A 133,569-nucleotide genomic window follows, 5' to 3' on the forward strand; every position below is an offset into this window, starting at 1 on the left:
TGTAAAATGGACCAATCAGCAGAATGTGGGTGGGGCCAGATTAGAGACTAAAGCAGGTTGCCTGAGCCAGCAGTGGCAACCGGCTTGGGTCCCCTTCCACAGTGTGGAAGCTTTGTTCTTTCATTCTTTCCAATAAATCTTGCTGCTGCTCACTCTTTGGGTCCACACTGCCTTTATGAGCTATAACACCACGAAGGTTTGCAGCTTCACTCCTGAAGCCAGTGAGACCACGAACCCACCGGGAGGAACGAACAACTCCAGACGCACTGCCTTAAGAGCTGTAACACTCACCGCGAAGGTCTGCAGCTTCACTCCTGATCCACTGAGACCACGAACCCCCCAGAAGGAAGAAACCCCAAACACATCCAAACGTCAGAAGGAACAAACTCCCGACACGCAGCCTTTAAGAACTGTAACTCTGTGAGGGTCCGTGGCTTCATTCTTGAAGTCAGTGACACCAAGAACCCACCAATTCTGGACACAATATGAATATGGAAAGTTGCTCATGAGATAGTTTTAAGTGAAAAAAATCAAGTTAGCAAAATAAGTATGGTCCAATTTCTGGTTATATTCCTTAGCTGGAATATAAACACTGCTAGTGTTGGCTGTCCATTGTTGACATCGCTCTCTCCACCCCCAGTGTGTTTGCATTAATTTATATGCATTGTGGCTTTTGTTCTAGCTGAGAGGAGAAGAGGTATAGTTGGTACAAGAGATGAGGAGGAATGTGGAGAAATATGGTGAGTGCAGTAAGGAATCTATCTCCTGCCTTACTTATACTAGGTTGAGCTCCTAGGCTTTGTGAATGACAGCTGGAAAGGATGGAAGTGTTTCATTTTTTAAAAATAAAAATACGATATTGTAATTTTGGACAAGGGGGTAGGGAACAAAGCCCCAGAAAGTTCAGGAAAGAATTAAGAGATTTTGTGCATATGGAGCAATAACTCCTAGACCATATGTCAAAGACTGCCATGAAGCTGGAGAGGAGACAAATCTCCCAATCTGTGTGGTGGAGGCTGCTCAATGTCCCCCAATTTCCCTTCATCTCATCTTGCTTATTAATACAATTTCAGTTAGGCACTCAGCTGACAGGACTATGTTTCGCAGATCCCCTTGCAGCTAGGTGTGGCTTTGTAATCAGATGGAATGAGGGGATATGATTGTAGAAACTGGAGCAGCCATCTTGAATGAAAGATGCAAGGCAAGCTCTGATGATGGCAGAGTCACGAGATAAAAGGAGCCTGGGACCCTGTCACAGGACAGAGCTGTCAGCAATACCATCTCTATAACAAACACTAAATTTAATTATTCATATCTAAATCTGAACATAGATAGGCAGTAATTTCTGACCAGTGTTTAGCCCAGCACAAGGCCTGGGTGGTAGACTTTCAATAAATGTAGAATTAAGTTTATTCACATTATATAGAGTTATTGCAAGGCAAGAATGAGACCTTAGACTTTCGTGCTCAATCTTGAAGACAATGTTTTTCAACCCTTTTCAACAGATTCTCTCTCAAAACCTAAAATCTCATCCACCATCCAACTCTCTAATTTGTTTTACCAGGGAGATGTGTTTCTCAAGTAAAGAAATAGAAGATAGTGTGTTTTCTACGTATTGTCAGTTAGCTAATTAGAGCAGAATGCTGGTGATGCCAAAATCTGTAGCCCCATCCCTTATATGGCATTTGAGGGGAGCGAGTATAAAGCAGTAGTTAATACCAAAAGTTTTGGCCTCAAGGCTGCAGTTATCTCTCCTTTGTGAGATCTTGGGGGCACGGTTTAACCTCTCTGGGTCTCATCCAAGAAATGGAAATACTAATAATACTCCATATGGTTGTTGCAATTATGAAATGAGATGTCTGTTGGAAGTGCCGAGGAGTGCCTAGCACAACCAAGAGCTTGTTGAACTTGTCACGCTTTACTGTCGGTAATGTGCATTAAGCAAACGATAGTTTTATTTGTTTATTTCATCTTCTAAGAATACATTGTAGCTCGACATTTTGGCACCAGCCCCTAAAACGTTCCCACCACCACCCCTGCTGCGACAAAGCACTACGCTCCTTACGACAGCGTACGACGCCGAGCCTGACAGAGACGCCGAGCCTGACAGGGACGCCGAGCCTGACAGGGACGCCGAGTCTGACGGGAACGCCTCGTGCGGTAGAACCGCGCGGGCCAATCGCGCTGCTCCCGGGCGATGACGTAGGCTGCGCCTGTGCATGCGCAGGGCGGGGAGACCTTGGCGAAGCGGCGGAGGCGTCCAGCGGAGGTGAAAGCATTGGCGGAAAGGAAAATACAGCGGAAAAATGCAGAGCTGGAGTCGTGTGTACTGCTCCTTGGCCAAGGTGAGGGCCGAGTAGGTGGGGTCGTGCTGAGCCAGAGGCACGGAAGGTCCCGCTCAGTGGGTCCGGTACGCGGCCTAACCCTGTTGGGCTGGCGGAGGCCGGGCGCCTGGGCCGCACCACCCCTGGTCCCGCCTCTGCATCGGCTCAGCCCGGCCCTAGGCTCCGAGGTGGTCGCTCATCCTGCGGCTGCAGCAGACGAGGGACTGGCCTGGGCCCAGGCTGTGGCGAGTCCTTTCGGGTTGTGTGACGGCCAGCGGTCACACATGCCACACCCCCAAGCCTGGGTCGAGGGCCATCCCGGTCACACATAGGCCTCTACCTTGGAGGAAGTGTAAGTCACCCATGTCCCGTATAGTCTGGATCTTTATACCATCTGCCTTTTTCTCATCCTAATCCTGATCCCTGAGTGGCCTAAGTTTATGCAGTGGGCAGGTAACCCTGGGGTCACTTCTTGAATGGTTTGGACCCAGTCAGCTCCATCAGATAGCCCTCGGAATTCCCCTAAGGTCTTGTCAGTGTTGGCAGCTTTCAACTGGTGTTCATTGCCATCGCTGACGTCTTTCTGGAGGCTTAAATCTTTAATTGCAGCAGGTTATCAGAACAACTCTCCTTTTTAATCTGCCTGCCAGATACAGCCAAATTGTGTGTATGTGGCACCGTGGCTGGGTACTATATTGGTGGAGACCTTAAAAATAATATAGCGATCAAACCCTTTTGTTTCAGAGATGAGGAACCTCAGTTCCCAAAAGTTAATGTAACATTCTACAAGTCATGCTTTTAGGGAGCGGCGGAGGTGGGACTGAAACTCAGGATTGTCAGTCTGCTGCTCTTTGGGTTTGCTGTCCTGACCTCAAGTGTTAAGAGTTGCCTTGGAATAGGAAACATCAGTGTAGGTTTTGTCATTGCCGCCCATTTGCCTGCTGTGAGCAGGGGTTATTTGCTTGCTTGCTTTCTGCCTCATTGCCCTTAGGAAATGGTAGCCATCCACATATAGAGATTAGGGAGATTATGATGCAATTTGTCAAACTGTAGTAGCTCCAGAACGTAAGTACATTACTTGGTGCATTTTCCTAAGTTACCTTGTCTAATTTGCTATTCCTAGTTGATGTCTCAGGAACATCTTCATAGACTGTTCTAAGTAAATACGGACTGTATATACATGCTAGCTTAGATTAGGAAACAAAAGTTACAGGTAAAAGGATTATCATTATCTATCTATATCTAATATCTGTATAGATATTATCAATATCTATACAGGTATAGATTATTCAAGTATTTAAGTTAGAACTTTCAGAGCTTTATTTATTTATTTATTTATTTTGAGACGGAGTCTCACTCTGACGTCCAGGCTAGAGTGCAATGGCACTGTCTCGGCTCACTGCAACTTCCGCCTCCTGGGTTCAAGTGATTCTCCTGCCTCGGCCTCCCGAGTAGCTGGGATTACAGGCACCCGCCACTACACCCGGCTAATTTTCTTGTATTTTTAGTAGAGACGGGGCTTCACCATGTTGGCCAGGCTGGTCTCGAACTCCTGACCTCAGGTGATCCGCCCACCTCAGCCTCCCAAAGTGTTGGGGTTACAGGCATGAGCCACCACGGCTGGCTCAGAGCTTTATGACATTAAAATGATCCCTGGCACTAATAATTAGCCATGTTTTCTGAAAATTGAATAAAAATACCATTGAATACGTTTTTAAAATTAAGTTAAATATGAGATGATTTGTTGACTATTCATAATAAAAAGATGGGTGTGGCAAGCTGAGGCTGAAAAGTTTAAGTGATTAGTTATTGTCAAAGAGGGGCTATTGATCTATAACTTCTGTGTGGCAGTGGAAGAAGATACACTAATAATCCTTGCTTGATGCATTTGCCCAAAGTTGTTCTGTTTTCATCAACCTTCCGTAGTTCTATGTTTTGAATTCATATCTTACATAATAGGAACATTTTCTTTTTCTAGAGAGGCCATTTCAATCGAATATCTCATGGCCTACAGGGACTTTCTGCAGTGCCTCTGAGAACTTATGCAGATCAGCCAAGTAAGTACTTAAGTAAAACATTTTTTTCATCACATTAGCCGACAATTCCTTTCTATTTCAATGTAAAAGTAAGTGAATATTGGAATAACTTATGTTAAGTGTCTTATAGTTCATTTGTTCATATATTTATTCGTTTGAATGTATGTTGAGCTAGTGTGTTTCAGGTGGTGAACAAGGTAAAAAAACCCTGCTCTTATGAAACTTGTAATTTGGTGATAAAAGACAAACAATATATAAGTAACGGATAAATATTTTGGGAAGTAACTGAAAATTAAAGCAGGTAATAGGGAGGAAGAGAGAGAATTTTAGATACAGTGTCAGGAAAGGCCTTTCTGAGGAGATGATGTTTGGGCAGGGTCCTGAGTGAAGTGGGGGAGTGAGGTTACTTCAGGCAGAGGGGAAACAACACTGAGAAAGGTCTGAGGCGGGAGTTAGCTTGTGAAGTTTAAGGAATAAGAAGAAGGCTGGTATGGCTGGAGCGGAAACCCATGGAATGTAAAATCAGAGAGATAGGCAGGAGACAGATCATGGAGTGCCTTGTAAGGCAGGTCTGGTAGTTTGGATTATACTCAAAGTATGATGGGAAACAGGTTTTGAGCAGGGCAGCAATTTCATATGTTTACATTTAAAAAGTTAATTTTGTCCATTGAGTAAGGTTGTATTGGTTATTTTAACACTGTTTAGAATGATGAGATGACTTTCTTGACATCCTGAATGAAAGTCTTCATGGGTTTATCAAAAGCGTGTTTTAAAGATTAGCAGGATCTAAAAGGAAGCTATGGGTCATGGAATTTTCTCCTGTGTACTTTTTTTATATTTTTGAAGTTCCCATAAAGGATATGCATTTTATTTTTTTAAGTATTTAAAACAGAAAGTTAATAGGATTATATTGAAGTATTTTGACCTGTCAGTACCAAGGATATTGATTATTTGAAATGTACTGTTTTGACATTTACTGAATTCACCAGTATAGATTATAAGTAACATTGGATGTCTTAAAGCTTCAATTATAGAAATCATTGTCTGGGCAAACTGTGACTATCAGTCTCCCTGCATTCTGTGAAGTAATTTAATCCTGTATCCTCAACTGTTATCCAACCATTATCATTTTGGATATTTTATTTCTAGAGGAAGGGTAGGGGAGGATTCTAGTCACCCATGACCACAGTGAGTGAGTGATTTATCCTAGCTTTGAACAGGTCAAGAAATCCTTTTAAAAAAAATGCTAATACGATGATGAAGGGAAAAGTTGGACCTCTTACACACTTTATCTCTTGTTAAATGGGAATCTCATTCTTCTCAACTCATAACAGGAGAAATGTTAGATTTTCATTTCTAAAGGATATTTTTCATGGCTAACTCTATACCTTTGGAATCACTCAACAGAGATTATTCAGTGCCTTCTATTTGCCAGGCAGACCCCCAGCCAGAACTTAGATTTTAGTGGAATGAGGCTGAGTGTTCCACAATCAGTTTGGTGATCCCTTGACATTGAGTAAATCATAAATCACTTAGTACCCATGTGTGTAAAGTGTGTAAAAGCTTTGAGTATATACAGTAGCAAGCATTTTACACACATACTTGTATTTATCTGAGGTACATGCTTACTGTCTTTTCCTCAGGAATGCATACTTCATCAGGGCAGGGACTGTGTGTGACTGTGACTGTTTTGTTTAGTGTCTAAAGGGATACAGTAGGTAGTCAGTACATATTTATTGAATGAATGAACCCTGGGGCCTGGTCTGTTTTAATTACTGCTCTGTGGCAAAACATCCAGTATGGTGTCTTGTACAAAGTAAGTAACCAGCTACAACAACAATAATATTAACTGATGCACTGAGGGCTTAACTCTGTCTCAGGCACAGATTTAATCCTCATGGCCTTTCTACTACCCATGTGCTGCTGTTCTCCCCATTTTATAGATGGAAGAGTTAGGTTTTTTAACTAGGAAATGACAGAGCTGGGAGAATCCTTTTGACTTCAGAGCCTACACTGTTAATGTTTTATTCAGTTTTCTTCCTTACGTGAGTATTGATTGACTCTCCTGAGGAGTTCAAATCTTATTATGATACAGTCTTGGTTACACCATCTGAGAGATGTCTGAATAGCCTTATGAACCAGGTTCATCAGAATTTGCAAAGTTGTTTGTGTTACTGTTGATGTGACCTTTTATTTTATGACAGCACTTAATCAAACTTGTAGCACTTAAACTTGTAGCACTTACATCACTCACGTTCACTACATTCATTCATTCTTTTATTATTTCGACAAATACTAGTATCTACTATGTGTTAGTCACTGGGCTAACCACTGGAGTACCGCAGTGAGCAAGATGGACAAGACCCAGCTTTTATAGAGCTTACAATTCAGTTGGGGGAGACAAACATCCAACATATAATTGTGACAGGGGTCCACAGACTTAAGCATAGGGAGTAATGACATCTATATATGGATTGGGAATGGTCACATAATTCTTTCCTAAGGAATTATGTTGATAGCTGAAAAGGTTGAGAGTAACTCTGGTTACAGGTTGGACCTTTTACTGTAATTCTTTTTTTTTTATTTAGACTGTAAGAAGTAGGGCTATGTCATTTATATATACACACACACAGACGCAGCATGTGCAGGCACACCCCCCCCAAGAGCCTAAAGTAGTGTTTGTAATGTGAAATGCGTGCTGTTAGTGTTTATTTCTAGGTAGATGGAACAGATCGTACATAGGTAGACCAGCATAATTCTATGCATGTAGGCTAAGAGTAGTAATTCACCGTTACTGAAGCTTAAACTGCATGGTATTGGTGAGTAAACAGAACGTGGTAGGAGATGAGGCTGGAGAAATAGTTACTGAAGGAATTTGGATGCTGTACTTAGGAACATGGGCTTTATCTAACAAGAGACTGGAGAACCAACAGAGCATAACAACAAGGAGAATAACATCTGAGTTGGGTTTTAGCTTTGCGGTAGCACTGGGTAGGCTAAAATGGAGGATGTGAATGAGGCTAGTGGCTGCCGGACTGAAGTTTGGAGATGGATCTGAGAAGGGGAGTGACACTGAGTTGCTAGTATGCACCTAGCACCTTCTTAGGATCTTAACATGCGTACTCTCTGATCCTCACAACCCTAGGCTGCAGGTGTCATCCTTACTATTATTCCTATGTTATATCAAAGCCCAGAGAGATTGAGTAATTTGCCCAAGAACTTAACGGGGTTAGAGTTTGGAACCCAGGTCCGTTTTACTTCAGATCATTTCTTATTTTACTATATTTCTTCTTTAGGGACCAGGAGGTTATGACTAGAAAGTAGAGTATTGATTTCAGAGGCTGAACAGTTTTGGGTGATAACAAGTATAGAGTGTTAACTATGGGAGGAGGTTACTGAAAAAGACTGGAGATTAAGGCCATTGACAATGTAAAAACAACTTCCCTTACCCCTCAACAAAATGTCAACAAATAAACCTTATCAGGTAGCTCTTATATTTAGTAAATTTGGTAATTAATGATTATTGCCTTATGACATCTCTTTTCCTGTTCGTTTTTTGTTTTTAAAAATCTGGTTTTTTTTTTTTTTTTTTTTTTTTTTTGAGACGAGGTCTCGCTCTTGTCCCCTAGGCTGGAGTGCAATGGCGCGATCTTGGCTCACTGCAACTCTGCCTCCCGGGTTCAAGTGATTCTCTTGCCTCAGCCTCCCGAGTAGCTGGGATTACAGGCGCTTGCCACCACACCCGGCTAATTTTTGTATTTTTAGTAGAGATGGGGTTTCACCATGCTGGCCAGGCTGGTCTCGAACTCCTGACCTTAGGGGATCCGCCCACCTTGGCCTCCCAAAGTGCTGGAATTACAGGCATGAGCCACTGCTCCTGGCCAAAAATCTGATTTTACCTTTATTTTGACATGTGCCTCTTTTTCCTCACTGTGTTGTAAGGTTATTGAAGGTGCTGATGAGTCATAAATATTTGATTTCATTCTGTAAAGCATATTCTTGTCATTTTAGTTAAGTTCTTGATTGTCCTGGAGATTATGGGATCATCTGCGTGTTTTGGAAGGCAATAGAACATAATGGTACATAGGAGCACACATTTCAGAATCTAGAGGACCTTGTTTGAATCCTGGCTAGATTACTTACTAGTTGTGTAGCCTTATGCAAATTATTTAGTTGTTTTCAACCTTTTCTTCCGTTAATGGTAGTATTAACTATGTCATAAAAATGTAATGAGGTTTACATAAGACAGTACACGTGACTGGCTCACTAACTGGCACATTTTAAGCTACCCAAGTGGTAGGTATTATTGTAGACTGACTTTTTTTTTTTTTGAAACAGAGTCTCACTCTATCATGCAAGCTGGGGTGCAATGGTGCGATCTTGGTTCACTGCAACTTCCACCTCCCGGGTTCAGGAGATTCTCATGCCTCAGCCTCCTGAGTAGCTGGGACTACAGGCACGCACCACTATGCCCAGCTAATTTTTGTATTTTTAGTAGAAATAGGGTTTCACCATGTTGGCCTGGCTGGTCTTGAACTCCTGACCTCAAGTGATCCACCCACATTGGCCTCCCAAAGTGCTGGCATTACACAGACTGACTTCTTGAGATACATCTTGTAATTATATTGATGATTACAATTGATTTGTAACACAACACCTTTATTTCAGTGGTAGCCTGGATAACCAGGTGCCTTATTTTCCTGATAACGATCTAATATGTAACACTTGTAGGAATTTGTAGAGTACTTTTCTTGACTTTTTTCTTTGAGTTAATTTTAATAACATTAATTGCCTTGTTTAAGTCAGTCACCTCTTATTGTACTCCAGTATTTTTAAAGTATCAACCTGATAGGAGCACACATTTCAGAATCTAAAGGACCTTGTTTGAATCACTTCACTGAAACACAGATTGCTATTCAGCTGTCATTTGCCATTTTTCCATCAGGTTTGCCTTAAATAAATGTATTTCATTTAACTACTTTTCTGTATCCTTTTTTTTTTTGAGACAGAGTTTCACTCTTGTTGCCCAGGCTGGAGTAGTGCAGTGACACGATTTCAGTTCACTGCAACGTCCACCTCCCGAGTTCAAGCGATTCTCCTGCCTCAGCCTCCTGAGTAGCTGGGGTTACAGGCGCTTGCCACCACGCCTGGCTAATATTTTGTATTTTTAGTAGACACAGGGTTTCACCATGTTAGTCAGGCTGGTCGCAAACTCCTGACCTCAGGTAATCCGCCTGCCTCAGCCTCCCAAAGTGCTGGGATTACAGGCGGGAGCCACCACGCCTGGCCTGTATCCTGATTTTTTAACTTTTTTTTTTTGAGACAGAGTCTTGCACTGTCGCCCAGGCTGGAGTGCAGTGGCACGATCTCGGCTCACTGCAAGCTCCGCCTCCTGGGTTCACGCCATTCTCCTGCCTCAGCCTCCCCAGCAGGTGGGACTACAGGTGCCTGCCACCACGCCCGGCTAATTTTTTTTGTATTTTTAGTAGAGACGGGGTTTGGTCTTGATGTCCTGACCTCGTGATCCGCCTGCCTTGGCCTTCCAAAGTGCTGAGGATTACAGGCGTGAGCCACTGCGCCCGGCCCTGATTTTTTAACTTTATGTATGGGACCCAACCTGTGAAATTCTTCTTGACAAGGAGAGGGTGAGTCAGAATCATGTGTTATCAGCTTTCATTTATATGCATCCTTTGGTACAGGTGAGAGTTAGATGATTTGTTTTTCTGACATTTTATTATGAAAAATTACAAGCATTTAGAAAATTATAAGAATTTTACATTGAACACCCATAGTTTTCTTCCATTAACATTTTCTGTGCTTACAGTACCACATATGTGCTCATTCATTTATCCATCAGTCTATCTTATTTTTTGATACATTTCAAAGTAAATTGCAGACATGTGTATACTTCCCCTAAATACTGGTTTGTTTCTGAAAGTTTGTTCCTGGCTTATACCCTCCTGTATTCTCAGTTGACAGATCTTTACATAAAGCGTCTGCTTTTTTATTATTTTTGTGCATCTTAGCACTTTAGTGGTATTGTAATGGAATATTACATCTAGTATCTACAGTGAGAGAGGAACTCTTGAATTTTTGGTATTTTCTGAAGTTTAAAAAAAAACATCTAAGATTACATAGTGAATAGGGAAATAAAACCCAAGGTTTTTGGCTATTATCTTTTATCTCTTGTTTACTTCTCCTGACCTTACTGAAACAAGTTCTTTTCCAAACCAAATTTATCATTTTAGTACCGTGGACCTACTATAAGAATTGTTACATATCAGTGATTAAAAATATATGCTCAAAAATACGTATGCTCAAAAATACATATACTGAAAATCTAAAATATTTAATTCAGTTTTATTGTCATTAAAAGGGTTTTTGGAGAATTATAGCAATAATATATGTTATAAATATATATGCTCATGTAAGAATGAGAAAAGACTATAAAATATGGCAAAAATTGAATTTTATAAAAACTTTCCTAGAAGAAAGATTGGGAGGACCTATAAACAGTTCTCTCTGGGTTGTATGGCAATGTGGATGGGTTGTTTTTTTTTTTTTAATTTTGCTTTAGTGTATTTAAATTTATTCAGTAAACCTAAATTTTTAATCAGAAAAGACATTAAAAATTCAGCAAAGAAACCTGTTTTGTAGCTTGTATTTACATTACTCTGAAATTAAAAATTAGAACCCATTTAAGGGATGTTGTGTAGATCATCATTTGGTTCAAGATTTGAAAATAAAAATACATTTTATTAGATACTTAATTCTGAACCGAAATCAGCGAACCAAGCAGGGTGGCTAAAAAGCACAGATGGATCAGTAAAAATTGAAGCAATTTTTCATGTATTGAAATGACTATACGTATTTTTTCATGTATTATCTCAGTTATCATCTGCTATAACCAAAGAGAACTAGTATTTTCATTTATTCAACAGGAGGGATTCTTAGATTTTGTGGATAATTGGGCTGAGTAACTTAGTTATCCACCAACACAGAGGTTCTATGATTCTGTTCAGGCCAGCAAAGGTTTTTTGAATGATACTACTCTAGGGATGTGTGTTTTTGGGGAGAGGGGGTGATGCAAATTAAAATAGTCTTCTTTGTAGGTCAGAATATAGCTACTATGTATAGAATACTTATTATGTATGCTATAGGTACTATGCCAAATTATTTACATACATTATTTTATTCTGTTATCACCCTATGAAGTAGGTTTTTTTGTGGTCTTTCTTTTGCCAGGTATGGAAACAAAGATGAAGCAGGTTAAATTACTCACCTAAGGTCACATAGGTAGTGATTATAAAGCTTGATTATTGCTCTCTGGGATTTTAGTTTATGATGGTTAAAACTGAGGAATGGAATAGTATTGAATAATGGAAAGACCACTGGAAGTAGAGTCAAAAAGCTTAGTTTGTCTCTGCAACTCACTTGCCAGTTAACCTTAGACAAGTTAATTGACCTCTCTGAACTTCTTGTTTATTCTGTGAAATGTCTTATTTATGACATCTTTATCTTCCTCATAGGAAATTCTGAGACTCAAACATGATATATATGTGAATATGTGTTATGAATTGCTAAATGCTAGACTAGTTGGGGTTGTCAGGACAGTGGAAGGGGAAGAAAAGGGAGACTGTTTCCTAACTCTTAAAAGTCATTGTTACTTTATTTGAAGTTGGATTGAGAAGAATGGGAGTAATTGGACTTACTTGCACGTTTGTATTACGATTGTTAAACTCCTAAGGATACTGATCAAAATTAATTTTCAATTTTTTATCTTTATTTGAAAAATGGCCACAATAGTTAATTGAATATTCTGGTTAGCCTATTATCTTAAAGTATGTAAAAATTATCAATATGCAAGTTTAAAACATATTTGTTAAATATTACATAGAAGCTGTTTTTTCCCCATATTTCAGAAGTTAAGGACCTGAAAAAGGTAATGGGTCTTAAATTTATTGGAAATACTAAAGCATTATATAAAATTATCTTATTTAATTCTAACATCAATCATTGAAGGCAGTGTTTTCATCCCCATATTACAGAAAGGTTAAGTCATTTGGTCAAGTTCACACAACTGATCATTGGCCGTGCTGAGATATGAATGAAGCCCAGAATGTCAGATTCCAAAGCTCAGGCTCTTTGCTTCATACATACTTGTCTTCCAGTATCACTAAATTCCTGTCAGTTATTAAATCAATAGAATTTAGGAAGGTCAGTGAATACAATGTGAGTGTTACAGAACTCAGTTGTGTTTCTGTATGTTGTAATGAATAGAAAATAATAGAAAATGAAATTTGAGTATGTCATTTTTCAGTAGCATCAAAGAGCATCAAGTAGTAGTAATAAAATAGTGCAGAAACTATGTAGAAAATGCTGATTTGTACTCTAAGAGGTTTAAGTATCGGGTTATTTGTTTGCTCTTCCAAAGAGCTCTTTTTGGTAAATATTAAGCAATTTACTATTTTATATCAATTTGCTTTTATCGTAGTTGATGCTGATGTAACAGTTATAGGTTCTGGTCCTGGAGGATATGTTGCTGCTATTAAAGCTGCCCAGTTAGGCTTCAAGGTAAGGTTTGAACTCAAACTAAGTATTGATTTATTTTAATTTGGGAAGGGTTGATCATATTTATAAAGTACTTTGCAGGCAAAAACATGGTAAATACTTTCTTAACTCTGTAAATTACTTGTAAGCCTGAGACTAATAAAGATTAGGTTCATTTGGTTGTAGTATTCTCTTGGAATGGAAAGTGAAATCTATTAGTTTTCTTCTTTTCCCAGTACTTTTCATTTTGGCTTCTAATCACACTTTGGAAGATACAGTGATAGAACTAAAAGCATATATTTGGTAATGTTAAGCACACAAAAATATCTTTTAGAATAATTCACTTTTGGGTTAGCCCAAAAGTGTTTATTATTATTCAAATGATAAATTATAAAGGACTATATATTTTAGTCTCTGTGAAAACACAGCCCGAATAGCTTGTTTTGTAGAAGAATTAAGACATATATTTGGAATTTTAGTGATCTGAAACATTGAGGTTATGTGCAGTTAAATAATGTTTTCTTTGGTTGTAGACAGTCTGCGTTGAGAAAAATGAAACACTTGGTGGAACGTGCTTGAATGTTGGTTGTATTCCTTCTAAGGTGAGCATATGTTTTGTACAGCGCAGAGATTGTTTTTGGCTAGCAACCAACTAGAAGGATGGATTGAGACTAGATTAGACAAATACACTTGTTAAAAAACAATCCAAGTTGTGGCACATTTCACACAGAGAAAAAAAAGAATGATAAAAAACACACTTCTCTTTTGTAAAACTTAAAGAGTGCTGTCACTAGTCTGCCACACATTCCTGAAATAACTTCCGTGTCTCAGAATGCCTAGCTTTCCATTCAAACAGACTCTGATGTTCTAGTTTTTTCTCTTTATCTTTCCTTCACCAGTGTAACAGATAATAGACAGTAAATTGTTCTTTTAGGTCCTTTTTGTATGTAAACATGACTGCCTTTTTCACCTGCCACCCTGAAGTGTGTACTTATGCCTTTACTTTTAAACAAAGTAAAAATGTCTTTTTCATTCTTGTTTGTTGAATGTTTTTCACATCATTATTGTTTGTCTTTGAGACAACTAAGAGAAACTGAATTGGTGTAGTGCCATATACTATTCCATGTAGAGAATGCCATGTCTTTTTTTTTAACTTCTTTTAAAATTTTTATTGTAAATTGACAAATTACAATTGTATATATTTATGGCATACAGAGTGGTGTTATGATTTATGACTATAATGTGGAATAATTTAGTCAAGTTAGTTAACATATTCATTACCACAGTACTTATTTTTGTGATGAGAAAATTTGAAAGAGAATATCGGCCGGGCGCGGTGGCTCACGCCTGTAATCCCAGCACTTTGGGAGGCCGAGGCGGGTGGATCACCTGAGGTTGGGAGTTCGGGACCAGCCTGACCAACATGGAGAAACCCCATCTCTACTAAAAATACAAAATTAGCCAGGCGTGGTGGTGCATGCCTGTAATCCCAGGGAGAATTGCTTGAGCCCAGGAGGCGGAGGTTGCAGTAAGCTGAGATGGCGCCATTGCACTCCAGCTTGGGCAATAAGAACAAAACTCCGTCTCAAAAAATGAAAAGAAAGAGACTATCATTTCATGAGTGCTTTTTGATTATTTGAAGTCTATGAATATTTGATAATTTCATCTTTTTAATTTCCCTTAGGCTTTGTTGAACAACTCTCATTATTACCATATGGCCCATGGAAAAGATTTTGCATCTAGAGGAATTGAAAGTAAGTATACTTTTCATGCTTAATGATATTACCAGATTGCTTGACTTGGCTCTTCTGTCTAAAGACTTAAATGTGTCTAATGTATGTATAATAGATGTTTAGTGAAGGAAGAGTAAAATAAAGAATCTAAAAAATGTGGAGAGATTTACTTAAAAAAGAAGGCCTAAATCCACATTTCTCCCAGCCAAGTATAACCAAGCCTAACCCTGCAAATCCAGATTTCTACCATTATATCTTCTGTTCCTTTGCCAACTTTTTCCTGAGGTTTGCCTTTATGTGTTTTTGAAGAGTCAGTTTTCATATCCTAAAATCTGGAGATCACTGAGAAGGCTGGATTCCTGAGTACTATGGGGAGATAGAGGAAGGAAGGAAGGCCCACTTAAGCTGTTGATAGTAGAAAAATTAGAGGAGAGAAAGAGTGAGGCATAGCGGAAAAGGAAGAAGACATTTCATAACGTATCTTGTCTTCTGACATACTTTTTGAGCTGTTTTAATCTTTTGTCTCCAATTATTGTTGTTGGTAGATACTTCCAGAAAGGTAGTCTCTTCTGGGCAGGACCTAGTCATAACCTTGGGTTGTTACTTTTCCTTCATTTGTTTCTTTACAGAGGTAGGTTTGAGGGGCTACTTAAGGCAATCCATTGGGTATAGAGATGATGTATATGTACTAAAACTAATAGAATATCATACTAGATGAAAAATGGAATGACGTAAAGAAAGAAGAGCTAGGGGTAGTCAGGAGACCTGCATTGTAGGCAAGGCTTTTACATCCTAGCTCTGTGACCTTGGGTAAATCAGAAATCTCTCAGAGTCTCTTTTTCCTTATCTCTAAGATATGTGTTGGTTGTTATATGAGGTACTTTCTAAGATACCCTTCTTACCTCTAAAGTTTAATTGAGTTAAGCATTTTTATCTAATACTGTTGCTTCAGAGTTCTCTTCTGAGTTGAATGAGTGATTAAAACCTAGGTGATTAAACTTTTTAATATTAAGCTTCTGTATTTGAAATTTTTAAACGTGTATTTTTTATTTGTTTTGTTTCATGAAATCTAGCATTTTCCTTTATTTAAAATTTCAGATGATGTTTTACTTTGTCATTTCTACTTACATATCTTCCAGACTTATAACCATCATAAGGTGTTCGGAGGATATGTTATCACAGTGGGATATAATGTTTTATTTTGGACTGCATTTTTACCTAAGGTAGACATTTTATAGTGTTTGATAGGTTCTGTTTCTGTGATACAATGATGTTGGCCTTTTGTCAACTATAATTATAAGTTATTACATTTTGAAACTTTAATACTGCCTTTTATAAGCATTAGGTTGAAATTTTCCAGTTGGTGAGTGAAAAACACTGCATATTGCTTCAAGAATTTAGCTAAGAACTAAAGATTAATTGAACAAATTACAGTGTCCGAAGTTCGCTTGAATTTAGACAAGATGATGGAGCAGAAGAGTACTGCAGTAAAAGCTTTAACAGGTGGAATTGCCCACTTATTCAAACAGAATAAGGTCAGTGTTTAATATTCAGATTTCTGCTTTACTTTGAATACACATTAAACTTTGCATTATAGAGTGATGATATTTGAACTTGGTTACAGGGGAATATTTATTTAATTTAAAATAGCTTGCTAACCTGAAATAGATTTCCCTGACATATATCACAGATTTTTTGCTGCACCATGGTGTAGCATTACTAAGTAAGGAAGCATTTTGTTTTAGATAAATTACAGAGTAATTTTTCCTTTGAATGATTTACCAAATTACTTTAAACTTTGTGAATTTATAAAGATTATTTCATAAAGGTTGTTCATGTCAATGGATATGGAAAGATAACTGGCAAAAATCAAGTCACTGCTACGAAAGCTGATGGCGGCACTCAGGTTATTGATACAAAGAACATTCTTATAGCCACGGGTTCAGAAGTTACTCCTTTTCCTGGAATCATGGTATTTATGCTTCATAATTTACAACCATTACAACTTTTCTTTAGAAATACGTTTTATAAATTGTTTATGCTATTTGTGAACTTTGAGAGATTTCTGACTGAAATACTATGTTTTGATGGTCATTCAGCTTTGGGAAGTTACCTGTCTTTATTCTGCAGTGATTCTGACCAGCTATAGAACACTTTATATTAAAATGTGTTTGAATACAGTATGAAGTTAAAATTGACCATTGCGTTTGGAATATTGGAGGATAAAATTTAAAGTCAGCATTTTGATGGGATTTGATGAAATTAGGTATATAGATACCTCAAAACAAATAAATGACTTAGTATTTTTAGTGATTCTACTGAGATCACAGTTTATAAATACATTTATCTCTTCATATCCTTGGAGGATTGGTTCCAGGACCCCCCCTTGGATACCAAAACCCACAGGTGCTCAAGTGCCTTACATAAAAACATAGTATTTGCATATAATCTGCATACTTCCTCCTGTATACTTTAAGTCATCTCTGGATTAGTTATAATACCTAATACACTGTAAATGCTATGCAAGTAGTTCTTATACTGTATTGTTTAGGGAATAATGACAAAAAAACCATGTGTACATTTTCATTACAGATGCATCCATCAATTTTTTTTCTGAATATTTTCAATTAATGGTTGGTTAAATCCGCAAATTCAGAACCCATGGATATGGAGGGTTGACTGTACTAGGTTTTTTCAAATTATTTTGATTATATCTTTTGTTTTTCTTACAGATTGATGAAGATACAATAGTGTCATCTACAGGTGCTTTATCTTTAAAAAAAGTCCCAGAAAAGATGGTTGTTATTGGTGCAGGAGTAATAGGTGTAGAATTGGTAAGTGTTGTCTTTCTGCCTCTTATTACCTCCTTGGAGTTGGAAGGGACTTAAAGGTCCCCTTTTTGATTCTTTGTATGACATTATAGGCTGATCAGCATTGAGTTTTGCTTAAACACTTCTAGTAATAAAGAGTTTACTTTTGTTTTTTTCAAGACAACCTATTTATGTATTTACTCATTTAGAATGTTCTCCTTTATTTCAGTCTGTTTCCTTGTACCTTCCACCCTTCTATTTCCTAGAACTGGTCTAATTCTTTTTTAATATGACAGCCATTCAGATATTTGAGGACAGCTTTTATCCTGAGCAAATTGCATTCCAAATAGAGATTATTCTCTTTACCATCACATATATGATTTGGCTCTTCCCTTCTCTATCCTCATCTTGATGCCTCTTAACTTAGGTTTTAGAAATGTCAAACTACTTGCATTTCTTTGAACACTATGTTATTTTAGACCTTCTGTCTGCCTTGTTCTCCCTTCTTGTCCATCTGGCAGCTTTCCACACATATCCAATGACCTCCCTCCATTTTAGAGCCACTGTGCCTTGTAATCACCAGGAATTGCTCTACTTCTGAAATAATAAATTCAGATATTTTATTATGTAACCATGACCTCCTTTCCTCTTTTACTCAGTTATTCCTAGTGTACTTTGTACCCTTTTTTAGATTTTCTAGTCCATAGATCTACTTTTTTGCAATCTGCCCTTTCCAGTCTTGACTGCGTTCCTGATCAGCTTAGATGCCATAGTCCATCACTTTAACCACACTCTTACAGATGTCCTTCAGTTGCTTGTCTCACTGTTCTGTCATATCTGCTTGGCAAAACTCTGGTTCTGTTTGAATGCAGCAGTCTGCCTTTTTTATGCTATTTCCAGGCTGTTGACTACACCTGGAGAAAAACACACCCTACTCATTGGTACTTGTGTTAATTCTTGGCACAAACCTCAACAAGAACCTCAGCCTTGCTGACAGTTTGTTATTTCCTAAGATGGTACACTGCCCTGGTCTCTGCAATGGCCATTTTCATTTTCTACTCTTCTCAAATCTCTGCTTGTATACTGTCTGCTCTGCCTGTGGATGACCTTGTCTTTTAAATATTACATAAAAGAGAAATCAGATGAGAACTCCCTCAAGTTGATGTCCTAAATTTGATAATGCTTTTACCTGTTGTTACACCTATCCTTTTGATTATCTCTCCTATTACTATGGAAATGCCATTTTCCCTAAGACTAATCCCTTTACTTGTGCTTGGTAGCACATCATCTGCCTTTTCAGAGACTTGGTTTTGTGATTTTTATTCTTGTATTTTTCAGTTTTCAAACTCCTTCCTTCTTATTTACAATTTCATGTGCTTCTATGTGTGTACCTGTGATGCATTTGCACTCATTAACACAGGTTTGTATGCACATAAATACTCCTTCTCTTGGTCCCATGTCCTTGAGTTACCAATTTTGTTTGCACTTTTCCTTCAAAACCCAGCTTCTCAAAAGAGTTGTCCATGCTTTATTTCATCAACTTCCACTCACTCCTCAGTCTATGGTTTGTGCCAATAAATTGCTCTTAGGGCATGAATCTATTTATTGCTCAGTCTGTTGGACTAATTTCTTCACTGCTTTATTTGGCAGTAATTAGCATTGCTGATTTTCTTGCCTTTGAAATGCTTTGCCTAACTTCTGCGATTTCATATTCTTCCATTTTTACATCTGCTCTTTGGGCTGAATTCTCCATATTATGCAAGTTCCCCTTTCTTAGGCTTCCCTTTAATTGTTGGTATTTTTGTTTTTCTTTTTTGTTTTTGAGTCCGAGTCTTGCTCTGTCACCCAGGCTGGAGTGCAGTGGCGCGATCTCGGCTCACTGCAACTTCGCCTCCCAGGTTCAAGTGATTCTCCTGCCTCAGCCTCCCAAGTAGCCCGCCAGCACGCCCGGCTAATTTTTGTATTTTTAGTAGAGACGGGGTTTCACCATATTGGCCAGGCTGGTCTCGAACTCCTGACCTTGTGATGCGCATGATGGCCCATGTCTGTAATCCCAGCACTTTGGGAGGCTGAGGCAGGCAGATTGCTTAAGCCCAGGAGTTTGAGACCAGCCTGGGCAACAGTGTGAGACCTTATCTCTAAAGAAATGTAAAAAATTAGCTGGGCATGGTGGTGTGTGCCTGTAGTCCCAGCTACTCAGGAGGTTGAGATGGGAGAATCACTTGAGCCTGGGAGTTTGAGGCTGTAGTGAGCTGGGTCATGCCAGTGCACTCCATCCTGGGCAAAAGAGCAAGACCCTATCTCAAAAAAAAAAACAAAAAACCCCAAAACAAAAATCAGCTTTTAAGTTACCTTTTTAGTGAATAATTCTTTCTTCTAAGAAAGCTCAAGTCTTTCATTTTTTGAGTCCTTAGTGTAATATATCTACATTTCCATAGTACCCACTAATAATAATACATTGCATTTGTTTGTCTATGGCTGACTTTCCTATAAGACCAAAGCTCCTTGAAGGCAGGACCGAATTTTTAATTCCTATTTAAATCTCCATTGCTTTTCTTAATGTTTAGTATTTAGGTCTCATAGATAACAGGTCTGTTATTTTGTCATCAACCTTTGGATCCTGTCTAGTCCGTTAAGAAAACTTGTAATCTAAACATAATGTTCTGGGTTGTAGAGAGTACTTCTTTTGATATGCATAGTATACTTCTTGTAATGTAATCCTTTAAAATCAGTTTAGTTGTTTTTATAAAGCAGACATTGAGCTTATGTTCAGATAAAAACCACATTTTTTTTTGCATTTGGAATTCTGATTTTTTAAACCTAAGTGACTTTGAACCTTTATTCTTGCTTTAATTTAATCTTGTTCACTCATACTCATTATTCCAATCTATATCTTAGTCTTGATTCTGTCACTCTTATACTTAACTGCTTTTACTTTTCATAGTTCATAAATTTTGGAAGTATGACAATTAAGGCATGTGGTCCCATCATCTGATCTGATCTTGGTTAAGCAAACTTCTGTTGTCATTCACGTCATTAATACAAATTTTTGACCAGGATGAAATATTGAAAGCCATCTGACAGTACAGTCTTTCACCAGTTATAAACACCTTTGATGTTTATTCATCTTCATTTCTCCATCGCATCTACAAGGATATCATGAGATTTTCTTAAAATTTTTTTTAACACCTTGCTGATATCAAAATATACTACATTCGCCGGTCCAGAAACCCTTCAGAAAGTAAGAGTCGTTTATGTGACCTGTTTGGAACACTTGTGGTGGTGTCTAATGATTGTGAAACCAGCTGATTAATAATGTCTTCTAGTATTTAGCAGAATCTCTTCTTTTCCATTTTTGAAAATTTAGGCATATTTGCCTGTCTGCCACCTTTTGGCAGTTCCCTTGTGTTAAGTAAGTTCCCAGAGTTCACTGGGAGTGCCTGTTTTGTCATACTTTAATTGGGTTGATGGGAGAATTAACTTTTCTTTTTCTTTTTTTTTTTTTTTGAGATGGAGTCTCGCTCTGTAGCCCAGACTGGAATACAGTGGCATGATCTTGGCTCACTGCAGCCTCCACCTCCCAGGTCCCAGTTCAAGCAATTCTCCTGCTTCAGCCTCCTGAGTAGCTGGGATTACAGGCACGCGCCACCATACCCAGATAATTTTTCTTTGTATTTTTAGTAGGGACGGGGTTTCACCATGTTGGCCAGGCTGGTCTTAAACTCCTGACCTCATGATCCATCTGCCTCGGCCTCCCAAAGTGCTGGGATTACAGGCGTGAGCCACCACACCCAGCTGGGAATTAACTCTTTAAAAATGACCAGTTGTTCTTAATCTTGGGCGTTGCCTCTTGGTTGACAATATTTCTTCTGTTCATTCTACTTTGCTCTCGTAGTTGGATAAAACAAGAAAAAAGGAATAACATTTACTTTCTTTTGTTGGTCATTATAATATCTCCAAGCAATAATTCTATTTCTTCATCTCAGCAGTTTTGCTTTAGGTTTTTTATAAGCCTTGAGTCTTTTGACACAATGATTTAGATATCTGTTACTGTATTGAATTAGTTTTTACATGTCTTTTTAAAAACTTATTAGAGAATTTACTGTGTAGTCATAATATCTATTTATTTTCTCGTAAAGATTATTCATATAACTGTATTTTTATTTTTTATATTTTGCCTTTCTTCTTGCATTCCAGTTTAGTGTAGTATTAAAGAATACCTTTTTTGGAATTGAACAGATTTAAATTTGAATTTCAACTCTGCCTCTTACTGACTTATGTTCTTGTTAAGTTAATGAGCCACTCTGAACCAGTTGGTTTGTCATCAAGAAGGGGATAAAATTAACTAACTTACAGGACTATTGCTGGGATTTAATACATTTAAAACACTTAATGCAGTGCCTGGCATTTAGTAAGCTCCAAGTAAGTGGTAGATGCTATTGAGTTTTCCTGTCTATAAGTATTTTGAAATCAGTTTTCCTAAAGAGTAGGGCACTTGTCTATGCTCATCACTCCCTACTTTGAATTACACTCCAAGATGATGTTTCTTATTTCCACACTCCCATTATTTCCCCTCTATTTACTTCTATCCCAGTTTCCAAGAATGGTCCTTTTTTGTTTGCTTTTTAAACAGCTTTATTGAGATATAGTTCACATATCAGTTCACCCATTTAAAATGTACAACTCAAAGGTTTTTAGTATATTCATAGAGTTGTAGAGCTGTTACCACTGTCTAACTCTAGAACATTTTCATCACCCTAAAAGAAACTTGGTACCCATTAGCAGTCATTCTCCATTTCTCCCTTTGCTCAGCCCCTGAAAACCACTAATTCTACTGTGTCTATGAATTCGCATATTGTGGACATTTCATATAAATGGAATCATACAATATTATTTTGTGTGTGCTCTGTTTTTACATAGCATAATGTTCTTATGGTTCATCCAAGTTGTCGCATGTATCTGTACTTCATTTCTTTATCTGGCTAAATATCTCATTCTATGGATACGGCACATTTTGTTTATCCATTCATCATGGGTGGACATTTGGGTTGTTTCTACTTTCAGACTATTATGAATGACACTGCTATGTCTATTTGTATACAAGTTTTTGTGTGGATATCTGTTTTCATTTCTCTTGGGTATATAACTAGATATGTAATTGTTGGGTCATATGGTAATTATTTTAACTTCTGAAGGAACACTGTTACACTTTTCCATACAATCCCACCAGCAACGTAAATTTTTGTTGCTCTACTTTTCCACTGATACTTGGTATTGTCATTTTTTAAAAGAAATTGAGCTATTCTAGTGGTTGTGTAGTAGTAACTCATTGTGGGTTTTTTTTTCTATTTTTATTTTTTAAATTGCTACATAATAGATGTACTTTTTTCAAGGTACATGTGATAATTTGATATATTCATATAATTAAATCAGGGTAATTAGGCTATCCATCACCTCGAACATTTTTTTTTAATGCTAGGAATATTGAATTATTCTCTTCTAGCTATTTTGAAATGTGTAATTGATTGTTACCTATAGTCAACCCTGCATTAACACCAGCTCTTATTTCTTCTGTCTAATTGTATATTTGTACTGATTAATCAACCTCTCTTCATTCCTCTTCTCCCCTAGCCTTCCCAGACTCTGGTAACCATCATTTTGCTCTCTATCTCCATGAGTTCAGTTTGTTTGGTTTTTTTTTTAGCTCCCACATGTTAGAACATGCGATACTTGTCTTTCTGTGCCTAGCTTATTTTGCTTAACATACTGTCCTCCAGTTCCATCTGTTCTGTTGCAAATGACAGAATTTCGTTCTTTTTTATGGCTGAATAATATTCCATTGTGTATATGTACCACATTTTCTTTGTTTGTCTGCTGATGGACGCTTGAGTTAATTCTGTATCTTGGCTATTGTGAATAGTGCTGCAGTAAACATAAAGTGCAGATACCTCTTCGATATATTGATTTCCTTTCTTTTGGGTATATACCCAGTAGTGGAATTGCTGGCTCATATTGTAGTTTTATTTTTAGTTTTTTGAGGAACCTTCATACTGTTTTCCACAGTGGCTCTACTAACTTACATTCCCACTAACAGTGTATGAGGGTTCTCCTTTCTCCACATCCTTGTCAGCATTTGTTATTGCCATCTTTTTGATAAAAGCCATTTTAACTGGGGTGAGATGATAGCTCATTGTGATTTTGACTTGCATTTCTCTGGTAATTAATAATGTTGAACATTTTTTCATACATGTGTTGGCCATTTGAATGTTTTCTTTTGAGAAATGTCTATTCGGATCTGGTGCTCATTTTAAAATTGAATTTTTTTGAGCTCCTTATATATTCTGATTATTAATCCTTTGTCAGATGGATAGTTTGCAAATATTTTCTTCCATTCTGTGGGTTGTCTCTTTGTGGATTGTTTCCTTGGCTGTGCAAAAGTTTTTTAACTTAATGTAATCCCATTTGTCTGTTTTTGCTTTAGTTGCCTATGCTTTTGAGGTCTTACACAATAAGTCTTTGCCCAGTCCAGTGTCCTGGAGCATTTCTCCAATGTTTTCTTACAGTAATTTCATAGTTTCAGATTTTAGATTTAAGTCTTTAATCCATTTTGATTTGACTTTTGTATATGGTAAGAGATAGGGGTCTAGTTTCATTCTTCCACATATGGTTATCCAGTTTTCCCAGCACCATTTATCGATGAGACTGCCTTTTCCTCACTGTGTTTGTGGTACCTTTGTTGAAAATGAGTTAGCCGAAAATGTGTGGATTTATATTTGGGTTTTTTATTCTGTTCCATTGGTCTGTGTGTCTTTTTATGCCAGTACTATGCTATTTTGGTTACTATAGCTTTTTAGTAAATTTTGAAGCCGGTTAATATGATGTTTCCAGCTTTCTTCTTTTTGTTCAGGATTACTTTGGCAGTTGAAGAATATCATTGGTAGTTTAGTAGGGATTGCATTGAATCTGTAAATTACTTTGGGTAGTATTGTCATTTTAATGATATTAATTTTTCCAGTCCATGAACATGAACTATTTTTTGTGTCCTCTTCAATTTGTTCCATCAGTGTTTTTTAGTTTTTTATTGTATAGATCTTTTACATCTTTGGCTAAATTGATTCTTAGGTATTTTATATTCTCTATAGCTATTGCAAATGGGATTGCTTTTTTTTTCTTTTTTAGATTGTCCACTGTTGGTATATATAAATGCTACTGATTTCTGTATGTTGATTTTGTATCCTGCAGCTTTACTGAATTAGTTTGTAAGTTTAATAGTTTTTTGGTGGAGTCTTTAGGTTTTTCTAAATATAAGACCATGTAGTCTGCACAAAAGATTAATTTGACTTCTTCCTTTCCAATTTGAATGCCCTTTGTTTCTTTCTCCTCTGCAATTGCTGAGGCCAGGACTTCCAGTATTATGTTGAATAAAAGTGGTGAAAAATGGGCATTCTTGTATTGTTCCAGATATTAGAGGAAAGGCTTTCAGTTTTTCCACATTCAGTATGATGTTGGCCATGAGTTTGTCTTATTATTTTGAGGTGTGTCCCTCCTATATCCAGTTTTTTGAGGGTTTTTATCATGAAGGGATATTGAATTTTTATTAAAGGCTTTTTCAGCATCTGTTGAAGTGATCATATGGTTTTTGTTCTTGGTTCTGTTAATGTGACGAATCATGTTTATTGATTTACGTATGTTGAATCATCCTTGCATCTCTGGGATGAATCCTGCTTGATCATGGTGAATGATCTTTTTAATGTGTTGTTGAATTCAATTCATTGTGGTTTTAACTTAGATTTCTCTAATGACTTACGGAGTTGAGCATTTTTTAATGTACTTACATGCCATCTCTATATCTTCCCTCTTCAGACATTTGTCCATTTTTTATTGAATTTTTCTTATTGAATTTGGAGAATTCTTTATATATTCTGGATATAAATCCCTTATCAGATAGAAGATTTGTAATTTTTTTCCCCAGTCTGTGGCTTCTGTTTTTGTGTTCTCAGTGTTATCTAAGACTTTCTAATTTTGATGAAGTCCAATTTATCATTTTTCTTTTATGAATTGTGCTTTTGGTGTTACATCAAAGAAATCTTTGCCTAACTCAAGGTCAATTCTAGGATTTCTTCTCCTAGGTGTTCTTCTGGAAGTTTCATAGTATTGGATTTTACATTTAGGTCCATGATCCATTTTGAGTTAACTTTTATATATACATATTGTTAGATTTTTAGTGTCACTATATTGCCTTTAGTTAACTCAGTCTTCATACCAGAAATTAATGAGATTTTTTAAATGAATGCCCACACTTAATTTAGGGAAGGTAAACTTTTATAGTTCATTTGAATTACCAGATGATTTTAATATACATTCTTGCAAAGGATATGTTCATGGTTTTTCATATTTAATGCTATGAAATTATGTTCATCTTGCCAGTTATGTATTGTTTAATATATAATTATTTAGAAGTTATGCTAATTGTCAAAATGTTAAAATAAACTAGCATTCAGTTTAAATTATAATTTGAATGAAAAAGTAAACATTTGTCCTTTGTTGAGGAAAGAAAATAGGAAGCCAGTTTAATATTCTGCAAACGTCAGTGATTTAGTAACCTCTTTCCTTTTCCTCAAGACTTTTGCACTTGCTGTTTCCCTCTGCCTAGAACAACACTCTTCCCCCAGTTAACTGGGTTGTTCATTGCCTCACTCCTTCAAGTTTTGTGCAAATGTCACTCCCGGTGAGGCTTTCCCCAAATGTGCTATTTAAAAGTGTAATCCCAGTAATCAGTGGTCCTAGTTCTACTTTCTGTTTTATTTTTCTTGTAGCACTTTATTTTCTGTTATGAATTTTACGTATTTGTCTGTGTCCCCTGCCAGAATATAAGATCCCTGAGAACAGAGATTTTTGCTTTGTTTACTAATGTATGCCTAGAAGCTAAAATATTGCCTAGCATGTAGTAGATGTTCAACAAATGTTGAATGAATAAGTTAATAAATGTATGAAGTTATACATATTTAACACAGGGTCAATTTTAAACCTCGGAGCTTCTCATAGGAACATACTAGCGAAAGAAGAAAATGTTTTACAATAAATTATTAAGATGATTTCATAAACATTTGCTGTAGAAACTTTTATGATTATTGGGTTTTTTAATTATTTGCAGGGTTCAGTTTGGCAAAGACTTGGTGCAGATGTGACAGCAGTTGAATTTTTAGGTCATGTAGGTGGAGTTGGAATTGATATGGAGATATCTAAAAACTTTCAACGCATCCTTCAAAAACAGGGGTTTAAATTTAAATTGAATACAAAGGTTACTGGTGCTACCAAGAAGTCAGATGGAAAAATTGATGTTTCGTAAGTATACATCATTTGTTTTTGATGTATCATCCCTGTCTGTTTCTTTAAGCAAAACACTCAAGTTTCAAAATCAGTTTAGCAAATATAGGGTTTTTTCTAACTTAAGGTCATTTTATTACTTAATATAACTCAGTTGCTTATCAAATTATTGCATTAGCACATTGAAATTTATGATTAGGTTAATGCTAGAAAGAGAATCCAGTATTCTCATTGTTGTACCTTCTTATAGTACATTCAGAAAAATTTAAATTCCCAATATTCAGTAAAATTGAATCAATATTTTTAGGCAGATATATGGGGAAATCAATAATAAAAGATTGCTTACTATATGTCTGGTACTCTACTGATTAAATACTTTAATGGCATTTAACTTATTTAATGAATTAGTTTTTAAATAAATATTTAAATTAAATAGTTAATAGTATTTAAATAGTTTAATGACTAACTTTTACTCAAAGATAAGAAGCTGAATTCATTGACTAATTAATGACTCACTTGCCACACAGCTAGTAGGTGGCAGTCGGTAGTTGAATTTGGATTTCTGTGACTCAAAGACCTGTATTCTTAACTGCTGTTTTATTATACTGTGGTTTCTGTGAGATTTTAATAATAGACCTCTAGATTTTAATGATAGATCTCTTTCATTGTCTGACTCTTATGTTTACATTCAAATAAACTTATATTGTTAAAAATGTCAACAGTGCCCGCTGGGCGTGGTGGCTCACACCTGTAATCCCAGCATTTTGGGAGGCTGAGGCAGGCAGATCACAAAGTCAAGAGATCAAGACCAGCCTGGCCAACATGGTGAAACCCCGTCTCTACTAAAAATACAAAAATTAGCTGGGTGTGGTGGCATGCACCTGTAGTCCCAGCTACTCAGGAGGCTGAGGCAGGAGAATCTCTGGAACCTAGGAGGTGGAGGTTGCAGTGAGCCGAGATTGCACCACTGTACTCCAGTCTGGCGACAGAGCAAGACTCTGTCTCAAAAACAAAACAAAACAAAAATGAAAATGTCATCAACACTTGAGAAATTGCTGGCCTTAAATTTCTAAGCCTATCAATTTATGTAGGTGTATATTTAACATTTATACACTGTTTGTTATCTAGTATTGAAGCTGCTTCTGGTGGTAAAGCTGAAGTTATCACTTGTGATGTACTCTTGGTTTGCATTGGCCGACGACCCTTTACTAAGAATTTGGGACTAGAAGAGCTGGGAATTGAACTAGATCCCAGAGGTAGAATTCCAGTCAATACCAGATTTCAAACTAAAATTCCAAAGTAAGTTGGATAATTGTCTGCATTTTCAGTAATTTTAAAATTGATTTCAAACAGTATTTTGAAAAGTAAGATTTTTATGCTTAAAATATGTATTGGCTTTGGGGAAGAATAGTAAACTTACAAAATGTAAAATAAAAAACTCAATTTTACTCAAAGATAAGCTGAATTCATAGATTTTTGAAGAGTTGCATTTGATGTATTTTTTGGTGACTTGTTTACTGGAAACTTTTGTTACCATAATGTAACTGAAGGTAAGTAGCTGTGATTTCAGAAATTCATTGTGTTTCTTTTGATTTCTGTGGTAGTATTTATGCCATTGGTGATGTAGTTGCTGGTCCAATGCTGGCTCACAAAGCAGAGGATGAAGGCATTATCTGTGTTGAAGGAATGGCTGGTGGTGCTGTGCACATTGACTACAACTGTGTGCCATCAGTGATTTACACACACCCTGAAGTTGCTTGGGTTGGCAAATCAGAAGAGCAGTTGAAAGAAGAGGTGAGTCTGAACATGGGTGGTTTTAAGCCAATGTGTGAGTTGTGCCATTTTATCATTATGCTAATATATTTAACAGCTGTGAAATATTGTTTAGCTTATATATTTTTTCCCTTGTTAGCATTATAAAGAGATCATTCACAGATTTATCAGCAGTAATTGAGAGGAAGAGAAGTTGCCTATATTAAAAAACTAGTAATTCCAGATCTTTTATATTTGGCTTTGAAATATAACCAGATGGACAGACATTTGTATTTGCTTGCATTTGTGCCCAAGATATAGTTCATTAACCAGTCTTTTGGTCTTGTCTTTCCTTTCCTTCTATGTGCTTTGCGAACAATTGCCTTCTTGGATTTATTTTCTGAACAAATGGTAGATGATTTTACAAATTGGAAAGAACTTTTCTGGCAGTTACGTAGATTCTTTTTTTCTGACTGTCACAGGGTATTGAGTACAAAGTTGGGAAATTCCCATTTGCTGCTAACAGCAGAGCTAAGACAAATGCTGACACAGATGGCATGGTGAAGATCCTTGGGCAGAAATCGACAGACAGAGTACTGGGAGCACATATTCTCGGACCAGTGAGTATTGTAAAACCAGAGAAATCCCATTAAGATTTCTAGAAAGCATTTCTGTTTATTAATTATAAACCACCTGGTGTTACTCTGAGGTTGCTCATTTCCAGCAAAACTTTGAATATGGCTTTCTGTGCATCATTTCTAGAAGGATACCAGCAGCACTCTCACAGTCTTGCCCACTGTATCATCTACTTTCTGTCCTGCAGCCAAGATTCTCTCTTTAAAACATACACCAGATTATGCCCCTTAAAATCCTCCAGTGGTGCTTTTCAACTTCTGATTGTTACATCCAAGGCCTTGCTGAATCTGTTTGTGCCTACTTCTCTGACCTCTTCTTTTTCTGCTCTCTTACTCATTAATGCCGTGTCACATGGGCCTTCTCTCATTTTCACAACAGGCCATATATTTGCATTTTAGGGCCTTTGTGCTCAAGATACCCTCTGCTTAGACTGTTCTGCCTTCAGATCGTTGAATGGCTGGCTCATTGTTCAGGTCTCAGCTCAAATGTTACCTCCTAAGGGAAGCCTTTCCTACCACTGAGCCTAAAGTATGTATCTTTCTTGTAGATATATCTTGTATCTGATGTAACAATAATGAGAATAGAATATTTGAGTGCTGTGTCACTTTAGTACACATTTTGTTATTTTTACATCAGCTTTGTGAGATAGGTGCTGTTATTTTTGAGGTGAAGAAACTGAAGCACACAGAACCAATGAATGGTTAAGGTAGTAAATGGTAGATATGAATTGAAGACCCTTTGGCTCCAGAGCCCAAGCTCTTCTGTGTTGCCTTTTTTGTTAAGCTTTTCCTGACTTTTCTTCAACTGATAGAGAAACAGATTTAAGGCGTTTTTAAGATCTAAAAGCTTCCTCTCAACCATTGCTATCCTATTAGCATGTAGTTTTTGCCTTGGAAGCAAATTTACTTGGCTTGTTATTTTAAAGGGTGCTGGAGAAATGGTAAATGAAGCTGCTCTTGCTTTGGAATATGGAGCATCCTGTGAAGATATAGCTAGAGTCTGTCATGCACATCCGGTAATTATTAACAACATACAGAATTGATGGTTGCCTAAATTTTCTTCTGATCCACAAATATTTGGTTTTTAATTTTAAATTTCTTCCCTTGCAGACCTTATCAGAAGCTTTTAGAGAAGCAAATCTTGCTGCATCATTTGGCAAATCAATCAACTTTTGAATTAGAAGATTATATATATTTTTTTCTGAAATTTCCTGGGAGCTTTTGTAGAAGTCACATTCCTGAACAGGATATTCTCACAGCTCCAAGAATTTCTAGGACTGAATTATGAAACTTTTGGAAGGTATTTAATAGGTTTGGACAGAATGGAATACTCTTATATCTATATTTTACATAAATTTAGTATTTTGTTTCAGTGCACTAATATGTAAGACAAAAAGCTACTTATTGTAGCATCCTGGAATATCTCTGTCAACTCATATTTTCATGCTGTTCATGAAAGATTCAATGCCCCTGAATTTAAATAGCTTTTTTCTCTGATACAGAAAAGTTGAATTTTACACGGATGGAGCTAGAATTTGATATGTGAACAGTTGTGTTTGAAGCAAAGTGATCAAGTTATTTTTAATTTGGTTTTCACATTGGAAACAAGTCAGTCATTCAAATATGATTCAAATGTCTATAAACTGAACTGATGTAAGTAAATGGTCTCTCACTTGTTTTATTTAACCTCTAAATTCTTTCAGTTTAGGGGTAGAATTTGTGTTTAAGAGGTTTTTAAGGTTCCATTGTTGTCTACAACTCTGAAGGGTAATTATATAGTTACCCAAATTAAGAGAGTCTATTTACAGAACTCAAATATGTGGGGATTCAAATGTATTACAGTGGGGAATGAAGATACTGAAATAAATATCTTAAATATTCATTTACTGGTTATTATGAGTACATGTTGAGATGGTCGTAGTTTTTTTTATGACTACTTCTAGTGTATATTCTAATTTCTTTTGTAGGCCTGAATGTATCTTTATTTTCATGTTATAGGACAATATTAAGGCATTTTAAAGGTCATTATCCTTTCATCTATTTTAGAGACACCTACTAAATGTTTAACATATACTTTTGGAGAAGTACAACATAAGGGAGTCTTAATCTGTTTTCCTTGGCTGGGTTAATGACTGTTTATTTAAAGAGTGCTATGAAATTGGATGTGTGGTGTTTAAAATGGCCATGTCCTGAGGAAACTTAAGTAACAAAGTACTAAATGCTAAGTAGGCTTTTGCATATTGTAACTAAATTTAATAATAATTCAGATTAAGTAGTTCTGAAATTTGGTATAGATAGCATAGATTGTCTCATGTTCATTATGAGTGACATAACGACCCTGGATTCTGTTACATACTTCTAAAGAAAATTGATTGTTGTCTTAGTAGGCAGTTAACTTGGCTGAACACCAACTCCACACTCTGTCTTGTTTGTAGGTGGCAGCAGCTGAAATCTCTTCTCAGTTGTTTTAGCTTTACCTATGCTGCTGGAAGTCTTTCCCATGCAAGTGTGTAGTTCAGGGGTCAACCAGTTTGGGCAGAAGAAAGTCTGCCCCTTCTGTGCCTCCTGTTTTTTGGGGGTTTCCCCTTTATGTTCCAGCTGTTGTGGTTGCCCCATATTCTGCCCTCTGATCCTTAACCAATAAAACTGGGCTTTTGTTTCCCCCTCAAATGAGAACCTGTTAAAAATGAGACATTGAGCCAGTGCTGTTCACTTTTTAAGTGCCAACTTCCCTCTACTTTCCACTTGTTTATAGTTGTTTCCAGTGCCTTTAGTTTTTCCTAAAATATATTTGTTCAGAGTTTGCAGTTGCTGTCCGCAGGAGGGTTGGTCTGATATCTGTGTGCTACTTTGCCATTATTGGAAGTGAACTCTGCATCTTTTTAAAAATTTGAAATCCCAGTATCATGTGAAGTGCTGTTTATGTAAATCTCAACATATCCCTTACTCAGGGAAAAAAAAGTTTTTAGTTAGGGAATAGTGAAATATAATTTAATATGGAATTCTAGCTGTAGAGACACAAAACAGTTAAATCCATCTTTAAGTGTTTACATTCAGTATGAGAATGCAAATTTATCTGTATGGGGAATAAAGTCCTAGGAATAAAACAAGTTTTAAGTGGTCACTTACTGTTATCTACTAAGCTCTCAATATTTTTGTGGCTTGTGAAGAGTGAGATTAATTGTCCACTTCTTTGAACTGATTAAAATTAGTAATTTCAACTGGCTGGGAGCGGTGGCTCACTCCTGTAATCCCAGCACTTTGGGAGGCCGAGGTGGGCGGATCACCTGTGGTCAGGAGTTTGAGACCAACCTGACCAATGTGGTAAAACCCCATCTCTACTAAAAATATAAAAATTAGCCAGGTGTGGTCGCAGGCCCCTGTAATCCCAGCTACTCAGGAGGCTGAGGCAGAATCACTTGAACCCAGGAGGCAGTGAGCTGAGATCATGCCATTGCACTCTAGCCTGGTGACAGAGCGAAACTCTGTCTCAAAAAAAAAAAAAAAAAAAAGTAATTTCGAAGTGAGATCTTTAGTTGTTTAGCTGAAAAGGAATGGAGAGTGTTTCTACTGTTTTAAGTAAAATACTTACATAATTGCTGTAGTAGATGATGGGGTATGACCATTTTTGCTAGTTATTAGGATTTTTTTAAAAATTACGTTCCGGGGTACATGTGCAGAACATACAGGTTTGTTACATAGGTATACATGTGCCATGGTGGTTTGCTGCACCCATCAACCCATCATCTGCATTAGGCATTTCTCCTAATGCTATCCCTCCCCCACCCCCATCCCCGTGTCCATGTGTTTTCATTGTTCACCGCCCACTTACAAGTGAGAACATGTGGTGGTTGGTTTTCTATTTTTGTGTTAGTTTGCTGAGAATGATGGTTTCCAGCTTCATCCATGTCCCTGCAAAGGATGTGAACTCATCCTTTATTATGGCTGCATAGTATTCCATGGTGTATATGTGCCACATTTTCTTTATCCAGTCAGTCTGTCATTGATGGGCATTTGGGTTGGTTCCGAGTCTTTGCTATTGTGAACAGTGCCTCAATAAACATACGTGTGCTTGTGTCTTTATAGTAGAATGATTTATAATCCTTCAGGTATATACCCAGTAATAGCATTGCTGGGTCAAGTGGTATTTCTAGTTCTAGATCCTTGAGGAATTGCCACACTGTCTTCCACAATGGTTGAACTAATTTACACTCCCACTAACAGTGTAAAAGCGTTCCTATTTCTCCACAGCCTCTCCAGCATCTGTTGTTTGCTAACTTTTTAATGATTGTCATTCTAACTAACTGGCATGAGATGGTATCTCATTGTGGTTTTGATTTGCATTTCTCTATTGACCAGTGATGATGAGCTTTTTTTCATGTTTGTTGGCTGCATACATGTCTTCTTTTGAGAAGTGTCTGTTCATATCCTTCACCAACTTTTTGATGGGGTTGAAGTTCTTTGCAAAAATTTTCTCCCATTCTCTAGGTTGCCTGTTCACTCTGATGATAGTTTCTTTTGCTGTGCAGAAGCTCTTTAATTAGATCCCATTTGTCAATTTTGGCTTTTGTTGCCCTTGCTTTTGGTGTTTTAGTCATGAAGTCTTTGCCCATGCCTGTGTCCTGAATGGTAATTGCCTAGGTTTTCTTGTAGGGTTTTTATGGTTTTAGGTCTTACGTTGAAGTCTTTAATCCATCTTGAGTTAATTTTTGTATAAGGTGTAAGGAAGGGATCCAGTTTCAGCTTTCTGCATATGGCTAGCCAGTTTTCCCAACAACACCATTTATTAAATAGGGAATCCTTTCCCCATTGCTTGTGTCACGTTTGTCAAAGATCAGATTGTTGTAGATGTGTGGTGTTATTTCTGAGACCTCTGTTCTGTTCCATTGGTCTATATATCTGTTTTGGTACCAGTACCATAAAAGTGACAAATGATTGCTTTGGGCCAGAGGAAAGTTATTAACTTACAGCTGTTTACATAACTTTTGTCCAGGCCCAGCTTCAGATGCAGCTGTGTTGGATGTGTGGGTGGTTGTTAAGCAGTCCACAGAATAGTCCTGCTCTAAGAATGTGTGAAAAAAACACATAGGGGCTGGCCTTTTATACAGCTAGTTAGGCAATAAAGTTGACTGACATGGGCCTGGCAATTACTTTCCTTAGATTAGTTGCAAAATCACATAAAATACAATACAAAAGCTGAGAAATTAGAGCATCATTCTGTGCTCTGTAGTAGCATTGCTCAATTGGCAGGAGCAGTATACATAAACTCTGGCCTGATTTAATTGAAACCTTCCCCTCAGTAACCCTAGTCCTTTTCTAGGTGGTAATGATTACAAGCCCTAGTTCATCCTGCTGATTTTCTAAAATGTTGCTTTTTCTCATTCCTAGAGCAAGGAATACTTACTTACAGGAGTTTTGATGGCTGGAGCAACTCAGCAACCATTGAAATAGTGATGGTAGCATAGACTATATTTGTCCTCCTTAACCTCAACCTGGGAATCCCACTGGGAGGTGATTGGGAGGAAGGAGGGGAATCAAGGGTATGGAGTTTTAGAGGATGTTTACCTGTCAAATAAATATAATAGCTTGTTTATAGACAACATAAATTAGGGTCTTCATGGAGGCAGTAAACTTGTTTATAAATCCATGTTTACGTGAAAATAACATTCTTTGCTAAAGGGATTCATCAACAATCAGTGAAAGTAACAAGTACACCAAAATATATACAAAAGCACTGTACTTTATTTAACTCCATACAAAATGTGATTAAAAACATTAAATAGGTGATGAGTTTTATTTTGAAGATCATTAAGTCAGTTTTTAAAATGTAGTTGTTTTACCTTGGTCACCTCAGCCATTTTTTATTCTCCTTTGTTACAAGCATGTGCTATACACAGCAACTTTCTGGCTTATATCCTTTAGGAGTGAACGGACTTCTCCTTCCAGTCTCGCTAATTCTTGAGCTTTATCTTCTAAGTATTTTTGATTGCCTTCATATTTTCTTTCTAAATCTGTGGAGATATATATATATGTATATAAAGTCTGAGCAATTTATACTATGATGATCTCAAGACAAAGTGAATATATTTTTCACTTTTAAATAAACTATGGATGCCTTAAATTTAAAGTAATTTAAAAAATAAGCCTGTGTGAAAAGACCTACCTTTGAGCAGTTGCAGCTTGCTATTTGCTTGAGCTAAAAGAGTTTTTGCTTCATTTTGTAGCATTTCAGCTTTCCTTCTGGCATCAGCTGACTCTTCAGTTTTTTTGGCAATTAAATTTTCTACTTTTTTATACTTTTCATCAAGTTCACCATGTAAAGTCTGTAGTTCCACATTTAGACAGAAAGAAGTGGTAATGTTAGTGTCAGTAATTACATTTAAGAGCAATAGTATAATCATGGCATGCATTCTGGATTAAGGGCCACCAAGGATATTCACTGGTAAGTAATTTAAAATTTTATCTTCAAACAGTGGAATTGAATGCAAAATTGACATGATTTTAAAGAAGGTTTCAAAAAATTCTGGAGTTGCAGCAAGTCCTTAGGGCTAAGTCCTCATTCTCCTGATTATTACTTTTCTATAGAAAAGTTGTAGCATAACTGTATTGTGAATTACATAGAGAAGTACAGATTTTTCAAAAGTAGATTAGACATTAGAGAAGCCCATATTGAAGAAATGGAGGCTCTTTGGATCTTGACTCAATTAGGATTTGTGAAGACTTGCTTGTAAGGAAATCAGAGGAAAAAGATTAAACAAAAGATACAGGAAGGAAAGGTGAGATTGTAGCATATGCAAGAAGTGAGTGAGAAGAGGAGAAATGGGGTGTGGGGTTGAAATGCAAATGATTCTTTTTAGAAACTGTTCAAATAGCCATTTATGGAAATTTCATTTCAAGGATTTTGTTCCTTTCTATTGTGATAAAATGTCATTAAGCAAAATGCCCTGAAGCAGAGTACTTGAGAAATTTGTGTCCTCAATACTGCAGGAAACCACACAAACCAAAACAGAAAAGACAGCTGTCTGATATTGTGAGAGTGAACTTTTCTCATTGTTTTGTTCTCTTCCCCAACCTAGAGAGAGGTAGGGAAAGTTACTCTTATGTAATGCCTGAAAAGCTACAGTAACTTCCAGGAAAATTTTTGAATAGTAGGGAGTTATATACTGAAATTAGGTCAGTAAAATGCAGGTGCCCCCAGGCCTACGGACCAGTTAGGAACTGGGTGGGCAGGCAAGTATTATTGCCTGAGCTCCACCTTCTGTCAGATCAGTGGTGACATTAGATTCTCATAGGAGCACGAACCCTATCAGAAACTGTGCATGCAAGGGATCTAGGTTGCGCACTCCTTATGGAATCTAATGCCTGATCTGAGCTGGAACAGTTTCATCCTGAAACCATCCCCACCCCCGAGTCTGTGGAAAAATTGTCTTCCAGGAAACTGGTCCTTGGTGCCAAAAAAGTTGGGGACCAGTGATTTAATGGTTTTAAGCCCCACCCACCACCACCAAGTTTGATGTTCACTTTAGAAATAAGCATCATTGAGAAACTGAACATGTGTTTCAGTTATTACATGGCTTCTGATTAAACATTTGGGTTGTGTGAGTTTTTCTCTGCAAAATATAGTGCCTTCGAGTGAGAGGTGAGGGGTAGTTAATTCAAAATGAGTCTCAAAGAGATAAGATTTGGTTTCCTACTACCTGTTCTCTGTTCCAACCTGCTTTTAAAATATTCTCAAATGGCCTGATAATTACTGTATGCCGTGAAGAATTTAATTGACTACCGCACAGAAATAAAAGTTCAATATGCCTAGTTTTTGTCAATATAGTTGGTTTAAAAAAAAAAAAAAAAAAAAAAAGCCTGTTTTAAGACTTCTACCCCTAAGTTAATTCCATTCTAAACTCTTGTCCAAATTTGGATTTGAGGGCATAGGTCATACTTATTAGATATTTCCATATTCTTTCCCATCCACACTTCTAAAGACTGCTGTTGCAAAACAGGTCATTTGATACTTCTGATGAATTCTGTTTCTGTTAGGTCCATGTCCCTTACTCTAAAGCAGGCAAGGAGGAGACTGGTGGCTCCTTTAACAACATAGGTCTGAAATTACAAAGATTTACATACCTTCTTGACATCGTCTGCACTTTGCTTCACAGTATATACTACTTTTTCAATATATTCTGCCTCCCCAGAGTTTTGGGCAGCTTTCCGCTTAAGTTCTTCCACATTCCTCTCTAACTCGCTGATGCGCTGGGACGCGTTGAACAAGGTTTCCTCAGAAGCTGCTGTTTCAGACTCAATCTAAAAGCATGTCAATTTTCCAGCAAGCCATTAGTTTAAGAAATGGAATTACTATGAGTACAAGTTTGGAGGAAGATTTAAAAGTCTGCTGTGCCATTTTGCTCTAGACCAAAAGAAGTAATTACTAAAAAGAATATTTCAGGAAAAGTTACATGAAGTGTCTAACTTTAGTTTTTGCTACATTTCATATATTCACTTCATTCTTTCGGTACTTCTGATGATCTAAGCTGAGATTGATGTACTTTTTTCTGACAGAAAAAAAAAAAAAAACCCACCCCCCAAGGAGCATGATGTGTTGAGAAAGCATTTTAAGGACACCTGCAAACTTTGGCTAAAGAACATTCACAAATAAGCAGCTGTGTGAAGAGGGATTTCCACATAAATTTCCAACTTAATGTGAGTGGGAAAATAAATGTTAAACTCTAGTAGTGGAGATTTCAGCTAATTACTGAAGACATGGAGACTAGGGATGTTCTCTGAATTTCTATAGAATTGTGAGATGATGTATGGTCTGGGAACATTACAGCTGTAAACTCTAAATACACAAAGTTATTTAGGGAAAAAAATATCTGGGCAACTGGTGAGGATCCACATCTGATCTCCTTTCAAAGTAGAATCAATAAACATTGACTTTTAAAAGCTAGCCCAAGTAAGCAGTTGAGCCCACGACAAAAGAATCAATTTCACTGAGCACTCAATTTTTCTTTAAAATGATCTTCAAGGATGGGTCTAATTACATAGAATTAACTGAATAACAGTACTGCTATAATGAAGTTAATAAGGGTCAGTATAAGACATAGGCTAAAATTTGTAAATATTTCAAACCTAAGGACCCTTTAATTAGAATAAAATTCTTAGAAATTATAATTCTTAGAAGATAAAAGTTTGAGTGAATTGTTCCTGATAAGCTTTCATGAACATAGTTTAGTTAGAGGGTCTCTTTGTTTCTTATTGTTACTAACCTAAAACACTTCCTGCCCCCCAGGGCCCCTGAAAAACAGAACCCCAATTATTAACTTGCATCATCAAGCCACATCTCACCTATAATTCAGTATTTTCTAATTTGCTTTTCAGAACAATTTTTTTCAAGAAACAGGGTCTTGCTATATTTCCCAGGCTGGAGTGCAGTGACTGTTTGTTTACAGGCATGATTATAGTGCACTATAGTCTCAAACTCCTGGCCTTAAGTGATCCTCTCACCTCCACCTCCCAAGTGGCACACACCGCTGCACCTGGCTTTCAAAACAATAATTTCTACAGTCAGTCACTGACATAATATTCACTAAAATATTAATAGCAAACTGAGAAAATGGAAAAACCTAGAGATCGAAACATCAAAATATTTATAGTCTGGTGGGAAAACATAATTTTTCTAAATTTGAACAAATAGCCTGAAGAAAAAGTCTTACTGATACTCGAAATTTAAGGAGGAAAATGGACAGAGAAGAATTATTGGCCTTCATTTAACTGACAGCAATAGAATAGGGGAACACAGGTTTTTACCAACTAATGGTAATAAAAGCATGTTGAAAATTCATCTTCCCAGGTTTTAAACACATGGAGGATTGGCCTGAGAAGGATGACAATGCTGGGTATGGGAGCATTTAATTTCAAAGTATATTCTGAGAACATGTATAGGGATCAGATAACTCATCAATTTTCTTCATTTTTTAAAAACTCGTAAAATTGGAAGGAAAAAATTAACTTTCTGAGAAACAAAAGAATTTAATGGAATTATGTTTGCATTACTTCTTTTAAGAGATAAAGAGGAGTTTTAGAGCAAAGTGTTAGATCCCTATGAAAAATTCTTAATGAGTACTTTTAATATCTGGTAGTCACAGTATATTCCTTATAAAAAAACATTGTTTTCTATGCATTCTAAACAGAACAGGTTGTTTAGCTATAAGCGCTCTATTAGATTCCTCTAGAATTGGGTATTGAAAGCAGACTGACTGTTCTCCAGTAGTTTCCAAAACTACTATATAGTAAAATATTTGATCACCAAAATCTTGAGACATTGACTTAACCATATAAGCTGCTTTATAACATCAAGACAGTTTTCTAAACTATTATACTTCATACTACTGAACAGAGTATATGCTGTTTCCTCAATGAATAGGAGTGTTTTTATTTTTTTGAGACGGAGTCTCTGTTGCCCAGACCGGAGTGCAGTGGTGTGATCTCTGCTCATTGCAACCTCGACCTCCCCGGTTCAAGCAGTTCTCCTGCCTTAGCCTCCCAGGTAGCTGGGACTACAGGCACGCACCACTATGCCCAGCTAACTTTTGTATTTTTAGTAGAGAAGGGGTTTTGCCATGTTGGCCACGCTGGTCTTGAACTACTGACCTCAAATGACCCACCCACCTCAGCCTCCCAAAATGCTGGAATTACAGGCATGAGCCACCATGCCCGCCCAAGAATAGAAGTTTTTATCTTTCTCAGACTTTGTGGGGGAGAAAATGAGATGGGACGTAATGGTCCAATGTCTTCAGAGTCCTTTTATTCCTTGAAAACCTGTCTCCACTTATTTTTAGCATCCATGCTAACAGAGTAGTTTAGATTTATTAAAATTAAAGGAATCCTTTAATGTTGAGTTGTAAGAATTTCTGTTCATAGATAACAAATGTACTTTTCTGGTAAGTGTATATGTAGGTGTGTTCCCATACATGTAATGATTGTGTATGCTTACCGAAGTTAGCAGGTTCTGGGTTCCTTGAATGTCTTCATCTGCTTGTTTAATTGCCTTCTCTGCTGCGACCTGGGCCTTTTCTGCTTCTTCCAGAGCTTCCTTTACCATATCTGCAGTGACTTTAACATCTGTTGCACTTTTGCTGAGTAAAAAATAATGAGACAGTATATTGTTGCTGAACATGAAAAAAGTACTCTCAGTGTTCTTTTCTTTAAAGAATAGCCTTCCTGAAATGACCCAGAGAGACTCGCATAGGTCCTTCCTAGAAGTTTCATTGGTTAAAGAGATACTTTTTACTCCATAATAGATACACAAAATAAGCCCCTTAGATGCCATGTCTTTAGATACCTTGCTTTTTTAGCTTCTTCTAACAACATCTCAGCTCTGGCAATGTCAGCAGCACTCTGCTGTAGAATAATCTCTACTTGAGAAAGGCTTTCAACTCGTTCACGTATATCTTCTGTCAAGTTCTGTAACTGCTGTGGGGTGCTAGGCATCTCCATTTTCAATACTTCATTAGCAACTGCTTCAATGCTGTCCAAATCAGCACTATCCTCTGTGAAAAGCAAAGATGTCCCCAAAAAGAGGTGAAAAGAATAGATGGTTCATTCATTCAACCACTTACTGGTCATCTACTATGGACTAGCATGGTGGGGTTACACACCAAGAGACACTAACTTCCTGTTTATGAGTTTATAATCTGTCTGGGATTTCGAGGGGAGATGAGACCTACACGCACAAAAAAGTAACTGCAGACAACTGAGTACTACTAGAATTTGTTTTAGGCTGGGTAGTGAGGGAAACCTTCGTGGAAGATGAGGAGCTGATCAGATTTTAAGGGATAATAGAATTTGAAAGAAGAAAGGACAGTTCCAGGTGGGGAGACAGGAACGGCAGAGCATGTTATGGGAAAGTCTAGCAGAGTGAATCTGAACATTGTGGAAAACCATAGAGGGCCAGAGCTTAAAGCTGAGACTTAAAGGCAATGAAATCTTTTAATTGAGGTTGGACGAATAGCTCAGAAACTTGTGAATGCAGATATAGAGATTCGATATTTCTTACAAATGATCTAGGTTCAGGAAATTATAGAAAGGGAGAAAATTATAGAAGCAGGAGAACCGGAATAATGGGTTGTCAACGAAGCCAAGGAGTTTCAAATGTGAAATGTGGAAGATGGTGAAAAAAAAAGTTTATGAAGTTAAGCTTCAAATACGTCAGATCTTCATTTACTTTCAAGCTTTGTTTGTTTTAAACTATTGAACATAAAAATGGACCCCAGAGGATTTATTCAAATAAAATATGTACTTGAATGATGGCTTCCATGGAGTATTACCTAAGATATCCTTAGCAAATACTGTTGACTCCTTATTAGCCATGACTTTTTTCTTGCTAACAGAATACTGATTTTTTTCAGGCACCTGCCTCTAAGTCAGGTAAAATTATCAACCCAGCATTAAATATTAGTTTGCGAATTACTGTAATCACATTCCCATTTTCCAGTGACATTTATGCATTGGCATGTGACTTATTTCTGGCCGATGAGGTTTATAGGGATGACTGCTTAATGGCTTCTAGGGAAGACTTCCTCCTTTTTAAAAAGATACAAGGAATAGGTGGTCTCTTCTTCCATTATTAATCTTTATATGATGTCTGGGACTTTGGCAGCTACCTTGTAACCATGAGGAGCTAGAGGACAAAGCTGATATGCTTAAGATGGTAGAGTAGAAAGATGAAAAGTATGTGGGTCGCAGACCCAAGAAGCTATCCTGCTACTGGATATCTTATTAAGATGTGAGATAATAAACATCCTTTTTGATTAAGTCCCTTTCACTTGAGAGTTTTCTGTAATTTGCAGCCAAAACCATCTTTACTGGTAACACTTGAACTGTGACTAGCAACACTCTTAACTAACTATAGGTATAATATCCTGTAAATAATAGAATTACAAAGCTTTGGGGGCAATGCCAAAATAACAAACTCTACTTCTTTAAGGTTAGAGATTACTATACGTAATTTCTAACAAATTCCACAGTTTTCAATGTAACTATTTGACTTTTGATTGGCTACCTGAGTATCCTATCAGGTGTGTCTGTATCTGTATAACATTGGAGAAAGTTATTTGATACACATATATAAGTTTAAGAAGTGGAAACATTTAATATATGGACATTTTTCTTATTTGGAAATGTCACTTAGTACCCTGACAGAAATGGATTTTATCTAAAATGTAAACAGAGAATCACAAAGAAACAAATGTCTAAAAGTAAAATGAAAAAATTTCTTACGGGTCAAAAAGTTCCTGATTTGCTTGATTAGATTTCTCAGCTCCTCATTGCTCTTGTCCATTTTTTCTTTGGTAGCATTTGTCTTCAACAGAATGTCTTCAGCACTCTGTTTTGCCTCATCTGCCCTCAGTTTTGCTTCAGAGACCTAAATATGAAGAATAAATTACCCATGGAAGACTTCCATTCTTTCTAAAGGAGACCAGAATATTGGAAATGGCCCAGAAATGATGTTGAAAAACTATGTACTTGGAATCATATGTCTGGGAAACAATTTTCTCCCATTCAACAAAGTATTGTATTCTTACAGACTGCAAGTATTCAGTATAGAGATTCCTAAACAGTATTCTTATATAAATAGAACTAGCATTTAAAATTTTTCAAGTTGTTTTTTAACTCCTGGCCTATAAAATAGTCCTGAGTCTTTTTCTCCGGTGCCCACATAAATACTTAAAAAGTGTGTGTCACTTTAGAAGAATAAATGCTCAATTGCTTAGTATAGAGTTTTTGTCGTACAGCTGGATGTATTTATAACCCTGGAGTCAGATAAGTAAGATGGCTATCTGAAATTATCCAGTATAAGATTTAAACATCTTGCTCTAAAACATGTGTTGAGTGAGGAGAAAGCAAATTCTTTATCTGTGAAGAAAATCTCCCCATCTCTTTCTCAGACCTCACAGAAACATGAACTTTCATATTTGATTGTGATATGCCCTTCTCATTTCAGTTAGCATTTAGAATTGATTTCTCCCTTTCAGATCCTTCAGTCCACAGCTGAAAGCAAACATACATAACAAAAACTGAGGCCATCCACTGAATTACCATCTTGGAGAGCTGTTCCACTTCAGCCAGGGCACTCAGGACATCTTGGTCCAAGTCCATGGCTTTCTGCCAGGCGTTGTGTGCAACAGTAACCAGACCACCACAGCCAGGCCCCCCACACTTCTTCTCTCCTTCGTCAGTTCTGCAGTTTGGCCCGCCACATTCAGTCTCGGAACAGGAGGCCCCTGGGGGTGTTCCACAGGTCTGCAACAAGCCAAGGATCAGGCACAATACTTCAGATAGTGATTTCTGCTGCAGCAGAACAGCTGTGCAGGGCCTGGGTGGCCCCAGAGAATGTGTAGGTGGTCCTCAGCAAGGGTGCTTGAAAACAGTGTTTGGGAGACAGAATGGAGAGAGGAGGAAAGAGTTTAGGAATAAACTAACCTGCTTATTTCTGAGGAAACAATGGAAGTTTACAACTCATCAATATCTTCTGCCCAAATGAGTTAAAATACTATATGAGCTCTGCCCAGGATGCAAACATCTGCTATATCAAGTTGAATTCTGCCATTGCAAGGGCCAAGGAATGCCTTCCTTTTTTTCTAACCAGTTAGAGTTTAAAAAAAAAAAAAAAAAAAGCTATTGTGAACCATCTTTGGGGCCAGCACCAGCACCATGTTAACTCCTCCAGTAAATATGGTGACCTAGCCTTTTAGTAACTTCCCATCTAGTTAGGACTGGATCATTCCATGTAAAATAGCCAAGAATAGGTCAGATGCAGTCACTATGAAAGAAAGTAGACAAAGGAGAGACTGTAGAGGAATGCTACAGTTGTAGCTGAAGAAGTTGTTGGCTGGTGGGATTTGAGCAGGGGAAGTGGGAAAACATTCCACAGGTTAAAGAAAACAGTACAAACAAAGGAACAAAGGTAGACGAAGTGTTTCCAAATTACCACCCCCGACTGCCATCACACATGCATACAGTGCTCTTTTCTTACCTACCAAAACCTCTCAAAGATCACCACTTGGTCATGGCATACAAATGCAAATTGATAAATTATAATACAAGTGTGCTATGTGATAGAAAAGGCTGAGCAGGAAGAAAATTGCATTTAGAGCTGTTTGCGGAAATTCTCATACTGAAAAGAAGACAAGGATTTACTGCAGTGAAAAGGAGTTAACAGAATATTCCCAAACAAGTATTGTTTTAAAAAAGTACAAAAAAGTAGTTTTTAAATAAATACAATCAACTATTTAGCCTAATAATTTTAAGATGATTATAATCCCATTATATCTCAAATTACAACTAAATAAGTCATTTATCTGGCTTACAAAAACACAAAGTTTCAGAAAATAAAGTGTATTCTGTATGCTGTAGAACATGAGTCTTAAGAACAGAAGTGTAAAAACCTCGGTTGCTTTCTAAAAACAATCTGACAGCACACACAGAAGATCTGTTTTGTTTCAACAGACAGGGGCAGACATGAAAAAAAAAAAAAAAAAAAGAAAAAACCAGCATGGCTCTAGCTAAAACATCCACAGATACAGAACTAGAAGTACCTGAAAAACAAAAGGACAAAACTCTCTCTAAACAAGGAAATGGCAGTAAAGAACTTACAGAAAGAATTCTCACAGGATCATTAACAAAGACAAAAACACAGCAAGAGAACTGAAGCAGCTGCTAATCCCTAGGTAGTTTACCAGGTGGAAAAGCAAACACAGGGAAGGGCACACATTTGAAAGGCCAGAGGAACCCCGAACCCCACCCACCGCCCATGCATCTCCCTGCCGCCCACGGAGATGCCTCCGGTTCAAGACAAAAATCCTTTAGCATGCTTAGCTGTTTCTTGTAGGTCACAGAGAACTTGTTTGTGATGACTGATTTTTTTTTTTTTAACTACAATATGTAAGGAAGGAATCAATGCTGAAGGGAAAGATTGAGAGAATTGGCATTTCATGCTTAATAACTTTGTCTCCTGTTAGCTGCAATTTATACATTGCTCTAAGCCTTCATTTTTCTTTTTTCTTCATCTTTTCTTTTTCCATTTAATAAATGATGATAGATTATTTGCTCCCTATTTGCTATAAAGTTTCAGAAGATAATGAGTATAAACCTAGCAGGCATCAATAAACACTGTCTTATATTGTGACCAATTTTGTCTATTTCAGAGAAAGTGATGAGGGGAGGGAGGAACCATCACTAAGATAAGGCTGTAATGAAGTTTGAACTCTTCTGCACCTATGCACCTTCCATCTTTAACTTTCTCTGTGTCTCTGGGCTAAGAGAACACAAACCTTAGTCTATAAAAAATACCCTCCAAATTATTTCACATAGGTATCCTTCCTTGAAAACACAGGAAGGAAGAGGAAGAAACAGGTTCAGTTAGGCTTTTTTGGGGTCTTCTGCCTGATTTTCATTAAACTCACAACTCAATTTCATTTGGCTCCAGAGTTCCTTTTTAAAAGCTTCTGGGAAATGAATCTACTTTCTAGGCTGGTTTCAGGGTTAATCTTCACCAGGTAAAGTTACTGGAACAAAGGAACATAATAGCTAATACCCATGAAAAAATTCTTTTGCTCCCTTTAATTTTTAACGGAAGCCCCTTCAAGAATGATTCTGAATTCCTACACTGAGATGCGTTTTATAATTCAAATCAGAACAAACTAAAAAAAGAATGTCCAAGCTGGGTGTGGTGGCACATGCCTGTCATCTCAGCTACTCAGGAGGGTGAGGTGGGAAGATCGCTTAAGCCTAGGAGTTTGAGGTTAGCCTGGGCAACATAGCGAGACTCCATCTCTTAAAAAAAAAAAAAAAAAGCAGGGGGGTGGGGGTGGGCAGGGGTGTTAGCCTGTAATCCCAGCACTTTGGGAGGCTGAGGTGAGAGGAGGATTGCTGGAGACCCGGAGTTCAAGACTAGCCTGAGCAATGTAGTGAGACCCTGTCTCTACTTACGAAAAAAAATATTAAAGAAATGTCCACAGTGTAAGAAGGATCAAGTTTCAGTGCGATGTCACTGAGTAGCTAAAGCAGTATGGGAGAATAGTCATGATTCATTCTTTAGTTGAGGACCACAGAGAAACAAGAGGGGAAGGCTGGAAACCCATATGCTGCTGCTTTTAATCTGTCTTGGTTACAGATACCCCATATTCCAGGATCCAGAGACCTCAGCCTAGGAGTTTCACTCCTGCTGATTCATTTGCAAATTATTGTAATAATGACAAAGGATGGTTTTTTTTTTTTTGCTTGGCACCATAGCAGTAAGGCCACACCCCCAAGCCTTACCATTTCGGCAGCAGCTGAAAGGTCTAGGCTTTGCAGCTTGCCTGCCAGTTCATCAAGGAGGCGAGCCTGCTCCTCTTGTTTTTCCTTGAACTGGGATTCTCGCTCCATCATCACGTCTTCTACTCTGTCTCTCATGAGGGCTGACTGCTCCACAGTGCTGTTGGGTTCTGTGGTGGAGGCATTCACCCTCTCCTCTGCCTCAAGAGACATCTGGAAATACTTGGTAATGCTATCCAAGGCACCTAGGGTAGGAAATGGAATTGCCCACAGTTAACCTCATCATACTAGGCTTCCTCCCCAAGCAGTGTCTATATTTGGTGTCTTCAGGTCCTAAATTTACTGTAAGGTTTTAAAATTCAAGAAAAAATATTTATGAAGTACAGTTTTCATGAGCAATGAATATGTTTTGTCCCATTAGCACCTACTCCAGCTCGAGTATGGCAAACATCTGGGTGAAAAATGAAAAATTAAGAAAATCATGCAATCTTGTTTCTATACACAAGCAAACATCCGGTTCTTTATAAATAGCTGGTTTCAGGCAGCCTGAAGATTATATGACTAGATGACTTTTCTCAATCCTTTATTCGGATCCACTCAAATGACTAATATAGTAGCCCTCCATATTTGTAGGTTCCACATATGTGGATTCAACCAACTGTGGATGGAAAGCATTTGGAAAAAATGGTTGTATCTGTACTGAATGTATACAGACTTTTTTCTTGCCATTATTTCCTAAACAATAAAGTATAACAACTATTTACATAGCATTTACATTGTATTAGGTATTGTAAGTAATCTAGAGATTATTTTTAAATATACTGAAGGGAAAAAAAGAAAAAAGTAAAGCTGGGTGTGGTGGTTCACCTCTATAATCTCAGCTATTCAGAAGTCTGAGACGGGAGGATCACTTGAGTCCAGGAGTTCAAGACCAGCCTGAGCAGCATAGCAAGAGCCCATCTCTTAAAGAAAGAAAGAAAGAGAGAGAGAAAAAGAAAGAAAAGTATATAGGAGGATATGCATAGGTTATATGCAAGTGCCATTTTATATAACGGACTTGACCACCTGTGGATTTTGGCTTCTGCAGTGGGTTCTGGAACCAATACCCCATGGATACCAAGGGATGACGGTATTATATATAACAGCATGACATGTTTTTAGCTTTAGTCCAAAAGCAATCATGCATAAAACAGTATGGATAGTTGGACAGTATGATGTAACACATTTCTACATTCACTTTTTGCTGAGGATCCTATATGGTCTATGATATAAATAATGATTTGCAAAAGTTTTTTTCTGACCAAGCAGCATTCTTGAATGTGAAAGGATTTGCAGAAGTATTAATACCTTAACTATTCAAAAGAACCCCCTTCCAAGAAAAGGCCAGGGGATTAAACTACTAACTGGAGGGGAAAAAAAAAAATCAGGAAATGGATACCATTCTGATACAACTACTGCCATTCACTCTGTGGGACCTTTGCTATGTCTCTTAGGTTCTCTGTGCCCAAGTCCCACATTTGTAAAATGGGGACTTTGATCCTCATTTGTGCCAGAAACTGGATCAGCAAAAGTTTTAAATTTTATTAGAAAACTTTTTTCCCCCAAAAGTGCTGTATTAAAACGTTAGCCATATCGTTAAATCCATTGTCTGGGACTATTTGCAACAAAAAATGCTCACCCCGAATATCTGAGTTTTTGATAAATTCCAGTTGTTCAGCAAGTTCTTTCACAGTGTTGTCTAGGCTTTCGGCTTCTGTCTGTAGAGAATCCAGTTCTTTGGCTGTGCCGTTGCTTTGGGAAGTTGTGTCAGATAATTTCACTTCTACTTGAGCCATCATTTCTGTAACATCTTTAATCAGTTTCCTGTAAAGAGAAAGTTAAGCTTACTTACATAAAATAAACCCAAGGGAGAACTTTCATGTTTCATATTTTCTACTAGTACTGTATCCATTACTAATTTCAAACCAATTCAGTAATTTGTAACATTTCATCTCTAAGTGCTAGTTTTATTTTCCTTATAAAAGATTGTATTAAATCTAACAATTTTTCTTTGTTCAAAGACTTGAGAGAAACACAGAAGTACCACTCAGCTGAGTTGTGGCAGACAAGCCATTTAAGGGATTCCAAATTTCTGCTGTAACATGAGCACAGGTCAGAGTGTGGAGTTCTGGCTCCATTCACAGGCAGCTTCAAGCCCTTACAATTGTGAAAACTGAAGACATAAATGACTCCAGTTATACAATTAGGCCTCCCAGCCACCAGCCCAAAACATTCTTCCCTAAGCCTTGCGGATCTCCTTCAAGACGGAACATGCAGAGGGGAAGCCCTATAGCCCGCCACAAAGACAACAGGAGCCACCAGTATCAGCTTTCATACACTCCTGTCTTCCATCAGAGGGGGCCTCCTTCAACCAACAGCCTTTTTATTTTTTATAAGAAGATAGCATCTACTAAGAATGCAATAAGAAGATTTAGCTTTCACAGTATTTAATTTGGAATCTAAACCGCATTTTGTTCTGTACTTTCAAACCTACAAAGCTGTACTTTTGACATCTATTTTGTATATTATTGTGTACATAGTGTGTATATGGGCGTGTGTGTGCACATGCGAGTGTGCTCCAGGTGGGTGTGGGTAGGGTTGTATGTGTATTGTAAAGAAAGTAATATTTGAGCAGACTTTACCTCTGCGTATTATTGGTTCACCTAATTGAATATAATTGTCTTCTTGGGGATATAATAGTATAAAAAACCAGGAAAATGTAAAGATGCTGAAAGGTTGGGAGCCATTAGAAAAATGATATGTAAGGCTGACATAAAACCATAACCCAACTCAAAGAAAAAGTACTTAAAGGGATCGTTTAAAATGGTAGATTAAATTACATTTCAGTGCCTTTTTTTCCTGAGGGTAATATACGTAGTTTCTTTTTTCAGTGCTTTGCTTCTATTAATTATATGACCCACAGAAGGCTTTCATTTCTTCTCAGGTCTCATAAAATGATACAATTTTTTAAAACAAGCAAATCTAACATCATATTTTAAAATAAGGCCACTTTGGTTCCTAAAACATGTATCCTTGGATAGTATGTTGAAAAAAGTAATGGAACTAGTTTTCCTGTGATTATTACAATCTGTCTAGTTAAATGAATAGTGACGGTAGAAACAGAGCTGTTTTGGGAATGTAATCTCTCTTCTGGCAGGCTCTCAAAGGACACCAGATTTTTTTCTTCCTCCCAGAGGTGCCTAAGACCCAGGCCAAGAATCATTTCCTAAACGGGCTTGCATTCGGACCATGGCCTGCCAAAACTGTGATCTCTGCACATTAGGAGGCTTAGTCTTTTCAGTGAGGTAAAATGCCTCATTAAATGCATTGTCACTCTACATCAGACGTTTCCTAACACTCTGGCCAGCTACATGGTCTTGGGCATAAAACCCAAGGCTTGACATCAAGGTCCAGTTACTTTAAATCTAGGTCTAGGAAGGACCTCCTTCCAGTCGCTTGAGCTAATGTCAGAGTCCTCTGCTACTCATGCCTGGTATGAGATGAAAAGTCCCTCTGGCTTCTTAAAGATGCTGATTAAAGTCTCATCACACACAAAAAATGTTACTGTCATTTCGTCATATAAACACTTCAGTGTGCAGGATTTAACTGTGAAGTGGTCCCCTCAGGCCTAGATGGTGAGTCTGCAGTGAAAAAACCATAGCATCTAGGGAAGCACAGATGCCTCATACCCTTTTCTGTTTTTGTCCTTTAGCACTTAGGTCTTATTGTGCTGTTTTGGGGGTTCCTTTTTGGCAAAAGGAGTTGGGATGTTTAGGGGCAAGAGAGGGGAGGTAGGAGAAAGGGTAGATAAATGATCCTTGAGAAGTTCAGCATCACTCAGCTCAATTCTCTAGGCTTCCACTAACAAACACTGTCCAATCAGAGGGAAGATTACCTAGAGAAGGGGTGGGATGAGGACTTTTCAGCGTAGAGCAGCTGTTATAACTAGATGAATGAAGCACTGGTCTGGTGGACTAATGGCGGAGAAGCAGAAAAAACTTGAAGGTAAGGAGTCTTATTTTGAGGTTATGGAATTTCCCCCATAGTAGCAATACTTAACAATTTATAATTTTCTGCAATCCTGTTGTCATTTTATATATAAATCCTTTCATTACTTCATAAGGTAACGGCATATATTATCCTACCCCTTCTCCACAGGAGAGAAAATACAGGCTCAGGAATTGAGTCATCCAAGTTCACAAGCCTAGCATCAGAGCCAAGACTCAATTATGGATCTTTGTCTTCTAAATCCAGCATTCCTCCCATTTTACTGACTTAGAAAATGATTTGCAAGGAGGAGCACTGAATATAATGCTTGCATATTCTGTACTGCAGCCTCCAGAAGACTGGTCCCCACAGATGTGCCAACATTCAGTCACCCAAATGCCCAGTCAAGACTGCTGGAAAATAAATGGCTCAGAATCTGTTTTCACCCACAGGACTAACGAAACCTCCTGATGGAAGCAACATGCCAGGAAATCTTTGCTGTTTACTCATAAAGCTGAAAAAATATTGTGAGTTATTCCTCCGGCTCATTAACTACTTACTCTGCTTCCTCAAAGAGATTCCCAATGTTTTTCAGTGGCTCTGCTGCGGGGCTCTGCGCCAGGATGTCTTTTATCTCGCTGACTTTCCTCTCCACCGAGTCCACAGTCTCACGGTAAGGCCCGATCACACCACTGATCTTCAAGGCCTTGGCTTTCTCCAGGAATCTGTGTGTCCTGTTGGTCAGCTCGGCAATGATCACATCCCAGAGAGCAAAGCACTGGTGGCAGGGTGTGCAGTCAGGGAAGACCCCCGAGTACCCTCGCGTGCACTTGTCACAGCGTGGACCCTCAACACCCTCAACGCAGACACACTGGCCCGTGGACTGGTCACACTGTGGTGTCTCAATGCCCCTGGGGTCACAGTCACAGGCTAGAAGGGAATAAGCAATGCTAGCTGATCTATTTGATCATGAACCTCAGTGACAAGATGTGGCATTTAGAATACTCATTTCACTGTGAAAATGGGAAGGTGTCAACCATCGACGACAATTGACCAATGGCTCAGGTAGAGACTGTAGCATCTTCCTCTAGCACATGCATGACTTCAGTGGTTGCTAACCCCTTCTTAGCAGTAATAATACTTTAAACAGAAATGTTTTACGTGAACGACCCCATTTAACTCTCACAGTAACCCTATGGGATAGGTGTTATAATAATCACTATTTCACAGATGTGGGAACTGAGAGATCAGAGAGATTACGTTACATGCCCCAAGTCTCACTGCAAGGAAAAGGCCATGCCAGAATTCTGATTCAGTTCTTTGCAACTCCGGAGTCTATACTCTTCACCTCCGTCCTGCCTTTGCCTCCCCCTTACTTAGGATTTCCCCTCAGACCATGTCTGTACAAACAATCCAGGTTACATCCTGATAATGTGCCACCTGCTCAGATAATGCTCAGATACATCACAAATGAGCAGCTCCTAACATACCTGACTCTTATCTCACAACAAAACATACTTGATGAAATGCAATAAACATGATCAAAACAAAAGCAAACCCAAAGGAATTCTAAGTATCCAGTTTAAAGGGTTTCAACTAAGTATAATCTAACTTGGGGGTGTCTGCCATTGTGATGACCACTGCCAGTACTACAAGCAGGGATCTTGGGAGCCATTCAGTCTCAGCCTCTCACAGGCCCAATAGGGTTGGCACCTTATGCAAAGCCAAATGGCACAGGAAAATCACATGCCGTACAGGACAAAATCTGTTCTTGGCCAGTAGCTGTGGCCGAGATTACTTAGCACAGTGGTTGTGCCCTTGAACCCTGGCTTAGAGTCCCAAATTTCAGGTGACCAAATCATTTTTATATCAACATCTGACATTTAAAAGTATTTATACAGGGTTTGAATTATGAAAGGCCTTATGCTAACATCTTATCGCTGGGCTTCCACCCATTCTGAGGAAAGATAGGAATAAATAAAGAATATACTATCTTATTTTCCTAACTGGATTGTGGACTCCAAGGGCAGGGGCACATCTTAAACCATTTTTCGTTTTTCAGCATCGGACTCGGGGTTAACTTGCAATCAGAATCCAAACGTCTTTGCCAAATGAAGCCCTAACCTCATTTTAGTCTAGGCATGCAAGGACACTTACATACCTTCATAAAAGAAAATAATCCTCCTGAAGTGCAATGTCAACTGTGGCAAAGCACAACAGATTCATGCTTTCTCAGATTTTTTTTTTTTTGAGACGGAGGTTTTGCTCTTGTTGCCCAGGCTGGAGTGTAATGGCGTGATCTCGGCTCACTGCAACCTCCGCCTCCTGGGTTCAAGCAATTCTCCTGCCTCAGCCTTCTGAGTAGTTGGGATTACAGGCATGTGCCACCACACCCGGCTAAATTTTTTTTTTTATATTAGAGACGGGGTTTCTCCATGTTGGTCAGGCTGGTCTGGAACTCCCGACCTCAGGTGATCTGCCCGCCTCGGCCTCCCAAAGTGCTGGGATTACAGGCGTGAGCCACTCTTGGGTCAATAGCTGTGATTTGCCTCTGAAAAACTTTCAAAAAAAAAAAAAAGAGTCTCGCTCTGTCTCCCAGACTGGAGTACAGTGGCATGATCTTGGCTCACTGCAACCTCCACTTCCTGGGTTCAAGCTATTCTCCTGCCTCTGCCTCCTGAGTAGCTGGGACTACAGGCGTGCACCACCATGCCCAGCTAATTTTTGTATTTTTAGTAGAGATGGGGTTTCACCATGTTGGCCAGGATGGTCTCGATCTCTTCACCTTGTGATCCGCCCACCTTGGCCTCCCAAAGTGCTGGGATTACAGGTGTGAGCCACCGCGCCCGGCCTTCCTCTGAAAATCTTTCTAATGGAACATCTCCCAGAACCAGTTATACTGAGGGTCCCGAGATCTGCTATAACATCACCATCCTTTCAACCCAGAGATATGTGTTTGTGGCCCATTCATTTGGCCCTCACCACATCCTGCCTTGTATTCCTAGTTTATCTTTTTATTGTCTTTGTTCTCCCCCTACATTCCAGGCTCTCGAGTGGCAGGTTTGAGGAGTACAGCATTGTGGTTAAGAGCATGAACTGCGGACTGAGGTTGTAAATACTGCCTTCTCCACACATGTTATGTGACCCTGGGTAATCAGGAAACTGAGTCACGTCTTCCACATCTGTAAGAAGAGGTAATGGTTATAAATACAGGACTGCTTTTGAGATAAAATAATTACAAAATGCTTAGAAGAGCATCTGGTCTATAGCAAGCATTCAATAAATAAATTGTTTTTATTATCACTTTTCGTGTCCCTACAAGTGTCTGGTAGTCTTCTGCTAAGAGTGATGCTTGATCGTATTTCCATTGGATAAAGGGGAAAAACATATGTTCTGGTTATATGTTTATTTATATGTATTTGCCAATAACATCATGATTATTCAAAAATTTGAAGTTTAGAATATTAATTCCTCAACCTTTAGGATTTTAAAACATGTAATTTCCTTAGTGCCTGGGGTTTTCAAAACCAAGACCTTAGGATTTCAAAAGTAAAACTTGGGTGTATGTTTTTCAAAAAACAGATCCTTTCCAGGCACTTAAGGTATGTTTCATTTTTCTTGTTTGGGGAATATTCTCATAATGAATCAGGAAGCTGCTTAGGCAAACCATGGATAACTTTAATGGTGATCCGTAGACCATCCATTCTATGATGTGTTCCTTGAAAAAACTATCCCATGATGAAAAATTCTATATCCTTATCTTGAAGATTAAAAACAAGTGTCAGCATATTACCGACTCAGAAGAGTTCTGCAGGAATAACTTGTTTTATATTGTTTTTATCCAGTTGTATGCCAAACTCATTTGACCACGGGATCTTTTTTTAGTGGAAGTCAATGCCAGTGACACCCAAGAGAAATAATGAGAAAGGCTTGGGAAAACCACTACATTAATCGATTTTTGAGATTAGGAAGAACTTAGATAACTTATAAATAACTTAAATAACTTAGTACCTTAAGAGTTTATGTTGTTTAGATTTTAGGAATACATTTCCATTATCATTTGGTAAAATTTAGTCATCTTCCAGAAAGCTAAAAGTTACCCGAGTCACCTGGGTCCTCACCTCTCAAATTCGGGTAGGTATCAGAATCACCTGGAAGGTTTATAAAAAACAGATTGCTTCTCTACTCTCCTCCCATCCCCAGATTCTGATTCAGTAGGTCTGGGTGGGGCCCAGAACTATTTTTATTTCTAACAAGTTCCCAGGAGATACTGATGTTCAGAGTCATGAGACCCTGTTTTGTGGAGCACTGACTGTTACTTTCCCAGCTGTTTCTGCCCGCTTTCTGTATATTAGAGAAAAAAAGAGAGCGTGTGTGTGTGTGTGTGTGTGTGTGTATGCATGTGTCTGTTGTGTGTGTGTGAGAGATGGAGAAAGAGATACCCTTCAAAAGATGGAGCTGGAGCAGAATCACGACTTTGGAAGTTCACCAGTGTAGGCTGATGCACAAATCTCAGGACCTACATAACAGAGGAATAAGTGATGCCACTTGTAATAAAACTTACCTTGTCTACCCCTGCCCTACAGGGCCCAGCCAGTGGTCAGGGTGAGGCAGCCCTCTGGGGCCTACTCACCCCTGTCTCCCTTAGGCTTGACACAACTGAGGCAGAGTTGCATATGCTTGTAGTTTGCTTAGACAATTATTTCTTTCCCATAGATGATGCAAAGGTATACCTTTGTTCAGTCCTAAACATTAGGTTTTTGCTGGATTCATGCTCAGGTCAAGGGATGCATGCATACGTTGATTTATTTTTAATTTCTCTGATCATTTTTCATTTATTTCATTGCTAAAGGCATGTCTTGCTCCCATTCTGTCATAGGCATCTTTAAGGGGAAAACAGCCCAATCCTGAAAGACTTAAAAGGCAGATAAGGCTTCCCTCTTTATCTGGCAGAGGGAAATTAGCCTGGGCAAGAGTTCCAATGAGCCAGCAGAGCTTCGGCTCTCTCCAGAAGTCAACAACCAGTTCAGCCAAACTGACCAACATTCCTTTCTCCCAACTGAAAAGTAAACCATCAAATTTCACAGATGACTGGATTGCCATGTCATTATTGAAGAAGTTGGGCCTGACTCTCCAGGAGAGCACCAAATAACTAGTCTCAAATGCACCAGGTTTTGATTTCAAGCTGAAGCCCCTGGTCATGTGCTTCCTTCCCTGGCTATTGAATTTCCAGAATTGCTTCTCTTGGAGTCACCTAAGAGGCAGGCACCAGAAGGCCCACATTTTACAACCTTGTAAAAAGACCCCCTCCACTTCAAGAATATTTTCAGTGAAACTCCCACACTCATGTGGCTGAAGCAGAAAGGTCATTTCACACTTGACAAGTTAGTAAAACTTCATGGACACTAATGTATGGAGGAGATTCTCCCATCATCTCACACACCCACCAGGATCTGAAAAACTGTGAACTGACTATTCAGGCTGCAGCTGACGAGGTCCAGTGGGTTCCTTCTCTCTTAAGAGAAAGGAATCAGAATCCAAATGACCTGCATAAAGCAGTCTTACTTTAAGAAATGGGATTACTTGGCAGAGAATCAGAAACTTTCTCTTGGAAAGGAGAGCATATATAGCAAAAGTTGTTGCCTAATCTTTAAGATGAACAAATCATCAAGATGATGAAGAATAGTATTTTTTAAATGAGATAATCATTTTAACAAGCCATAATAATTTGACTTTCATCTGTAAACACACTCTCTGTTCTGTGGCCAGTAGGCTTCCTCTATTTTTACTAAGTTTTCTTATCATTTCAAACATAATTGTTAAGAGGTAGGTAAATGAAAGCTATTGTACCGATTTTAAAGATACTAAGGTCCAGAGGAAAACACTAGCAAGTCAATGCCAGAATGGGAAATAGTCTATGTACCCATTTATCACACAGATCTAACTGCCTGCTTCCTTTACATCCTTCCCTCTCCTCCTCCAGACCTTCCTGTGCCCACTGAACAAAGTCTACCCTTAATGGCCTAGCACTGAAGGCTTCACACAATCTGGTGAAAGCAAATCTCTCCATGACTCTCCAGCTAAGACTGTTTCCCGAGGGCACCTCCCAGAGCCATGCTGCTTCATGTTGTCTGTATTGTCCTTTAGCTTGGATGATAATTTCCTCTCTAAATACCAGCTGTCAATGAGGAGCCCCCAGGCTTGTGGAAACAGCTGGGACACAGGGCCACATGGGCCCGGCTTCAGATCCCAGTTCTTTCCTCACTCCAGATAAGCCTTTGGGCAAATCCCTTAACCTCTCTGAGTCTGAGATTAGTCAACTGTGAAATGGAGATGCTACTTACCCCCATAGGTTCTTTGTTGCAAGGATAAAATTAAGAATACTTATATAATATGCCTAAAAGTGCTTGGCACTCAGCACGTTCTCTGTAGATGGCCACTAGAGCTAATCTTTTCTGCAAACCCTTCTCTAATGACTCCATTTCCTACTGATCTTGCCCTCTTCTGACAACTGAAAAGTTTGTGCCACTTACGTTCTGCTATCTTGTTACTTCATGTACCCCATGTCCCCAAATAGCCTGCAAGTGGCAGAACAGTATCAGCTGTTCTCTCTGTGTCCACTCCCCACTCTACACCATTGGTCACTCAGTATTGGGCTGATTATCCTTTTTGTTGGAAACTTAAATTTGCCTTGGGACAGAGAAAGTGCTACACCCTAAAATTCAGTTAATGGGGTTCTCTTCTGCTGTGGACCTTGCCTCAAAGCAACATGGGACTCAGGATCTGCTGCAATGCCAAGAATTTTACTGATACTTTACTTAGGCATTTCTATTTACTAAAAGCAAGGGCAATTTAAATAATTTTTATTTCTTACATGGGATTTTCTTTTTTCTGACATTCTCTTCTATCCTTTTCCCTTTTTGGCCTCAGTAATATAACTTCAATTTTGGAATGAAAGTTGGGGATGAATATAATTTTACCTGCAGAAATGAGCTGCCTGTCTAGCACAGGAGTCATCAAGTTTTAATGTAAAAGTTGGAATAGTAAATCCAGCTTTCAGGCCATTCTGTCTCTGTCATGGTGACTTGACTGTGGCACTGCTGCCCACAAGTAGCCAGGGAAAATACATAAACAAGTGGGTGTAAAACTTTATTAACTACTATGGGCAGGGGGCTGGATTTGGCCTCTGCCTGTGGTCTGCCCAGCTCTGGTCTAGCCTACCTCTTCTGAGAACATTCTGTAATTAGGATTACATAAGACAAGACTTCACTCTACTGACAACAGTATTTACAGTTCTCTAAAGAATCGAATGAAGTCTGATTTTCTGAGTCACAATGGAAATATTAAGGTGGGTGGTTGTGAAAGAAATCCCAACATTAGAAAAGAGAGGCATTCTAAAGATTAATGTCTGGGCAAAAGAACACACTGTGTTTTTCTACTAAAAAACACAGAATGAGAAACAAGCACGATGGGGAAGTGGCCACTACATGGAGCCTCTTGCCTATGCCCCACATTTACGGTTTGCCTGGGTTTAGAGACACTGCCCTTTTCCAAGAGCCAGAGGCCCCAAATGGAAACTCTACCCTTCCTTTTTGCTATCCATGAATCAACAGAAAGATTCCTCCTGTGACCCTTTGGCTCCTGAGGAGGACAGTGCAGCGCTCCAGGGCTCTTTTCTCCAGCACGTTCATGGTGGGTGGATGAGATTCCCTCTCCATCCCAGCACAGTGGTGGGCTTGTTCAGGCTTGGCACCATCGACCAACAGCCCCAGCCCGCCTGGACAATAGGAACATTCAACAATCTGTAAGTTGGAGGCTCAACTCATTTGTCTTTTACATAACTACATTCTTTTTTTCCATAAGGAGAATACTTAGCTAGGACTTAAATCTTTCTATAAGCATATTGTTAGCTAGTTGGCACCAGAAAGTCTAAATTTATGCCCTCTAACAAACCAATTCAACTGAAAACATATTTGTCAAGCAATTACATAACTGGAGAAAAGAGCTGCTGTTCTTTTTGCATAGTTCCATCTAATTTTGAATGACACCTCTTCTTGTCCCTGCTGATCTCTGGGCCCATCCCTTCCGAAATCCCCTGTCCTCCTGTTTCTATTCGTGAATGCATTCCAGCACAAACATAAGCAAGAGCCTTGTCTGCCTCTGCATCTTGGCCCCTGCCTTCACAGGCCACACTGGTCCTACTCCTGTTGCCACCCTGTCCGCACCAGGTCCCATAGCTGGTCATGAATCAATCCCCCATTGTCCACTCAAATCAATTCTCACTCTCTCTGGGTGCTTTGTAGGTTATGAGCTTTCTCCAAAGAGTGCTAAAAGCATTGAGGACCCAACACATTCTCTGTTTGACAGACTGCCTTAAGCACTGTGGGACATTTATTATTATTGGCTCCTGCATACCAAGTGCCTATAGCAATGACCTCATTATGGTGATGACCCAAAATATTCCCCTCCTCCCAAATTTCCAAATGTCCCCACCCCAGCTCAGCCACTGTGGGCACAAAGGAGAGATAGTGTCTACTTTAACACCCCAAAGAAAGATGCCCTAACATTTTATATCTTTTTTTTTTTTTTTTTTTGAGACAGAGTCTTGCTCTGTCGCCCAGGCTGGAGTGCAGTGGCACGATCTCTGCTCACTGCAACCTCTGCCTCCTGGGTTCAAGTGATTCTCATGCCTTAGCCTCCCAAGTAGCTGGGATTATAGGTGTGCGCCACCTCACCTGATTAATTTTTGTATTTTTAGTAGAGATGGGGTTTCACCATGTTGGTCAGGCTGGTGTCAAACTCCTGACCTCAAGTGATCCACCCGCCTTGGCCTCCCAAAGTGTTGGGATTACAGGCGTGAGCTACCATGCCCGGCTAACATTTTATAACTTTGAATTGCCAAAGTTTGCAATGAGGTCAGCTGCCTTCACCCCAGATTTTAACACTTTGGGGAAAGGGGCTCTCTGGTCTTCGATGAAAAAACAAAACTAAAGATATGGTTGGAGAGATGACAATGTAGTGGGAAAACAAGGGGAAAATGGAACACCTAGATCTAGAACCTGGAAGTATCTCTTAGGGTATTTTCACTTTTGCTCACTTGGAGCTTCCAATACTTCCAGAGGGCTTGAAACCAACTTTTTCTTGCTGGTGTGAGCTGACTGGGTATCATTAGGGTCACAAATATGAATGATGTATACATATAAATGCAGAGAGGATTGGAAAGATTCCTCTCAAGCTGAGTAAAAAGAGGAGTATACTGGGTGAGGAGATGAGAAGGGACTTTGTTTTCTTCTAATACAGGAGTACCAATTGCTTGAAGTGAATGCGGGCAGCCTGGCTCCAGGACCTACACTCTTGGCTATGGGATCTCTTCATCTGTCTGCATCCCTGCTGCTCTCGTGCCACCGGGATTGGCCAGCACAATGGGCAAACCATAAAGCCATGTGATCTTTGTAGTTTCTCCATTAACTAAATTTCTATGATTATCTTACAGAAAAAAAGGAAATGCCAAAGGGAGAAGTAAAAAGGAACAGACATATCCAGTTTCAATACATTCTCCTTAAACAAACCAGGTTTCCTTGCAGAATAGTTAGTTTGTTTTTTATCGCTTGTTTGCTTTTCCTGATGAAAAGTTTCTTACGTAATGAGCTGACCTTTCTTCTGGATAAAATGAACAAAGAAGTTGGTGAACAATGATGCCATGAATCTCACTCTTTGCAGAGTTTCTAAGACAGGATCTAACTTTTGACCCAAACAAATTGACAAGGTTCCTATAATCCCTGGCAGATTTAGAGGCGAAGTTTAAAGAAAAGATAAAAGGGTAAGGAGTAAAGTTATAAGGACCACATGAACAATTCTCTGATTGACTCTGACTCTGGGTAGCAGGCCTTTCCTGCTAACAAAGCTAAGATGGAGCCAAAGGTCAGAAGGCTTTGGCAGAGAAAGCTATTTTGCCAATGACACATGCTGACAGAATCAGGGTATGAGCAACTATAGAGCCATTATCTGGAAAAAATAAAGCCTTGGGGCATTACAAGTTTGAGGAATTTAACAGAGTAGTGATTAGAGCCCTGGAAAAAACAGATTTTAAGCAGAGTTTTACTTTCAAGAGACATCCTGGAGAAACTGGTCCACTGGATTTCAATACATTCTAATGGAAGAGGGGATGTCAGATCTCATTAAGAACCAAATTTGGAGAATGATGAAAGAAAAGTACCTGTTTATTGACATAGCAAACATTATCCCCACTGTGAAACAAACCTTAATCTAAGAGGTCCATACAAACCCTTCTGGCTAAGCCTCAACTTAAAAAACAAATCATATCTAATTTGTTCTGGTCTTGCCCACTGACCTTTTTCTGCTGTTAAGGAACACACGGGTTTGCACCCTGAAGGAACACAGTTTCTAGGTTCCTGACCTTCTATAGGAGATATTGAATGAGTTGCCAACTTGAAGATCTGTATTATTTCTTGCTGTAGTTGTGTCCAAAAAAAGAAAACGGTCATTTTAAAAATTTAAGAGTCCTGGCCAGGCACAGTGCCTCACGCCTGTAATTCTAGAACTTTGGGAGGCCGAGGCGGGCGAATCATGAAGTCAGGAGTTTGAGACCAGCCTGACCAATGTGGTGAAACCCCATCTCTACTAAAAATACAAAAATTAGCCGGGCATGGTGGCACCTGCCTGTAACCCCAGTTATTTGGGAGGCTGAGGCAGGAGAATCGCTTGAACCCGGGAGGTGGAGGTTGCAGTGAGCTGAGATTGTGCCACCGCACTCCAGCCTGGATGACAGAGCGAGACTCCGTCTCAAAAAAAAAAAAAAAAAAAAATTTAAGAGTCCAACAGAGACCTGTAATTTCAGATGTGCAACAAATATACCAAAGAGCACATAAGAAACTACAGAAAATTTTTATCCATAATGATCAGTTACAAACAGGGAAAAAAATCAAGTAGGAAAGAATATAAAAACGGAGTTGCAACAGCCTATTCAATCTTTTCCATATTTTGACTTTAAGATCTGAAAAATAATTTTCCAGGTAAAAAAAATTGCAATACCTTAAAAATCAAGCAATCCTTATGATTCACATAATTTTAACAAGTTTTTGTTCATAAGAAAATGTTTCCATCTTTTTTTTTTTTTTTTTGTCTTGTTTAATCATAAGCTTAGGTGAAAATCTGGGTTTTATTCACATGAAACTGACTTGGAGCCCCTAAGCTTGGAGCCCTTTGTTGTGCACGAAGTCTCCATGACATTGCCCTCCAGTTTTCACTGGTGGGGATGTTATCTTACGCACATACGCCAAGAGCTTAAACTGTCAGCAGAGTCTAGTTGATCCACTGAATCCAGTGATCTTACTAGGATAACCATTTACCTCTTCTTGTGCCATCAAGGAAGTTGGCCACAAAATACTGTTCAGAGGGGATAAAAAGTCACTTTGCCAAACATACGGTTCACATGGTCCCACTTTGGTTAAAGGTATTTTAAAAAGCAGCTCTGTGTGTATTTGTGGTGAGTGTGTGTGTGTGTTTACAGACACACAGAAACAAACTTTACCCCAGGGTGTGGGGCCGGGAGAGTATGCACATCCACTCTTGACTACCTATACTTATGGGCAGGGCTAGATTTGTTAGATTGTTTTTTAAACAATCAGTGTTAATTTCTTTTGCAATTAAATACAGGTTCTTATAGACACGTTAATTTGTACTGTTTTATATAATTTACAGAAGGCTCTTGTAGAACCCCCGTTCCCTCCACTCTCTGATCAAGTCAATGCGAGAACGTCCACAACTCACCTCGGCACTCCATGTCGGGGTCTCCCCAGAAGAGTTCCTGGCACTCGCTGCAGGTGCGGCCTCCAAACCCAGGCATGCACTGGCACTGCCCCGTGAACTGCGGCCAGAACACAGATCTTGGTCAAGCAGGCTTCAGGCCAGAAGCCAGTTGTCATTTTTTTTTTCTAGCTGCCAGTTAGAAGCGGGAATGAACTGTTTACCTGAGAAGGTCTCCATTGACTAGGAAAAGGGACTCCCACTTCAATCGTAGGTGTCGAGAGCCCCATGCCAACATCTAACTGCTCTTTTGCAACAGGGCTTGGAAAGGTCTGTGGCATGTTATTATTTACATATTTCCTCACTTTTATCCTCACAGATCAGCCACAATCCTGGGCCACCTTTGACTTGCCTGACTTAGGGAGTATGTCCTCCTTAGCATGTGTCAGGAAACAACAGCACTTTTTACAATGCTGGGTATGGCTAATTGGTTCAAGTTGAGAAGCTAAGAAAAGAGTCTGCTTCAGCGGCCAGGTACTGAAGAGAATTAGCACACCCTTGTCTATTGTTATGTGAGTCTGCATCTGCAGCTGGGACCCTCTATTGAAATGCTATGGATGTGTCTGATGGGGACTCTGTGCACAGTTATGTAGACCCAGCCAAGGGGTACAAATGAGAGCTAAGATCCAGGCCATACTGTGTTTCAAGCTGTGTGCCCTGGTGCCTTGCTCTAACTGGGGCAAAGTCACCATGGGCTGACACCTGAGCTCATAAAAGCATCATCCCCAGCAGCAGCCCCTCACCTCATTGCAAGATGGCCCGAAGGAATGAGCAGCATTGCAGTTGCATGGGTCACAGCCAGTGCCACTGGCCAGCTGCCAGGTATTGGGCGCACAGCGGTCACAGTTCTGCCCGATCACATTAGGAAGACACAAGCACTGACCAGTGGCTTTGTTGCACTGGCAGTCAGAGCCATTACAGTGCTCTTGCACAGTGCCCAGGTAATTACAGACACACTCTGAAAAAGAACATCACATTTACTTATTGTCATACTCCCACATACACAGGCATGCAGATGTTAGCCACATCTAAACGCTAAGATGTTCCCACTTCAGATCTTGACTTTGAAATGCAAAGAAGGAAAGAAATGGAGGTGATTCAAAAATAAAACTAAAATTACTGTTTAGAAGTTCTCATGATGTCTTACACAGTTCTGACATTTCCCAAATACACACAATGACACATTTCACCTAAAAGTATGTTCAAAATACACAGATTTGACAAGATGCTGCTGAGTCATTTCAAAATTGAAGGCTTAACTGGAAATAATAAAAAAAAATATGCCAGTGGGAATTGAGATATCTAATAATTTCAAACTCTTGGCAGAGAATAGCCGTAATAAACGTGTCGGACATAGCAGGTAAAAGCCCTTTAAGCTACTAAGGCTTTTAAGGAATCCAGTCCTGCTGGTCCCTAGCATTCCACGCATGTTTGTATAAACAAAGCCAGGAGCCTGGGGGCTGTGCAGCTGCAGCAGGAGGAAATGCTAGTTGATCTTGGTAAGAGAGAAATAAAGAGGTCCAAAAGAGAGATGTTAGAGATGCTACTACTTCTCTTCCTTAAGCTGGAAGGCTCTATTCCATCAATGCCACTAGAAAAGGTGGGACCACAGTGGGTATTTAGGATTTCGAAGTCCATCCAACCAGCAAGTTCATGGGCAGAGCACACCATCAATACCCTCTACTGGATGCCATTTATCATGGGGACAGCTACATGGTTTTTCTTTTCTGTTCTCTCTCCCAGGCACTGAATCACATCTTGAGACCTCACTCCTGCCAGAAAATGTGGATGTAAAGAAAAAAATAAAAATGACTGGGTGCAATGGCTCACACCTGTAATCCCAGCACTTTGGAAGGCCGAGGCGGGTGGATCACCTGAGGTCAGGAGTTCGAGACCAACCTGACCAACATGGTGAAACTCCGTCTCTATTAAAAATACAAAAATTACCTGGGCGTGGTGGGGGGTGCCTGTAATCCCACCTACTCGGGAGGCTGAGGCATGAGAATCACTTGAACTCTGGAGGCGGAGGTTGTAGTGAGCTGAGATCATGCCACTGCACTCCAGTCTGGGTGATAGAGTGAGACTCTGTCTCAAAAAAAAAAAAAAAAAAATTTGGTCTTATCTTTCTTTAGTTGAAAGTGAAATGTTACCTCTCTGAACAAATGTTTTCCCAAGTGAAATAAATACAGGAAGAATAAAATCTGCTGATAATGAAAAAAAGGTGGAAGTCATTCTAAGGAGCGGGCAGAATAAATGTGCATCTTACTTCGACAGTCCTGCCGGAGGGCATCACCATAGTATCCAAACCGGCAGAACTGACAGTGTTCCCCTTCCGTGTGGTACAGGCACTTGAGACACCTCCCAGTCTCCTTGTCACAGGCTTCTGGGTCTGTCGCGTCAATGTTGTTGTGACACTGGCAAGGCTGACATGACCCCCCAACTTCTGATGGATTGCCAAAGTATCCTGAGGCACAGTCGTCACATCTAGAACCTGTCACCCGATAAAACCAAGCACAAGATGTTTAGCTTATTGACTGAAAGCTCACCAGTGCACCGACACTCATGCCTAGAATGAGCTGATCGTGGCAGTGCTTCATCTTCGCTGTGCTATTTACAGAGCCCAGGGTGATCGCATCTGAAGGGGAAAGAATAGGCTTTGAGCTGTGAGAGGAAGGCAGTATTACTTTCAGTGGCAAAAACCACAGTAACTTTTGCACCAATCTAACATTTTGTAGTCTCTAACAGTGCTGCGGCTGCCTCAGAGGCCACAGCGGGTATGGACAGTTAGGTCCTAGCACATGAGACTTTAGCTTCTGAGCACATGGGGGTGGAGCAGGTTGGGAGCAAACTAACAATGTAAAGTGTAGCTTCATGTAAAAATCCTAATCCAAGGATTACATTTTTTTAAGACATGGGGCCTTGCTTTATCACCCAAGTTGGAATGCAGTGACATGATAATAGCTCACTGCAGCCCTGAATTCCTGGGCTCAAGGAATTCTCCCGCCTCAGCTTTCCAAGCAGCTGGAACTACAGGTTTGCGGCACTACACCTGACTAATTTTGCAAATTTTTTTTTTTTTTTTTTTTGGAGAGATGATGTCTCGCCATCTTGCCCACGCTGGTCTCTAACTCCTGGGCTCAAGCAATCCTCCTGCCTCAGCCTCCCAAAGTGCTGGAACTACAGGAATGAGCCACCACACCCGGCCTAATTCAAGAATTACAGAAAGTGGGCCGGGTGCGGCGGCTCACGTCTGTAATCCCAGCACTTTGGGAGGCCGAGGCGGGTGGATCACGAGGTCAGGAGATGGAGACCATCCTGGCTAACATGGTGAAACCCCATCTTCTACCAAAAATACAAAAACAAAATTAGCTGGGCGTGGTGGCGGGGCATGGTGGCGGGCATCTGTAGCCCCAGCTACTCGGGAGGCTGAGGCTGGAGAATGGCGTGAACCCGGGAGGTGGAGCTTGCAGTGAGTGGAGATTGTGCCACTGCACTCCAGCCTGGGCGACAAAGCAAGACCCCGTCTCAAAAACAAAACAAAACAAAGAATTACAGAAACTGAAAAGTTACCACTCCTCTGTGAGCAACCTGAAAAATGGGATCTTTAATGATGACCAATTTCCCTAAGAAATTCTGAAATTATATGCAAAAAAATATTTACTGAGTTACGTATAAGCATAATTAGTATTTTTAACAGTGGCTTCAAGGATGAAATAAGAGGGAGTTTTTTACAACCCAGCTAGATTAATTGAATCTTGATAGATAATGTGAGTATCATAACAGTGAAGAATGTATTTGGCCATCTTGTGATTCCCTGGATGATATTTTCTTTTTTCTGACTACTATCTGGTAACCTCACAGCTTTGAGATACTTTCGCTAGGAGTTGGATAAAGAAAGGCAGGAGTAAAATTTAAGTTAATCTTTCTAATGTTTAATAACAGAAAAGTGTTCCACAGGGTTTCTATCTAGATTTGCATGAGCTTACTTTCCGGCTTTGTGTTATAATATTCTTATCAGAGACTCAACATGAATTGACTCTAGCCCATGTGCCAAATAGGAAAAGAGCATCTTTTCTAACTTTAATTTTTAATTAAAAATTATAAAAGTATCTTAATTGGTTCACTTCGCATCTTTTTTTCTCATTAACAATGAACTCATGAAGACATCTTTTCCTCCCTCTTTGTCTCCCAAAGTCTGTACACGACTTACCAATGTATCCAGGATCACAAACACAGGCAAGCTGTAAAGTAACAGGATCTTGGTAGCAGCTCCTGGCAAACTGGCGTCCACTGTCAGGACCATCTGGGCAAGGGCAAGGGCGGCAGTGATCTCCTGACCCAATGATGGGGTCACCATAGTAACCAGCCAAGCACCTGCATCAGTCAGAGAACAGGCCATGACCCCACAGTTCTAAGAAACCTCTTCCAAGGAAAGTCTTGAAAACTGTTCTGTTTGGGCACACTCTTTTCCACTCCTCATGTTTTCTTTGAGACAGAGTCTTGCTCTGTCACCCAGGCTGGAGTGCAGTGGCACTATCTCAGCTCACTGTAACCTCTGTTTTTCGTGTTCAAGTGATTCTCCTGCCTCAGCCTCCCAAGTAGCTGGGACTACAGGCACACACCACCACACCTGGCTGTTTTTTTTTGTTTGTTTTTTTTGAGATGGAGTCTTGCTCTGTTGCCCAGGCTGGAGTGCAGTGGCACGATCTCAGCGCACTGCAACCTCCACCTCCCGGTTCAAACGATTCTCCTGCCTCAGCCTCCCGAGTAGCTGGGATTATAGGTATGCGCCACCACGCCTGGCTAATTTTTGTATTTTTAGTAGAGACAGGGTTTCACCATCTTGGCCAGGCTGGTCTTGAACTCCTGATCTCAGGTGATCTACCCACCTCAGCCTCCCAAAGTGCTGGGATTACAGGTGTGAGCCACCACACCCAGCCTAATTTTTATATTTTTAGTAGAGAAGGGGTTTCACCATGTTGGTCAAGCTGGTCTCAAACTCCTGACCTCAGGTGATTTGCCCCTCTATGTTTTCATGTGGAAGATTTACTATGGGAACAGTGGTTCTCAAACTTTAGCTTCAATCAGAATCACCTGAAACAGATGACTGGGCTCCTCCCACCGAGTTTCTGATTCAGTAGGTCCCCAGTAATACTGATGATCCTACTTGCAGGACCACTGCCTTCAAGTGACACCCATGGCCTCATCTGGCCCCTCATTCACTGCTCCCCAGAGGAAGAGCCACCTCTCCCCATGTGCACTTGATTGTTCTATCAGCTGCCTGCCTGTCCTGACCATTCAGTTCTGCTCCCTCCTTGTATTACGGAGTCTGTCCTCCTAGGCAGGGCTTATCCCAGCCTCTGCCTATGCCTGGGAGGGGTGATGTGTTGGCAAGCCCACGGTGGCCACAGGTCTAAAGCCATGTCCTACAACCCAGCTTTTCCCAGTACTCTAGCTGAGGGGGTGACAGGGGCGCTCTCCAGCTGTGTAGCCCCTGTGTTTGTCTCTCAGGTGGTGCCAAACTCAGGCAGGGATGGGGCATGTTACTTATTAATTCCCACATCCAACACGTCAATTCCACTCTTTAAAGATAACAAATACATGGAGGTCAAAGGATTCTCAAAGTTTATACAACTAGTTAAATAATAAGCCAGAATTTGAACTTGGTGTCCTTTTAGCAATACATTCTTTTACTATGTTAGCCTGCTTGTCAAGATGAATGGTAATTAGGTTACTTTTTTATGTCCTACAACATAACATCTTGAAGGAACTTTGGAGACAATCTAATCCAACCTAGTTATTCTACTTATGAAAAGCTGGATATTCCAGCCAGATGCAGTGGCTCACCCCTGTAATCCCAGCATTTTGGGAGGCTGAGGCGGGTGGATCACCTGAGGTTGGGAGTTCGAGACCAGCCTGGCCAACACGGTGAAACCCCCCCAATCTCCCTTAAAAATACAAAAGATTAGCCAGGCATGGTGGCCTGTGCCTGTAATCCCAGCTACTTGGGAGGCTGAGGCAGGAGAATCACCTGAACCCGGGAGGCAGAGGTTGCAGTGAGCCAAGATCGCACCATTGCACTCCAGCCTGAGCAACAGAATGAGACTCCATCTCAAAACAAACAACAACAAAAAGCCTGTAATCCCAGCTATTGGGAGGCTGAGGCAGGAGAATTGCTTGAACCCGGGAGTCAGAGATTGCAGTGAGCCGAGATTGCACCACTGTACTCCAGCCTGGGCAACAAGAGCAAAACTCCGTCTCAAAAAAGTTTTCTAAAACCTGGATATCCTAACTCACCCAAGGTTAGAAAGCAAGTTAGAAGCAGAATTGGGCCAGGAACTGAGGTCCAAGGATTTCCGATTCAATTTGTTTCTCAAGTCTTTTGGAGGCAATCCAAATAAATCATGATAGAAATTGAGTGTTCATTTCTTGCCTCCCCTTGGGGACAATCTAAGTGTAGAGTTTTTTTGTAAATTCACAGGATTGAAACTCTGGTTATCTTGGAATGAGAAAAAAGAATGATGAGAAACTGGCTCAAACTAGATAGTAGAATTCCAAATACTTAAAATCAAGTGTTTGCACACCCAAACCTAGAGTTAAAAATCTTCCTTCTCCCATACCCTTTCTCATTCTCAAAACCCTTTACAAATAAAATCCAAAGCTGGTCACAGATATCAACTATGCCATTCTGACACGATGTTCATTCAAATGCATGCTACAGTGTGAATGCTGATTCTGAATCAGCATTGTGGCAGCTCCCTTTGCTGTTTACTTCTGTTCCCCCTCCTCTCTCTGCTCCCTGTTAATCTTTTTCTCATGTCTTTCTCTGTTTTCTCATGTCTTTCTCTCGTACTTATTCTCTATCTCTCTTTGAAAAAACAATAATGGAAAACAGGGCAGAAAAGAAAAAGATGACCCCAATATATTAACTTCCTCCTTTCACTGTTGTATAACTGTGTCCTTGCTATCTTTTTACAACACAATTTTAAGGATGGAAGGGATAATTTTTATTCAAAGGGGTAGTCCATGGGACCTCCAAATTCTTGAATACCGTTCTAGCATTGAGCCGAGAGCCACGTGTTTGCCTCCATGAACATCTTCTTGCCAAAAGTTAATCACATACTCAGTTTTTCACTAACAATTTCTCTTTCATCTGATGAGTAACTTCACCACTGACTGAAGCACTTGCTGCAATGTTTCACAAGTGACTTTTAAAAACAAATATCTTCTATAGGGTGAATGGATGTTGGAAGAGAGAAAAATTATCACAGTGAAAAAGTGGAGACTATTACCCCAAAAAAGCCAGTTCTAACAGTACTGTCTGCATTTCTTAATTAGTAATGAACAGTGTAAGTCAGCAGGTAATTTTTTCATATGGACTATTTTTTTATCTATTGAGCTATCCTATTAATGTTATGGAGATACATTGTCTCTCATATTCTTAGTCTATATCTAGCACATCCATAATGATTATTCAACTGACATTTGCTAACTGGAGAACAGATCTACTTAGGCATGTTTTATAGAGTCTCCTGGAAACTGTAGTTGCAAAACATTTTCTGAAAAACAAAGCTATTTAAAATGACTAATCCCATTTGGATTAGTTTCTCCTTTCGCCTAAATTAGGCAGGAACATTTCACAACTCTTATCCTCGGCCAGAATCTGCTGAGACAGACAGAATTTCTACACAGCCCTATGGTAAGCTCTAGGGTGACTCTCCAAGAGGACGGATTCATGTCAGTTTTGTTCTCTGCGGTATCTCCAGCACCAGAACGGTGCCTGGCACATAGAGGATGGAAACTCAATATGTACTGGATAAACAAACAAGATCCTAGAAAATAATGAGGTGGTTAGAAATGAATGAGTGAGCTGAAGCCTGGTGGAGATGAATTCTAAGATGCTGTCTGCTCAGCCAGAGATCATTGCATTCTCCTTACTTTCAGCATCTGCATACCTTTCACAGTTATGACCCATGGTATAGTCCTGGCAGTTCAAGCACTCCCCCGTCACTGGGTCGCAGTCATCGGCGTGGCCATTGCACTGGCAGGGCTGGCAACTTGGAAAGCCCCAGTGCCCAGGTAAGCACCGATCACACTGCCGAGCATACACTCCCTGGAAACAGTGGCACTGGCCAGTGACGGGATTGCAGAAGGCATTGACAGATCCTTGCAGATGGCACTCACAAGCTAAAGAAACAGGCAAACAAGGAACTGCCTTGAGAAACTCATTCAATGGAAACATGCCCCTTTTATAAGCACCCTGTCCCCAATTCACAATGCTCATGGGTTGGTGTGATCAACTTCAGGAGGGAAGCATCGGCTCTGCAGCGATGGAACCCTGCCATGATGGCTGAGTTAATCCGAATGAATGTATAACAATGCTTTTGAGGAACCTACGTTTGCATCCACTGGGGCCAAAGCCAAAAGTTCCAGGTGCACATCTGTTGCAGGTTCTTCCAACCACGTTGGGCCGGCACTGGCACTGGCCTCCGTTGGGATCACACACGGAACTTAACGAACCCTGAGGGTCGCATTCACAAGCTGTGGGTAAAGAGAGGCCAGAACCCATGACACGGAGCAGCACATCATCGGGCTCTCCCTGATCCTTTCTCCTTTAACTACTTTGGATTATTCAGAGTTCTGGTTTAAAACAGTATCATCCCTATGATGAGCGGAAGGGAAGAAAGGGGAAGCAGAGTTGGCAGATCAAAGCAGTTTTTCTAGGCAGGAGGTCATTAACGTTTTCTCCCGTTGCCTTCAAAGCTCAAATATCACAGGACATTAGACCAAAGCCCAGTGACCTTCAGAGGATGGTCTGACCTTTCAAAGAGAAAAACATACATCTCAGGTATTTGATGCTTCTCTGATTCCATTCCCCACTCCCTATCCTGCTTATGGAAATGCTTTATCCCCATGGACTTTTCCCCTGGTCACCTGTTATTTGCATATTTCTTGAATATCAATTCCATCTTCAGTGGTGCTCTATCACTGAAATATTACTTAAAAAGATAAAGAAAAACTTAACTGAGACACTATTTCCCTTGTGCTGCCTAACACAGGGCTGGGGGTGGGCACTCCACTGTACTTCATGTGCCAGATATACTCAGAGCCAGAAACAGCAGCTGCTGCAGCTGCCAAGCAATACCTACCCAGGCCTGTCTGGTGTAACACAGCAGAAATGCTAAAGATGATGTTTCTGCAAACATCTGTCATCGGCGTTTTCACAACGCTTCTGCTGTTCTCTAGACATCGGTATCTCTGAAAGGTTTCCCAGGCGCTGTTGGTGACCACCACATCTCCTGAACCTCCCACGGTGAAGATGTCCAGTGATTTACAGTATGGCATGAGAACAAGCTGTGAAGAAATGAGAATGGCCAAACATGGTGCCGTTACAGTGGTGCCCCATGGCATGGGTTTAAGCAAGCAAACGTGTAAAAAACCCAAATGCTTCTTTGACCCTTGAACAGAAATCATTAGACTCATTAAATAAAGTATAAACCTCCCTATTCCTAAATACTCTTGGCAGGAAATTTTAGATATGTTTTACACAGCTTGATGGCTTTTGAAATGCTATTTATTTTTATTTTAGAGATGGGGTCTTGCTTTGTTGCCCAGGCTGGTCTTGAACTCCTGGCCTCAAATGATCCTCCTGCTTCAGCATCCCAAAATGTTGGGATTACAGGTGTGAGTCACTACGCCCAGTGAAATGTTATTTTGTTAAAAGACATTTTATATTTTTAGAAGGAATAAATCCTTTCCACGGGGTGGAGTATAAGCAAAGTAACATTGGAGGCAAGAAAGAATGATTCTGCTTATGCCGGCCTCAGCATTACCCCTCAACAGAACACCCTGGGAGCAGCTGGGCACTTTCCGCCCAGGCTTTCCTGCATATGCCCAGAAGCGATCTCGCACTTACAGAATCGATCAGCGTGTATGGGCTCTCCACGTCGCTATCAGAGGAGGTGTACTGAGGTAGCTCCAACCTCACCGTGTAGTTTGTTCCCTTCTCAAAGCACACTGGCCGAGGAAGGACGACATATCTGCCCCCAAACAAAAAAGAAAGACAACAACGAAAGTCAACCTTCATGCATCCAAAAAATAAAAATTAAAAACAAAGCTCTGCATCGATAATTCCAAAGGGAAAAAGTCAGCAGTCAATGTCTGGCTCTGAAATGTGACTTGAAAACTCGCAAAATATTAGAAAAATACTAATTTGCATATGAAGCCCATTGAGCTGCCAAACCACTGTCACACTGACCTTGAGCCTGGTGATAATGACACCACCTGGTTGTCGTCATCGGGGATGGTATTACCACATCGGCTGCTGGTTGGAATCCTTCCAGGTCGCTGCACTGTGATGACAGCTTTTTCCCAGTGGTCGGGTAGCTAGAATAAGAAACAAACAATGAAAAGATAGCCCACCACTGCCTGTTTATAAAAAGACCTCTCTGAATCAATCAATTGCCAATTGAAATGGAAAACAAACAGTTGCTTTTCACTTTTCTCTTTACTACTACCTCTGCTACTCCGCTGGTTCCAGCCCAAATCCCTTCTACCCTGGATGCTGAAACACCTCTCAGCTGTCTTCTGCCTCTTCCCAATGTCCCTTTCAGTCCACTTTAAAACAGCTCAGATAATGACAATCCCCTGCTTGAAATGCTTCAGTAGCTTCCTGTGAATATTATAGTCCAAATTCCTTTACTAATCCTAGTATTTTTGCCAACAGCATCTCCAACCATATCTCTCATCAAGCTATGTGGAATGATTCTCAATAAAAACAAAACCCTCTCTTCTCTCTTCCGCTCACACTATTTCTTACTTTTGTGCCAACTTTCCACAATTCCATTCACACTTTAAGGCCTAGCTCTGATTCTCTAGGAAAGCATTTTGGTAGCCCTGGCTCGGGCTGGCTGGTGCATGCCCATCTTCTAGGATCAGGCATCTCTCTGCTGTTACACCGTCACGTTCAGCCTTTCATTACAGTTCGGGGCTTCAGTCTGTCAGTGCACAGCCAGGCTGTGAGGGAAGGAGAGGATCTCATATATCCTCATCACCACCTCAGTCGTCAGCAAGGTTGAGTGCCTCACAAAAGATCACTACATTTGAGAAACTGGATTCAAGAAAATGGTACATTTTGACTGGGTGTGGTGGCTCACGCCTGTAATCCCAGCACTTTGGGAGGCTGAGGCGGGCGAATCACCTGAGGTCAGGAGTTCGAGATCAGCCTGGCCAACATGGCGAAACTCTGTCTCTATTAAAAATACAAAAATCAGCTGGGCATGGTGGCGCATGCCTGTAATCCCAGCTACTCAGGAGGCTGAGGCAGGAGAATCGCTTGAACCTGGGAGGCGGAGACTGCAGTGAGCCAAGATTGCACCACTGCACTCCAGCCTGGGCAACAGAGCAAGACTCAAAAAAAGAAAAAAAAGAAAGAAAATGGTACATTTATTTTAACTTCCGTGAAAGAGGTGAGACTATCGGAATCTGATCTGTTCCAATGCAACCTCCATATTTCATAACTATATATAATATCCATTAGAAGTACTATTTTTCTACTGATTCTCCCCTCCCTCCTCCACCAGTCCACTGAGTGGTTTCTTTACCTGTGGCTCGTAGCGAATTAGGATGTCATACTCCATGGAATATGGTATGTTGTCAATGAAAAACTCCAAATAAGCCCCTTCAGGCACTCGGACGAAGCCGGCTCCAGTCCAGGAGGGAATCCGGTCCTGGATATATTGCCGCTCCACTATGCTAACCCCCTGAGGACATGGCGAACAATGGTTATTCTTTATTTGAAATGGAATTCAATAATTTTCAACAGTCAAAGTAATCCGAAGTCACCCAAAGATTCAAAAAGGGTTGCTACCTTATGTCTATTTTTTATAGTCAAATCTCCCCTAATAGATTGTAAAAACTTTTTGATATCCAAACAGGAAACTGGTTTCTTTTTAGTTTTGTGGTTGGAGTAGTCTTGGGACACTGGATATGGCACTCAAAGGCTTGGGATATACCTTATTTGATACGACCAGGAGAGTAAGCATAAAGGAAAAAAGAGAACATCCCACGTGCCGTTATAAGCAAGTCTAGGAATCATAAGGTGCTTCCCAGATTCTCCACAAGGTTAGTCCAATATCTAGTGGATTTCTGTCTCTCATACTGGCATTAGTTTTAGGCTCCATTTTCAAGTGAAGAAACTTGATATAATGAATGTTCACAACTGATGAGTTAATTCTGATTAATTGTTTACAGGGTTATTTTTTAATACCTGTGGTTGGTCATATCCAAAATGGCTGCGATCAACTCTTTCATTCCCTGTATGTATCTGTATGTATCCGTGTGTGGCCTTACCCATCAAGAGGTGCAAACTATGTTATCCTTTCCATGAATCCGGGCCGTCCTTGTGACCAACAGAACCTGAGGAACTTTCTAGGACTTCTGAGTCCAAGCTTTCAGAGACCTGGCAGCTTGTTTCCTCTCTTTGGAAGCTGGAAGCCATCTAAGAAATCTCACTATCACGAGGCACGGTGGCTCACGCCTGTAATCCCAACACTTTGGGAGGCCAAGGCGGGCGGATCACCTGAGGTCGGGAGTTTGAGACCAGCCTGACCAACATGATGAAACCCCATCTCTACTAAAAATACAAAATTAGCCAGGCGTGGTGGCACATGACTGTAATCAAGCTACTTGGGAGGCTGAGGCAGGAGAATCGCTTGAACCCAGGAGGCGGAGGTTGTGGTAAGCCGAGATAGTACCATTGCACTCCAGCCTGGGCAACAAGAGCAAAACTAAGTCTCAAAAAAAAGAAAAAAGAAAGGTCGTGTTTGTGTGGAGAGAAATGCCCAGCCAGCCTCCAGCTGTTTCAGCCACCCCAGCTCAAGAGCCAGGTATACATTTAAAGTCACTAAATTTGGAGATGAATAGATGAAACAATATCCTTGCCTCAGTATTTACCATGTGAGGTTGATAACTTTGGAGCATAAGTAGAGAGAAGAAAAGTTTCTTGTAAAGACAAATTTCTTAAACCAACCAAAAGCCTTATCAGTGAATGCTCCAAAGCCAATTTGTGAGTTATAGATTTACTTAGCTTTAAATATGACTGTTCTCAGGAAGGCATGGTCCTGATCCTTATTTTGTGCTCACTAACAAAGCATAAAAATGCTTCAAAATGGGCTCTTTACAAAGCATGTATGTTCCACTACACTCCAAAACACTGCTTTACCGACCTGCCACACATCCCCTACTCACAGGCCCCAAGTTGGCTTCCTCTGCTTCATAGAGGTAGTGATCCAGGGTGGCAAAGTAGTAACCAGGTTCCACTTCGTTGCACTGACGCCCAATCATGTGAGGCCGACATGAGCACTGGCCTGACTCTGCAAAGCAACTGGAAGGGAGGAGGAGCCAGGTCAGCTGAGTTCATGTTCACCCGAGTCAACCCGCCATAAGCAGCTCTACAGCTGCCATTACTCAGTACACAGGGCCAAATACATAGCATGTTCTTGTTTTCTTCAGAAAATACATATGTGGAAAAAAAAATAGTGCCTATGGATTAATCCCAAACTCCAAAAGTGTGGCTGAGAACCTGCTCTTCTCGGTTTTACCTCCCTTGCCCTCTCTTGACTAACATGCCGTCCACATCACATGGAGGTTTTCGACATCCCAAACTTTCTTGCTTTGGCATCTTACATCTTTTGCTTATTTCCTGAGATTTAGACTCAAATATCTAGCTCCCTGAAGAACATCTCCAGCTTGGCTGTCCCAGAGCATCCCGAACTAACGGATCTAAAACAGAAGTCCTCAATCCCCCGGATGGTCTCTATCAGGGTAAAGGCACTACCACCTGCTGAGTCAACCAAGTCAGAAATTTAGAAGTTCTTCTCCAGATTCTTTCTTCACACTCCGTCAGGAACCAAATTCTGTGATTTTTACTTCTGCATCTTGTGTCTCTCTTCCCCCTTTCCATTGGCTATGCTATGCTAAATATGAGAAATGCGTCTGGGCATGGTGGCTCACGCCTGTAATCTCAGCACTTTGGGAGGCCAAGACGGGTGGATCACCTGAGGTCGGCAGTTCGAGACCAGCCTCACCAACATGGAGAAATCCCATCTCTACTAAAAAAACAAAATTAGCTGGACATGGTGGCGCAGGCCTGTAATCCCAGATACTTGGGAGGCTGAGGCAGGAGAATCGCTTGAACCTGGGAGGCGGAGGCGGAGGTTGAGGTGAGTTGAGATCACGCCATTGCACTCCAGCCTGGGCAACAAGACTGAAACTTGTGTTCTCAGCTTATGTCCGCTTTTATTAGTATCATAATTTTGTATACAAAATAAAACTCAAATTACACGTATCCATTTTGACTTCACTTAAAGACGAGCTGTGGTTTGGAATTGTTACTTTCAACTCATTCTCAAGGTTCGTTCTTTCTTTTTTTCTCATCCCAAAGTTTTAAACAAGGTACCTAAGGCAAGTTGCAACTCACAGGAAGACTTTGCACTCACAGACTTATTAAAAATGTCCCCAGGCCGGGTGCGCAGTGGCTCACGTCTATAATCCCATACTTTGGGAGGCCAAGGCAGGTGGATCACTTGAGGTCAGGAGTTTGAGACCAGCCTGGCCAACATGGTGAAACCCCGTCTCTACTGAAAATACAAAAAATTAGCCAGGTGTAGGGGCACACCTGTAATCTCAGCTACTCGGGAGTCTGAGACAGGAGAATCACTTGAATCCAGGAGGTGGAAGTTGCAGTGAGCCGAGATCATGCCATTGCACTCCAGCCTGGGTGACAGAGTGAGACTTCATCTCTAAATAAATAAATAAATAAATAAATAAATAAATAAATAAAATCCTAAACGACCCTGCTGCGGCATAGCTGAAGTCCTCTTTCTGTGTATCATGTTGTTATCCTACAGGAATAGGAATTCTTTTTTTATTTTTATTTTTTTATTTTTGAGATGGAGTCTCGCACTGTCACCCAGGCTGGAGTACAGTGGAACGATCTTGGTTCACTGCAACCTCCGCCTCTTGGGTTCAAGCGATTCTCCCGCCTCAGCCTCCTGAGTAGCTGGGACTATAGGCGCCTGCCACCATGCCCGGCTAATTTTTGTATTTTTAGTAGAGACAGGGTTTCACCATATTGGCCAGGCTGGTCTCGATCTCCTGACCTCATGATCCGTCCACTTCGTCTCCCAAAGTGCTGGGATTACAGGCGTGAGCCACCGCACCCAGCCAGGAATAGGAATTCTTAACGTCCCATAGCCAATTCCCAGGAGAGGAAAGCTTGTTCCAATTAGGACCTAGGCTTCTTTTGGCACAGTCCATGAACAAAAGCTATTTTCAGAAATTCAGGCATCAGACATTACATCATATGGACAAAAGAAAATTCTTTCCTCCCCAGATGTTTACTGAGACAATAAATATCCAAAACATGAACCACCAAAGAAGAAAACAACTAGACCTTCACACGCAACCATTAGAGAATGAGCAAATGAAGGTGAGGACAAAGGCGCCAGCAGGCTCCCGGTGCTGCCTCTATCTGCAGCACAATTCTAAACAAGGAATGGCTCCATGAGAGCCGATCATGTGAAAGGAATTCCCTTAACAGCGGCCCTGCCAATCACAAGTCTGTGTCTACAGGCTTGAATTGTCATCACAGATAGGCATGGCTCTGATTCAACACTGGCTCCTTCAGTGAACTCATTCTCGTGGCTTTCCTATGCAGATGGCCCTCACCCTACAGCTCTCAGCACCCAGCAGGTGGCTGTGCTCTGCTTCTCTATTTCCAGCCATCAATGGGACATTTCCATGGACTGGCCAGCTGTCATCTCTAATTCATCTTGTCCCAAACAGATCATCACCGCCCACACTGACTTTTTATCCTCAGCTCTGCTGTTTCTGCCAGTAGATTTAAAATTCTTCTCATGGTATAGGTGAGATATCACCTTCTCTTTCCTTTATCCCAATACTCAGCTTTTACTTCAAAATGTTTCTCAACTTAGCAGCTTCCTCTCATTGTCACTGCCACTGCCACTGCATCAGTCCAGGATGGCATCACCCCATACCTGTTACTCTAACAATCTCCTAAAACTGACCTCCCAAACTATTCTCCCTTTTCTGCCTAGTCCATCCTGTCTACCACGGGCCAACCCATCTTCCCACAGCGCTGCTTTCATTGTTTAATGAAAATTCGCAATTGTTTCTTATGATATCAAGCCATGATGCCTCTGCCTGGCTTTCTGCAGCCTCCATAACCCATCCTCTGAAAACGGCTTCTCTTTCTGGTGCCAACTCTTTGCTTTCCAATGAGCCACACTCCTCATACTCTTCAGCAAATATTTACTGAGCAAATATTGGCCCTAGCAGCCTTGCTTCCCAGTGCAGGTACTCTCACATTTTAGTCCATTGTGAACTTTGTTCTGAATGAATCCTTACTTCCTCAGTAAGTCTATTATTTCTGGCTAAATGATATACAGAAAAAGAAATAGAAAAAAAAAATAGTCCCTGTCTTAAAGAACTTACAGTCTAATTGGGGATAAACAATAAAGAAATTAACCAATGCAACAAATCAAAATGCAGTAAGAACCTATGCATTGATAGAGTTACAAGCAAAGCACTATGAGAGAAGAAGATATGATTCATCTGATTGAGGAGACTGAGGGAGGCGTCATGAAAAAGGTGTCCTTAAAGCCTGAAGAGGACTTGACAGGCAGAGAGACGACAGGAATAACAGGAGCAAAGAGGGTGATGGGGGAATGTGAGCAGAGATGGTCAAGATCAGACCAGATCTCGACCTTGCTACAGTCATTCCCATCTCTGTGCCTTTACCCATCTCTTCCCTCCCAGCTCGGAGGCCCTCCCCTGCTCACCAACCGCACCTTTCAAATCTCAGCTTTCAAAACTCAAGCACAAATCCTAGCTTCTTCACAGTGATACCAATGATTTATTACGTGTTATTACTCTCTCCTGTGTTCAAGTAAAAATCACATCTGATAGAAATGGTACAGCTTAAACTTTTATGTATTCTCTACAAATTTCTCTGTAAACTAGAGATTCAATTCATTAAATCAGTAATGGAGAATAAGGACATAAAATAAATAAGGCCTGTGTGAGGCAGAATAATGGCCCCCAAAGATGTCCACATCCTCATCCCTGTTATCTGTGGGATGTTACCTCATATGGCAAAAGGGACTTTGCAGACGTGATCAAGGGTAAGGACATCGAGATGGAGCGATTATTGGATTATCTGGGTGGGCCAAATCTAATCACATAAATTCTTAAAAGTGGGAGAGGCAGGGAGGGAAGTAAGTAGGTCAGAGAGCTGTGACATGAGAAGGATTTGACCCAGTGGTGGCTTTGAAGATGGAGAGAGGGGACCATGAGTCAAGGAATGTGGGCAGCTCTAGAGGACAAGAATAGCGCTTAGATGACAGCCAGCAAAAGAAGGGGAAACTCAGCCTACGACTGCAAGGAGCAGAATCCTGCCAACAACCCAAATTATCTGGAAACAGATTCTCCTTTAGAGCCTTAGAAAACAATGCAGCCCTACCAACATCGTGATTTTGGTCCACTGAGACTGTATTTGACATAGAGAACTGGAAAATAATAAACATATTGTTTTAAACAACCAAATTGTGGTAATTTGTTATGGCAGCAATAGAAAACTAATACAGGCTCTATGTTTTCTCAGTGGGTGAAGGCCAAGATTATTTCTTAAAAAAATAGATTTATGGCTGGGTGTGGTGGCTCACGCCTATAATCCCGGCACTTTGGGAGTCCGAGGCGGGCAGATCATGAGGTCAGGATATCGAGACCATCCTGGCTAACACGGTGAAACCCCATCTCCATTAAAAATACAAAAAATTAGCCGGGCATGGTGGCAGGCACCTGTAGTCTCAGCTACTTGGGAGGCTGAGGCAGGAGAATGGCATGAACCTGGGAGGCGGAGCTTGCAGTGAGCCGGAGCTTGCAGTGAGCCGAGATCGCGCCACTGCACTCCAGCCTGGGCGACAGAGTGAGACTCTGTCTCAAAAAAAAAAAAAGAAAAAAAAAATTATCATAAATATAGAAATTGGCAACATTTAAAAATTCCATTTCATTTAAATGGTGGTGAATGAAGAAAATGGAATTTTAACCTTTCTCTATTACTAAGGAATTAGGCAGAAAAATATTAAAGCATAAAAAACATCATTCATAATAACCGACCACAGTGTTCAGTCAGCACCATTCATTTTCTCAGGGTGGCATTCCTCTCCACCCCCAACTAGGACACTTTCTTTTCGGTAGGACCTATGTCCTATAATCCTGTTCTATCACAGTATAGTCATGTGTCACTTAATGACTGGGATATGTTCTGAGAAATGTGTCGTTAGCCAATTTTGTTGTTGTGTGACCATCATAGTGTACTTACACAAACCTAGATGGTATAGCTTACTACACACCCAGGCTGTATAGTATAGCCTATTGCTCCTAAGCTACAAACCTGTACAGCATATTACTGTATTGAATACCATAGGCAATTGTAACACAATGGCAAGAACTTGTGTATTCAACCATATCAAAATGTAGAAAAGCTACAGTAAAAATACAGTATCTTATGGGACCACCACTGTATGTGTCGTCCATCCTTGACTGAAACGTTATTATGCAGTACATGATTATAATTAACAAAGGGTTAGCTACACCATAGTCATTCAATACAATAATAAAAATATCCATTAACTTCTGTTCTGGATTCAAAGTACAATAAATTTTAGTCCCTCATTTATTGAGTACCTGCCAGGTCCACTGTGCTGGGTGCCAAGTGAGATGCAAAAACAAAGACGACATAATCTCTGTCCAAAGAGACCTTTTTAATACAACTGTAAGAGCAAAATAAATGCTAAAAGAGATGCAGAAGTAATGCATCAAGGGAGGGTTCGGGGCTTCAGCATGGTGAGTTCAAAAAAGAGGTGGGGCCAGGCATGGTGGCTCCTGCCTATAATCCCAGCACATTGGGAGACTGAGGCAGGCAGATCACTTGAGGGTCAGGAGGTCAAGACCAACCTGACCAACATGGTGAAACCCCATCTCTACTAAAAATACAAAAATTAGCTGAGTGTGGTAGCTGGTGCCTGTAGTCCCAACTACTCGGGAGGCTGAGGTGGGAGAATCGCTTGAACCCAGGAGGCAGAGGTTGCAGTGAGCCAAGATCAATGCCACTGCACTCCAGTCTAGGTGACAAAGCGAGACTCTGTCTCAAAAACAAACAAACAAACAAACAAAAACAAAAGTGGTGGGCTTCAAGCCAGATATGAAAACTCTACATTTCATTGTTAAAATAATTTTGAAGGACGCTGTAAAAATGTTTATATTTTTCAATGTTATTAAACATTTACAAGTAGCATTTACCTAGCAACCAATGCCAATTCTTTTTCTTTAAAACAGGTAATCTACTAGGCAAAACTTCATTAACTTGGCTTCAGTTACATTATTTAAATTAATTAGGTCTTACTTTTTTTTTTGAGACAGAGTCTTGCTCTGTTGCCTAGGCTGGAGTGCAATGGCGTGATCTCAGTTCACTGCAACCTCTGTTTTCTAGGTTCATGCGATTCTCCCTGCCTCAGCCTCCCAAGTAGCTGAGATTACAGGCAGGTGCCACCACGCCTGGCTAATTTTTGTATTTTTAGTAGAGACAGGGTTTTACCATGTTGGCCTGGCTGGTCTCGAACTCCTGACCTCAGGTGATCTGGCACGCCGGCCTCCCAAAGTGCTAGGATTACAGGCGTGAGCCAACGTGCCTGGCCACTTCTTTAATTATTCCAAAGTTCAGGTTAGTTGTCAATATAATAGACATGGATTATTAAACTTTTGTTGTACTACCAAAAATCCATTTAGCTCACTATACAAAACATCTTAAAGCTTTTACCACTTCCAGTGATTTTTATGGTTAATTCTGTCCCTCAACAAAGTAACTAAGGAGTGCCTGGGATCACATTTAGAGATTGCCTCTCCTAAGGAGTACATATCTAGTTTTTTTAACATCTTAGAAATCTTTTATTTTTAAATTCTACTCAATCAGCATTTATTCAGTACCTACTACTTATTTCTTTTACTACGTAAAAGAAATATCAGGTAAAAGGTTTTGATGAGTGATCGCAACAAACCAATCATCCAGCAAACATTTCTCAAGCGGCATCTGTGCACATCTCCCAGTAGAATCAGTGCTTCAGTTGACCCTGCCTAAGGGGCTCCTGGGGAAATTCCTCTTGAGGGACAACAACTTTGAAAAGGCTCACCATAAGACACTCTAGAGTCATCAGACTAGAAGGCACCTTTAAATGTTCTTTTTTTCCCCTCCACCAATGATTCTCAAAGATAGGGCATCCCATCAATCATGCTAGAAAGATCAGATGATTACCTGCTTTAAAAATCTTTAGTAGACAATTTTGCTTCCCAAACTCTCTTGGTGAATACATTCTGGTTTTCATAAATTTTTGCAGGAGAGATTAGAGGGCAGGCTAGGGCCTGTGCATGGGTGGAGACAGATAGGAAGTGTGTGTGGAATAGAGAAAAAGAGGAAGGGAGTGTAGGAACAAAAATTGCTTAAGGTTAAGAATCATAGGACATTCCTGAGTTTATGACATAATTTGGGAATTGCATATGCCACTTTCATCTCATCAAGAAGGACTTTAGGAGTGATGACAGCTTTGAATTGAGGAGTCATTTACTAAAGTATTCAACATGTGTTCTGGGAGTCACAAAGGAAAAGTCAGAAAAGTGATTCCACAAGCAGACAGCATTCTGTCTTTCTTCCCTGCTTTTATGGAATTATCCTAGCTTCCTCCTCTCTGGAGGTTTTCTAAGAACAGATATTCACACCGGATTTCAGAGGCTACATGCTGTTCTGGGTCTATGGCACGACCTCGAACAGAACAAACCCAAATAAAGAGGACAAACTCAACATGTTCTTGCTGCTGAAAGCCTCATTCCTTCCCAGCAGACTACTATGGTGTTGGGAAATAATTGGGAAAGAAAGTCCATTTTTGAGTACATGAAGCTTGCTCAATGAATTCAAAGTGTTCTCTCTGGGAAGACTCAAGGCCACAGGGAAACATCTGTCTATTCTCTCAGCAGTCACTTACACTATCTGTTCCAGATGTTCTGACTCTGAGCCAGGAACAGAGACCAACATTCTGTTTGACTCGAAGGTGGTTAAACTCCCACAGATTTAACATCTTGCCAAATGTGTGTTCTGATAGCTTCTGGTGGAGCTTTATGCTTCATTTATTCAAGGAATACTAGCATATTTAAGTAGCGCAACATTATTTTATGTAATTTTCATTAATGGAAGTTGCAAAAAAAGAAAAAAGAAAATGAAAAGATTCTCTACACAAATTAAAACAGGAGTCCATTTTCCATGTGTTTAGATTGTTGAAAAATAAAATGGTTGATGATACCAACTGTTGCGGGGATGGGGGAAAAGGTACTTTTGTAACTGATAGAAAAATAAACTAGTTCAATATGTCTGGAACAACCTAACATTGTCTATTAAAATTAAAAATACATACGTACTTTGACTTAGCAGTTCCATCACTGGGAATCTAGTCCATAGAGGTATCTACACACATTTATCAAGACATATAAAAAATATTTTGCATATCTTTTTGAGAAACAACTGAATGTCACTCATTCCTAGAAGTCATGACTTTCCTGGAAGACTGAGGACAAGAGCATATGTGGAGCTCCACTTACCTGTTGTTTAACGCTCCCCCAAGGTCACAGTCACATGGTCGACATCCATCCAAATCATTGCTTAAGCCCCAGTGCTCTGGCTGCAGAACAAAACATGAAACATGTAACGGTAGGTTTCTGTAATTATACAATAGACTCAGCAAGAAGCAAGTTAAAGTGTGTTTCGGCTGTTCCACCAAATGCTCATTTTCATAATTAAAGCAGAAAGCCAACAAAAGGAAGGAGTATTCTGAAATCAAGAAACCTGAGCTGCAGGCACTGGCGTAAGAGAGCCGTTCACAATCACATGATCATGCCAGGTCACAGACTAGCTGCTCTGCCCTATAGATAACTTCCATCCAACAACTAATAAGAGCAAGCAGTAGAGATACCAATTTTCCTCATTATAATTACTCTGGTTGTAAGAGAATTATGGAAAGTATTTGGCAGGCCTTTAAATTTGCCCTCAGTTCAGTCTGTCATAAATCCCATACAGAAAGCCCTCCAAGAATTTATGTGGAAATATAGCATACAGCTACGACTATTCTCACAACTGAGCCATGAGGAAATCAAATCTTTAGAGCACCAGAGATGGAAATAAAGAGAAATGGAACAGTAGGGAAGAGGAGCTCTGTGCACTTCAAAAATGAGTATATAAAAACAGGTTCACCATTTTATTTATACTTTTGAGATGAAGTCTTGCTCTGTTGCCCAGGCTGGAGTGCAGTGGTGTGATCCCAGCTCACAACCTCCACCTCCCGGTTTCAAGCAATTTTCCTGCCTTAGCCTCCCGAGTAGCTGGGATTACAGGCATGTGCCACCACATCCAGCTAATTTTTGTATTATTTTTAGTAGAGATGGGGTTTCATCATGTTGGCCAGGCTAGTCTTGAACTCCTCCTGACAAGTGATCCACCTGCCTCAGCTTCCCAAAGTGCTGGGATTACAGGTGTGAGCCACCGTGCCCAGCCTATTTTATTTATGATTTTAAAAAATTTTAGAGATGGGGTCTTGCTGGTCTCAAACTCATGACCTCAAGCATTCCTCCTGCCTCGGCCACCCAAAGCACTGAGATTACAAGTATGAGCCACCACACCTGACCAGACTCATCAATTTAGACCTCCAGAAATCTCCTTTAAGAATGTATTAAGATTATAAATAAATATACATATTTAACAGTAATAATCTGGGGGCAGTGAATCCTCCCTAAATTAGGAAGTATAACAATGTTGTTAAAAATACAGATTTTTAAAAACTTATCTCATAATTATCCTAGTCAGAATTATTACAGTGAACTTTTTGGTGTATTTCCTTCCAGATTTTGTTTTCCTTGATGAATTTTATTTCCTATATAATCAAGATACTATTCACATCCTGTGTTTTTTTTTTTTTAAATATAGCAAGCAGCATGAGCATTTCCTGATGTTATTGTCATTTTCAGTGGCAACCAAATATTACATTGTATAGAAGTCCCCACACTTACTTAACTATTTTTCCACTGTTGTTTCCAAGTCTTCTGCTATGATTAATAGAAGATGCAATGAGTCTTCTGGTGAATAAATCTTTGTCCAATTTTCTGATTATTTCATTAGAATAGATTCCCAGAAGTGGGGTTACTGAGTCAAAGGGTATGCCCATTTCTACAAGCTACTGATATGTATCTCCAAAATGCTTTTCACGAAAGTACAAACCAATATGGATGCCCATCAGCAGCCAAGAAGTACCAGTACCTCATGATATCCTAATAGTAAACATTCCCATTTTTAAAAACTTGTGTTGTGTCTATAAAAGTGGTATTTTATTGTGGCTTTACTTTACACTTCTAACGGGGATGGTGAACATCTTGTCAAATTATCCATTAGTAACTCCTATTGTGTGAATTGTCTACTCATGTCTTTTAACAGGTACACATGAGGGTGATGGTCGACTCTACAATGGCGAAAAGCCTTCTCTATTAAAACATGTCATCCTCACAAACCACCCATCCCATGTAATGAGGATTTACTTACCAGACACTGGTCACAATGCTGTCCTGTCACCAGACGCTTGCAGTAGCAATGACCTGTCTCAGAATCACAAGGATTCCCTCCAGGAATCGTTCCCAGAGGATTGCAAGCACAAGCTGTATTAAAACAAAATGAAGTAGAGAAACACAGACCACGTGAGTTTCAAATAATAGTCTGGCTTTGGAATTACAAAGTAAAATGGAAATTCCAAAAACAAGAAAACTCCCAAACTTTTTAGCAAACAGACCTACATTTACAACCAAATGGATCTTCACTGCTTAAATCATAGAAGCCTTCTTTGCAAACATCACAATGTTCTCCTTCCACATTTAATTTACACCGACACTGGCCAGCAATGAGACCAGTAGAAAAATCAGTATAGCTGTCACAAGTTCCCTCATTTTGAGAGCCAGCTGGGTCACATGTACATCCTAAGAAGAATGCAAAGCACCAGGTTAAATTCAGGAGGAAACTCAACGTACCTTTGTATAAATAAATATATTCCCTTCATCCCTCTAAATCTCACAAAAGTCGACTAAAAGCAGCACAACTACCAAGTAAATTCCACTCCCAGCATCTTCGACTGCAATTACAGTAACAATGCTGGCTTTGCTGCTCATACTATGAGCTCTGAGACTACAGACTATTCAATTTGGTAGGCAACCTGAAGTAGGTCCCACACAGTGATATTTCCCAACATACGTTCACAGAAATTAGGATCTCGGATGTCCCTCTCTGGGTGCTGGTAGTAAAACGGCTTGCACTGCTCACAGTTGCGCCCCATGGTGTTGTGCTGACAGTCATCACACACGCCTCCGCTGATGTTCCCCGTGGCCAGGTAAACAGCCATGTCAAAGTGACATGAGCTGGAATGTTCATTGCAGTTACATTCTGCATGACAAGAGCAACGTCAAGAAAAGCTTTTTAAATCTATGGACCAATGGAGGATGGGGGTGGCAGGAAGGAAGATCCTTTAGGAAACCAGGGACTAAGTTCAGACAAAAAGGCAGTCAACAAGCAGGACTTCTGGGGAAAAAGGACGCATCCACCGATGACACTGTTTAAACCCTAAAGTAGATGAGAAACTTCAAAAATGTGAACTTTATAAAATAAACAGTTACCTGACCTCTGTGGAAGAGAATGAACTATGAAAAAATGGAAAACTCTAAGGGAAAGTCCCTTTGGAAGTGTATGACAGAGGATGGCTGCCATCCCACTGAGGGCGCTTTCTGGTCCACTCAGGGTGGGACTGGATGGAAGGACACTGTAGCGAGGAACCTTCCAGGTGACGTGCTGCTAGGAAAGCCTGTCCATGGGCTCCCTGCTTCAAGGACCGTGAGGCCTGAAGGATGGATTCCCTCCTCCGTATTCCCATATTCCCACCACCACACCAGGCCAGGCCATAGTAAGGAAGGAGGTCTGTTTAACAGCCAGCTAGCTGACCTCCTTGGGCACAGCGCTTCCCTCTGGGAGCCCATTCGGCGGTCATCTTGGTGCCACCCAGCTTTAATCATCTCGCTCTAGGGCTTAACAATCCCATTCTTGTCTTTCCACAGGGAAGCTTGACTCAGCCTGGCCCTCCTGGGGCTGTGCACTCCAGCCTCCCACCTTGCCTGTCTCCCCCTGCAACACAACAGCCTGCAGAAGAGGGACTGTGTCTTATCTACTCACATCCTTGGTGCCCAACAGAGTACTGCTCTCAATACACTGGTTGAACTGAACCTTGGAGTAATCCTTTCCAGCATGGACTCTGGGATGGTTTCAGAACATCCTTGCGGCCTTGTGCTTCATGTTGTTGTTCTTACCTGAACTCCCTCCCACCTCCCTTCCTCTCTTTTCCTTTTCTTTCCTCTCTCTCCTTCTTTTCTTTCCTCTCTCTCCTTCCTTCCTTTCCTCTCCCTCCTTCCTTCCTTCCTCTCCTCTCCCTCCTTCCTTCCTTTCCTCTCTCTCCTTCCTTCCTTTTCTCCCCTTCCCTTCCTCCCTCCCTCCCTTCCTTCTCCATGTTAAGGATCCATCAAGGGCCATCTGGGTTTTACCTACAAACAAAGCCTTGACCACTCCAGCTCTCACTGGCTGCTGAATTTCTATAATAGTCCTTCTCAGTGGGGGCAGAGGCAGAGCTGCTCTTCAAGGGGAGGACATGCAACAGAATCACTGTGTGTCGAGTGGGGAGGGGCAGTGGTGTTGCCGGCTACATCTCCACCCAGAGAAAACCCCTGAGATGGATGGACGGAGGTATGCCAGAGGCCGCAGCTGGACTGACACAGAAACAAGGCCAAAAATGCTACTCCATATCTCTTAGACGTTCATCGGCTACCCTGCCATACTTTTCTTTCATTTTCTCTCATGGTTATCTTGCCTTAAAAACAGCCCTGGCGCGGTGGCTCACATCTGTAATCCCAGCACTTTGGGAGGCTGATGTGGGTGGATCACTTGAGGTCAGGAGTTCAAGACCAGCCTGACCAACATGATGAAACCTCTCCTCTACTAAAATTACAAAAAAAATTAGCAGGGCATGGTGGCGCGCCTGTAATCTCAGCTACTCCAGGGGAATCACTTGAACCTGGGAGGCAGAGGTTGCAGGGAGCCGCCTGTGCCACTGCACTCCAGCCTAGGTGACAAAAAAACAAACAAACAAAAAAAACAAACAAACAAAACAGGTACAATGTCAAGGAGAGCACCTTAGTTTTCTACTGTAGCTGCCAAACTACTCAGGTCAGTGTCAAACATATAGGGGCTGCTCAGTGAATATTAATTAATTTAACTGAATGCATACTGTTGGTTGTCTAGGAGTATCAGGGTGAAGCTGCAAAAAAGACAGTAACTTTTCTTCCCTCTGCAAAACAGTACACTGTTACAGTACCTCTAATTAGGAAATGGATACTAGAGCCTGAATGGATTTTAAATGTCCCTTCAACACAGACTTACTTTTACAGGCGTTGCTGTTTCGGCCTTCAGCAGGTCTCCAAGGTAAATCATGGTAGAAATCCATGCAGAGTTCACAGTTTAAGCCTTTGGTGTTATGCCTGCACATGCAGTGTCCGTGAACCTTGAAAGTTATAAAAACAGGAGAGAGCAAAGGAAGAGATGTATGAATAGCCACATTTCTCCATAATCAATTGAAAGTTTAAAACTCTTTTTCGTACTAATCTCTAGAGCTCACCACAGAAAAGGGTTGTTTGGTTGTTTTTATTTTCTCCCTCTCTGCAGTGAGTTGTCTGTCTTGTTGATGCCTACATGCCCCATCTCTAGAATGTTACTATTACATAGTGGATGCACAAGAAATATTTTATTGAGTATCTATGAAAAGAACCCAGATGAACAAAATTACTTAAAATTTAAAAAAAAAAAAAAACTAGTTAAGTTTTTTTTTTTTTAAGAAAACCTATTGTAATAGAAACCTACAAAAGTTATAATGTAGAACTAAATGCATACATACTACCTGGAAACCAATTTATATCACTGCACGATTTACCACTTAGCCAAATAACCATTTCTTTTAAAAGGTTTTTGTTAGCTAGCTTATTTTAGTTTTACTTCAGGCATAGCACTTAAATTTTTCTTTCAATGACAGTAAAATTTTAAAAATTAATCATTTATCACATTTACATTTATGTTTTCCTTTTATGTAAGGAAATATAAGATCTCGAAAAAGAAACATATTAATTTGCCTGATGAAAGGCCCATGATATATGATTTTGCCTTGTGTCGCTGTAAGGCACACTTACCACCCTTGAGGCATATAAATGATAAATGAATTATGGCCTTTTGGTCCACTAAATATGCATGTATATGGGCATATATACATGAGTTTCTACAGAATGGAGTTTCTACAGAATGGAAACAAGAGTTTCTACAGAATGGAATTCAGGAACAGGACAAGAGTTTCTACAGAATGGAATTCAGGAACAGGACAGACAGGCCCCTCCTGGACCCACCTTGGTGGGAATGCAGTTAGCAGAAAACTAAAGTCCTGTTATTACCAGGTGGTTTTACATAAACTAAAAACCAGTTCCAAAGCACATACCATAAGACCTTACTGTGCCTCAATCAACAGCACATGCTGTGAGACCCATGATAGTAATAGGACATTAGCTACACAGCTGATTTGTTATGCTGTAAAGGGAACATAATCTACCTAGCATTCTCTGAAAGAGGGACCAACAAGATTAGAGAAACACCTCCCTCCCCTTCAGGCTCCGTCAAAAATTCAACTTTTGTTGTGCAAGAAAAGTTCTAACTGGAGTAAAGGGAAGGCAGAAGTTTTTAAAGGGCTGAATACACTCAATCCTGTACCTTCTCTGAAAAGGACTGACAATCTTTGAAAAGGCAACAGCACATAAGCACAGCCTTCACGAGGGGAGGCTACAGTTTAGTGGAAGGAACCCCGGGGCAGAGTGAGGAGAGGCTTGAGCTCCCACCTGCTGCTCGTTTACTTAGGGCTCTCTAATCAATTACTTAATCCTTGGGCTCCTCTATCACCAATAGTTGGTCTAGGTGATCTCATAAGTCCTATCTGGCTTTAAAATCCTCTAGGTCTGTAAGAATTCTCCTAGATACTAGTGGAATACTTTAAACACATCTATCCATTTGGCAAATCATCGAAATCCCAAATTTCAAAATGTACATAAGTTGCAAACGTGGCATAAAAGTGGGAAAAGAATGCAATTAGGAGGAAAAGAGAGAAAGAAACCAACTCCATTTGATCCCTAAAATGATATCCCACGGGTGTGGGTTAAAATTTTCCAGCTGTGGGCAGGGCGCGTTGGCTCACACCTGTAATCCCAGCACTTTGGGAGGCTGAGGTGTGCGGGTCACTTGAGGTCAGGAGTTTGAGATCAGCCTGACCAACATGGAGAAGCCCTGTCTCTACTAAAAATACAAAATTAGCCATATGTGGTGGTGCATGCCTGTAATCCCAGCTACTTGGGAGGCTGAGGTGTGCGGATCACTTGAGGTCAGGAGTTTGAGATCAGCCTAGCCAACATGGTGAAACCCCATCTCTACTAAAAACACAAAAATTAGCCAGACATGGTGGTGTGGGCCTGTAATCCCAGGTATGTGGGCACAAGAATTGCTTGAACCCCAGAGGCAGAGGTTGCAGTGAGCTGAAATTGCACCACTGCATTCCAGTCTGGGCGACAGAGCAAGACTCTGTCTCAAAAAAAAAAAAAAAAAAAAATTCCGTTTCTTTGGGTTGAGATCAATTTATGCCTTCTAGCATAATTGAGGTTTTTAATCTTCCCTAATGTAAAGGCAGACTCAATTGTTATTTAGACAACTTTTTAATCCTTGTTGACTAAAATATCTACTTTAGCAATAGCCTGAAGCAACAAATTCCAAAAATTCATCGTCTATGAAATGAGTAGTCTGTACATTCTCCGCATCCAAGAAACTCTTCAAAGAGAAAATCAACAATCAACTACCTGTATGGTGCAAAGGGCTAAATGTAACTCTGTAAAACTAAAACCCCCAGAAAATGTAAAAGGTTTAAGGTAAGACTAGCTTCACTTTGCATTTTATTACCAGCCATATAAAGGAGAAAGGTGCACAGAGGGCTTACTTACCATTCCTTCCACTTCTTCATTGAGTCCATCCACAGGGGCACATTCGCTGGCATGACCATAGCAGAAGCAATTTCCTCGAACCACCATATCATAAACTGCATAATAATACTTTTCTCTGATTTCCATTCTGGAATCCAGAAGGTTATCTCCCAAAGTATGCAGTTTCACAAACTTGATTCTCAAGTTGGTAATTTTTAATAAATCTAAGAAGGTCATCAAGAAGATGAAAAGTCTGATCAGACAAGCAAGAAGTTTTTTTTTTTTTTTTTGCATCATTTCTTTGTAGAGAAAGGCATGATACATGAAAATAGCTCAAGTTCCCCCCTTGTATGATCTAGATGACTCCAATACTGAAGCCTAACATAACATGACTGGAAAGAGGAAAGGTTACTGCCCTCTCATCAGTTTCATAAGAATGTCAGCCGGGCGTGGTAGCTCACACCTGTAATCCCAGCACTTTGGGAGGCCAAGGTGGGCGGATCACTTGAGGTCAGGAGTTCGAGACCAGCCTGGCCAACATGGCAAAACCCAATCTCTACAAAAATACAAAAAGTAGGCCGGGTGCAGTGGCTCACACCTGTAATCCCAGCATTTTGGGAGGCCGAGGTGGGCGGATCACCTGAGGTCAGGAGTTCAAAACCAGCCTTGACCAACATGGTGAAACCCCGTCTCTACTAAAAATGCAAAAATTAGCTGGGCATCATGGCATCCGCCTGTAATCCCAGCTACTAGGGAGACTGAGGCAGGAGAATCGCTTGAACCTGGGAGGCAGAGGTTGCAGTGAGCCGAGATTGTGCCATTGCACTCCAGCCTGGACAACAAGAGCGAAGCTGTTTCAAAAAAAAAAAAAAAAAAAAAAAAAAGGAAGAAAGAAAAATTAGCAGCCAGGTGTGGTGGCAGGCATCTGTAATCCCAGTTACTCTGGAGGTTGAGGCAGGAGAATTGCTTGAACAACAACAAAAAAGAGTATCTATTCTGTGATGCGTCTGTTTGCAGGACAACTATTCAGGAAGAAGTGTGAGTGGAGAAATTATAAGAATGCAGCTGCATGACTGCTGGAACCTGCGGGCAGACAGTAATCTGAAGTAGCACAATGCCATCTGCTTCCCACAGCAATTAGTGTCAGTTTCAACATCAGAAAATTCCATTCAGGTGGGAAAAGATTTATCAAAGCACTCCAGTTCTCATTGTTATAAGATAGTTAGAAACATTTTTGTTTCTATTTTTGGAAGGGAAAATTTGAAATTTCCCACCATTTAAATGACATCCAAGTTACCAAAGTAGTGTTAACGCTATAGAATAACTACAACCTAAGGAGAGAACATTTCAAGTTTTTAAGCAACATTTTGGTCCACAACTTTTTTGTCCCAGTTTTACAAAACATTTCCACATTTCTCAATATTATATAGTGACATAAGCATAAAGAAGCTTAGTATTAGGATGTGGAGCAAATTATTTTTTCTCAAATACAAGTTACTTGTAAATCAATTTTATCTTTCCCTCTTCTTCCTAGGTCTGCAGACTTATGCTTATTATAAACGCTGGGCTACCAATTCATTCTATAGTAACTAGACAAACGAAGAGCCATTCAACCTTCTCCACAGGGTTTTCATGAGTTACTAAGTTCTTCATGCTGAACTGGATCCTCAGAGATTGATTCATCTGTCTGCACTCTCAAGCTCTGTAGCCTGAAATGGCTCTTTACTGTCATTTATGTCTGTGCATTCTTATAATTTACAACATAAGACAACAGGGTAGTGGCCCAGTACATCAGATACTTTCACAGCCCAAATACAATTTCAAACGCTTGTAATATATGCATAGCTTACAATGAAGCTATAGAAATGGCTGCGGGTAGAAAGGAAAAGTCCATGTGTTAAACTTAGGTTCTTTGTAAAATCAAAAACTAAACAGAGAAACCGTGGTACTCCCCAACTGAATGGCAGTTATGAATGCCAACATTTTCTCCTGCACAAATCCTCCTGCACAAAATGAGCACAAGCGCCTATTGACAAGAGGCCAAACAACAAACTTGAAGAGCAGCTGGAGTATTTAGAAACCCTTGAACTGACCTTTGTGGAAACCCCTCAGTAGAGCAAATATGCTCCCCCCACTCTCTCCTGCCATATTTAACAAGCGAGCCTCATCTTGACTGCTATTCTAAGTGGCAAATCACTTTTGAAGTGAGTCTCAGGTCTCAACAATAGGCAACTAAAGAGATATTGCTCCTTTAATTACAAAGTAAATCAAATGCATGATCAGCTAACATGCATGCTTCCATAACAGAAAAAGATTCTCCGATGCCATTTAACCACAAAAGACAAAAGAATCAAAATTATAAAGACAACACACCCTCCAAGTCCCACAAATTTCACCTTAAAGGGAGCAGATGGTTGAGTCCTTTTAGGGACTTAGGGGGTGTCTGTCCCAGAGCCCATGTGGACATTTTTCACAACTGCATTTTGAGACATGCAGGAAAGGCCTCACAGCTCACTCAGAAATTGGCGCAGAGCTGGACACATCTATTAAATATTTGTTTTACAACAGAATGAATGAGTAAATTACAGACCAGAGACAGGCTGGGCCACATGTAAAATTAATTTAAATGGGGAAGCAGCATTTTTCTGGCAATATTCCCTGGACTTCTTCCACTCTACTCTTCCATGCTTCAAGCTTGGAAGTTTTTTGGGGCCTTGGTTAAAAATAGGGCCTTGTGCAGCTGGGAAAGATCAGCAAGAATCAGCCCCGCCTCTACTCAACTGGTTGCACCTTAGTAGCAGGAGAGGCAGTCTCACCTTTCATTCCAACATTTGGGACTAGTCCTGTGCAAAACTCAAACCAACGCCGATGGTGAAGCAACATCAACAGCAACAACTGTAGCAACAGCTTTGATGTACTGAACACATTTATGATTTATGAACACATTTAAATCCAGGACTTTGTGACTCCAAAGCCCATTCTTTTTTTTTTTTTTTTTTTGAGACAGAGTCTCGCTCTGTCACCCAAGCTAGAGTGCAATGGCGTGATCTCAGCTCACTGCAACCTCTGCCTCCCGGGTTCAAGTGACAGGCGCGCACCACCACGCCTGGCTAACTTTTCTATTTGTAGTAGAGACAGGGTTTTACCATGTTGGTCAGGATGGTCTCAAACTCCTGACCTCATGATCCGCCCGCCTAGGCCTCCCAAAGTGCTGGGATTACAGGCGTGAGCCACCGCACCCAGTGAGCCCATTCTTTTAATTACCATACATGCCTCCCAAGATTAAAATGTAATTGTGTAATAAGAGCAGTTGTTGAATGTGGTAAAGAGCTCTGAACTGAGCACCGTAACATATGGATTCAAGATCTGACTGCCATTTAATAGCCATATCATCTTATGTAATAACATCCAACTCTATAAGCTTCAGCTTATTTTTCTATTAAACGGAAATGCAACCCTCATTTTATTGAGTATATTGAGTATGGCAGAGACTTCTGATTTCTCTTCAGTATTCTTTCTTCCCTTGTTCCTTTGACAGTAAGAGCCCTCGCCAAGAGTGTTAGTAGAGCACATGAAACACCTAGAGATGTTTCCCAGTGTCTCCTGCAGTACAGCCATATGACTAACTCTGGCCAATGAGATGTGAGCAGAAGTGACGTGTGCAACTTCCACGTCTCATTTTTTTGTTTTTTGAGACAGAATCTTGCTCTGTCACCCAGGCTGGAGTGCAGTGGCGCGATCTTGGCTCACTGCAACCTCTACCTCCTGGGTTCAAGCGATTCTCCTGCCTCAGCCTCCTGAGTAGTTGGGATTACAGGCATGTGCTACCATGCCAGCTAATTTTTATATTTTTAGTATAGACAAGGTTTCACCATGTTGGCCAGGCTAGTCTCGAATTCCTGACCTCAAGTGATCCGCCTGCCTTGGCCTCCCAAAGTGCTGGGGATTACGGAGTGAGCCTCCACGCCTGGCCCATGTCTCATCTTTAAATGTAATTTGCTTGCCTCGTCTTCCCTCTTCTCCCGAGTTGAGGTGAGGATGTAGTGGTGGTGGTCTAACTCTAACCATGTGAATAAACCTGGAAACATGGATGGCCTTATAACTAGGGTTGCCAGATTTAACAGGTAAATATAAATGACACTCAGTTAAATTTGAATTGCAGATAATCTTTTTTTAGGATAAAGTATGTCTCAAATATCACATGGGACATGGTTATACCAACCACAAATATTGCATGGGACACACTTGTACTAGTCACAAATATTATATGGGATATATGGGATATAGTTATGCTAAAAAAAGAATTATTTATCTGCAAATGTAACTGGGCATCATCCTGTATTTTATCTGGTAAGCTTAATTATGGCACTTGAGCTACATTTCTTCTCTAGAAAACTCTTTGGTGGGTTTTGTAAGAGAGAAACTTTCACCTTATTTGAACAACTAGATTTGGGGGGACTCTTTGATACAAAAGCCCAATATATACCCTAATATACTGAGCAATAAAATAAGGTATTATGATCAACATAATTACTTGATAACCTATCAATCTTATATCGAATGTACTGTGTTTACATCTTACATCAGATGTAAATGTATTCCCTATCAGTGGAGAGTAACTATTGCTTATTTCAAGACCCTCTGGTCAGGTAACGCAGAGAAAGAAGGAAAATGAAAAAGGTAGATTTAGCACTGAATATTTAGATTCTGAGTAAGACTTATTCCATGGTTGCTGTTTACCATCAAAACTTTATTTGGGCCAGGCACGCTGGTTCACGCCTGTAATCCCAGCACTTTGGGAGGCTGAGGCGGGTGGATCACCTGAGGTCAGGAGTTCGAGAGCAGCCTGGCCAACATGGTGAAACCCTGTCTCTACTAAAAATACAAAAATAAACTAGCTGGGCATGGTGGCGGGCACCTGTAATCCCAGCTACTCAGGAGGCTGAGGCAGGAGTATCACTTGAACCTGGGAGGCAGAGGTTGCAGTGAGCCTAGATCACGCCACTGCACTCCAGCCTGGGCAATAAGAGTGAAACTCCATTTCAAAAAAACAAAACAAAACAAAACAAACAAACAAACAGATTTATTTGGGCCAGGCATGGTGGCTCATGCCTGTAATCCCAGCACTTTGGGAGGCTGAGGTGAGCAGATCACCTGAGGTTGGGAGTTCAAGACTAGCCTGACCAACATGGAGAAACCCCGTCTCTATTAAAAATACAAAATTAGCTGGGCGTGGTGGCACATGCCTGTAATTCCAGCTACTGAGGAGTATGAGGCAGGAGAATCGCTTGAACCCGGGAGGCGGAGGTTGCAATGAGCAGAGATCGTGCCATTGCACTCCAGGCTGGGCAACAAGAGTGGAACTCCGTCTCAAAAAACAAACTAACAAAAAACACTTTTGTTTGAAAATGAACTTACTCTGTATCCTTGGGCTATAAGGATCTTCTATTTTGAAAGCAGGATCTAAAGCACGAAATATCACCTAAAAATGGAAACAAGAGTAATTGGTACTTCTGCAATAATCAAAAAGTAGATTTGCAAGTAGAATGTAAAACACAGAAGCAAACAAACCTCTCCTTCAGTTGAGGGTTCAATATCAGAATATCGGGAATCACAAATTATGTCATCGACTTTTTTCATGGGGCCAGTTGAAGTGCCTGGAAACGAGGCCTCACAGTCATAGGCGAAGTATCTATACACACCCCAGGTTTTCCCAAAGTCGGACGATCGTTCTATCAGCATAGCAGCTGGACGGAATGTCTAAAGGCAGGAGCAAAAATCTCATTTGATGTTTTTTATTGGTAGTCTGTACTTTTTTTAATCTTAGGTAAAAATGTCACTCAACTGCATGCCACAGACTTGAACTGCATGTGGTTTGCATTTCAGACTGTGGCTGGATTTCAAATAATTCAAGCTGTTCCATGGAGCCTCTTCTTGCAAGGAGTGTCTAGCCTCTAAAATGTGCACTTTTCCCCACCCTACTGGATAAGTAAACTGTTTCTCTTTAGAAGCTGATTATAAACAGGCCGAAATAGCAAACACACTTTCGTATATTTAGTCACCATGTCCACTGTAATAAGAGTGGCAAGTTTGAGTGCTTGTTTCTTCATTCGTTCATTTAATCATTCAATAAATGTATGACTACCTCCTTAGTACCAGCCAGTGGCCTATATGCTGTATATGCTATACACAGTCCAATGAGGTACAGATATGGGTGTCAATAATTTGCAATATGCTATGTCAAACACCATAGTAGGGTCACATGCAATGTGCTTTGGAAAAGGAAGAGGAAAAAATTAATAACTCAAGAAGCTGAAAAATCGAGCGATTCCACCTTATTAGGTATATACCCGAAGAACTGACAACAGTAACTCAAACAGACACTTGTACATGAATGTTCACCACAGCAGTATTGTTCACAATAGCCAGAAGGAAGGAATAACCCATGTACCCATCAACTGATAAAGATAAACAAAATGTGATATATACATGCTGTGAGATATGACTCAGCCATAAAAAGGAATAAAATGCCAATACATGCTACAACATGGATGAACCTTGAAAGCATTATGCTAAGTGAAATAAGCCATACAAAAGGACAAATATTGTATGATTCCACTTGTATGAAATACCTAGAATTGGTTAAGTAGACAGAGACACAAAGTTGATTAGCAGTTACCAGGGGCTGGGCAAAGGGGCAATGGTCACAGAATTTCTGTTTGGGGTGATGAAAAAGTTCTGGAAATAGACAGTCTTAGTGGTTGCTCAACATTGTGAATACACCTAACACCACTGAATTATACCCTTAAAAATGGTTAAAATGGTAAACTTTCTGTTATGGATATTTTACTGCCAAGAAAAAAAAAGCTAAGAATATTTCACAGAGAAGAAGGCATCAAATTGGATCTTTTTTTGAGGCGGAGTCTCGCTGTTGCCCAGGCTGGAGTGCAGTGGCACGATCTTGGTTCAATGTCACCTCTGCCTCCCAGGTTCAAACAACTCTGTCTCAGCCTCCCGAGTAGCTGGGATTACAGACGCACGCCACCACGCCCGGCTAATTTTTATATTTTTAGTAGAGATGGGGTTTCACCACTGGCCAGGCTGGTTTAGAACTCCTGACCTCTGGTGATCCACCTGCCTTGGCCTCCCAAAGTGAGGGGATTACAAATGTGAGCCCCCAAGCCTGGGCCAAATTGGATCTTAAAAGGGCAACAAGGTGTTTTCCAGGCAGTGGGTGAAGGTGGCTGCACGTGGCAGAAGAGGTTGGTCAGGGCAGGTAAGAAGTTGCCATGCTAAGGGACTTACCTTTTTGCAAGGAAAAGAGAACACTAAAAAATTTAAGTGGACAAATGAAATGATCATATTGCACTTTAGAAAAATAACTCTTGTGGTAGCTACTGGACATGGACGATGCAAAACACAGGAAAACCAAGTGAAAGAAAAAAGATGAAGGTTTTAACTTGAGAAATTACAATGTAGATAGAAAGGGATGGAACTGACCACTCTGAAAATTTAGTGACAGAAGATACATTGAATTACACTTGGTGATCAATTAGATTGCAGTGGAAAAGGCAGGGTGAGGAAAGAAATGCAGACACCTGAACTTGGGTAGCTAGGTAGATGTGTTGCCAATGACAACAATATGGAAGAGACGTGAAAGCATTTGGTTGTAGGCTAATTAGTCACGTGTGCGATGTCCATGTGGAGACACCCATCAGACACTTGGAAAAAGTGGTCTGGCACTCAGCTGCAAGAATGGAGCTTGAAACATGAATTTGGGAGTCACTGCACACACATATTTGAAACCTCCAAGTATATGATGTCTCAAACAAAAAAAAAGAAAAAAGGAATGGGCAAGATAAAGAGAGCCTAAGTCTGTGCTCCAGAAAAACGTATCAACCAGGGGCTAGACAAGGAAAGCAGAGTGGTGCCAGTACCCCTCATTACATTATTTACTTTAACTCTCTGTAATTTGGGCTGATTTGTGCGTCTGCTAGTTTCATATGTTGAAGACCTAACTCCATACTTCAGGTCACTATATGTGGAGATGGGCTCTTTAAAGAGATAATTACGGTTAAATGAGGTCATGAGGGTGGGCTCTAATCATATATGACTGGTGTCCTTATAAGAACAGATGAGAAGGGAAGACCATGTGAAGACACAGGGAGAAGACAGCCATCCCAAACCAAGGAGAGAGGCCTCAGCAGAAACCAACCCTGCCAACACCTTACCCTGAGATTCCTAGCCTATGGAACTGTGAGAATATACATTTCTGTTGTTTAAGCCACCCAGTCCCATGACACTTTCTTATGGCATCCCTAGGAAACCAATGCACCCTCACAACACATTTGTCTGACAAATGAGAAAATTGAGGCTCGGAGACACTGACTTGCTAGTTACAGGCAGAGCTTAGATTCAAATCCATGCCTATCTTTCTCCCTCACTGGCTAAAGGCATAGAAGACTGAAAAATGAGCGTCAGAGGGAAAAGAGAAAAAAGGCAGTCTTCTGAAACCAAGGCAGGAGGGAGATTTAGGAGGGTGTAGTGAACAGGGTCAACTGGAAGTAAAAGATGAAGCAGAAAGAGCGCTGAAAAACAGGCAAACAGGCAAAGGCTTTGACACTAACCAACACAGTGATGCATTTTGGGAATTGGAAGTCAGATTACAAGGGAAGAAGATCAAAGGAAATTTCAGCTGACCTAGAAAACAGAACCTAAATAAAGACACTTACTTCCGAATTAAAACCAACGCTTGACAGAAATTTGGGTGAGGGTTAATGGTGAAAACTAGAAACATGCTTAGGCTTCCTTTAGCCCTCCTTAATAATCCTGCTGAGCTTTTTCTCTGATAAAAGATTTCAAGGATAAGAAAATGGACAATTACATTTTGACAGATTCTTTGACTTATTCACTCACTAGCTGCTCAGGTTTATTTTTCACCTACTCAGGAATATAAGAAAATGATACCGTATTCAACTCAAGAGAATATCAGCCTAAGAATTTTAAAGTAAGAAAGAAAAATCCCTAAGGACTAACTGAACCATGTGTGCCACGTACCACGGCAAACTCCCCGTGAAACCCTGGCTGGGAGGCTTGGGGAGAGGCAGAGAGGGGAAGTTCTAATCCGACTTCTCTGTGTCAAAAGGGCACAGAGAGAAAAAGTGTGAAAGCCATTTCTGGCTGTGCTTCCTTCTCCCTCTCTTTTGGAAACTTCTAAGTCCCAAAGGAACATTGACGAGTCATTTAATTTCCTGTGGAGTTAAGAAGCTGCTGGAAACCAGAACAACACATTTTACCTAACAAATAGAATCCTTTCCATACTCTCTGCTTAGTCATCAACCTTCTCAGGCCTGCCGTTGCTGCACAGTTGCCTCCAAATTTAAAATAAACAAAAGACCGACGAGTTTTTTGTGTCTTTTTTTTTTTTTTTTTTTTTTTTTGAGATAGAGTCTTGCTCTGTTGCCCAGGCTGGAGTGCACTAGCACAATCATAGTTCACTGCAGCCTTGACCTCCTGGACTCAAGCAATCCTCCAACCTCAGCCTCCTGAGTAGCTGGGACTACAGGCGTGTGCCACCACGCCTGGTTAATTTTTTAATTTTTTGTAGAGACAGGGTCTTGCTATGTTGTCCAGGCTGGTCTTGAACTCCTGAAGCTCAAGCGATCCTCCCACCTCAGCCCCCCCAAGTGTTGGGATTACAGGCATGAGCCACTATGCCTGGCCAAGAGTTATGAGTTTTGAAACATCTAGTAATATAGAAAAACATACTGTGTACACGCTAAATGAGCTTTTGCTAGTCTAAATCCACTTAGCAATTAGCCATCTCTATGGCAAACTTGAGGAAAAAAAATCAACAACCTCAGTTCTCTTCCTGATTTCACTACCGTTAGTGGCTTCACCATCTTCCTAGTTATTTCACTTGACTAAGTAATTTTTTAAGTGAAAGCAAGTTTATTAAGAAAGTAAAGGAAGAAAAGAATGGCTACTCCATAGGCAGAGCAGCCCTAAGTAATTTTTGATTCAGCCCTTTCCTTCCACTGTTCTGCTTCTAATCTTTCTCCACTTCATGGTTCAGCTTTTGATTTTAAAGTATCCAAATGACTGCCCTTAGAAAACAGGGGCACCTCATCTTGGCAATGATCCTCAAAGGCAGTTAACAGCAGAGAGTATCAGAGTATGGCAGTGAGTGGACACATGGGATTTGAAAAAGCTTTCTACGATATTCTTACAGGACTCCTGGGTTGCAGGAAGAGGCTCCCTCCTACTTAAGAATCACAGCCAGTTTTTGCATTAGCAGCAACCCTCCATTAATGCTTCATCAATGCTGACATCAATAGAGCCTCCCAACATGCCCTTTATTCTTGCCATCCCAGTCCCTGCTTTGTATTTCCTCTTGGGCTACCTTCCTGAAACACAGGTCTCATTTTCTTGTCAATGGTTCCCAATTTTTTTTTTGGTATTAATTTTTTTTTAAAGATTCAGAAATCTGTATCTTTAAGACTAGCATAAACAAAAATAAAGCACAAAATAATATGACAGCTGCAGTTACTAGCTGCAAGAATATAGTAAAAAAGTGTCATACTAAATGTTAATGTTTTTGCAACAGAATTATCGCAATCACCTCATAGTGGCAAATTTTGGCAAGAAATAACCATTCATTTCTTATTAAAAATATGAAAAAGAGGCTGAGCACAGTGGCTCACGCCTGTAATCCCAGCACTTTGGGAGGCAGAGGCAGGTGGATCACTTGAGGTCAGGAGTTCGAGACCAGCCTGACTAACATGGTGAAGGCCCGTCTCTACTAAAAATACAAAAGTAGCCGGGTGTGGTGGTACATGCCTGTAATCCCAGCTACTTGGGGGGCTGAGGCAGGAGAACTGCTTGAATCCGGGAGGCAGAGGCTGCAGTGAGCCAAGATCGTGCCACTGCACTCCATCCTGGGCAACAAGAGTGAAACTTCATTCTCAAAAAAAAAAAAAAAAAAAAAATTACTAAAAGAATTTCTAAGATTGGGCTGGGCGTGGTAGCTCATGTCTGTAATCCCAGCACTTTGGGAGGCCGAGGCGGGCGGATCATGAGGTCAGGAGTTCAAGATCAGCCTGGCCAATATGGTGAAACCCTGTCTCTACTAAAAATACAAAATTAGCCGGGCATGGTGGCACATGCCCGTAATCCTAGCTACTCGGGAGGCTGAGGCAGAAGAATCGCTTGAACCCGGGAGGTGGAGCTTGCAGTGAGCTGAGATCGTGCCACTGCACTCCAGCCTGGGAGACAGAGCAAGACTCCGTCTCAAAAAAAAAGAATTTCTAAGATTCATCAGTTGTAATAGCTCCCTATTTCTCATAAAGTTCACACTCCCTAGCAAGGAGTCAATGTCCTTTGCGTCTAATCTGCTTTTCTACTTTCCTTTCCTTTCCTTCTCTCACTACCCCAAACTCGAGGCAAATCTACATAGCACTTGCTGAGCAAATCCTGACCCACTGTCCCACCGCCAGGGCCTTGCTCTCAGACTGTTTCCCTCTGGCCACGAATGGCCTTTCTTCCATCTCCTCCCAATGACATCCCTCCTCTCCTTCCTGGCCCAAGTCAAGTGCAGTCCCAGTCCTAGGTTTCTTTTTTATTCCGGCTAAAATTAATCTTACCCGCCTCCAGGCTAACAAAGATTGTCCGAACTTCTGTTGTAGTCGTTAGCACATTCTGTCATATACTGTAAGTTATTTGCAAGTATATCTTTCTCCCCTGGAAGACTGGAAGCTCCTGGAGGGCAGTCACTGTGCTATCTTTACAATTTCCCATGAGGCTTAAAGTAGGGTAGTTTCTTACAAACAGAAGATAGTTGAATTTATTTATCCACTTATTTTTTCATTCAGTAAACATTTGTAGAGCAATTACTATATGCCAAGCATCTGCATTTATAAAGACTTTCAGGTTCCCACTATCTGCCAGGGCAACAAGATTATCCCAATTCCCAGAACAGAAGGGAACAGGCCAGGCGTGGTAGCCACGCCTGTAATCCCAGCACTTTGGGAGGCCAAGGTGGGGAGGATCACTTGAGGTTAGGAGTTCGAGACCAGCCTGGCCAACATGGTAAAACCTGTCTCTACCAAAAATACAAAAATTAGCCAGGTGTGGCGGCATGTGCCTATAGTTCCAGCTACTCAGGAGGCTGAGGCAGAAGAATTGTTTAAACCCAGGAGACGGAGGGTGCAGTGAGCCAAGATTGCACCACTGCACTCCAGCCTGGGCAATACAGCGAGACTCAGTATTTAAAAAACAAAAAACAGAGGGGAACAGGAGAACACCACTATTCTGTCCTATGTCCTACGATGTAGGTATTATTCCTCTTTCCAATTACAAATGAGAAATTCACAGCTCTGGCCACACATGCCAAGAAGGAGCAGGCAGGGATTCACACCCCATGTACCCAACCCCATAGATGTTGCTTTTCTCACTGGAGCTAGGACCCGAAGAATGAGTTGTTTTCTCATAAACCAGTGTGATAACTTGTACCTATTCTTTTTCTCGAGACAGGATCTCACCCTGTCACCCAGGCTGGAGTGCAGTGGCATGATCTCGGCTCACTGCAACCTTCGCCTGCAGGGTTCAAACGATTCTCCTGCCTCGGCCTCCCAAGTAGCTGGGACTACAGGCGCATGCCACCATGCCTAGCTAATTTTTGTATTTTTAGTAGAGCCAGGGTTTCACCGTATTGGCCAGGCTGGTCTTGAACTCCTGACCTCAAGTGATCCGCCCGCCTTGGCCTCCCAAAGTGCTGGGATTACAGGTGTGAGCCACCACACCTGGCCCCAACTTGTAGCCATTCTGCATGTCTCAGTTCAATCATCACCCCTGTTTTACCTTCTGCGCCTACATAAGTAAGTTCATCTTTCTCCCACTGTATTCACCTGAATAAGTATTCAACCACAAAACATGTGCCCAAAGGACTTTTGGATCTAGATGAACTCAGAACTATCCATGTATATGAACAGATGCCCTCTGCAAAGGAAAAAATAGGATCATAAACATTAATAAAGATGATTTTGAGTATTCTCAGCTGTCACATAACATAAAGGTAACATCCTTATATGCTGATGAGCATCAGTTTAATTACCAGATTGTGTGGTCAATGAAGGGACAAGCGGTTGGTGACAAGGAGTAGTTGACAATTTATTTAGTGAAACCTTCCCCACCACTCTCAATACCAGGTGTCACAGTCACAGTGCCCACCTTCTTGCTCCAGCAGGAAGAGCAGGCCGCTGGGGAGTGGGCAAGCGGATAAAGGCTCAGATGCACAGCCCAGCATCCCTCCTAGTTGCATTCTGACTCCCACGCCCACCCTAGCTCCTTGGCCTCCCGCTTTGGTGGCAGAGACAGTGAGACTTTCATGGCTACCTGCCCACATGGGAAATCTATCCTTGGCACCTTTTCCTATCCTGAGAGGGTGTAGATAAGGTTCCCAACTCCAACTGAAAGCTATTCAAAAGTGATTTTTAATCTGAGAAGCAATAACTAAATTATGGGTTTTCTGTGAGCCAATGTGTACTTTAAGCCATGTGAAATCTGTCATTTCCAGGCAGCTGCTTAAGAAGAAACAAAGGGACTTTGTACAGAGGTATTCCCTAGTTCTGGAGTCATTTTACATCTCTCAAAGAAAAATGATGAGAAAATCCACATTTAAGAAGGCATTACACATTTCTTAAGGAACTGTAAAACTGTTCCCACAAATTTTGCAAAACTTTGAAAACCAAAGAGAACACACTTCCTTTCCAGTTACCAAAGTCCAAAGTCAGTATTAAAACATAAACACAAGGGACCAGGGATTTACTCTCCAGATGTTTTATTGCGGTTTGGAAGAGGGTCAACACTGCCTTACTCTATGGGGAAATAAAAAGATACCTAATTAAAAGTTCACAGTTGAATTACCTTAGAATAGAGGCTCTTTCTACTTATTGTCATGAAGATAGAGTATTTGTTAAATGCCGTTATTCATGCTCATTTTAAAAACTGCTCAATTACCCCAATTTATGGCAACAATAATATTTAAGTTCCCATTTAGGTCAACTCACATCTGACATCCACTTTGAAAGGGGACATTACACAGTGCTCTCATGTGTCATTTGTGAGAAAGTTATGGATTTCTTACCTTGAAAGTCATTATGAGATGAGTAAAATGGAATTCTGCTTCCAAATCCAGTTGGATAGTTACATTTTCCACACCTACAGGAGATTAAAAAAAAAAAAACAACAATAAATGAAACTGTAAATAGAAACATCTGTGAATAGTTGAGACTATTTTTTAAAATTACTTTTATGTTCCCCATAGAAATTATCCCTGCATTCTACCTTAAGCTGAAGCTGAAACTAAATAATAATCCCATGGGCTTATTTAGGTGGTAAAGCACAAGTCGAATGATTCTTTCGTTTTCCACAAATCATTCTGGAGTTCAACAGATTGAATCTGCTCACTGGAACAAGACATCTAGCAGAGTGCCTCTAGCTGCTGTCAAGAAAGACATCCTTTGCCTAGCCAGAAGTGAAACATCTTCCCAACCCTCTAAGCCAAGCTGCTCTCAAAGGAAAAAAGGGAGGGGCACTTCCTGTGCACAGTAGGAGGTCAGCTTGCAGTCTGATGCACAAGGACACAATCCTCCTCCAGTAGAAACACAAATATTCCTTTTTCTCTATGCAGCAGCAAAGAAAATAAATAAGAGTCTACCACATATGTTAGTTATACTACAACTTAGAAAAACCTATCCCTGATGGGGAAACCTTTGGATGCATTTCCACAATGAAAAACAATGCCAAAGAAAAAAAGAATCCGTCAAATAAACCGGCTCAGAACAAATACTAACATCTTCTCTTTCAGGGGAAAGCCTGAACAAACAAATGAGCCTTTGCACCCTTGCCCTGAGGGTCAGTCAGTCTCACTTAAACACGTTAAAAAGGCCACTGGAATTCCAGAGATGGAAAGCACCTCCTCCCCAGTCCCTAGAGCTCTCAAGCCTGCCTGTTCAGCAAGGGAGATTTTCCACGCTTCTTGTGTTTGAGAGAGCTTTTGGGGTCCATCATGAGAGCAAAAGAAGTCTTAAATGCAGAAAGACAGGAATGTGTCAGAATGAATCATGTCACAGACTGGTGTATTTTCAGGAAATCAGGAGGACCTTTTGAAATAAACTCTCTTGCTGGAAAATTGCCAAGTCAACTGGGGGGGCGGGGGGCACGGAAAGTGGTCACTGGAACGGATATGAGTTAGCTGGAATGTTAAAAGAAAAACATTATAATCACACTAACTAATCTTACCTAACTTATCAAAAAGAGCCATATTACAGAACTACACTGGGCATTTATTTTTGAGTGAAATGTTAGGCAACTGTACATCTCTCCTATTCCAGGCTTTTAAAAACCTACCATATTTGTTCAAAATTAAGAGATAACAAAATAATGTAAAGTGCAAAGCAAGACTAGTGCCATTTCTGTAACCTAAGAACATATGCTGCAATGTGTGCACCAAAAGCACATTCCATTTAGATTTATAACCTGATAAAGCATTACAGGCTTTTTTTTATATGGGAAGAAAAATCCACAGAGAAAAGAAACAAGGTCATTCTTCTATAGTGTATTTGATTTCTGTCAGACGTAGGAATAGATCATCACGATGGGTAAAAATGGTCGTACATTTCAAGCCCATTTCTGTGCCTGGACACTGATAATTTAACCCCGCCATGTATAAGCACAACTTGTGCAAAACACACAGAAAATAGATAAAATCACATTCATAAAGTCTTCAACTGTGATCAGACAACAGAGAGATGATAGGGTATAGTAACAATCAGTCTGACTTTCTAAAGACTAAGTTCCATCAGTCTAATCTCATCTAATCTCTTGTGACAGAGTGACAGAGAACTCAAGCCCCTCTACTGGAAAATCTCTTCTTTCTGGCATCTGGTCTCTTTTGTCCCAGAGATTCAAAGTTGTAGAAGTTGATTAACTCGACATAACTAAGAAAAACCTTCCTCTAGAACTACAGCACATGATAAACTGTTTCACTGTCTGCTGACTAAAATGGGGACAGTCTCGATCCTAATGTTGAGGCATCTTCTTCAAACTGTCTTTCACTAGAAGAATGTGGGAGAGCAGGAAATGCTCCTAGTCTTTGTTCATAATAAGCTTGCTGCTGTTTCAGAAGTCCTCGGGGTGCACTGCAGATTTACAGAAACTTCTCTTTCACACTCAAGTATCAACCAAAATATGCCCCCGTAAGAATGAACATGGCTCTAAATGATAAATGCTTTCTGATGACCCAATGAAGTCTGTAACCAATGAATTGCCAAGGCCAACCAATGAACAAACCAACTCTCCTTAGAAACCAATAGTCTAGAAAATATTGCAATTTAACAGTTGATGGCTGGGCGTGGTGGTTCACACCTGTAATCCCAGCACTTTGGGAGGCCAAGGCGGGTGCATCACAAGGTCAGGAGATAGAGACCACCCTGGCTAACACCGTGAAACCCCATCTCTACTAAAAATACAAAAAATTAGCTGGGTGTGGTGACATGTGCCTGTAATCCCAGCTACTCAGGAGGCTGAGGCAGGAGAATCACTTGAACCCAGGAGGTGGAGGTTGCAGTAAGCTGAGATTGCACCATTGCATTCCAGCCTAGGTGACAGAGAGAGACTCTGCCTCAAAAATAAATAAACAAACAGTCAATGACAAAGAAATCTATTAAGGGTGTTTGTCTTTACAGAATGATAGATGGCTGCAACGGCATCCAAAGCCTGCCCAGGTGTACGGCATAGAATAAAGAAATCTAGTAGTCTCCAGGCTTTTTAACGGCCAGGGTTAGGTTCACTTCTTTGAGGATACTTATTATTTTTTAAAGATCTAACAGTACATTGTTAATTAACAAACACAATAACTCTACTTTTATTCCCCAAATTTCAGCATTCGAGTTTGAAATAAATGTGAAACTCATCTGGGCTTCATGTCACAGCAACAGTAAAATCATATTTGATGAATGTATTAAACCAAATCCCAAATAGCAAAGACAGGAAAAAGGGTGTAATTCATGCAATCACTGGAGGAACCATTTGACTTGGGGTCATATCCATGTTGACAGAGTCTTTGAAAAAATTACATCTTGCTGCTTATTCATAGTGTTATTATTACTATCAAGAAATTTTCTGTAGATGAAGGAAGGCGGTGGGGGAAGGAGTAGGGGCTATGATTCTGCCCCTTCCTTTGGGATTGATCAAAACGAAAGATGTTACATTTTGTGGAAGAATAAGGGCCTGAGATAGTACCCATACCCTCCCCAGACAGCCCCCGTCACACAAGTATTCTCTCCAAAAGCCCCTCAGAATGAGGACTATGAAATGCTCCTTTGGTCTAGCATGAAAGGCTGCTTTCTTATAGGAAATACATGCTTCAGGAAGAAGGATAAGATTTTACCAACAGAAGTTAGTGCTCCAAGCAGTCAATCTGTCAGAGGCCATAATTACAGGACAGAGAAGTGAATCATAATTACAAACACCCAGGAACCTGTAAGCTCCACCCAAGTTATCAATCACACTCAATGGAACTTGTCCCCACACCAACCACATACCATTTTCAGATTGCCACCAAATCTTAAGGCGGTTTGGAGCAAATGTAGTGACCACATTTTCAATGAGATGGCTGTCAGGATTCAGGGTCTCATGATAAGGATCTTGGGAATTGCATATGAAGCATTTTTTGTCCTCCTGCAAACAAAGTTGAGTTCATCAGTCTAGAAAGCAATCTCATTAAAAACATTTTTAATTAAAAAAACCCTATGAAGCCCACAATACAAAAATCAACCTATTAGCTTCAAGAAAAATAATTGTGTGAAAATTGCTTAGGTGATTTGTATCACATCTTTCACTTTTAACTTGCTGAGTCTAAAATACTCTTGAAAATAATTTCCTCCTTCCTTGCAAATTCAAGGTCTAAAGTAAAAGAGGGCATTGTTTCTACAAGCTATTAATTTAACCAAAATCAAATTTCTAGGTTTAAACCTTAATCTCAATAAACAGCTACAGAAGCTTACTCTACAGTAAAATGCAGAGGAGATATTAGAGAATTTTTGCTGACATAAAGCAAACTAAAAATGAAAGAAAAAAATACAATTCACTTGGCCTGATTTCCTAAAACCTAAATGAAGCAGAAACCAAGTATTAGGCAGAAGTATTTAGAGAAGCTTTGGGAACCACAGAACAAGATTTCTTCATTTCCACCCTGTCCGAGCAGTGAATCAATGGTGGTAGCATGCAGGCTAACCTGCAAATTGCTCAGAATATCTGGGAAAGGGAGGACCAGGCCATGTTGGGACCACTATAATCTGGGGCCAGTTCAAAGAACCCCAACATGGGCATGAACTAGGATGAAGATAGACCAAGTTTTAGGTTAGCTTTGAATTTCTCTCACTTTCTCCTAAAATGGGAGCCAGAGCCACTTGGGCAGTTGGGTTAGGAGAGTTATCTACTTTCTGTGCATTCCATCAAGGCAAATCATAAACAACAGAGCTTAATAGTTCTCTTTCCACATGGAGCTTTGCTCTGTACCTACATTTTCTGAAATGCAGACTATTCTTAAGTCTGAAAATGAGGCTAAGACTGAAATATATAGAGACCCACATGTATGTTACAAACAGCATTTAAGGGTAATATTCTTATAAGGACACAATTAACTGTACTTTTACATTGTATTTCACATCATATTTATTTAGTTATTACCTTCTTCTCAAAAGGATTTGGAGACTGGCAAGATGTAGTGTCTAAAAAACAGAGACCCAAAGCCAGGGATGCATTAGGAGCCGATAAAACAAGCTTCCTGTCTCAATCTTGATGCCCACTAGATGTTTGAGAAAAGTACGTGCCCAGTCCCCTTCTTTAGGCCCTGCTATCTGTGAAAAGCACTTCACAAATGCATGGCTAATCATATATACCAGAGAGCCTGGCTCCAGTTGCTTTTTTTTTTTTTTTTTTTAAAGGGAAACTACTAAGACTGCATCCTCTTCCTCTTCCAAAGGAAGAGAAGAACCTAGGAGCAATACCAACAGCCAGCTTCACACTCAGGAGAGACCGCTGCACCTCTTTCTTGTGGTTTCTGATGGTCTCTACACATTTAGAGAAACTTCTCTAGTAACGAACTATAGAAATCATCACTGAGAGGACAGTCTTTCCAGTTGCTTTTAATACAAACAGTCTGATTCTCATTTTGGTCAAAGCTGATTTTAGAATCTGGTGATTCATTTACAGGATGTCCTGGCCTCTCAAGTAAGTGTTAGCATAATATTGTAGGTAAAATTTAAATGCTAATATTAGAAAAGTAACATCAACTGCCTTCAATAACTTGTAGTCAAGGAAACTAGTACTGGAGAACAATCACCAGAACTCAAAAATAAAAAAAAATAAAAAAATAAAAGTTTAAAAAAGTTTAATTACAGCCTCCCTTCTAATCAGGAGGAAGCAGTCTAGACATCTCTGTATAAACCTGGAAGCAAATGAACAGAATCCACTTTACCACATTCCTTTGGTCTGATTTATCAGGTCTCCAGAATGGGCTTTCTGCTTTGTAAAAGTGACTCCGTTTTAAGGGATCTGCTGTGCAAACCACACACAATACTCTATCCTCCTTCTGAAGGGCAATTGTACAGGTGGGTGGGCTGACCACGTTCTGAGCAATTAGCTTGGAACTTGCCCCGAATGTGAAACTGATACTTTCTGCTTTTGTTAGAGGCCAGAAATATCAGCCTTTTTTTATTTAAAAAAATTTTTTGAGACAGGGTCTCCCTTTGTTGATCAAGCTGGAATGCAGTGGACTGATTATCGCTTACTGCAGCCTCGACCTACTGGGCTCAAGTGATCCTCCCACCTCAGCCTCCCAGACAGCTGGGACCACAGGTGTGGACCACCAGGCCCAACTAAGTTTTAAAAATTTTTTGTAGAGACTGAGTCTATGTTGTCCATGCTGGTCTTGAACACTTGAGCTCCAGTGATCCTTCCACCTCAGCCTCCCTAAGTGCTGGGATTACAGGCGTGAGCCATTTTGCTCCCGGCCAGCCTCCTTTTTAAAAATGAAGGAAAAGTATTCTGATTCTGGATATTTTACACTTTGTGTCTTCTTTTAAAATTACTTTTGACTTTGTGTAAATATGACCACTGAAATCTAAAATTTGGGCCCTCTTTTAGAAACAGGTAACACCCTGAAATTTCACTGTGGTCTTCCTGTATCAGGGTACCATGGCAACCAGGGCATTTCGTAAAAGCAAGCATCTGATCCTGATACCTAGTTGGGAACAGCACCAAATGAGGAGAGGAAAACGGGTTCGTTCAGTGATTGGAATCACCTTGCAAGACGCCTGTCAGTGCTGGAATCCTCTTTACTCAAGTGACGATGCGGTGGAGGGGGGTGGGGAAACCCAAAGGTTTTAAAAAGAGGATAAATCACCTTTAATGCACACTTCCAAAACTAAAGATTTAAAACACACACACACAATCAGGCCTTTGGAGGCCCTGGGTCAGGGCAGCCAGGGCTGTCGGCAGTACTGCCTTTTCATACTCACCGCGCCGGCAGGAAATGTGTGGCGGATGCAACTGTGCAAACTGAGATGGGGCGAAAGGGTGAGCTACCAGCCTAATCCCGGGACTCCCCGGCTGGCTGCGCTTCCTATCTGGATTGCTGGAAGGATGCGGAGTCCCCAGGGCCTGCCCCTTAGGTCTGGACGGGAGGAGGCGCTAGCAGAGCCTCGAACCCCGCTCTCAGCCCTTACCTGCAAGTGGCTGACGATACAGTAGGGTTCGGGCTTGTGCAGCCCGCACGTCGAGGTCACCGAAAGCTTCTGTGCTCGGCCGATGAGAAGGTCGCCCGTGGCGGGATAGCAGCTGCCTTCAGCGCAGCCGTAGCTGAACTCGGGTTCCTGAGCGCGCACTCGGGCTCGGCACAGGGCTGCGGGAAGGACAGGCAACAGGGTTCCGACACAAGCAGGGAGTGGAGCCCGAACAAAACGAACAAGCGGGGGCGGGGGAGTGGGTGCGGAGAGAGGACAGTCCATTCGGAAGAAAGCAAAATGCACAGAAGAGACAATGGAGAGATGAGCGCAGGAGAGGCTGGGAAGGCAGGAACTCCGAAAGGAGAAGGATACGGAAAGAAACCCACACACGTCATCAGGTCTGTCCAGCAGCGAGAGCCTCCCTCCCGGGAAACCCACCGACGCTCGCGCCCACCCTGATCAGCCCTGGGGAGCAGCTCCCGCAACAAAGGGTGGATGTGTAGGCCCTCCACTTCGACGTGTCCGGAGCCCGGCGCAGGGAGACTGACCCCCCAAGCGCCACACACCCACGCATGTGAACCCGCGTGCACGCGGCAGCCCGCGCATCCTCGGTGAGTGTGCGCGTGGAAATCTGTTAGCTCGGGGCGCGAGAGTGCGTGTGCGTGCACGCGCGAGGGTCACCGGCGCTTCGCTGGGGATGAGGCGCCGGGGCCCGTGGTGGACGCCGCTTTCCGGAGCTAGGGGAACCCATGGACAGTCCCTGGGGCTCTAGAGTGGTTTCAAGGCTTCGCCATTCCAGGGAAGCGCCAGGTCCTGCTGTTTCTGGTGCCATCCGGAGACAAACAGAGATGGTTAATTAAAGCCACATGGCCCCCATCTGTTCCCAGAATGAAGCCTCCGCTCAGCTCAGGCACTTTCCTGGGCAATGGATTTTTGGAAAGCCCTCCTCAGTCAGCACCGCCAACCCCAGGGAACCTGTCTTCTGCGGTGGGGAAACCCAGGGTGAACCGGCCGAGGGTGCAAAACCCTGAGCGGGGGCCGCGGGAGGCCGCAGGGGCCGGGGCTTGGGCGCAGAGCCCGGGGGATGCGGGTCCGCGGCGCTCCGCGTGCACCGTCTCCAGCCACCACCGAAGCAAGGGCGGTGGCGTTTAATCCCAGGGGCGTCATTTCCATCCAGTCCCTCTCCCAAGCCCCCAGGATCCCACGAAGGTGAGCAAGCAGCTTTTGGGTTTTCCTTCCCCATGCCCAAGTCCATCCGCCTCCCCGCACCGTTTCCACGGAATTACCTAAGAAACTGAAAGCTAACACCTGGAGAAGTCCCATGCTGGCTCCCTGCAGCCACGGGGACGCGGCAGAGGAGTGGAGAAGACGCCCGCCGACCGCCTGCCCTTTCTTCCCGTCTTCCTTTCTGGAGAGGTGGAAAGGAGGGGAAAAAAGGCAAATGTTCAAAGAGAGTAGAGGCGCCCTTCCATTTCCTGTCGCTCCCACGGAAGCGGGGGGTGGACTGGAAAGGGGGAAAAATCGCGCAGCCACTTTGTTCTCCTCACCCGGAGACGCGAGCGCTCGCCCCGCTCCTGGAGCCCCCGAGCCCAAAGAAGGGAATTAGAAAGTTTAGCCTTGGGAGGAACAGAGGGAGGCGCCTCTGCTCATGCGCATACGGAGAGCCGGGGCTGAAGGGGCGGGCGGCCGCAACTCTGAGAGGACCGGGTGAGGTCCCGGTCCCAACCCCCGGGGCGCCTCTTTTGTTTGAAAGCCGTATCTGCGGTCGCTGCGGGGCTGGGGCGCTTCCCGGTCCCAGGGCGGGTCCGCCCCGGGGTGCGCGTCCCAGAACGGCGCGCGGCGGGGCCGTCCAGCGAGGGGGGCGGATGCGTGGGGGCGTCTCCGAGGTGGGTGTTCAGGTCGCCCAGCCAGGGGGACTGCGGGACCTACCGCGGACTCGCGCATTTACGTTCGCAAGAACTGAATCAACAAACGTGCCCACGGCTAAAACTCTTGTGCCCTGAGCTCGGGGAAGGCAGGTTAACCCTTTAGAAACAGGGTCTACCTGTCTGTTGTGTTTGTTCTTTAGAAAGTGACACTTCCTCTCCGCCCCTAGTATCCAAGAGCTTGGGATGGGCGCGACATCTACAGTGTCTTCCTAGGACGGAGGGGAAGCTCTGTGCGCCCTGCAATTCTTTGCGCACACATTTATTCAGGACCTATCTGTAATCGCTGTTACCCAGGTGGTCACGGCATTGAATTGAACGTCTAGTTCTGTTTTTAAAAAATCTACTTCCAACATGGTGAAACCCCGTCTGCACTAAAAATACAAAAATTAGCTGGGCGTGGTGGCGGGCGCCTGTAATCTCAGCTACTCGGGAGGCTGAGGCACGAAAATCGCTTGAACCTGGGAGAAGGAGGTTGCCGTGAGCCGGGATCGTGCCATTGCACTCCAGCCTGCGCGACAAGAGCAAAAAACTACGTCTCAAAAAAAAAAAAAAAAAAAAAAAAAAAAAAAAAAAATCTTCCTACCTATATCCAGATGATGGCGTTAGCTCAGGTAATTCCTCAAATGACACTATTATTGTTACTGACTCCCTTTCCCATCTCGCCGTGGAAGAGTTGACACAGCCAGGAAGTGGAAATCTCTCATGAGAGGTACTTCCCCACAACGCTCATCTCGACGATTCTCCATGGCGTGCAAATGGTGAGGTGGGGAAAGGGCCTCTAATGAAGGGTCTCTGACAACACAGTGTAACCTGCCTGGTGAAATTAGGGGTACATAGAAGCTCACCACCTGCTAGGGGTTGGAGAGGGAAAAGAGATTGGTGACGGGACCCCACCACCCATTCTGCTACCCTTAGCAATGGACAGAGTCAAAGCTTGGAGTCCTGCTCTGGGCAAATGTGGCTGGAATTCAGGGAGTATCGTTAGTTGTCAGTCCAGTCAGGAGACTTGGCTTGTTTTCCAGTCATTTCCGGGAGAAGAGTTTAAGCGGCTAGCTGGTCAGTTTTTAACTTAGCTGTAACGAAATAAGGCCCAGAGAAGTTTAATCATTAGACCACAGAGTCAGCTGCTTTACGAGTTCGTAAGCCTGCACGAGTCTGAGGCAGGCGGGAGTCTGGGGGTCTAGGTGAGTGAGGCATTAATTATTCATCAAATCAGCACTTGCCCTGCTACAGCCTAGGGAGGTTTTGCCTCTGCTGAGGCTTAGGATCCTCTGCGCCGGCTGGGTAGCCTGAGAGCGCTGAGAAAGTCCTTGCTGTTGGGAGGTTGTAGAATTGCAATGGAGGGTCTTCAGGGCTTAATTAAAAGAAAAATATTAAACGGCAAATGTCTTTTCTTCCTGTTGAGCTTTTAATACCCTGGGCCAGAGTTTCGTATTTTCATGTGCACACACTGCAAGCATCTTTCAGCTCCTTTTCTTTCTTGAGCCTAGCCTCTGCTCTCACAGCAGCTGAGCCCTCCTTGCTACCTGTCCCTGGTCAGCATCCTCTCCTCTTGCAAAAGGTCATTTACCTTCAGCAGTGTTCAGAAGCCTGCCTGCTCTCCTGATCACCTCACTTGCAGTAGTAAATTGAACACTACTGAGAAAATTCGGTTTTTAAAAATTTGCCTGTATACGTGCAGGGGGAGGAGTGTGTGTAACACTCACCTTCTGACCACTTCATCTATGAATTTGTCTACCTCCCTTCCCACCTTTATCTTTTGTGCTTCTCTCCTAGAAGTGTGCCCTCCTCTCATCTACTAAGTTCAGTGCTCTCATATACTTGCTCAGCCCTCCTCCCGTTTTAAGTAAAAACAACACAAACCCTGCATTGCATGGAATCAAAGCTTGAGCTCTGGAGATTTGCTCATGGAATCAAAGATTGAGCTAAGGAGAAAAGAGTTTCAAGAGGGAGATCTGAAGCATAAGCCACAGAGATCAACTAAGATCACAGTGGGAAAATGTCCATTGCATTCAGCAATTAGAAAGCCAAGGGTGGCCAGGCACGGTGGCTCATGCCTGTAAGGGGTGTGAGGCGGGTGGATCACAAGGTCAGGAGCTCAAGACCAGTCTGTCCAATATGGTGAAACCCGTCTCTACTAAAAATACAAAAATTAGGCGTGGTGGCAGGCACCTGTAATCCCAGCTACTTGGGAGGCTGAGGCAGGAGAATTGCTTGAAACTGGGAGGCGGAGATTGCAGTGAGCCAAGATTGCGCCATTGCACTCCAGCCTGGCCAAAAAGAGCTAGACTTCGTCTCCAAAAAAAAAAAAAGTCAAAGTCAGTTACCAAGAACAGTGGTGGAGATGGCAGCCACACTGCCATGGAATGGAGGAGGAACTTGGGGAAAGCAGAGCATAAGAGCAAACTATACTTTCAAGAACCTGAGCTATGAAGCCAAAGGAAGGATTGAGCAAATCCCAGGGTTTGCTCAATCAAAGCTTGAGCTTTGTTCCATACTCCTGCTCTAGGCAATGTGGCTGGAATGAAGGATAAAGACTCTATACTCCCTCTCCTTCCTTTGGAGAATCACCAAACGGTGCCCACGGCTAAAACTCGCCTGCCGTGCACTCGGGGAAGGTGGGTTAACCCTTTAGAAACAGGGTCCACCTGTCATGTTTGTTCTTTAGAAAGTGACACTTCCTCTCTGCCCCTAGTATCCAAGAGCTTGGGATGGTCATGGCATCTACAGTGTCTTCCTAGGAAGGAGGGGAAGCTCTGCGCGCCCTGCAGTTCTTTGCGCACACATTTATTCTTGGTAAGTGCCCTTGACTTTCTAATCTGAATGCAGTGGACGTTTTCCCACTGATCTTATTTGATCTCTTTGTGGCTTATGCGTCAGATGATCACACCCTCCTTCTTGAGACTCCTTTCTCCTTAGCTTCCAGGACATAATTCCAGAATTTTCCCACAAGACTTTGACCCCTCCTCACCCATTTATCTTGCCCTTCTCTGATCCCTTAAACATTGGTGCTACCAGAGATTCTGTCTCTCTTTTCTGCTCCCTTTACTCATCCATATCCAGGGGTGCACCACTTGGACTCTCCTCAACCTCTAATTCCCATATCTCTAGCTTGTACCTCACTTGGAATTTACATACCATTTCTAACAGGCCATTGAATATCTCTACTTCGATGACCCATAGGTAAATGAAATTCATCTGTGGCAAAACTGAAATCTCTCCACCCACCTCTCCTACAACAAAATGTGTTCTTTCTTCTGTTTCCCATTTCAATTATTGGCACCATAATCCACCCTTTAGCTCAAGACGGAGATCTGGGAACAGGACTGGCTGCATGATTAGCAGGGCACATATGTGGAGCCCCTCTATTATTCTTAATGTAAAGACAGTGAAAGAGCATTAAACCTAGCATGGGACTCTCCTGAGTGGGGTAGGGGGCGCTGTGCAATTGCACAAATCACACGCCCATGAAGCCAGCCTAGGCTGGGAATCTTGGACACCTCCCGCTCCTTCATTCCCTCCCCTCCCCATCACCAGGTCCTGTCATTTCTACTTTCCTAGCAACTAGCCAGCATGTCCCCTTGCTCCAACCTCATTGCCCTCCCTTAGAGTTCAGTCTGAATGCCTGCCAGACCCCCCTGACAGGTGTTCCTACTTCCAGACTCTTCCTTTCTTCAGTCTAATCCTTCCTAATACCCGCAGAAGGATTTTTTCAGAGTCAAAACCTTGATCACGTCATTCCCTTATTCAAAAGCCTTCAATGGCTGCCCTCTGCTCCTTCCCTGTGCATGACATACTTCATTCCTTCATGAATTTCCTTTCACTACGTGGGTCCTCCTTGACCTTGTCAACTTAGTGAACTGCACACCTTTGAAGACTCCTCTTAAACATGACTTTCTGCATGAGCCTCTCTCTCCTCCTCCTTGTAAAAGCCTGTTACAGCATATATAACATAATGCTGTAACTATTTGTTTATGCCCTTATCTCCCCCAATAGACAGCGAGACAAGGACAAGTATTGTGTAACATTTGTTTTTGCATTAATGTTGTCTTGCATAAAATGAGGCACATTACAGGTGCTTAATAAGTGTTTCTCGAATGAAAGTAAATGAAGACTAGTCTCCATGTTTTAAAAACTTCCTTAAATCTTAAATATCCACTTTTTTCTACCTTAATATGAATTTCTAGCCAAAGAGAAAAAGAAATACCACCACTTGACTTAATTTTAGGAATACTTCCAAGTTTCACTCACAAATTCTTCTCGTCTATTATATTTCATACAATTTCCTCTGACTTCTGAAGATGTTACAAGTTGAGGAGGAATGAATCTCTTCTGTTAGTAAGCCCGTCCAGGGCTTTGCTGTGGCTGTCAACACAACCCTCTCTTGTCTGTCATTTGTACTAACCTGGCACTACCTGCTTTAGCGTAAAGCAGTCTTTACCAGAGAATTCTGCAGCAGTTTAAATGGCAGATGGGATTGCAAATTGTTGGCTGTTCTGTCTCAAAGAATGTGTGACAGTTATCTCCCTGTAGCATTTACTATTTTCGTTTGAAAACAAAACAAGAACTGTTTTCAAGGTCACCTTCACTTTCACACAGTCTTAGAACACCACGTGTGTGTCTCCTTTGAAATCCTGATTGACAGTAGAACAACAAGGATGCTACATTCTAGACTTTAATCTTTGGGTCCTGAAATGTGGCTATTTTTATAACATTGTTCTCATGAAAAATACTAGATTTTTCTGTTTTAAAAATTAGATTTAAGTGCATTTTGTGAGATTCAGAATTGATCTAGAAAAGTAAATTCAATGACCAGTAAGATTCAGGTCAAATTTCATGCTATACTTTATATATATATATATATCTTTTATAATACATAGAACAGTAATTTGTAGTTTTGTTTTAGTGTCCTTCTTCCCAGAAGCAGAGACTGTCTTTCATTAGACTTTGGATTCCCGTCAGGTGGCAGTTTCTAGTATATTATAGACACATGATATCTGCTTGTTGGATAAATAAAATTGAGTAACCTTCTTTATAATTGTTAAGGGAACACACAGGGGATGTTATTGCTATCCTCTGTAATAGGAAAACTATCAGGGCCTGAAACTAGGCAGGGAGTCACAACATTTTAAGCCTCGAACCATATAATGCTAACAGTAGTTTGGGCTTGCGTTAACATTCATCCTCCCTTCATCTGGTAACATTAGCTGGATTTTCCTTGAGGGACTAGTCCTCTCCCATTTTCAGCTTACTTGATTTGGATAGGGCTAATCCCCCCAATGAACTCCAGGCTATTCAGTGCATTTCCATCTTCCTCTTTCTAGTGAGTGGTTCAGGGATGGATATGAAACTCATTTATTCTAGTTAAGGTGACTCTGGGATTTTTATTGGAATTCCTGGGAAAAAACAAACAAACAAAAAACAGCTCTTTTTCCCCCTGGACTTGGGAGTTATGTGAATGTCAGCCTGGAACTGGTGGAGGCTGCTTGAGACTGGAGCCAACACAAAGGAAAGAAGAACTGAGGGAACCAGAGGGTGGGTCCTTAAAGAACACTTTGGAGTATCTTGATCCAGCTATACCTGAAGCCAGTACACTTTACCTTAGCCAATACATTTTTCTAGACATGTAGCACGAGAGAGACCTAAACTTGTTGTTTTTAGCCTGAAATTTAGGAGGCTTTTAAAAAACTGCAGCATATTGACTGATGCAGGCAGGACTTTATCAACACTGTCTTAAAAATGGTCATTTGTTGGCCAGGCGCGGTGACTCACGCCTGTAATCCCAGCACTTTGGGAGGCTGAGGCAGGCAGATCACCTGGGCTCAGGAGTTCAGGACCACCCTGGGCAACATGGTGAAATCCTGTCTCTACTAAAATACAAAAAATTAGCTGGGCATGGTGGCATGCGCCTGTAGTCCCAGCTACTCGGAAGGCTGAGGCATGAGGGGAATCACCTGAGCCCCGGAGGTGGAGACTGCAGTGAGCTGAGATCACACCACCGCACTTCAGCTTAGGCTAGAGTGAAACTCCATCTCAATAAAATAAAATAAAATAAAGTAAAATAAAATAAAATAAATGGTCATTTGTCTATTCTTAAATATCTCAAAAGAGATCACAAATGAGAACACTCAAATCTCTATTTGAAGACAGTCACTAAAACAGGTGCAAGAAAGCCTCATTCAAACTCTTTACAGGCTTTCTGCAAGGCTGCATACCCATTGCATTTCACCTCCCAAGAAGGTGGCAGGATCCAATGGAAGAAAGGGTGCCGCTTTATTTCTACCCATCTATGCCCATAAATTCCAAACCTTATTTAAAAAGTTTGAATCTATATTTAACAGGAATGCCTAAATGTGGCAAGTTTTTCTCAGTTCACTCTTGTATATGAATTTTGGCACCTGGTTGCTAACCTGGCACCTTAAAAATGAGTAGGAGGGAGATTAATGTCTGAGTTAGTGCTAGAGGGCCAGAGGAAATCTCTTTTAAAGAAAGTTTTATCAGATCTATAACAGGAGTAACTTAAATGTAGTCAAGTAAATACCTTAAGACTTGAATACGAGTCATGAACCCAGGCTTTATTTTTCTGGCACATTAACTTTTACATCCGTTCATGAGTGAATCACCATGTTTACTGAAAAACACTGATGTCAAATTGAGTAGACAGCTAACACTTAGTGGGAGATACTTATTCCATATCAGAAAAACTTTTCCTAATTAAAACTCAGTTCATCTCTTACAGGAATCCACCTGAAATTGTATTTTAAAGATTATTTTGAAGTTTTTATTACAGCTGACAGTACTTTCCCCAGCTTTTAAAGATGCTGAAATTCAGTAAAATCTGCAGGAAAAAAAAGACTGTCTTCCAAATATTTCAATTTTTTAGTCTTCCTTTACTCTGCTTTTTATCTAGACTCTGTCTTTCTCTCTTTGAAAGGTCAAGTTCTGCTTTCAGTGAGTCCCTGAAATCCCCACCACACCTCCCTGTGAGTTCCTAATCCTGTGCCTGGCACATAGTCAGTACTCAGGAAATGCTTTCTTTCACCTATATTTTGAAGCCAGTAAGGTTCAGGCAATATCTTTGTATGAGAGGATCAGAGTGATAGGTTTGTAGCAATAGAGTAGACTATCTCATAGTTCTGGGTTGTTAATTGTTACCTAGGGTGATCTAGGAAATAATTCAATGAGCAAGTTAAACACTCTACTACTATTCATGGCTTGGACAGAAAGTGAATCCTAATTTTCAATCCAGTATTTTTACCCTGGGAAGATGGGTAAGATGGATCTTTGCTATAAGCACATTTCAGAAGTGATAAAAATGCTAGTAAAAGCTATCTCCTCTCTCAAATAGAAGTGGTCTTGCGTCTCTCTCCAACCATAATGCCCTTGGCCTTCTACATTAATTAACTCTACAGTTGCAGTTCCTCTAAAAGAAAAAGCCTGTTCTTCTGGAAAGAGAGCATTTATTTCATCATAGCTGCTGTGCTTGTTGCTACTAAGGCTGCTAATCAGATTTATGAAGGCCAGCCCACCCAGAGCTGAGTGCTGCGTTTTTATCACATCAGAAACAAGTCGGCACTCAGTCTCACTCCAGGATTAGGTTCTATTTCAAATATTGGGCTGTTTGCCAGGCAAAGAGGTTGTAGGATGTGTTTGTTCTCTGCAGCATGGCTAATGAAATGCCAGTGTTAGCCTCCAGTCTAGTAAGGATCTGGGACTAAATGATTTCTCAGTGATCCTATTTGGAAATCATGAACTATGGGGCTGACAATCCAGTCATCTATCCAGTGGAGTTTTTAATCCCATTGGTGATAGACACCATTATTTGGTTGACCTTTGACTTTGGGAGCTCCACCCATCTTCCTACTTAGTACCTTTTAAAAGCCTTATCAGCGACATAACTCTCATTCTTTTTTTTTTTTTTTTTTTTTTGAGATGAAGTCTCACTCTTGTCCCCTAGGCTAGAGTGCAATGGCGCGATCTTGGCTCACTGCAACCTCCACCTCCCAGGTTCAAGCGATTCTCCTGCCTCAGCCTCCCAAATAGCTGGGATTACAGGTGCCTGCCACCATGCCTGGCTAATTTTTATATTTTTAGTAGAGACAGGGTTTCACCATGTTGGCCAGGCTAGTCTCGAACTCCTGACCTCAGGTGATCGGCCTCCCTCAGCCTCCCAAAGTGCTGGGATTACAGGCGTGAGCCACTGCACTCGGCCCACTCTCATTCTTTAGCAAGCAATTCTTGAGACCTATTATGGGCCAAGCACTGCTGTATACTAATCATTGTCCACATCTTAAATGTATATGCTATTGGTAAAACAAGGGTTGAGAAACATAATTTCTAATTTTCTATTTCTATAAACAAAATATAAACATATATTTATATAAACACATATGAATAAAGTTCTAGAAGGAGGCATAGCAAATAACATAATTTCTAATTTTCTATTTCTATAAACAAAATATAAACATATTTATACAAACACATATGAATAAAGTTCTAGAAGGAAGCATAGCAAATTTTAACATAATTTCTAATTTTCTATTTCTATAAACAAAATATAAACATAATTTATATAAATACATATGAATAAAGTTCTAGAAGGAGGCATAGCAAATGATAACAGGAGGTACTTTATGGGATACATGGATTGTATTTGGGATGGGGGTTAAAGGGGACTCTTGCCTTACCTGTATTTTTTTAAACAAGGAGAATGTATTAGTCTATAACTGGTAATAATTAAACACATAAAAATTCTAACAAAAAATCTGTGTTGAAATATAAACGTTTGTTATACCTTGAAGAAAGTAGACTATAAATGTTGATTAAGTCTGGGTTGTTTCTTCGAAATACAAATGTAAAGGTCTATAGAATTAAAACTCACTGTTTATTCAGTCACTAATGAATTTACTGAATGAGAAGGCAAGCTCTTAAATTGGGATCATAGTGACTGACATCACATCTGTGTGCTTCAGCTTCCTTATCTGTGAAACAAGTACAAAGTTCACATGCCTTAGTCAGCATATAGGCTCTTAGTCAGCAATCTGGCCCTTATATAATCTCTCTTTTGTCTCCACATTCTCAGTTTATCAGCCTCCCCTCCCACCTTCAATATACTCACCATTTGCAAAAACCAAACCCAATTTTTTGGCTCCTACAGCTCCTTCTACCTGGAATGCCTTCTCCTTCTCTGCCTACCCAGTGTTTATGGATGTTCAAAGCCCAGCTCTGATGGCACTTCACATGTGGAGCCCTTTCAGCCTCACTGCCCAGGCACAATATTTGGACACATGCTTATTGGAGAGGATCTTTCTAGATTATTCTAGAACAGATGTGCCATGAGGCCAGGCACCCCACCTCTCACACTCACTGCTGTGTCCCCAGCACTAGCACATCTCAGAGCACATTGTAGGTGTGTGAAGAGTATTCATCAAGTAAGTGGTTAGTGTATGAATATAATTTTCTTATGTGCCAAATTGCAAGTGCCTTGAGAGCGTCTTAGTTTTCTTAGCACTAAACACAGAGCTGGCACCTGGCAGGTGCTCAGATATTTGTCAAGCACATTTAGGAATGATGGAATAAATGCCTGGGACTATGCCTCTTGTGCTTCCTGGGGGGAAATCATTCACAGATAATTCTCTAGTCACAGTGAGCTGCAGCCAATATGCATTCGTACTTTAAAGAGCATATCACATGTTTCACTTTATTTGGTGGGAAATACAGAAAAGTGGGCAGTTTGCTATGATTTAGATGCATGAAGTATTAATACATAAAGTATTAATTCCTTGTAAATGTGTTCAGTGACTGCTCTCTACTGTAATACGGAAAGTATCATCCCCACGATGGCTTTAGAGGCTCAAAGTGGCGATCATATAATGGTAAGTCAAAGTCTGCAAGTCTTAGTCATCTCATCGTAATGAGGCTCATGAGGACACTAGCATAAATTATAATCGGGAAGGTAAAATTGCCCCATTCTGGAGGGCAGTCTGAAATATGTACTAACATTTAAAACAGACGTAACTTTGATTTTGATTGGGAAAACTTGCCAAATTATGCACAAAAGATGTTTACAATATTGTTTCCAGCAGAAAAAGTGGAAATAATCCAAATGACCATCAATAGGAGACTAGATAAAATTACTATGCTGGACCCATGCAACAGAGTACCAAACAGTTACTTACAAAGATGGTACCTATTTCTGTGATTTAAAAGGGTGTGTGTGGTTGTAGGCAGGGAGCTGTAGGGGGAGTAGGTTCCAATGACAAAAAAGTATGTACATCATGTATATATAATTTTTGAGGAATTAAAAAGGGCCACCCAGAATTATTTATATAGCTCAAAATATTAAATGATAGCTGTTTCTTTTATGATTTTTCTCTATAATGAACGTGTATAGCCCTTGTTCTAATACAATATTCCAGAATTATAGGCAACCAAGCTCTGTGTAAAATAAAATTTAAGATAGTTTCCTGTGGGTGTATTTTCAGTAGTGATCTTTTATGTTGGGCAATGTTAACATCCCCAAGAAAAGAGTGTCTTCTGGCCAGCTAAAACTGGGAAAAATAAATCAGGCTTGCTGATATTCTGTAAAATATGCAGGTACTTTCTAGAAACTAGACTTCATTTGAGTTGAGTAGGAAGTGTTATGGTCTGTTTGGGTTTGGATGCAATGTTATGGTAGCCATGATTAATTTTTGTTAGCTACTTCCTGTGCTCATATGTTCCAATCAAAACATGTTTAGTCGTGTTGAGAAAGTTTTTTTTTCCTTACAGAGAAATGTTTACACAAATGTTTAAATCTTTCAAATTGTCTACATATTATTCATCTCCCCAAAGTGGGTTAAAAGAAAATTGAGTTTAAGGAGAAAATTTAGTATAGACATTTCTATTTATTTGCTGTATAGAATATATGATTGCTGTATAGGAATGTATGATTGCTGTATAGAATGTATGATGGCAGTCTGAAGGACTGAAGACTAGAACTGGGTTTTTTTTTCTTTTTTGAGACAGGGTCTTGTTCTGTCACTAAGGCTGGAGTGCAGTAGTGTGATCTCAGCTCACTATAACCTTTGCCTCCCAGGCTGAACTGATCGTCTTACCTCAGCCTCCAGAGTAGCTGGGACCACTGGTGTGAGCCACCACACCTGGCTAATTGTCATGTTTTGTAAAGACAGGGTTTCTCTATGTTGGCCAGGCCTGACCTCAAGCAATCTGCTAGTCTTGGCCTCCCAAAGTGTCAGGATTACAGATGTGAGCCACTGCGCCCCGCCTAGAACTGAGATTTTAAAAAGGAAAAATTCTCATTTAAGACATCCTATCAGTCATATCTAAATAGGTTGGCTTCTTTACATTGATCTGTAAAAAATGTTAGATTTCTTGTTTCCAAGTAAAAGTAATTGTTCTCTTAATCCTGAATACTTAATCTTTTCCATTCATATTTTGCCTTCCCTAGATGAGTCACAATGCAGTGTGTCTAACACAAAGCTAAACCTGAATGTCATAAAGATCCCAGTGTTTATCTTTAGATATGGAATGTTTATACAGCTTTCCCAAGCTTTGAGCTTCTTCCCATGGTACGAATCTTAGGAATTCTCAAACAGTGGTTTGGTTGTTAAATATTCAGGCTCTATTTAACTTTCATTTCTAATCCTTTCTAGAAAGTTCGCAGTGAGGTGCTACTTTTAATTGGCTCAATAAACTAAGATTCAAGAGAAAACTTTGACTTAAGTTGGATATTCACTTTAACAGAGGTAGTAATCTGGATTTCCGTTTGGGTTATGACAAATTCCTAGAAATTAGTTGTATATCATATACAACTAGTGTTTGCAACCAAGTAGTTATTCTAATAGGTTATTTTTTGTTTTCCTATATAATCAAATAAATTGTTTTGAATAAATACATTTGGTAACATCAAGCTTAACACCTAAAATTTAGCCTACTTTGTTATTTCTTTATGTAGTCCTATTTTTAAAAACAGCATGGGAAGTTTTGAAGACTCTTTTTTTTTTTTTTTTTTTTTTTTTACTTAAGACTCTTAAAACAATCCTATTGAATGTGTTTAATAGCTACAACTGTATGTTTGCTTAGTTGGCTAATCTCAAAAGACATGCTAGTCCCCCCAGATTATAGAGTTTTGTTCAATAACATTTCAAAGATAAAGTATTTCTATTTGGTTCGCTTTGTCCTTTGTTTTCTTTCAAGCAGAATTACTTCCTGTGAAATGTTTCACATGTCTCAAATATTTGACTTATAGCTTAGGTCGTTTATGTAAAGAAATCAGTTATTCATTTTAAGAAAATGATTCACTATTTGATGGTCCATTTAATAGAGCCTAAGACCAGTTAAAAGAGAAGTTGTCTTGGGAGAGGGTGCAACAAAATGAGGATAGTCGCAGGGCACATTTCCCATCACACCTGCCTTGCCATTTCTTCCAACTAACAGAGTGGCCCTGGCTAAGTTAGCCTTAGTATTCTTCAGAAAATGAGGGGGTAGGATGAGGGAATTTTTCAAATCTCCTGCATTTTGGAATTTTTTTTTTTTTTTTTTGAGATGGAGTCTCGCTCTGTTGCTCAGGCTGGAGTGGAGTGCCGCGATCTCAGCTTACTGCGACCTCCGTCTCCCAGGTTCAAATGATTTCTGTGTCTCAGCCTCCCAGGTAGCTGGGACTACAGGCATATGCCATCACACTTGGCTAATTTTTCTATTTTTAGTAGAGATGGGGTTTCACCATATCGGCCAGGTTGGTCTCAAACTCCTGGCCTCAAGTGATCCGCCTGCTGCAGCCTCCCAAAGTGCTAGGACTACAGGGATGAACCACTGAGCCCGACCTATTTTGGAATTTCTTAAACCTCTCTCCTGAATGAGAGGCAACATCAGTGAGAAAAATCATATGTGAGAGCTGATACCTGCATCTAGTGTCTCTAAAAATTAACCCAGCTGTGTTAGTAGTTTTCTGACAGTCATTTTGTATCTTTCCTCATCAGAGGTAATATCTTCAGCTAGTAGATTTTAAGGTTTTTTTCACTGTGAATGTTTTATAGACTAAATATTTCAAAGTCTTCACTGTAAGGAAATAACAGTACTAAAGATTAGATTTTAGTTCTTGGTGCCATGTTGGGATGACTGGAGAGAGCTTTGAAATATAGCACACTTAATCTGTTGCCACCTAGTGAATGTAAGATAAAGTGCAGCCAACCTCCTGCCTCCTAGTTTTGGTGTTTGCCATCAAAGTGAACTGTGGTTGTGTGTGGAACTATGTCAGATGCTGCTATGAATCTTAGACACTTAACTGTGAGTCACAGAGTTTATGAATATGAAGAAAACACTATCTCTGCTCAAAAACTGCACATTCTGATTAAATATGTGTAATACATGTTGTGGCAAGCTTGCTTTGTATCACTGAAAGCTTGTTCAGCTGGCAGGCTGAATCAGAGGCAGGTTGTTAGGGAGGGGGAAGCCTTCTAGAGTGGCCACTTTTAACATGTAATGAGTAAAGATAAAGATTATATGTAGGTTCAAGTTCTTCAGAAGAGAAAAGCTAGGTGCTGATGGATGAGCAGGTGTTAAGAGACGTCCTACCTAGGCTGTTTCATGTTGCAAGAAGAAAACAGGAATTGCTTTTTTTCTTGCTGTCTTCCAAGGGGAGAGAAGAAACAGAGGGTGGAAGGCAGGAAAGGTGAAAGAACAGAACAGGGGACTGTCTTCTCGTAAATTTGGAGTCAATTTATGGAACTAATATGTAAAGTGAATAAGTATTTATTTAGAGTGCTCCACACTATGCTACGTTCTCTAAAGGACTTAAACGTGTGCAAATGCATGCTGTGAGTCCTCATAAAACTTGATGTCTGGCTAGAAAAGGCATATCAGCCAAGTGACAATACAAGAACTCCAGAGAAAGGGCTTCGAGTGAGGCTAGAAAAGGAGCCCTAGGGCTATAGGAAAAGGTTAGGTTTGGGAGAGAGATGACAATTTTAAAGTAGGCAGGACCATAGGAGCAATGGTTCAGAAGGAGAATGCAGGTGTAACTTACACAGTGTAATAATAGTGAGGTCTTGAAGGATTCCTGTAACATCTCACTCTTCTCACAGCTCTTTCACTCGAAAACCCTAGGAGGGAGACCAGGTATATTTATTACCATTTTACAGCTAAAGGAAATGAAGACATGAAATTCAGGCAGGCTGTGAATCACCTAAGGTCATGCAGGGGACAAACCATGCTCTTCGCATTTATCACCTGATCCTTGGTCCACTGTGCCCATGCAGCAGGGCATAAAGGACAATTTTAGCAGTTTGGCGAGGAGTTGGCGTACCCGCAAAGAGACTAATGAGGATGCTGGTTCAGCTGCTGTAACAGAGGCCAAAGTCGCAGGCACCTAAGGAGATGCGTGCTTTTCTTTATGTGCAACTTTAAGCTGGTTGTTAGTCCAAAGGAGTCAGACACACACAGTTTTAATCCACAAGGGCATTGTGCCTCCCCACATCTATTTGCCCCCTTCTCTGTGCCTGTGGAGGCTGATCTACATGGGAACATCACCCCAGGCCCTTGGTTTAGCCAGTGGGAGCCACCAGTAAGAGACTGGACAGGGAGGAGCGTGACATCAGGGCATCCATGCCCCAATGTCCTCTGCGGGGTTGTCGTGGCTGGTTGTATCCCTTGTCCAAAGATCACAGCTCCTGTTACGAGGCCCTCCTGGCCAGGCGCGGTGTCTCATGCCTGTAGTCCCAGCACTTTGGGAGGCCGAGGCAGGTGGATCACGAGGTCGGGAGATCAAGACCATCCTGGCTAACACGGTGAAACCCTGTCTCTACTAAAAATACAAAAAATTAGCTGGGCATGGTGGCACGTGCCTGTATCCTTGAACCTAGGAGGCGGAGGTTGCAGTGAGCTGAGATTGCGCCACTGCACTCCAGCCTGGGTGACAGAGTGAGGCTCCGTCTCAAAAACAAAAACAAAAAAGAGGCCCTCCTACACAGTCTGCCTTCAATGTTCAGTTGTCACCCTCTCACTTTACCCCTCAAACCAAGGATGGGGATGTCCCCTGCCTGGAGCTGGCTCTGGGATGCTGTACTATCTTTTATGGCTTTCATCCACCCTACCCATATCTTTGTAAATAGCTCCCTTATTGAACTGCCCTGGGTGTGTCCCCTATTTCCTGGTAGGACCCTTACTGGTACAGTCAACCAGGGACCTAAGTTTCTTCCACCTAGTTTCACAGTATTATCTTCATGTGCATGGGGATAGCCGGCTCCCCATATTCCCACCCAATTGAAGGTAGTGGGGAAACAAATGGAGGGTGTTTTTGTTTCCTCTTGTTGCTGTAACAAATATCCACACACTTAGTGGCTTTAAATGACATAAATTTATCTCATAGTTCTGTAGGTTAAAAGTCCAATTCAGGGCTAAAAATCAATATGTTGGCATAGTTGTATTCCTTCCAGGAGGTTCTAAGGAAGCATCTCTTTCCTTGCTTTTTCCAGCTTCTAGGGACAACTTACCTTCCTCAGCTCTTGGCCCCTTCCTTCATGTTCAAAGCCAGCAACGTCAGGTCAATCCTCCCTTGCCGCTGTCTCTCTGCCTCTCTCCTGCCTTCTCTTCCACTTGAGAGAACCCTTGTGATTACACGGGGCCCACCTGGAAAATCCAGCATCCTCTCCCCATCTCAAAGCCAGTTGATGAAGACCTTCATTCTGTCAACTTTCCCTTTGCCATGTAACGTAATATATTCACAGGTTCTGGAGATTAGGACGTGGACGTCTTTTGGGGGCCATGATTCTGCCTCTCCCACAAACGACAAACAACTTCCTTTTAGGGTTGTGCCCTGGAAGTTGCACACAACATTGACACTCATCTGTTGGCCAGAATTTAGTCACATGGTCACATCAAACTGCAAGGGAGGTTGAAATACAGTCTCTCTCGCTAGGCAGCTGTGTGCCTGGTTAAAATGTGGAGAAGTCCTATTACCAAAAGGAAGAAGGGGTAGCATGGATGTCAGACAGCAATTTCCAGCCTGAGCCTCACGAGGCTCATGTGTTCTTGCCAGGGTCTGCTTTCAGCTTTCCTTCCCTTCATTGTGCCACGCCAGTGCTTCTGCCTAATTGTTTTCACCTATTGGGTCTCAGCTGTCCTTCATCTGTGATTGGTTTCTAATCTGGGAGAAGAGACAGGATAGTCTCCTTTAATGCGCCACACCAGCTACCTCATGGCAACTTGCTTTCTGATCTTCATATGGATTTTCTGATGTGGCTAGCTGGGTTCCAAATACTTCTACCTGGCCTCTGGGGTTCAAATGTGGGCTCTCTGACTCCTCCCCTCACTCATCCCGTACTCTGGGATGTGCAGATTCCATCCTGACTTCTTCACGCTGGTCCCTCACACACCTTATCAGATCTCCTAGTGTTGGGGAGATGTCATTTTCAGTTAACTCGAATTAAGAAAATGATTAGATTAGTGCTGTAATCCCAGCACTTTGGGAGGCTGAGGTGGGCAGATCACAAGGTCAGGAGTTCAAAACCAGCCTGGCCAACATGGTGAAACCCTGTCTCTACTAAAAATACAAAATTAGCCAGGCATGGTGGCTCATGCCTGTAATCCCAGCTACTCAGGAGGCTAAGCCAGGAGAATCGTTTGAACCTGGGAAGCAGAGGTTGCAGTGAGCCGAGATCGTGCCACTGCACTCCAGCATGGGTGACAGAGCAAGACTCCATCTCAAAAAAAAGAAAAGAAAAAGTATGCATGTTGTTGTTGCATATAAATATTATCAATTGACTACATATAGGTTCTTACATCCTTTAATTCTTTTTATTTATTTATTTTGGCTACTCACATTAAATCCTCTTAGATGGGAGGCAGAGCTGTGCCTTCTACAATGAAAGCTGATGGAACCTCCTATAGGCAGAATACATGGATCTGAAACCAAGAGTGGAAATACATGATACTGATCACAATTATATCTGAATGACTCACAAGCAAAAGGTTCCTTTTTGTACCTGTGACTTTGGGCCCTAGTCTCTAAGGAAGTGTGTTTTTACTCGATAATATAATGGTTGTTTCACTGAATTAGAATATGTACCAATACCCAGCTATTTCAAGCTCTAAAGGATAAACATGCAAAAAGGGGAGTGTATAATTTTGGCTGGTGTAATTGATCCTGACAAAGATAAATAGAGCTGCTGGTTCACAGTGGCAATGGAGGGATGTGACTAGGACCAGAGGGACCATGGAAGGAGCAGTAGAGAAAGCAGGTCTTAAATCCCAGCGAAAGCTTCCTGAGTGGTTACAAAGACAAAGTCTACATCCTCAATCTGTGTTTCTCAATATGCTATGTTTTGTGTGTATTTATATTTTTAATTATCAAATATATTTAATTTTATTTTTATCTCCCTTTCTTCCCTCAGTAGTCTATATTTGGTATTTGTTGGTGGTTAACTTTACAATTTTGATTATAAGTTGCAGTATTTCCAGAAGGAATTGTTAGCTGAAGTGCAGAAGAAGTGGACCTCAGCTGGAGGTCAAGGTTTCAGAGCTGGATGCACTTGGTGAGTGATGAGACTGTGGGTTGGTTTCCCTTGAAGACAATGTGGGTGTGCTTTCATTTGGCTAAGTGCTACATTTTGTTTGGCGGAAGCACTTATTTTTACTTTAGAAGGGAAAATGGGGGACGAGTGTGGTGGCTCATGCCTGTAATCCCAGCAGTTTGGGAGGCCGAGGCGGGCAGATCACCTGAGTTTGGGAGTTTGAGACCAGCCTGACCAACAAGGAGAAACCCCGTCTCTACTAAAAATACAAAATTAGCCAGGCATGGTGGCACATACCTGTAATCTCAGTTACTCGGGAGGCTGAGGCAGGAGAATCGCATGAACCCAGGAGGCTGAGGTTGCGGTGAGCCGAGACCGCACCATTGCACTCCAGCCTGGGCAACAAGAGCAAAACTTCGTCTCAAAAAAAAAAAAAAAAAAAAAAAAAAAAAAAAAAAAAAAAACGAAAATGGGATGAAGAATGTATTATGATATTTGGAAGTCAAAGAGATTAACTTTATTCATATTGATTACATTTAATAGAAATTTGTAATTTTTTTGACACCTGGCATCAAAATCCTTCCTATCTTGGAGGATTCCAAAGATATGTAGAGGAAAAACTCCCCTTCTACTACCAAAGTCAAAGGGAATAGATATTCTCTCTACTTAGTCAATATAGTACCGAGGGCACATGAAGAGGCCCGGCCAACTGGATTACTTCTCCCAGGGTTGCTGAGTACTAAGAGAGTGACACAAGACAGAGAGACAGTTGCAAGTCACTGGGATGGTGGTGAGTGTCCAGGGAGGACAGCATTGGCCTCCTAACCTGAGTGTGCTGAGGTGTGGTCTTGGAAATATTGCCAGATGCATAGTTGTCCTTAGCTACATTTTCTCCAGCCATTTCTTTTTGTATGCTGTCAGATATCCTTTGAATAAATTGCTTTCCTGCTTAATAAGCTACTGCTGGTTTTCAGTGATTGCTTCCAAGAACTCAGACTGGTAAAATCCTAATGTTTAATTGGTTTATTGTTAGTTACTTAGCATCTTTGCATTTTTAATATAAGATGTGCTTCAATGAATTAGCCACAAAGCTTCTCCTTCCATCTTTAAGATTATTTTCTTAACATACAGTTTCCACAGTGGAATTACTGAGTTTTATAATAGCTCATGATACACACTGTCAAATTGTTAATACTTTAAAATGTAAAGAGACACTGTTTCACTGAATCTTGCATTGGTCACATCTTGAACAACTGATACAGCAAGTAATAGAAGTTAGAATGATTTATCTGGCATTACTGAGGAATGAGATTTTTCACATATACAGATTTTTTTTAGATAACTAAAGTCTCAATGCTGGATATGTGAACCATTGTAATTATATACTTCAAGAGAGCTTTCTGGGTTGGTCCTTCCTGTAGAAAAGTTTCTTTCTATTCTTCAGGATCTCTAGGGAAATAGATTCTGTAATTTTCTTTAACAGCCTACATTTTAAGAATTTTCATATTTATGTATAATTCTAAAGCCCTTTTGTTGAATTTTTAAATCTTTTTTTTTTTTTTTTTTTGAGACAGGGTCTTGCTCTGTCACCCAGGCTGGAGTGCAGTGGCTTGATCTCGGCTCACTGCAACCTCTTCCTCCTGGATTTAAGCTATTCTCCTGCCTCAGCCTCTGAGTAGCTGGGATTACAGGCGTGCACCACCATGCCCAGCTAATTTTTTTGTATTTTTAGTAGAGACAAGGTTTCACCATGTTGG

General features: G+C 40.9%; 2 protein-coding genes, 2 long non-coding RNA genes and 1 pseudogene across 5 annotated transcripts; 3 read left to right on the forward strand and 2 right to left on the reverse strand.

Annotated features, from left to right (window-relative positions):
- Positions 1 to 2,244: 2,244 nt before the first annotated feature.
- Positions 2,245 to 31,060, forward strand: DLD (dihydrolipoamide dehydrogenase; the record flags this gene model as incomplete). Its single annotated transcript, NM_001135443.1, is given in 13 exon segments — positions 2,245 to 2,345; positions 4,303 to 4,381; positions 12,855 to 12,934; positions 13,444 to 13,512; positions 14,595 to 14,664; positions 16,078 to 16,178; positions 17,376 to 17,477; positions 26,608 to 26,798; positions 27,909 to 28,079; positions 28,385 to 28,574; positions 29,015 to 29,152; positions 30,094 to 30,183; positions 30,278 to 31,060. Coding segments are annotated over 13 exon segments (1,386 nt in total). The 3' UTR covers positions 30,344 to 31,060.
- Positions 31,061 to 34,887: 3,827 nt separating this feature from the next.
- LAMB1 (laminin subunit beta 1) lies at positions 34,888 to 114,289 on the reverse strand. Of its 2 annotated transcripts, XM_009243142.4 has the most exons (34): positions 113,922 to 114,289; positions 113,661 to 113,782; positions 112,375 to 112,550; positions 109,189 to 109,324; positions 105,729 to 105,802; positions 97,157 to 97,345; positions 97,004 to 97,067; positions 91,607 to 91,809; positions 88,968 to 89,088; positions 86,742 to 86,930; positions 86,291 to 86,470; positions 86,043 to 86,155; positions 84,056 to 84,135; positions 75,578 to 75,713; positions 73,933 to 74,091; positions 72,588 to 72,715; positions 72,246 to 72,369; positions 71,479 to 71,683; positions 70,727 to 70,870; positions 70,285 to 70,516; positions 66,540 to 66,703; positions 64,596 to 64,820; positions 63,073 to 63,287; positions 62,294 to 62,390; positions 51,064 to 51,433; positions 48,156 to 48,340; positions 46,481 to 46,722; positions 43,259 to 43,462; positions 42,440 to 42,584; positions 40,503 to 40,710; positions 40,155 to 40,296; positions 37,289 to 37,465; positions 35,331 to 35,490; positions 34,888 to 35,178 (listed from the first exon to the last, which is right to left on the reverse strand). In XM_009243142.4, the coding sequence occupies exons 2-34, from the start codon at positions 113,695 to 113,697 to the stop codon at positions 35,042 to 35,044; spliced, it is 5,361 nt and encodes a 1,786-aa protein (XP_009241417.3). In that variant the 5' UTR covers positions 113,698 to 113,782; positions 113,922 to 114,289; the 3' UTR covers positions 34,888 to 35,041. The 2 variants fall into 2 exon arrangements, with proteins under 2 accessions (XP_009241417.3, XP_063582186.1); XM_063726116.1 differs by lacking the exon at positions 113,922 to 114,289 and having other exon boundaries at positions 113,661 to 113,905.
- Positions 48,336 to 51,214, forward strand: LOC134761782 (uncharacterized). Its single transcript, XR_010140907.1, has 2 exons — positions 48,336 to 50,521; positions 50,675 to 51,214. It is a non-coding gene; the product is annotated as an uncharacterized LOC134761782 (long non-coding RNA).
- LOC129060445 (uncharacterized) lies at positions 62,386 to 64,598 on the forward strand. The gene is made up of 3 exons (XR_010140906.1): positions 62,386 to 62,539; positions 62,649 to 62,803; positions 64,073 to 64,598. It is a non-coding gene; the product is annotated as an uncharacterized LOC129060445 (long non-coding RNA).
- On the reverse strand, positions 110,597 to 110,782 carry LOC112134543 (small nucleolar RNA U3; annotated as a pseudogene).
- Positions 114,290 to 133,569: the final 19,280 nt, after the last annotated feature.

The sequence above is a fragment of the Pongo abelii genome, chromosome 6 (assembly GCF_028885655.2).
Source record: "Pongo abelii isolate AG06213 chromosome 6, NHGRI_mPonAbe1-v2.0_pri, whole genome shotgun sequence".
NCBI lineage: Eukaryota > Metazoa > Chordata > Mammalia > Primates > Hominidae > Pongo > Pongo abelii.

Bases quoted from the DNA above. Each gene is read 5' to 3' on its own strand.
- LAMB1 (XM_009243142.4), bottom strand. From the start codon at position 113,697: ATGGGACTTCTCCAGGTGTTAGCTTTCAGTTTCTTAG. The intron at 75,714-84,055 runs GTAAGTGGAGCT...CCTCCCTTCCAG, and splicing joins GGGGGAGCGTTAAACAACAG to TTGCTTTGCAGAGTCAGGCC. The intron at 43,463-46,480 runs GTAAGGCTTGGG...GGCTTGTTGCAG, and splicing joins TTTCAGCTGCTGCCGAAATG to ACCTGTGGAACACCCCCAGG.